General features: G+C 43.3%; 1 protein-coding gene across 1 annotated transcript; it reads left to right on the top strand.

The window, feature by feature from the left end:
- The first annotated feature begins 34,545 nt into the window (after nt 1–34,545).
- PYGO1 (pygopus family PHD finger 1) lies at nt 34,546–85,300 on the top strand. Its single transcript, XM_073618767.1, has 3 exons — nt 34,546–34,892; nt 78,432–78,517; nt 81,470–85,300. The coding sequence occupies exons 1-3, from the start codon at nt 34,865–34,867 to the stop codon at nt 82,523–82,525; spliced, it is 1,170 nt and encodes a 389-aa protein (XP_073474868.1). The 5' UTR covers nt 34,546–34,864; the 3' UTR covers nt 82,526–85,300.
- The last annotated feature ends 41,314 nt before the right edge of the window (nt 85,301–126,614 follow it).

Below are 126,614 nucleotides of genomic sequence, written 5' to 3'. Positions count from 1 at the left end.
GTGCACAGTCATGTTGGAACAGGAAGGGGCCATCCCCAAATTGTTCCCACAAAGTTGGGAGCATGAAATTGTCCAAAATTTCTTGGTATGCTGACGCTTTAAGATTTCCCTTCACTGGAACTAAGGGGCCAAGCCCAACCCCTGAAAAACAACCCCACACCATAATCCCCCCTCCACCAAAAGATTTGGTCCAGTGCACAAAGCAAGGGAATCTCAGCCCCGCCCACTGGAGCTGTCAGATGGGGAGAGGAGAGAGGTGAGTCGCTGTGAAAACAGGTAGAAATCGGCTCTTTTTTTTATAAAGCCCAGGCACTAAGACACAGGTTTTTATATAACAGGGGATGATATAAAGATCACATAGTGGCTTAACAATCACTTTAAGTTAGAACTACATCTGCTGATATGTCTGATATTTTTTTAATAACTGTATTTTTATTTAAGTATTGGTAATAAAAGACATAGAATAACATTGCGGAAACAGTGAGATCTTGTGCCATACTATTGCCATCGTAAAGCCACAAGTCAACCGTTATGATTAGTCATAGAAGCTAAAAAGATGTACAATATGATAGTAAGGATGAAAGATTAATTAACCAAAAATATGCAACTAATGTTGTATACAATCATGACTTTGATTTGAAAAAAAAACTCCACAGTGCAAAGATAGTTATGAAAAATAAAAAATAGATCTAACCCTCGTTAAATGCTAGGGATGAAATGAGTGCAATACCATAAGAGTCATAAGATTTAAAAGTTCAACAAGAAAGAAATAGAACTAAAAGAAGATGTACATGGTCATAAAAAGATTCACACCAGGAAAATAGTGGAAATAAACCTTCCAGAAATCACGGCTGTGACACATGGTAAAATTAGTTATGTGTAGCTAATGTACTAAGGCTCTGAACTCAAAATAAATAGATCCCATGGTTCCCATATGCAATTGGGTTTGTCTGTTGAATATATGGCTGGTTATTTCACATAGACCATATTTTTTTTTTTTAACAGGTAGGACCATAAAATTTTAATGGCCTGGTGAGAACATTTAAGGGTCTATTTACAAAAAAATGCATTGGTCGAATATGACAATCATTCACCCAGCCTTAACAAATTCTTGCCCTATCTTGCCTAATACTGTGATTTCCTTTGATTATCAGCTCCATCTACTGGCCATCATGCGTTTTGTTTTATCTAAATGATGTATTTCACAAAAAATATTGCATTATGATCACTAGATGGCACTGCTGATCATAGGGGAATCTCTCTATTAACCATTTGCTTACTGGACACCTAAACCCCCCTCCTGCTCAGACCAATTTTCAGCTTTTAGCACTTTCACTCTTTGAACAACAATTGCGTGGTCATACAACACTGTATGGCATTTTTATAATTTTTTTCCCACAAATAGAGCTTTCTTTTGGTGGTATTTGATCTTTTTTTTTTTTTTTTTTTTTTTTAAATTAAAAATACTAAATACAAAACCGTTTTATATCTTGTTAATAAATTTTGCAAACAGGTAACTTTTCTCCTTCATTTACGTACGCTGATGAGGCTGCACTGATGGGCACTGATAGGCTGCACTGATGGGCACCGATAGGCTGCACTGATGGGCACTGATAAGGTGGCACTGATGGGCACTAATAGGCGGCACTGGTGGGCACTGAGAGGTGGCACTGATGGACGGCACTGAAGAGCATTGATAGGTGGCACTGAAGGGCACTAATAGTGGCAGTGATGGGCACTAATAGCTGGCAGTGATGGGCACTGATGGGTGGCAGTGATGGGCACTGATCGGCACTGGTAGGTGACACTGATAGGCAGCACTGCTAGGTGGCACTGATTGGCACCACTGGTGGGCATTGATAGGTGGCACTCGTGGGCATTGATAGGTGGCACTGATTGCTGGCACTTATGCACTCATTCGTGGTACTGTGTGGGCATTGACAGGTGGCATGAGGCGGCTTCACCTCTTCCTCTTTAGGACCGATGTCCCTTGCACTGAAGCCGGTGATCGCCTTTTTTTTCTCTTCACGCTGTCAGCGTGAGGAGAAAAAAAAAACGATTACCGATCTTCTGTTTACATCATGTGATCAGCTGTCATTGGCTGACAGCTGATCATGTGGTAAGGGGCTAGGATCAGCCCCCTACTCCGATCTGTGATCACCCGAGTCTCATTGACTCAGTGATCACAGCGCGCGCCCTGCAAGGAGCGCGCTGGGAGCGTGCAAAGGGAGGACGTCTATTGACGGCCTCCCGGAAAAGAAGATCCGAGCTGTAGCCGTATTCAGCTATAGCGCGGATCTGAAGGAGTTAAAAGAGAAGTATAGTCACAGCTTTTTGTTGGCCCATTTCTCTTGTGGATCACAGGCGCGCACTTACTTTTGTACTCCTGTGACCAAGAGTCAGTTGACAGCTGGTTATAGCCCGCTGTCAGCTGACGTGTCAAAGCCATGCAGGTTTTGGGAGGAATCAACCCAGCTGCCCAATTGACATCTGACACCACCTCTCATTGCATGGCTTAGAGCCAAACCCAGCTGTCAGCTGTGCCCGCTCTCTCCAGCTCTGCGCTCCATTGTGCACAAGCTGAACAATGGAGAACTGAGGGATCAGCAGTCATGTGACTACTTAGTTCCTAGTATTAATGCTGACGTGGAACAGCTGCAACATCACAGGGATGCTGCAGCATAGAGGTAAGTATGAAGGTTAATTTTTTATAAACCCCAAACTTCTCCTTTAAGCAAAATGGGGGCAAAAATTTTGTTCAGGCTGGGAACCGGATGCCTGTCACATTTGCCCAAGTCGACCCCTTAGTGTAAAATATTGTGCAATATCTATTATCAATTATAATTCCCTTCATATTGAAGTAATACCTGCCTCCCACCCTCACTAGTCATAAATCTTTCTTACAGAAAACTATTGCCATGCCTCTGAAGGACTTAAAGTCTACTGTCTGAGGCTGAGGATAAGGTGACCGCTTTTGTCAATGGATCCTTCTGTTTCTTGAGTCCCTTTTATTTTTGGGAACCATCAGCAATCTATAAAGACTGAACCGACAGACCTGCATTGTCCATAGTAACCAATACAATGATACTTCATCTTTTTAACTATTAATAGGACAGTGGCCACTGTAGAACTTCCTTCTCTTTGCATTTAGGCTCACAGGCGCTGGGGTCTGTAGACCGAATTGGCCATGTGCATATGTGTCTTGAGCCGCAAGGTGCTATGTGCAGGCAGCCCATTAAAGTGTAAGGGGATGCAGCGGCTACATGGATACAGCTGCTCGTCCCAATTTGGCAGGCATGCAGGTGGGGTAAGCAGCCTCAAACCCAGGCAGTGTGCATTCGGGGTCACTCATCCGCACATCTGTCATATTGGGATGAGTGATTGTGTCTATGCAGCTGCTGCATCCCCTTACATTCTACATGGACGACATGACGGTGTTCTGTGCTGACCGGCGCTCCATCGACACACTCGCCCAGACCTGTGAGGACTTCGGCCAAGCTTCAGGGGCAAAGGTCAACTGTGGCAAGTCAGAAGTCATGCTCTTCGGAAAGTGGTTCCTGCCTTCTTCTGCACCCATTCCTTTCAGCATTAAGACGGACTTCATCAAAATTCTTGGGGTCTGGTTTGGAGCTGAGGGTGCAGCCCTGAAGTCCTGGGAGGAAAGACTGTCAAAGATGCGACAGAAGTTTGGACTTTGGAGCCTCAGAGAACTCACCATCGAAGGCAAAACACTGGTACTCCGCAGCGAGATTCTCCCTGTGTTGCAGTACCTCGCCCAGGCCTGCCCCCCCCGGTTAACACCTGCAAGGCCATCACCAGGGCGGTGTTTCACTTCATCTGGAGCTCCAAAATGGCAGAGTGAAGCGGGTGGTTATGTCCAAGGAACCCCTCAAGGGCGGTAAGGGCGCTTTGCTTGTAACTGCATCCGCAGGACATTGGTTGACAGAACTGTGGACTCTGGTGGTAACTCCATGTCCCGTTTTTTCCTGCCTCTTTGGAGGACCCTTGGATGGGACAAATGGGACAGCTCCATCCCCTACAACTGGGACACCCCTTGGTACTACTTGGAAACCTTCAAGCTTATTAAGGAGCTGGGGCTACATGGAGTGAAGCCTGACTTGTGGAAGCCAAAAACTATCCACAAGTTGTTTAGAGCATTGGACATTGTTGAGACTGTTCCAGGCCTCCCTTCAGCCACCTGCAAAGTGGTCTGGAGGAATGTGTCTTCAAGGAGACTCACCAACAGGCACAAAGACCTGGTATGGATGGCAATCCAAGGGGGGTTGCCACTCAGGACATTCATGCATGCCAGAAACCTGTGCAGATACAGGCACTGCCCCTTTTGCATCATCCAGGAGGAAACTGCTTTTCATGTTTTCGGGGAGTGCCCCTTTGCACAGGACCTGTTGAGGGCCCTGAGGGTCCTGGAACCTGAACTGAAAGACTTTGTACCACAGACTGCCATCACACACTTCGGTGTGTTGAACAGACTCTTCTGTGGAACTCATTCACAGGAGGACATTGACGGTGCCTGGCGGGTGCTGTGTTGCTTTAAGGACGCATTGTGGTGCACCATAAAGCGCCTCATCCACCAGCGGGAGAGGATGTCCATCGAGGACTGTCGCAGACTGGTTCACAGCCTGCTCAGAGACTATCACTTGATGGACTTCAAGGTGGAGGAGGAGGTCTGAAGATTCCCCCCCCCCCTTTCCCCGTGTATCCTTTGGCAGTTCAATAAAGCTTCGGGCCTGTGAACTCTTTTCTCCCTCCCCTACCCCACCTTCTCCACCCCCCCCCCCCCCCCCAGCACACCCGTTGCCCATTTGAATGCTACTAGACTGTATGACCTGATTTTATGTGACATGTTTTTGAAAGTCATGCTCTCAGGGTAATGCGGCGTCATGCATGATGTGATGTTTTGGGGTATTATAACTCTGCACAACACATCAGGCATCATACCGCAGGATGAATGTAATTTATTTTGTATGCTTGGAAATGTATTGTTATGTAGTGTATTTATGCGCTGCGTCGCAGTACAGAATGGAATGTACCCTGTTATAGTATTTGTTTTTTTGTATATTTTCTTGCAAAATAAAGTATACATTTTCAATCAAAAAATGGTGGAGAGATTGTAAGCTGATTGATTGCTTCTGTGGACTGTCTTTTATATAGGTAACAAGCTCAGATTAGCAGCACTCCTTTTAAGAGAGTGCTGCTAATCTGAGCTTGTTACCTGTATAGATGACACCTGGGAGCCCAAAATCTGATTGATAGGGATCACTTATTTCACTCATTAAAATGCAAATCAATTTATAACTTTTTTGAAATGCATTTTTTCGGGATTTTTTGTTGTTGTTATTCTGTCTCTCACTGTTAAAATTAACCTACCATTAAAAATATAGACTGATCATTTCTTTGTCAGTGGGCAAACATACAAAATCACCAGGGGGTCAAATATTTTTTTTCCCTCACTGTAACAAATTGCTGTAACTGAATATAAAGTGTTAGCTGGAGTTCAGCTTCAAACAGTTTTGTTCCTTTTGGGATTAAAGTTTTACTTTAATAAATATAAGCTGATCATTGTAAGCACCCTGTCAGTGGTAAATGGTTTATCTCATCCCTGTAATCACTACATCTGCAGGACAGCTTGTTTTGGTGAATAACAGACTTACTGACCAGATCATCAGATGAAAATAAAGGAAAATGTCTAAAACAGAAAATTAATGCAGCCATCACATCTAAGAATTGGCAAGCTGCAATATAATAAATGTTTGCTTTTGGGTTTTAAAATGCTTTAAAATGCTTTAACTTGCACACACTGAAAAAAAATTAGAACTCAGACCAGGTAGCATCCTTCCCCACTTTGATATAGGCATCCAACTCTCCAAAAAATGGAAGATGCAGAAGATTTTTTTTACCAAGGTCAACCCCATGAAATGGCAAATGTTGGACAGCACAGGCCAGGAGACAGCTAACTGGCTGATGTCACAATGTTCTGTGTGCATTGCAGCACATGTGGTAATACAAAAGTGTTAGTGTAAACGGACGCATATTGTTTCCTTTTCATACTAAACTGCAGCACATACAGTATCTCACAAAAGTGAGTACACCCCTCACATTTTTGTAAATATTTTATTCTATCTTTTCATGTGACAACACTGAAGAAATGCCACTTTTGTTTAATACGTTTTTATTGAAGGCAAGAGAAATGGTACAAATTACTTTTAAACGTCAACGCAAGTAGGTCTTACAATGATGTAACATCCATAATCCTATGAGTCGCAAATAAACATGTTAATCTGCCTAATGTCAGGCCATTTGTTCATTTCCGCTATGAACCTACTATGCGTCAGTGCCATATCTTGTCGTTAACTTTATTATATATTATGAGAGAAGAACAGAGGAAAAGAAAAGTGGGGAGAAAGTAAGAAAAGGGGGAGGAGAGTTAGGGAAAATGGGTGTGGGGGGGGGTCGCCCCGGTCGAATCCCGCACATCAGATAATCAAAGTAATAGAATATTACGTGGAAGCCATAATTTCCGCGTAGGCGGAAGTGTATTTGAAGGCAAACCAACAGGACCATATTTTTTTGCTAAGTTCAGCATTATTTCTGAGGGAGTATGTTAAGTCCTCCATATAGTATATGTGATCTACCTCTACTAGCCATTGACGCAGTGTAGGTATGGATGTTTTTTTCCAAAACCGAGGTATGAGGGCTTTAGCAGCATTTAATAAGTGTGGGGTTATAGATTTTTTTGTATGGTCCTATTGGTCCGTCTATACAATGCAGCAACACTATCCAGGGGTCATTAGCAACCTCGTAACCCTGAATCTCCTTGATCCAATAAAGGATAGTAAGCCAGTATGGTCTAATAAGCGGACAGTACAACCATACATGGGCATGTGATGCCCGTTCTCCACATCCACGCCAGCAGAGCGGCGTGGAGCATACAGGCCTCGAACGCTAAGCGATATTAAAGTCAGCTTAGCCATTGGCACAGACAGGGGGAACTCACACGCCGTAATCTCCTAGATGATCGACCTGGGGCAGACATTGGATAAGAGAGGGAATAGGGAATGGGGGGGGGGGGTAGGTGAAGAAAAGAAAAAGGGTGAGTAAAAAGAGAGGAAGATATATTAGCATCAAGTCTTAACACAATCAAAAACCACCATATCGGGGGGTAGATAAGTGCACGCAAAAAATTGCTGTGCGGATCGCAGATCCCGCACTCCCACGCACCCCATCCCCGTGGGAACAGATGCCCGAAAGTACGATGTCCATCAATGCCCCAAAGGGGGAGGGCTCCCTGCCCAGGGCAACAGGCAACGAGCACCCATCACGGTGTATTCGCCGTCCCAGTGCCCCGGGACAAAATCACACAAACCATAATATGTTTAACCCATGAGCAATTATAAAACAAACTATGTATGGGTATCCTATTAGAATTAAACAGAGTTAGTTTTCGTATTTCAGGAACCTGTGGCTAACTGAACTGAGAGCCTAGGTCATGAGTAAGCAGCTGCAATAAAAAGGGGATCAACCATAACTAAACAACAACCATATACTTGCAGGTATGAGATAGTAGTGGGTCCTTAGGACTCTATCTAAGAAGTCTCAGAGCTGTGGGTCAGCCAAGACGGGGAGAGGATCCAGGAGTGTCAGATCTATGTTTACGATCCACCTTTTGCCATTGTGGTTCATAATGGTTAGTGAGAGGAGGGATGGTTGATATCTGTGCAAAACTTTTCCAGGTCTTCTTGGAAGCGAAGTATCGCTGTTTTGCCGTCCTTATGAGCAATGAGGGACGCTGGAGTCCGCACAGAGCTTCTTAGTAAGAGGGCGCAGCGCCCTGCGACATTCCAATGTTTGCCTGGCCAGATCTGGGAAGAACAGAAGGGATGTGCCGTCAAAGTCCAATGGGGTCTGTTCACGGGCCTTCCGCATTATGAGCTCCTTTTCCTCATAATAATGGAGCCTGCATATGATGTCTTGTGGAGTTTCAGAGGACAGATTGCGGGGACGCAGAGCTCTATGCGCCCTATCTATTTTTAAGGGATAGTCCGCTGCCTGGCCTAGTAGGCCATTGAAGTTACCTCGTAGAGACGGGAGTAGGTTGTCATCACCGGTGGCTTCAGGTAGTCCTCTTATCCTTATATTGTTCTGCCTGTTGCGATTCTCCTGATCCTCGATCTTATAAAGTGCCATCCTGTGTGCGATGGTGAGGTTACGAGTGGTAGCTTGCAGACTCCTAATGGCAGCCGCGTGCCAGTCTAGGCGTTGTTCCGTCTCCTCTACTCGCTCTAACACTTGTGCCAGATCCATGTGCGTTCCAGCCCCAGTGCGTTCCAGCCCCAAAAACATGGATGCCAGCTCCGACTTAGTGGGGAGGTCACCAACCAGGGCCGCCACTCCAGAGTGTCTGGAAGTGCTGTCTTCACCTTCAAAGCAGGCCGATGTTGCCGGAGAATGCCATCTGTGTTCAGGTCTATGGCAGGATGTGGAGCTCGTGCCACGTGGGGAGCGGATTAGCCTGTCCATGTTTAAGGTATCCTCCAGTTCTGCAACTAGGAAGCGCTTTATGGACCCCGAGGAGGTTCCTTTTTTAGGTAAGGATTTACCTGTTCTTTTCCGCATAGCTTTCCAGATAAAATCAGCATTGGATCGTGGGTTTTTTCAGTTAAAGACGGTGTCAGCGCTGGAGCCCAAGGGAAGCACGTCTTTACCGCTGCATACTAAAACCACGCCCAAAGAAACGACACTTTGCTACAATGTAAAGTAGTGAGTGTGCAGCTTGTATAACAGTGTAAATTTGCTGTCCCCTCAAAATAACGCAACACACAGCCATTAATGTCTAAACCGCTAGCAACAAAAGCGAGTACAATGTCCAGATTGGAAATGTCCAAATTGGGCCCAAAGTGTCAATATTTTGTGTGGCCACCATTATTTTCCAGCACTGCCTTAACCCTCTTGGGCATGGAGTTTACCAGAGCTTCACAGGTTGTCACTGGAGTCCTCTTCCACTCCTCCATGACGACATCACGTAGCTGGTGGATGTTAGAGATCTTGCGCTCCTCCACCTTCTGTTTTAGATGCCCCACAGATGCTTAATAGGGTTTAGGTTTGGAGACATGCTTGGCCAGTCCATCACCTTTACCCTCAGCTTCTTTAGTAAGGCAGTGGTGGTCTTCGAGGTGTGTTTGGGGTCGTTATGTTGGAATACTGCCCTGCAGCCCAGTCTCCGAAGGGAGGGGATCATGATCTGCTTCAGTATGTCACAGTACATGTTGGCATTCATGGTCCCCTCAATGAACTGTTGCTCCCCAGTGCCGGCATCACTCATGCAGCCCCAGATCATGACATTCCCACCACAATGCTTGACTAGGCAAGACACACTTGTCTTTGTACTCCTCACCTGGTTGCCGCCACACGCGCTTGGCACCATCTGAAAAAATGAGTTTATCTTGGTCTCATCAGACCACAGGACATGGTTCCAGTAATAAATGTCCTTAGTCTGCTTGCCTTCAGCAAACTGTTTGCGGGCTTTCTTGTGCATCATCTTTAGAAGAGGCTTCCTTCTGGGACGACAGCCATGCAGACCAGTTTGATACAGTGTGCGGCATATGGTCTGAGCACTGACAGGCTGACCCCCAACACCTTCAATCCCTGCAGCAATGCTGGCAGCACTCATATGTCTATTTCCCAAAGACAACCTCTGGATATGATGCTGAGCACATGCACTCAACTTCTTTGGTCAACCACGGCGAGGCCTGTCCTGTTAAACCGCTGTATGGTCTTGGCCACCGTGCTGCAGCTCAGTTTCAGGGTCTTGGCAATCTTCTTAATGCCTATGCCATCTTTATGTAGAGCAACAAATCTTTTTTTCAGATCCTCAGAGAGCTCTTTACCATGAGGTGCCATGGTGAACTTCCAGTGACCAGTATGAGAGAGTGAGAGCGATAACACCAAATTTAACACACCTGCTCCCCATTCACACCTGAGACCTTGTAACACTAATAAGTCACATGACACCGTGGAGGGAAAAAAGGCCAGGGACTTTTTTCTGGTTTTTGGTTCCATAGACTTCAATGGATGAAAAGCATGTATTGAAAAACGCAAAATGCTCCTGCAATATGCAGACTGCAACCTGCATAAATGTGAATCAGGCCTTAGGGGTGTACTCACGTTTGTTGCCAGTGGTTTAGACATTAATGACTGTGTGTTGAGTTATTTTGAGGGGACAGCAAATTTATACTGTTAGACCCTTTTCACACTGCAGCCGTTTTTCAGGCACTTTAGCGCTATAAATAGTGCCTGGAAAGCGCCTGAAAAAAGCCTCATCTGCAATCCCAGTGTGAAAGCCAGAGTGCTTTCACATTGGGGCGCTGCGCTGGCAGGATGTAAAAAAAAAAGTCCTGCAAGCAGCTTAATTGAGGTGCTTTAGGAACTAAAGCACCCCTGCCCATTGAAATCAATGGGAAGCGCTGCTGAAGCGCGTACAAAGCGCCTCGGCAGCGGCACTTTGCGGATGCTTTTAACCCTTTATTCGGCCGCTAGCGGGGGTGAAAAGCGCCCCATTAGTGCCCGAAAAGCGCCACAAAAACGATGGTAAAGTGCCGCTAAAACTAGCGGCGCTTTGCCGCTGGCGCCTCCGTGCTGTTAGTGTGAAAGGGCTGTTATACAAGCTGTACACCCACTACTTTACATTGAATAAAAGTGTCATTTCTTCAGCGTTGTCACATAAAAAGATATAATAAAATATTTACAAAAATGTGAGGGGTGTACTCTCACTTTTGACCAGCCACACAGAAAACATTGGGATTTCTACTAGACATGCATATCCATGCAGCAAAAGCATGAGTTTAGCTGCATGAAAATAGACAGGGAGTTTCCACATTGACTCTTTACTAAACATGATTTGTTGTTATGACCTTTGTACATGTACATGTGGATAACCCATTTTTCTTATGCATGTCCTGCGCTACTGTTGTTATGTATACTTTGTATTTCTACTGTTATGGAAATGATTAAGAGCTCCAATCGAGCCCAAGGTTATCTGCTGCTGTCTCTAATTTGAAAAGTGTTGATATGCATGCATATAAAGTGAACACTCTGAGACACGCTCACAGTATTACTGTTACACTTCTAATTTATTCAAGGCGGTGTTAATGTTTTATACACACAAATACGTCATTGCTATGTCAGTCTAATAGGTACATCTCATTGGTTAAGAAGATAAAGAAGATGGAGAATTTTCATAACGAGGTTTGGCTCTCTTTGGTTTTATCTCCAGTTCCGCGTTCTTCTGATGTGTGGGAGGTAGGGGGTACGCGCCATCTTGAGAAAATATAGGAACAGAGCTAATCTGTATACTTATATAATGAGTAAGGAGAAAAATATGTATGCACATAAGAAAATAGACATTTTCAGATTACTATTATTATCTACATCACATTCCTTCACAATCCCCCCTAAAATGACTATTTTCTCTTTTCTGTCCCTAATACTAAAGGTCCCACTTTGGCCTGGCCCTTCTCCTCAGCAACTCTTTTAGGCTGTATATAGAATTGGGCAGTAACTGTTCACTTCCCTCCTCGATACAGCTGGAGAGGTGCAGTCAGGCGCTATCTATCCCTATAACCCTATAGGATTGTGAGATTATGGACAGGGAGTGACTGTAGAGGAGTGAAAGGGTTTGTCATCTTCCATCATAAGGGGGTCCTCTTCTTCTTGGTGGAGAAATGTAGGTGTGCTATTGTCTACAGCCTTGTTCATTAACTTTTTACAAAAGGTAGAATACAGCATACAATCAGGGCTAAAAGAACCAGGATTATTAATACCGTTACCCGTATCTGGGCGAGCACCTTCTGCCACCCACTCATCCAGCTAAAGTATTGATCCCATGGGTCTGTGATACCTGAGTTCTTCTTCAACTCCAGTGACAGATCTTCTAATTTCTTTATAGCTAGAGTAACCTTACCATTTGGCCCAGTATTATCAGGAATGTATGTACAACAGGTTCCCGTGTTTTCCTATGATTTTACAAAACACCTCCTTTCCCAGATAGCACCATGTCTAAGGCCATCCGGTCCTGGAATGTCATGTAGGAAGTGGGGGCTAACTGATCAGAAATTCCCTGGAGGGCATCTTTAGAGTAATTTACAAATCTCTGTTGGTTATAATATGTGTAGTGTCAGGTCACCTAGAGGCTGGGTGACAGATGTACACCGTTGGGATCAGGAATGCACCGCAAGGTAGTGGTCCCTATGGCTGACTGCTGCGGATTGTACCCTGGGAGGTTCAGGAATCAGGTCTACTGGATCACTGACACAGATCCCACTGGGATCTAGAGCATAGATTCCCCAGGGCGCGGAGTCTAAGAGCCAGCAGGTGTTCACCAGAGCCTCTAGTGGTGAGGATGGACTGCGCTGCAGTCTGGCTCCAGGTCGCGGCCCCCAGGGTCTCACAGCTCACGCTCACGGTAGACTACAGGAGAAGAGGAAGGAGGGAGCTGTCTGGAACATCAGGGTCACAGGCAAACAGGGATGGCCGGGAACAGGCCAAAGTCGGTAACAGAAATCAGATGTAGGAAACATAGCAAGTACACACAGAGGCTAACACACAGTGGTTGATCAGCACTGCTGGCTTGCAGTGCACAGGTTAATATAGGGTTCCCTGATAGGGCCTGGGGTGGGGCCATGCTTATAGGAGAGGTTACAAAAGCAGTCTGGTGAGGGTCAGCTGGTCTCTAGAGATGAACACATGGAGACAGGTATGCTGATCGACAAACTCTATTGCATAACCATGACATGTAGTTAATCCAATCTACATTCTTGCTGACAGTTGTTATGGGGATCAAAGACTCAAAACCAGCTTTTACCTGATCCCTGGCTTTAAATTCATCAGGGACCCCCCTTGAAACCCCTATGACATGTATGTGTATATGAGGATCAAAGCTTCCGGAGAGAGAGCTGCTCGCTTCCTCCTCTGACTGTGTGCTGGGTCAGTGTATGTATCAGGGGTATCTTTGGTTAGGATATGGGGGCTTTCTATTTTCATCTTTTTTTGTCTAATGCACTCTGTGGTCGCCCAGTCTGGCCTTGGGTTCCAACCCACTGGCCCCCACAGAAACCACAACTCTGTCCCCAGTAACTGTCTGTGTGGCATACATATATGTCCTTACCGTCAGGGATATCACTGTACCAATGGCATCACCATGAAGGGTCAAACGGACAAGGTACTATGTCACCGTAATCTAAGGTAAAGGTGGTCACATGTGTACCTGAAGAGTTACACCAAAACGTAATTATGTTATCATTTTTGTGATGGCCACCTCCTGGGCCCCTCCCCCCTAGATCAAACAGAAAAAGGATATGCAGCACCCGAAAACACGCTCTCCTGCAGTGATAAGCGTGCATTCAGGTGTTCTTCCTGGCCAACTTGACTGAGGTAGCTGTGGTCAGCAAAACTTGGAATGGACCATCATAACTTGGCTCAAGGATCTCCAGACAGTAGTTGGTGTGTTCCTGTATCTGATTCAGGATCTGGAATGGAAGAAAACACCTGGACATGCATTCAGGTTAATTCTCGTGATAATGTGGTTACATAATTAGTCAACACATCAGACTGCAACTGTAACTGTTGTGGAAAGTAACAACCAAGTCTGGGGGCTGAACCAAACAAAATTTCATAAGGGGATAGGGCATGTTTCCCCTGGGGGTGTGTCTGACACTGAACAGGGCAATGGGCTAACTGTCTGGCCAACTCATGTTAGTCTCTTGGGCCATCTTTAACATCCTGTTTTTAGTGTCCCATTCATCCTTTCTACCTTCCCGCTACTTTGAGGGTGGTATGGGATGTGTAGTGCCATCTGAACCCCCAGTGTTGCCCAAATCTCTTTTGTAAGGGTTGTTGTTAGGGCTGGTCCCTGATCTCTCAATATCACCTCTGGGACCCCAAATCTACATACTATCTCACTCAGTAGTTTCTTAGCTGTGGTCCTGGCAGTCGTGACCACTTCCACTAGGGCGTATTCGAATCTGCCACTTCTTGGCACTTGAGAATGATCAATTTGCATCCTCTGGAATGGGGTATAGGGCTTTTGCCAGGTGCTTCTTCTGTGTTTCCTGGGTTACATTTGGTGCAGATAATGCATGATCTGCAGAAGCTGTCGGTCAGTGGAGTAACTCTTGGTGCAACACTTGTTGATAAGAGAGTTCATAAAAGTCTTTGTCAAGTGGGCAGCTCCATGTGCCCATTGCACCACAGCTGGGTACATACTCCTGGGTAGACAAGGCTTCTTGTTGCACTCGAATAGTCCATTTCTGAGAGTTGCTCCTCTCCGTTTCCAGCTTTCCTTCTTATCCGGACTTGTTGTTTCCTGTAGTTCTTTTAGATAAACTCTGTCCACTGGGAAAGTCTGTAAGGTAAGCACGGGGTGGTCTTCTTCTACCACCCTGCTGTCCACTTCCCGCGGACCACCAGCTGTCTGTTTGGCAGCTGTATTGGCTCGATGATTGCCTTAAGCTTCCTTTGAGTTCATTTTGTCGTGTGCTTTTACTCAGAATAGTCACTTGGGTTGGGAGAAGCAAGGCATCAATCAAGTTTTCACAGGTGTTCCTGCAGCCATCAGGAATCCTCTGTCCTAGATAACACCATAATCATGGGCAATGCTGAAAGCATATCTTGAGTCCATGAATGTTGGCTCTTTTTCCCTCTGCCCATTTACGTGCTGTAGTAAGTGCTTATAGCTCTGCCTCCTGTGTAGACATCACCGGTGTTAAGGCTTCAGCTTGTAGAACAGTGTTTTCAGTGGTGACCGCGTGTCCTGTGTGGTCATGGGGTGACAAGTCAAGACTCTACTCCTCCTCCTCCTTTCCCCCCTCGAGAAGTGGAAGAAGGGTGGTAGGGTTCAGTGTTTGACAACTTAATAGAGTAATGCTGTCCAGTAGGAGGGAACACTGGAGTCTCAAGTGTCTGGTAGTGGACAAGTGTTTCGGCTGGATCTTGGTTGAATATGGCAACAACATCATGGGGGGCAAGCACAACGAGGCAGTGTCCGAGGACCAAGTTCAAAGTTTTGTCAAGCAAGGCTTGTGTAGCGAAGCCAGCTCACAGACACAATAGGCCTCCTCTTGCTACCGCATCCAGCCGACAGGAATAATATCCTATAGGGCGTAGGCTGATGCCGTGTGATTGGGTGAGTACACCTGCAGCATGTCCCAGACGTTTGGATACAAAGAGCTTGAGCGTTTTGTCGTAGGCTGGGAGCCCTATCGCCTGAGATGGCACACTTGAGGGCCTCAAACGTAGATATTTCTTCAGGAGACATCTGGAAGGGGTCTGATTGCAGAGCATCAGTAGGAAGGCTTCTGGAATCCATGCTCTGCACTAGGAAATTAGTCCAAGGAAAATGACAGGTGTTGAGCACCACTGCAATTTGAGCTTTGAGGCTCTGCACCCCTGGTTGGCAAGATAGCACAACAGGCTTTCTGAGGTGACTTCAAGAGGGGGTAAGTCAGCTGCACAAAAGAGAAGGTCATCAACATGTTGGAAGAGAATCACTTCCGGGTGTTCCTTTTGTCATGTGTCAAGGATGATAGCCATAGCTTTTGCAAACTGGCTTGGAAAGTTCTGTGCCCCTTGTGGCACAGCTGTTTAGGTATGTTGCCGTTTCTTTCCGTGGATGAATGCAAAAAGGTACCAGCAGGAGGGGTGAGGGTGGACACTGAAGAAAACGTTTGTAAGGTCCACCTCTGTGAGGTATTTTGCAGTCAAAGGCATCCACAGTAGGTACCTGGTTCTCTTTTTAGGATTCTCTTCTTGGGGTTATTGTGTGGTTTCCGGGGCAATGATGCGCCCTCTTTTAGCTTGACTGAAACTGGTGGCACCTTTAAGTGACCGTTGTCTTCTGGTCCTGTGGACCATAGGCACGCAGGGATTCTGTCAAGTACTTCCTGCAGTATTGAACTTGAAGTTTTTTTCTTCATTAAGTGTCATCAGGAGAGACAGAGAACACAAAGCAGATTAGTCTTCTAAAGATAGGGGAGTATGTAACTTCATCCCCCCTTCAGGCGTGTCCTGATTGAGGCCTGTAGTCCGGACAACACGTCAGCTCCTAGTAGATTCAAGGGACATGTAGAGGACACCACAAATCTGGCAAACAAATCAGGAAGTGGACTGGAGCGGGGCACCCCATCCATTCCTACGCAGGAAACATCAATAGTGGAAAGAAAAGAATTATTAGGCAGATTCACCACCCTCAACACACTTTTGGCTGCACCCCTGTCCATCTCTGGGACATCTTGGGGCTCTGCATTCTTTTCTGAAGTGACCCCGTTTCCCACAGTTGTAACAGATGATCCTTTCCCTGGTATTGTGCAGTGGTGGTGGACTAGTGTAGGCGGGATCTTCGTCATGGGTTACCATGAGGGGCGTTGGTTTTTTACCTTTTTGATTTTCTATACCTCTGGTCACCAACAATAAATCAGACATTTTCATTGAATGGTATTCAGGGCGGGCCACCATCAGGCCTTTTCTGATATCCTCTCTGAGCCCTGAAACAAAAGCAGTTGATAACATGTGTGTGTGTGCCTTTATGAGTCTAGCATGATACTTCTTCACAGACTCCCCTTTATCTTGGGTAATATCTAGGATTGTGGTCTTCTGATCCGTCAACTTCTCCTTTGCCCAGTCGTGGAGCTGTGCACAGAACTCCACGCCTGAGGTGTAGGAAGTGGCACTTGTCAGGCAGGCATCATTGAAGGCCATCTGCATGACTGGCCAAAAGACATATCCTGCTTTGATTTGGCATAGGCTGATCAAGTCTCTCCAGGCAGCTGAGTAAGTTTCTTGTATCTGCACTATCCTGTGGTAGAAGGGAATTGGCTGCTTCTCTGGGTCAGGCAGACTTGTCACTAAGGCCGCTGCTTGTGATAGAGTAAAAGCGACATACATCACTGGTGCCCCTTCTGGTAACCGAGACTGTTGTTGGGGCAGGGGCTGGCAAGGGGCACTGTTCTTTACGGTTGCCAGCATGTGTTTGAGATCCTCTCGGAACTGAGAGTCTGGAGCCGGATTGGGGGTTAAATCAGTGGGTGGCCTTGCTGCCTGCTGTCGGGCTTCCCACTCAGATGCTTCTTCATCATTAACATATCCGGCCTGGGAATATGATGCTCCCGTATTGGGGAAGACAGGTGTGTGGTATGAACCATCTTGGTTTAAAACAGGGAGGGCTGGGTACAGGCTGTTTAAGCTTACTGGGTGTACCAAGATGGCCGCCGGCAGGAAGTGCACTGGACTGGGTAGAAAGTGAAGGCATGGGTGCACTAAGATGGCCGCCGGGCTGAGTTGTCACAGTGGGTTGTGCTTGGGTAGTGAGAAAGGAGTGGTTGTTAGACGGAGGGCAGTGCTGTCCCTCCCCTCCTTTGTTTCAAGTTCCAACATATCATCAGGTCTGTGATAAACATACATAATACAATCGCCATCTTTCTTAACTTCCTTTATCCAATTTTCTTTACATACATAATACAATCGCCATCTTTCTTAACTTCCTTTATCCAATTTTCTTTATCACACAGGATTTTTCTCTCTGTTTTCTTCAGCAACATAACTTTCGCCACTTCTTTCAACTTTGTTAACTATTTCAACATCTTCTTTGCAATATCACTTTCATTTCTCTAGTACAACCAAGGGGTTAATATTTTTCTCAGCGTTCTTATCAGCAAATTCCTTCGGTGGGAGCTCATAAGACTAATGTACGGTTAATCTCAGAACAAGACAAACACATCAGGGGTAGTGAGGAGCTACGGCCCGCGACCCAACAGATCCTTCGGGTAGCCTCCTTCTCTGACTTTCACCAGTCCCCACCCCCTCTCATGTATAGCAAACAATAGACCACAGATACACTCAGGACAGGACATTACACCTGCCACTCTCTGAACCGTAAAGCCTCAGCAGGCTAAGATAACCACAAGGGCAGACCACCCTGTCATAATAAACCCGTTTATAGACGTTTTTTCTACAGCTCTACACCAAGAGGCCGACAACTCTTCTTGGGGTGAGACTTCTGTAACACTTTCAGACTGCAAAGCCAGCAGCTGAGATAACCCTCAAAGGTTCCTCGAACCCAGAGTACGCCCGTCTATAAACGACTGCCACATGGAAACTATCTCATGCCAGAGGCCGACAGCTCGTCTGGAGATGAGAACACACATTCACTCATGTAGCACTTTTAGACTGCTGAGTTTCGTAGCCCAAAGAATGGCAGACAGTGAACAAATACAGCCAGCAGAAACCCATTGACAGGTTCGTTAAACAACCTCAGGCGAGGAAATACCTGCCTCTAAGACAGTCTCAGCATACCGACAGAATCCAGCCGTCAACCGAAAGATAAGAGAGTCGTACAGTGGTAAGAATATAAATCAACTCACCGGTACTGTTAGGGTTGCGCAAAGACCCCCTCTGTTATCTTTCAATAAACGCCCGAATGCTTGTCGCGGTATAACTTCGACTGTAGCCTGAGGTCCCGGGTTTCGGCACCATCTGTTATGGAAATGATTAAGAGCTCCAATCGAGCCCAAGGTTATCTGCTGCTGTCTCTAATTTGAAAAGTGTTGATATGCATGCATATAAAGTGAACACTCTGAGACACGCTCACAGTATTACTGTTACACTTCTAATTTATTCAAGGCGGTGTTAATGTTTTATACACACAAATACGTCATTGCTATGTCAGTCTAATAGGTACATCTCATTGGTTAAGAAGATAAAGAAGATGGAGAATTTTCATAACGAGGTTTGGCTCTCTTTGGTTTTATCTCCAGTTCCGCGTTCTTCTGATGTGTGGGAGGTAGGGGGTACGCGCCATCTTGAGAAAATATAGGAACAGAGCTAATCTGTATATTTATATAATGAGTAAGGAGAAAAATATGTATGCACATAAGAAAATAGACATTTTCAGATTACTATTATTATCTACATCACATTCCTTCACACTACCAATAAAAATATTGAAGGAGAAAACAGGCAGGGGTGAATGGGAGCTAAGGGTCTACTCACACTTGGCCGTTTTAACGCAGCAAAACACATGAATTTTGCTGCATGGAAATGTCCGATAATTGGAATCCTATTGTTTTTTACACTCGTGCATTACCATGTGCGCTGTAATGCATACAGAACAATGTAAATCCAGCCTAAGCCCTCGTTCACATTGGAGCGACTTGTCATGCGATTTTACAGGTCAAATCGCATGACAAGTTGCACCCTATTGCTGGCAACCACACTGTTCAAATGGGTGCGATGCCGACTTTGCGATGCCCCACTGATTTGAAAAAGTAGTTTCTGCACTACTTTTGGCGATTTGGGGTGCTACTTGCATAGACATCTGAATGAAGCCGCACAGATGTCTTCGAAGTCGCACTGACATGCAGCTGTGAAATGGTGCTACTTCAGATAAAGTTGCACGATTTCAAAGCCGCATTCAATGTGAACGAGGGCTAAAACATATTCTTTGCAGCGTGTGCTTAACAATTTAAGAGAATTACAGAAATACAGTGTGTCAGCATAAAATTCATTAGTATCCACAGATCTACACACTGGGGGATATTTATATAAGAAATACATCTGGTATTTTCTGTCCATTTCACACTTTTTTTCCTAAGTAGCTTATTTTTAGATAACAGAAATGCACATTTTTTACAGTTATGGGAAGCCTGTGAGTTTTTTTTAAACAGATGGTGTCCCAAAAGGGCTAAACAATTCTATGATATAACCTGTTGATCCTGCCAGTACATTTATTTTCTATTTCTTTTAACTGGGTTACATTACTGTTTGCTCCGTGGTGAAATGACACAGCAGCATTGTCAACCTGCGGACAGGGTAGAGATAAGTAGATAAGTAGTTTTAACTGGACTTTTAACCCTCGTTCACACTGAAGGTGGGTTTAGAATCGTGCGAGTTCAGCTGAACTTGCACGATTTCAAACTCGCATTTCAGTGCGTGTTCGAGGGCAATCTGAAAGACATCTGTGCGGGTTTATGCACAGATGCCTATTAAAATCGCCCCCGAAGTCGCCAAAAGTAGAGCAGGAACTACTTTTGGAAAAGGGTTCAGCACCGCAAAGTCGGCGCCGCACCGATTGGGACAGTGGCGTTTCCGGCAATAGGCTGTGATTTGGCATGCAATTTGACATGTCAAATTGCATGTCAAATCATTCCGATTTGAATGGAGGTTAAAGTGAATGTGTGCAGACTGTGCACATTAACCACTTGTCCTCTGGAAGATTTATCCTACCTTCATGGCACTGCGTTACTTTAACTTACAATTGCACGGTCATGCAACACTGTACCCAACAAAAATTTATATCATTTTTTCCCACAAATAGAGCTTTCTATTGGTGGTATTTGCACCACTGTGTTTTTCATTTTTAAACAAAAATCGACTGACAATTTTGAAAAAAAACTATATTTTTTTAAATTTCTGCTATAAAACATATCCAATAAAAAAAATTTAAAAAAATCTAATTTCTTCATAAAAGTATGTATTCTGCTACATATTTTTGGTAAAAAAAAATCCCAATAAACGTATACTGATTGGTTTGCACAAAAGTTATAGCGTCTACAAACTATGGTATGGTATAAACTATGTTTATTTTATTTTTTTATACTAGTAATGGTGGCGATCAGCGACTTATAGCGGGATATTGTGGCAGACAGTTGGACACAATCCATAACTTCCCCCGCTGACAGGACAGAACTCTGTCCTGTGTGTCTTCCCGACGATCGGCAGTTGCCGGCGGTCATCCATTGGCCGTCACCTGCTGTGTATGGGCATGCCCCCTACCCGGAGGTGCAGAGCCACCTTGCCACTGTACATGTAAGTGATACAGTCAGCAAGCTGCTAGTGTTGCTCTTTGAAGACTGATCTGCTTTCAAATCACTCTTTAGAGAGCATTTGACAGGAGGTGTGGAGGTGTATCACATCCTCCCTATCTGCTTTAAAAAGTTAGTTCACCTTTACCACAAAACTGCCTATGCAGATAGGGGACGTCTGCAGATAGAAATAAACTGTGCAGCTTTAACCTAATTTGAATAATGCGCTTGCTATAAGTCTAGGCCATTTACTTACCTTTTTGAAGCCTGACCTGAAAACTTCCAGGGTGTTGCTAGTAAGTTGCTAAGTGAGGCCTAGCTATGAGACCCCTTTCACACTGGAGCTGCGGCCCTGTTAGTGCTAAAGTGTCGCTCATTTTAGAGGCGCTTTATCGCTAACGTGGCCCCACAGTGAAATGGATCTTATAGCTTTAGCGGTGTTTAAGCGACACTTTTCGGCCGCTAATGGGGCACTTTTAACCCCAGAAGAGGTGTTAAAAACTCCCGTGTTGTGGCGCTTTTCACTCCAATGGGCAGGACGTTTTGGGAGCGCTCCCAAACTGCCCCAAAGATGCTGCTTGCAGGACTTTTTGGAACGTTCCGCAAGCACACTGACCCAATGTGAAAAGTCACACTTGAATGAATGGGAGATTCTTTGCAGAGGCTATTTCCAGCGCTAAAGCGCCTAAAAACTGCCCAGTGTGAGAGGGGTCTTAAGCCTCGTACACACGGTACGATTGTTAGACAACCAAGCGTCTGATTTTTGTCAAAAGGGCGTGTGCCAGGATCTTGTCTTGGATACCAATGTTACACAAATTGTCGTGCCACAAACACGAATGTAGTGACGTACTACAAGGAATTTCAGCTCTTGAGCGCCACCCTTTGGGTCCCTTCTGCTAATTTCGTGTTTGGTGAGCATTCTTTCCGAGCATGCGTGTTTGTACTTTCGACTTTTGTGTGACGGATTTGTGTACTGACCATCCAAAAATCTGATGTGGAGCTGTCGTTTGACAAAAATTTACTAGCCTGTCATCCAACATTTGTTCAGGCCGAAAATTGGAAAACAATTGTTGAAAGGGGAGTACTAATGGTAAGAACTTTGGACAACAGCCTATCAAACCACAATCCCCTTCTGATTTTCGTACCGTGTGTACAAGGCTTTACTGTTCACCTTCATCATCTCAGGAGTGAGCTCTCAAACACTGAGCTCAGAGCTACAGCATCCGGGGAGAGAAAGAGCATGTGAGGGGGTTTGAATCAGAGAAAGAGTTCACTCCTGTGATGGTGTTAGCCAGGTTAGCAGTAATAGCTAACGAGGCGTTTAGCTACATCCTGGGATGAAACCTGAACCTGGTCAGGTCAGGTTTCATGAGGTAAGTAAATGGCCTACGCATATAGCAAGGACTTTCTTCAATTTTAGAGCTGCCCAGTTTGTTTTGATCTACATGTAGACAGGTAGCCTACTGTAGTGGTTCTCAACCTCAGTCTTCAAGTACCCCCAACAGCCATGTTTTGGGAATTTCTCTTAGATAAAATAACTGTCCAAAATACTAAGCCATTGACTCTGATTTAAAGCACCTGTGCAAGATAAAGGAAAAACATGGCCTGTTGGGAGTACTTTAGGACTGAGGTTGAGAACCACTGGGCTCCAGCTTCCCTCCCATGTTATATAAGGGGAAAAAAAAAAAAAAAAAAAAAGAAAAGTCCAGGTCTGGATTTGGGGGGGGATAGGGAGTTCTAAGGAACAAGTACTTGTATGGGAGAGATAAGTAGTGAAAGGCTTTGTGGGACGGACCTGTGATCTGCCCTGGAACACTGATTCACTGGAAGACCCCAAGAACATGGACTTCTCTGTTTGAGCATTGCCAAGTATGGACTTTTACCAAAGAGGCTTCACCTATGCAGGTAACCTGGGGCAGCCCCAGTAAGGTTCATTTAGGAAAAGAGCATTCATTCATGTTATATTTGTTTTGCCAAGTTTACAGTAAGTGCCTATTTACACTTGTGTGACTTGTCATGTGACTTTGGCCCTCAAATTTGCATGACAAGTTGCAGCCTATGTTTCCCAATGATAACTGTTCCTATCTGTGTGGCTTCAAAGTAGTTCCTGCACTACTTTATTTTGACTTTCATGTGACCTTGAGGTCCAAGTTGATTCAACTGCTTGGAGCCTGGTCTGAAGTTATTTGAGGGATGCATGTGAGGTCTTATGTGTATTAGCCACTTCTGGATAGGGGCGACCTCATCCCTTTAAACCTCAACATGTAATAATTACAGATTTTGAGGCTGATTTAATGCATATAAGGCACTGAGTTTAATTGCCATCTTAAGCAGCCACAGATCCTGTGTAATTAATGTGTTTGGGCTTGAAGGGATGAGATTTACTGCTACAGGGTGGTCCTCCCGTGCAGAATCGCATGCATATATGTGATTCAGCACTACCGCCTAGGGGGCATACATGCGCCGCCGGTGGGCTGCTTCTGTTGTGATTGATCACAGCAAAAGGGTGGGTGCTGTGCAGTGGATGTCCGCCAGCACCTGCCGATCATTGGTAAAGCACACAGAATGGGGATCTGCCTATGTAAACAAGGCAGATCTGTTTTGACAATTGGGAAGGCATGGATGCTGTGTTCCTGCAAAGCAGGGAATCAAATTCATCTTTTCTAGCAAAAGTGGCACATGCCGCACACAGTTAACCCTTTGATCACCCTAGATGTTTAACCCCTTCCCAGCCAGTGTCATTAGCACAGTGCATATATTTAGCAATGATCGCTGTAAAAGTGTCAGTGTCTGGCTGCCATAATACTACAGTCCTGCTATAAGTCACTGATTGCTGCTATAAAAAATAAACTAAAAATTCCATAAATACATCCCATAGATCAGGGGTCCTCAAACTATGGCCCGCGGGCCACATGCGGCCCGCCAAGGACATTTATCCGGCCCACCCCACCCAGAGCCGGATTCCTGACAGGCCAGGCTCGGGCCGGGGCCAGGTCGGCTCGGCTTGGGCAGGTCCACTCTGCTTCAGGAGGGAGCATATCCGCTCCGCTCAAGCCGCCTCCCCCACCCCAGTAATGGAGGGCTCCGTGTGCCGCGCTGCATGCTGGGAAGTGTAGTTTCCAGCACAGTCCCGCGCGATTCACAGCACAGATTCACGTCTTCCTCACGCAGACAGGAGGCACGGAGGGTGACATCGAGAGCGGAGGCTTCAGGCAACAGCCTGCTAACAAGTGAGGACCCCTGTCCGTCCCCCTGTCCACCCCTCTGTCCCCCTGTTCATCCCCTATATATATTATTATTTATTATTCATTCTTTCATTCTTTTATGCTTTTGCACTAAAAAAAACATGTGTGCATAGGAATTTAGGAATTAGTTCATATTTTTTTTTATACTATAGTGCGGCCCCCCAACAGTCTGAGGGACCGTGAACTGGCCCCCTGTCTAAAAAGTTTGAGGACCCCTGCCATAGATGCTACATCCCATAGTTACATCCCATAGTTTGTAGATGCTAGACCGTGTGTGTAAACCAATCAATATACCCTTATTGGGATGATTTTTTTTTTTTTTTTACCAAAACTTGTAGCAGAATACATATTGGCCTGTGTTTTATGAATAAATTAGATTTTTTTTTTTTTTTTATAGCGCAAAAAAAAAAACCTGCAGTGGTGATCAAATACCGCCAAACAAAAGTTCTATTTGTGGGAAACAAATAACATAAATTTATTTTGGGTACAATTGCAGGGCTGCGCAATTGTCAGTTAAAGTAACGCAGTGCCGTATCGAAAAAAAGGCCTGGTCATGAAGGGGGGCATGGGGAGAACTTGTGCCCATATCCGCAATATGGGGGTATGTGTAACATCAGAGGTTTATTCAACAGGACTAGGAAGAGGTAGTTGCCATGAGTAATCGCAAAGGAAGAACAGCAGTCATTGGCGTGGCACCTGGTTGGGTGATGGGTCCTCTGGTAGCGAGTGGGTCAGTGCTTTGACTACCTCCCCAGCTGTCTGTCTCTTCCGGTCACTGGGAGTGGACTAGCGTTCGAGATCTATACCTGGTCACTATGTACGGAAAGAGAAGAGTTAAGTAAGAGAACCCTGACTGGTGGAGTGGACAGAGGTTTGGCCTGTCCCTCCGAATGCAACACATACAATGACCAATGCCAATCACATGGCAGCAACTCAATGCATTTAGACATCTGGACGTGGTAAGGACGACTTGTTGAAGTTCAAACCGAGCATCAGAATGGGGAAGAAAGGAGATTTAAGTGACTTTGAACGTGGCATGGTTGATGGTGCCAGACAGGCTGGTCTGAGTATTTCAAAAACTGCTGATCTATTGGGCTTTTCATGCACAACCACCTCTAGGGTTTACAGAGAATGCTCTGAGAAGGGGAAAAAAAAAAAAAAAAAATTATATATAAAAAAAAAAAATATATATCTATATATCTAATAGATCCAGAAAGTGGCAGTTATCTGGATGAAAATGTTGTGTTGTCTGCGGTCAGAGGAGTATGGGAAGACTGGTTCAAGATGATAGGCAGCAGTAACTCGAATAACCACTCATTATAACCAAGGTATGCAGAATATGATCTCTGAACGCACAACACACCCAAACTTGAAGCAAATGGGCTACAGCAGCAGAAGAGCACACCGGGAGGCACTCCTTTCTAAGAACAGGAAACCGTACAATTTGCACAAGCTCACCAAAATTGGACAATCGAAGATCGTGAAAAAGCATGGCCCGGTCTGATGAGTTTCTAATTTCAGATGTGACATTCAGAAAGTAAGGTCAGAATTTGGCTGTATCAACGGTTCAGGCTGGTGGTGGTGTAATGGTGTGGGGGATATTTTCTTGGCACACTTTGGCCCCCTTACTACCAATTTTGAGCATTGTTTAAACCAGTGCTGTATTTTGGCCTAGGGCGGCACTTTGCTGGCCGAGCGTCTCTTACATGGAGCACACACAGCGTGTGCTCACAGTCCCCCCTCCCCTCCCCTCTGCACAGACAGGAGAGGGAGAACTTGTCAACGTTTTCTCCGGTGTTGTGATTCCGGCCGCTCGGATTGTCTTCAGTGGGCAGACTCGGCTACAGTCTGCATATCCTGGAGGGTGAGAGTAAAATCCCCATCCTCTTCACTGTCTCTCCATGAAAACCTCTCACAGGGCTTATCTCTTTGACTTAGTGTCTCCTATCATCTCCCTGTTATCTGAAATATGGACTCTCTGATAATTAACCCTCTGTGTCCTTGCTGTGCTTTATTACTCTGTTTCAATGGACACATGTACACTGCTGCTTACATATATGGTTAACTCTTTACAGCTCAATATCTGCATGCTGGTGCTTCTGGAATCAATGGCATTTAACACCTTAGTGTCTGCTTGTATATGTGGTTAACCTTTCATAGCTACTTGTATCTCTTCACCCTGGTTCACATTCATGCTACTTTGAAATCGCATTATTTCACTTGAAGTAGCGCGATTTCAAAGTAACAAAGTCAGTGCGATTTCAGGTGCTACTTGATAGACATTTGTGTGGCTTCATTCACAGATGTCTATTGAAGGCGCCCCTGAAATCGGCAAAAGTAGTACAGAAACTACTTTTGCAAATCAGCGCGACGCTGCAAAATCAGTGTTGCACCGATTGGAACAGTGCCATTGCCTCCAGTAGCCTGGATCTCTCAAATCGCATGACAAATTGCTCCAATGTGAACTTAGGCTCAGTTCACACTGGCTTTGATGGGCGCTGACGAGGCTGCATTGATGGGCGCTGACGAGGCTGCACTTGGTAGCCATTTTTAACCACTTCAATACTGGGCAATTTCACCCCCCTCCTTCCCAGACCAATTTTTAGCTTTCAGCGCTGTCACATTTTGAATGACAATTGCACGGTCATGCAACACTGTACTCAAATTACATTTTTATGTTTTTTTTCACACAAATAGAGCTTTTCTTTGGTGGTATTTAATCACCGCTGGGATTTTTAGCATTTTTCTTAGTTTCTGTTATAAAATTTTGCAAGTATTTTCTTTTGATAAATTTTCATCAAAAATGATGCTGCTACATTTCTTTGGTAAAAATAACCCAAATCAGTGTTTATTTGGTGTTGGCAGTGATGGGGGACAGACAGATGTTTTATGGGGACAGGGGTGACAGTGGCACTTGGTGTACTGTTTGTGGGGTGATCTGTAACAGCTCTCTGTGTAAAATCATCCTCACACATAGAGCTGTCACAGATCTGCAGATCCCCCCCCCCCCACTGAGCTTGGCGGGGAGAACTGTCACAGAGACATGCGTTTTCTCTTTACATTGTGACGGCTGCGATTGGACACAGCCGTCACGTGATCGGGAGGGCCGATCACAGCATCCATATCCCAATTCAGCTCAGCTGAATTCTGTGATCATAATGATCACAGGATCAAGCCGCAGCGTGCCTTGTGGCCGTACTGCGAGCACTCGCTCTGAGGAACGTTCCTGAATGTCCACTTAGGACAAGGAAAGTACCACCCGGCCGTTTATGTGCAGTGGCCGGGTGGGAGGTGGTTAATGTACAGAGAGAAAGAGGTGGAGCTCTAAGAAAAGGTGGAGCCTAAAGAGGAAAGGGTGTGGTTTACAGATGGCAGGTCTTAAACAGGAAGGGGCATGGCATTGACAGGAAAGGGTGGGTCGTATTTAAATTAGGGGGTGCACAAGTTTAGTCAGTCCTAGGGCAGCACAAAACCTAAATACGCCACGGCCTACCTGAGTATTGTTGCTGACCATGTCCATCTCTTTATGACTACAGTGTACCCATCTTCTGATGGCTCCTTCCAGCAGGATAATGCACCATGTCACAAAGCTCAAATCATCTCACCACTGGTTTCTTGAACATGACAATGAGTTCACTGTACTCCAATGGCCTCCACAGTCACCAGATCTTAATCCAATAGAGCACCTTTGGTATGTGGTAGAACGGAAGATTCACATCATGGATGTGCAGCCGACAAAACTGCAGCAATTGCATGATGTTATGTCAATATGGAAAAAAATCTAAGGAATGTTTCCAACACCTTTGTTGAATCTATGCCAGGAATTAAGGCAGTTCTGAAGGCAAAAGGGGGTCCAAGCTGGCACTAGCAAGATGTACCTAATAACTTGGCCAGTGGGTATACACCTGTAACATACTTGCCAACTGTCCCGAATTTCCCAGGATTTAGAACCTTTGTCTCTGTCCGTCTTACAGTTTCCCAGCAAATCTGCTTCCACCCCCCTTCTTCCCTTTTTTTTTTTTTTTTTTTTTTTTTTTTTTTTTTTCCCCCTCGCCACTGCTAGAGGTCCGTGGAAATTGTATGGCCTTCCAAAACAATTTTTAAAAAATATGTCAGTATACATGTACTATCATCCAAATAGATTGAGAGGAATTATTTGGGAGTGTGGGCCCCACCCCAGACTCACCAAGAGCAAAAAAGGCAAGTGGACTATCGCGGTACATATGAAGTGAGTATAGCCATAAAGTACAAATCATTGGTAAAAAACACTATTTATTTATACAAAAGTAGCAAATGGACAACAAAAAACATGTATATTAAAAATTTTGTCATGTGACATTTAAACATGTTTCGCGGATTTACCACTTCATCGGGACAATACATCTGTAGCCATAAGTAAAAATAAACCGTTAAATGCCAAATAAGGAATTTAAACAGAATTTTAACAGTAGACCGGGGAAAGTGGAATAAAGTAAAGAAACTCCTTACCCGAGCCCCAGGGTGTGTGGCGGAAAGGCCATCCGGCCGAGCCTCCCCCGGCGATTGGGAAGGGAATATGTGTACCAGCTAAACTCTAAGTAAGATAGTTATAAAAAAATTATGTAGGTCGGATGGTCAGCATTAATGTAGGTAATATTAAGGCGTACACCACAACAGTGTTGGGCGAGGCATGCCGTAAGTGAAAGTGAGAAAGTCGCACCAGAGAGAGAGAGAGAGACACTAATGCTGTCTCTGTCACGGCCATTTTACAGAGGTCTAACTCATGATAAAGAAACAAGAGGCCAAGCCCGGGTTTAATCAGGAGGGGGGGTCTGTACTGAGGGAGGACTATAGTGGGTGGGGGGGTGACGCCATCCCTAGTGACGTAAGGAGGGACTCTGCTGGGGACACCTGATGGCATCTGGTGGCAGGCAATGTGACAAGTGAAATGCTCGGGGCTCCCACTGATTCTGCATTATGGGGAGTTGAACTATTTCATTTTATATTACAATGTAAAAATAGAATGAATGCGCTTCAATCATCCTGACACCATATGAACCATGGTGCCGTGATGATTGAAGCGCTAACACCAGATGTTTGGAGTATCTTTATCTGCTTTCTGGAATACACATATTGCGATTGTGTAGGATCTGGGCCTGCTGGTCTTCCTTTTTCTTTCTTTCTCCATACCTCATTCATCTCAGACTCTAACCACAACCCCTTTGAGCCACGCCCACTTTTTTCTTTTCTTGACGTGTCCTGCGTTCAAATGAATGCCCCGCCCCCTAATTGTAGCAAGACTCTGCCTACAGTCAGTGTCCCAAAAAAAAAAAAAAATAAATAATTTTTTTCAATGGTGGCAACTATGCTGTACAAGTGTGTAGGACATGGCATGAAGCAGCTTAACCACTTGCCGACCGCCACACGCCGATGAACGTCCCTACTTTGGGGATGGATATCGTTGTTATGGCAGCAGCTAGCTGCCATAACCCCGGTATCCTCGTGTTCGGTCGGCTACAAGATAAAAGTGGTCTCTGCGGCGGATTCGCTGCAAAATCACTTTTATCGGTGGTGAGAGGGGGCCCCCCCTCCAGCCGCGATCCGATGCCCTCCGCCGCTTACCGGAGCCGTCCGCAGCGGCGGAGGCTATCACGTCTGTCCCCTGGGATGACATGGAAACGAGGGGAAGATGCCCCCCACCTGTCTCCATGAGACTACACGTCAAAACATCACTTCCGCCCATAGCTCTTAAAGGGCCAGTTTATTTTTTTAAATGACTATTTATTTTTTTGCATTTTAGTGTAAATGAGATCTGAGGTCTTCTTGACCCCAGGTCTCATATTTAAGAGGTCCGGTCATGCTTTTTTTCTATTACGAGGGATGTTTACATTCCTTGTAATAGGAATAAAAGTGACACTTACTTTTTATTTTTACACTACAAAAAAAAGTAAAATAAGAAAAAAAAAAAAACCTTCAAAAGCGCCCCGTCGCCCCGAGCTCGCGTGCAGAAGCGAACGCATATGTGAGTAGCGCCCGCATATGAAAACTGTGTTCAAACCACACGTGAGATATCGCCCCAATCGGTAGAGCGAGAGCAATACTTCTAGCCCTAGACCTCCTCTGTAACGCAAAACATGCAACCTGTAGAATTTAAATGTCGCCTATGGAGATATTTAAGGGTAAAAGTTTGTCGCCATTTTACGACCGGCGCAATTTTGAAGCGTGACATGTTGGGTATCAGTTTACTTAGTGTAACATTATCTTTCACAATATAAAAAAAATGTAAATATAAACGGGGTAACTTTACTGTTTGTCTTATTTTTTTTTTTTCAAAAGTGCGCTTGTAAGACCACTGCACAAATACGGTGTGACAAAGTATTGCAACGACCGCCATTTTATGCTCTAGGATGTTAAAAAAAAAAAACGTATAATGTTTGGGGGTTCGAAGTAATTTTCTAGAGAAAAAACCTGTTTTTTAACTTGTAAACACTCTAAAAAAAGAGGCCCGGTCTTAGTGGTTAAGGAAAAACTCCGTATTTTGGGTACTGCACACATGTGGTTCATTTTTTTTGCGTTGGGAGGCCACCTTAATGTGTTAACTCTTCACATGGCCGCGGCTCCAGCCTGGTCCCGGGCATTGGTGAGCAAAGTGTTATACCACGTGCAAGGGTTAGTGACTTCCCTTAGGAGGGGGTAGGCCTAGGGTTGCCACCTCATCCCTTTAAACCCGAACACACATGAATTACACAGGTTCTGAGGCTAATTTAACCACTTAAGGACCAGCCTCGTTTTGGATTTTAGGTGTTTACATGTTTAAAACAGTTTTTTTTTTGCTAGAAAATTACTTAGAACCCCCAAACATTATATAATGGGTTTTTTCTAACACCCAAGAGAATTAAATTGCGGTTGTTGCAATACTTTTTTTTGCACCATATTTGCGCAGCGGTCTTATAAGCGCACTTTTTTGGGGAAAAAATTTACTTTTTTGAATAAAAAAATAAGACAACAGTAAAATTAGCCCAATTTTTTTTTTTTTTTTTTTTATATTGTGAAAGATAATGTTACGCCAAGTAAATTGATACCCAACATGTCACGCTTCAAAATTGCGCCCGCTCGTGGAATGGCGTCAAACTTTTACCCTCAAAAATCTCCATAGGCGACGTTTAAAAAAAATTCTACAGGTTGCATGTTTTGCGTTAGAGGAGGTCTAGGGCTAGAATTATTGCTCTAGCTCTACCGGTCGCAGCGATACCTCGCATGTGTGGTTTGACCACCGTTTTCATATGCGGGCGCTACTCGTGTAAGCGCTCGCTTCTGCGCGCGACCTCTTCGGGACGGGGGGTTTTTACATTTATTTTTTTTATTATTTATTTTACATTCTTTTATTTTTACAATGTTTAAAAAAAAAAAAAAGTCACTTTTATTCCTATTACAAGGAATGTAAACATCCCTTGTAATAGTAAAAAGCATGACAGGACCTCTTAAATATGAGATCTGGGGTCAAAAAGACATCAGATCTCATATTTACACTAAGATGCAAAAAAAAAAAAAAAAAATTTTTTTTTAAATGACATTGAAAAAAATATGCCTTTTTAAGAGGCGTGGATCGCGGCGGGAGGGGGGGGGCCTCTCCCGCCATAAAAGTGATCTCGTGGCGAATCTGCCACAGGGACCACTTTTATCAGAAAGTGGACCGCCGCATGAAAACGGGGATACTGGGGTTATGGCAGCTAGCTGCTGCTATAACGATATCCCCCTTCAAAGTTTGGACGTACGGCGGTCCGGAAGTGGTTAATGCAGATAAGGCAACCAAGTGAGTTTAATTGCCACCTTATTAAGCCACGTAACCTGTGAAATTTGTGTTCAGGTTTTAAGGGGTGAAGTGGCAACCCTACTGTAGGCCTCCCATGTGACCCTTCCTTTGTACCCAACGAAGAAGTAAAACATGGAGGATGTAATGACCAGGACAGTCTTTAATATTGATTGGACCCTGGGCGAAAAATGTCTTTGGGGAGGGGGGGGCCAGGGGAGCCCTTCATGCATTTTTACTCTTGTTTCGATCAATGGCAATGCTGATTTTGTTTTTTTACTGACTACCAATGTAAAGAGGAGTTTCAACACTGGCTACCAATGTTATCTGGGTTTACACTGACCTCTAATGTAATAGGGGTTTACACTGACCACTAATGTAATAGAAGCATTCACAGGAACCACCAATGTAAGGAGGGATTTACACTGACCACCAATGTAAGGGGGGTATTAACACTGGCCACTGGTGTGAATGAAAGAATTCTACACCAGGCACCGATGTAACGAGAAGATTTACACTGACCATCAATGTAACTGAGACATTTAGCCTGCGTTCCCATTTGTGTGTGTCAAACGCATGCAAAATCGCTTTCCTGACACCACAGAAACATGCTGCCTTTTAGCAGATACACAGCACTGCCATTAATTGACACCCTCACACATCTGCTGACTGCATGATTTTGAAAAAGGGTTTGGGACTTTCTTCCACATGGGTAGCGCATAGAGCAGCCCACTGAAATGAACAGGCTGCCCTACACGTGACCTACATCTTTATCCACCCTGTCAGTACACCTTTGCAATCCTAAAACCCATGCTAACCTCTGAACCCCAAACCTCCCCCATCCTCTCCAGTCCCCCTCCCTTTTAACTCTCCCTGCCTCCTCTGCTCATCTTTGCACCCACCTTTCTTACCTTCATACATCCCACTCCTTGCTCACCTGAGCACCCCAAACTGTAATTCCTTCTCTGCCAACCTCTGCACACCCCACACTACCCCCCCCCCCCCATTTGCTTAGCTTTGCAGAACATGCTGATGGTAGGCTTAAAGTGATTGTAAGGGTAATTTTTTATTTTCTTAAATAACAAACATATCATACCAACCTCCACTGTGCAGCTCGTTTTGCACAGAGTGGCCCCAAACCTGCTCTTCTGGGGTCCCCCGGCGGATCTTGCAGCTCCTACCGGCATCAGATAACCCCCTGGGAGAGCGCTTCTCTCAGGGGATTACCATGCGGGAATGCTCGAAAGTCCAGCATTCCACGTCCATAGAGACCAAATGCAGGACTTGGCCCCGCCCCCCCGTGTCATTGGATTTGATCGACAGCAGCTGCTCTGCTATCATTCTATCCAATCAAGAGGCGGGAGCCCGTGCAGAGAGAGACAGCACGTCCCCGCCGACTGAATGAAGGGGTTCAGGTAAGTAAAACGGGGGGCTAGGGGGTCGGTGACTGCCAGGTGTTTTTTCACCTTATTGCATAGAATGAAGGTGAAAAAGCACAAACCTTTACAACCCCTTTTAATGACCAGAGTTGTAGGCAGAACCTTCAAGCATGCCCCTTTATCTCTCCAGTGGGCAGCATTCAGTATAGGTGATGGTGGATATGACCTCAGGGAGGCATGATATACATGTGAATACCACCTCTATTTACATATGAATGCTGCTGTTCCGCCCCTATTTACATATGAATGCTGCTGTTCCGCCCCTATTTACATATGAATGCTGCTGTTTCGCCCCTTTTTACATATGAATGCTGCTGTTCTGCCCCTTTTTACATATGAATGCTGCTGTTCTGCCCCTTTTTACATATGAATGCTGCTGTTCCGCCCCTTTTTACATATGAATGCTGCTGTTCCGCCCCTTTTTACATATGAATGCTGCTGTTCCGCCCCTTTTTACATATGAATGCTGCTGTTCCGCCCCTTTTTACATATGAATGCTGCTGTTCCGCCCCTTTTTACATATGAATGCTGCTGTTCCGCCCCTTTTTACATATGAATGCCGGTTATTTACATGTAAACGCAGGGTCTGCAGGTGAGTCATCTGTACACAACAATATGGCAGAGCTGGGCAGCATTAGTAACAACTTTACACCGAGATATCAGGACATAGCACGGGACTAAAACCTCAAGGGATGAGGGAATTTAAACTGGGATAGTTGGCAAGTATGAGGCAGCTGCTTTGGGCCCCACTACGACAGGGCCCAGGGCAGCTGCCCCTTTTGCCCTATCTTAAAGACGGCCCTGGTAATGACCACCCTGTCTCCCTACCTTTTACATACAGACACCCCTTGTTTGTATAGTTTATTTGGTAAAGGTGAACTATCCCTTTAACCTCCTTGAACCACGCACTAGTTCACCACAACCATATTCATTGCACTTGGTTGGGACGACCAGATTCGGTGACATGTTAAATATTCAGCGGGCAGTACTGCCCTGGTGTGAGAGGAATTGTGACATGGGTGGGTTTAGTGTCTACTAACTGAGCTAGAAATGTGTGTTGAATGGTTTATTTGGCGGGAAGTCCTTACAGGTAAACAGAAGGAAATGAGTTGCCATGAACATGACCTCCTGTGTATTGTTCCTCTCTGATCATGTTCCCTGGTGACCCCCAGGGAGTGCGGCGCGCCCTGTCACCAGCAGGTGGCGCTCTGTACGAGGACGGCTCCCGTGTGACAGCTCGCACACGTTATACAGCAGGGCGGTGAGGAGCCGTGTCCCGGTGTACACCCCGGCCGGGGAGGGTGGCAGACACGTGAACTCTATGGTATTTCCTGTGTCCGCGCTGTGATACGCCGAGCCGGGCACTCCTCGGAAAGTTTCCAAAGTGCTGGGTGGAGGAAGAGGAGGAGGGGAGACGAGTCCTCCAGACAGGTCTGAGCTCTTCCGGCTCCATGTGTGTGATATGTCCGCAGGAGCAGCAACCTTCCCGCTGTGAGCCGCTCCGGGGCCTACCAGGACACCCCCATGGAGAAGTCACTGTGGGACAAGGCAGGTGGGTCTGTCCTAGGAGAGTCCCCTTTATTTACAGCTGGGCTTCAATGTGACCGGAAACCCACCGGAGGAATGACAGGGAGTCACCAAGGGGGACATGCATGTAGACAGGAAGTGTCTGCAAAGACAGCAGAAGATCAGCAGCAAAGAGATACGATTTTTATTTTGTATTTTATTTATAGTGTCACTAAGCTTCATTTACACATATGGTTAGGAGGGCAGTAGAAATGCACTGTTATACTGTAGCTGCAGAATTTTAATATAAGGACACTTACCTGTCCTGGGAGCTGGCGCCTCAAGCTGATTCGTCCATCAGGTGCAGGCGCCGGCATTGCAAGTAAGGGAAACCGGCAGTGAAGTCGGCTGCTTTCCTACTGCGCATGCACGAGTCATGCTGAACTTTCTGAATGGTTCCTGTTATCCGGGACACACACAGGGCCCAGAAGCCATGGCCTGTCCCACTAATCTGCTGATTTTAATTTATTATTAAAAAATTATATTTATATTTATTATTATTATTATTATTATTATTATATTTTTTTTTTTTTTTTTTAGAGCATGATTACAAAAAAGGTGCTCTGTGTCCACCCAGTTGTGGCCATAACAAATTACTATTCTCTCGTCTTCCTGATTCTCCTCCTGGCCAATCAGGAAGCAGGTCCTGAAACCCAATTGGAGTCTTAGGACTCTTGGCCAGTCGGGTCTCAGAACCCACTTCCTGTTTGGCCGAGAGAAGGAACGACCCTGGAGCAAGGGGCAGCAGCCCTTCCCCGGATCCTTGTCATCTACGTCCTAAGGTACGGAGGCCTCTGATCGCCTCCTTCCCATTTATCTCCTGCATGGGGGTGGATGGTTTGCTGATTACCCCCCCCCCCCAAAAAAAAATATTGATCACCAGCTACCACTGCCCAGAAGGCAGCGGGGGGGGGGGGGGGGGAGCCACAGAATGCACCCACAGAAGTGACGTACCTCGCTGAGGCAACATAGGACGGAAGTCCCGAAGAAAAAAAATACAAAAAAACTCCAAAAACGAGGGGGGAGGGGGTCAATTGTTTGAGACAGAGTTCTCTCTTTTTTTGCCTTGAACTCCGCTTTAAGCTACTTCGCGCCTACGACAAAGTCTACCCGACGTGTAGTGATCGGCGTGTGGCAAGCCTGACCAACACAACACATTCCAGCAAATAGGCAGACGCCACAACTGCTTGCAGCATTTGTCAGCAAAAATAGGGTTTAAGTAGACAGCGAGGAGGCAACACATCACTTCCTCGCCGCCTGTCTGTAGCCTTCGAAGCGGGATCCAAATGCAGATCATGATTGGACACACCGAAAATCAGCCGAAAATGTCCAAGTCCAACCTGTGTGTATGTGTGATTTTATGTTAAAGCGGATGTAAACCCAATGTCTTCCTTTCTAAACTACTGCCATAGGGGTTATCTATAAGGATATACATGCCTCCTGCATGTATCTTTACCTGTCAAATGTCTCCCCTCTGTCTGTTATGAGAGACGAAAAACTGCAGATTCTGTGGGCGGGTCTGTTGTCTGGAGCTCGGTGGGTGGAGTCGTGATGTCAGGCTCCCCGCCCACCTCTACACTCCCCTTGTCAACAATATGCATTTTCTTCTGTGTATTTCTTACACTGAACTTCTCCTATGATCTCTAACATCCAGTCAAAACCCAGAAAAGTCACAACATGACTTCAGCATGCCAAATCATGCTGAGGTGTGGAGCAGCCAATACTAGGAGAACTGGAGAAGAAAGGGGGGGGGGGGAGGAGGAGGATCTGAAGTACAGACTGCCCCTCTCAGGCTCGTGCATGAGATATGTAAATCACCTGTCACTCACAGCAAGGGGGAAGAACTGACTCTTATTTCTGTTTTTTAAGGTGCAAGCCTTAATTAAAAAAAAAAAAATCCACTTTATTAGTACTTTGCATATCCCTGTATGCTGTGGTTGTTTAGGTGCTTATCTAATGGTGTGTTTTTTTTTTTTTTTTTTTTTTTTTTTTTTTTTTTTTTTTGTGGTGTTTTTTTTTTTTTTTTAATGGTTGCCGCTTCCTTCTGATGCCACTGCTTGTGGAAGAATTCCACATTCTTAACGCTCTGACAGTAAAGAACCTTCTACACAGTTTAAGGTTAAACTGCTTCTCTTCTAATTTTTGCCAATGGCTGCGTGTCTTTTTAATCCTCTTGTGCGAAAAAAGGTTTTATCCCCATTGTGGGGTCACCAGTACGGTATTTTACATTGAAATGATGTCTCTTCTCCAGAGAGAATACGTTCGGTGCTTGTAGTCTTTCCCCATAACTCTGATCCTCCAGTCCCTTTATTAGCTTTTGTTACCCTTCTCTGGATTCTCTCCAGTTCCAGCACATCCTTCCTGAGGACTGGTGTCCAGAACTGGAGGGCATACTCCAGGTGCGGCTGGACCAGAGTCTTGTAGAGTGGGAGAATTATCATTTTATCTCTGGAGTGAATCCCCTTTTTAATGCATGCCAATATTCTGTTGGCTTTGCTTGCAGCAGCTTGGCATTGCATGCTATTGCTGAGCCTATCATCTACTAGGACCCCCAGGTCCTTTTCCATCCTTGGTTCTCCCCCTAGTGAGTAGATTGCATTCATATTTTTGCCACCCAAATGTAGTATTTTACATTTTTGAACATTTAAACCTCATTTGCCATGTAGTTTCCCACCCCGTTTGTTTAGATCTTCTTGCGAGGTTTCCACATCCTGCATAGAAGTTATTGCCCTGCTTAGCTTAGTATCGTCCACAAATACTGAGATTGAGCTGTTTTATCCCATCCTCCCAGATCGTTAATGAATACATTAAATAGGATTGGTCCCAGGACAGAACCCTGTGGGACCCCACCCCTGACTATTCCCCCTCTGGACTCTCCCCCCCCCATAGCCAGTTTTCAATCCATGTACTCACCTTTTTGGTTGTACTGAAAGAGAGGAAAAAAATGCTGATCATGGTTGCCGAAGACGTCTGCAATTTTGCCGCACTTATGGTGGTGTTCATAGGTCATGTGACTCAAAAAATGCATGAAACGCAACACAGGTGCATTTTTTTTTTTTTGCATTCTTGCTGCATTTTCAAGGGGTAGGTGCGGTTTGCCAAATATGCATCAAAAAAGCAGCAAACAGGATTTTTAACACCACTTCAAAAGTTGTCATTGTATTTAATTTGAACTCATGATATTAAAAAGTCGAATATAATCAAATTTATTTATTAAAATATATTTTTGAAAACCGTCAGTTTCGGCTAACTGCATCCTGAATTTTCTGTTTAAACACCACATTTTTCAATTCAGTGCACCACTATTAGACACACCTCCAAATCTGCCCTTGGCAAAACTTCTTTTAAAAAAAAAAAAAAAAAAAAAAAAATTTGGATAATATAAGGCAGAGCAAGAAGTTTCCTCCTGGTGTCTGGGCTGCCACCAAAATGCTCCCCCCCCCCCCCCCACACCCCACACGTTTCCTGGACAATCCTGGCCAGGAAAGAATGTTAATGCAGTATGATTTGCATTAGATTCAGAGGAGACATGCAGAGTCTTTTTAGACTTTGGATGTATCATTTAATGCAGTGCTCATCAACCCTGTCCTCAGGGCCCACTAACAGGCCAGGTTTGCAAGATAACTGAAATACATCACAGGTGATATCATTTGCTCCTCAGTAATTGCAGTATTCTAGTCTGCATCTCCCCAAGGTAATACAGAAAACCTGGCCTGTTAGTGGGCCCTGAGGACAGGGTTGATGACCACTAGTTTAAAGGGAACCTCACGCAGTCCATGTTCCCATTGCACACGTTCCTGGATTGAGTTGTTGGATGCTGCTGCTACCATCCTCGGTAAGGGAATCAGGAAATGAAGCCTTGTGGCATCACTTACTGGTTCCCCATTGCGCATGCGTGTCTCGCGCTGCATGATCCCACTGGTCCCTGCTGTCTTCTGGGACCTGTGTGTCTCCCAGAAAACGGGGGGGATGGAGAAGACGCCGGAGGTGGCGTAGATACCCACGGGTGGCTCTAGTATCTCTGCCCGGAAGAGCAAAATAACTATTAGACAAGTGTCTGCACACCCCGCCCCCCCTCAAAGGTGCCAAATATGACAACCGGGGGGGTGACAAACCAGAAAACCCGAGGGGGGGGAGAACCGGAAAAGCGTAAGTTCTATTTTTGGGTGGAACTCCGCTTTAAGGCACTGTGGCGACCGCCAGCTGGATGTTGGAACCTGTATGATATGTAGCTATTCGCCAGTAGCACACCAAGGATCATCAGTTTCTTCCAAACTGTTTGTTTTTATTCAAGAAATGGTGTAGTGCAAACACTATTGGTTTCCATGGTGTCGGCCGCCCTTGCTGACTAGCGTCTCTAGGACTAAAACCGGCAGCGCATGAGGGCATTAAGCATGCGTTGCCGGTCCCTGGATGACTGGCTAGTTGCATGTTGACCTATGCAATCAGTGTGTATATGAACATGCGCCACCGTTGCCTCGTATCTGATCGGCTTAACCAGATGGCTGGCAACAAGCAACGCCGACACGACTCCCCCGATCGGGTGCATCTTCTGATTTTAGGCAGATGCTCCTGACCATTTATGCGATGTACATGTACAATTATGTTAAGGCATCTTGCATATGATACTCCTGTTTTAAGCATCTATTTTTTTCAGACGGGGGGTATTTTGGGGGTTTTTTTGTATGTATTTGCGTTCGCATTTTCGAACGCATATGTGTGAAAACATATTCTTGCATTCTCTTTCTCTCTTTCTGCACAATATGTAAATGGCCATTTGCGCACATGAGGTGTAAACTGCTGACCAAAAAAAGCAGGTTTTTCCTTTTTTTTTTTTTTTTTTTTTTTTTTCTTTCTTCCCCCCTTTGTGGCATGCTAGTCTCATGTCGAAAGTGAAGAGGTTACTCCACAATAAGAAAATTTAGTACGACAGAATTCAACTTCAGAAGTGACTTATTGTGTTGAATACTTTTGTATGTATTCTTTTGTTTCCGATAGGGCTGAAACAACTAATCGATTAATCGGCCAGTAACATAACAGGGTTAAAAAAACTAAAATGAGCCCTTTTATAATACAAAAAGAGCAAATAATCGCTACATGTATCTATGCTTTTTTTTTTTTTTTTAAGCCGCTGCATATTTGGAAAGGGTCGGGGACTTTTTTTTTTTTTTTTTTTAAACACAAAACGGTGCTTTTTTGATTCAATATACTTCAATGGAGAAGGTGCAGAAAAACGTAATGCGTTTTTGCAGCAATTTGTGTTTTTTTAATCTGCCCAACAACAAATTGTCCAAAAAAAATGCAAAATCATGTGCGTAAAAAATCAAAACGCACAGCAAAAAGCACTGCAGAAACAGATCAAAAGCAAATTGCATAAGTGTGTACTGAGCCTTATGCTAGCCACACTGATCGATTTTCAGACGAGAATATTCACACGAAAAATCTTTGTACATTTGCTGAATGAAAGAATTTTTAATTTCATGAAATTTTCACTTGTCTTTAACAGTCTGTTTTTAAAATGAATGTAACTTCTGAACGAAAACCACATACACTGTCTGAAAATTCCTTTGACCAAGAAGTTTTCTATTATTTCCAAATTTTCCCATCACTGTGGTTGAAAATGAACGTCGATTTGACCCCACTAACGATTAGGAAATTGAACGAACATTCTTAAAATGACTTTTCCTTCAAAAAAAAAAAAAAAAACAAAGATATTGTTTTGTTTTTATGAAAATAAAAAAAAAATTGATCTGGGTCTGATATTTACCAGATTCACCCTTTAATATACTGTTAGAGGATATATACTATCTCTCCTCTAATAGTGTGTGTGTGTATTATACAGTATATCTTCTCTAATAGTGTATACAGTATATCTCTTCTGTCTGTTATTCTCAGAGTTGATTAGATATTTTCCTCCCTTACCATATCGTTGGTTATTTACATTTACTACTGCATAGAGATATTTAAGAATAAATTACCTTTTTTTTAAACTTTATATATTAACTAAATTATACACCACACTTTTTTTTTTTTTAAAGGCGATTAATTGAAACAATAATCGGCCAACTAATCGATTTATGAAAATGATCTTTTAGTTGCAGCCCTAGTTTCTGAGCATCCGTAGTCTTGCTCTGATGATTGGTTTTTATACGAAAAAAAAAAAAATACTGATGAAATGAAAATCGGACGTTAAGTTCACATCTGACAAATTTTATAGTCTGCACATCCAGCTTTTGTCTGACGAAAAAGCGAAATCGGCTTCGAAAGCGCCGCACTTATGATCTGAAAATCAGCAGACAGCTCGTCGTACAAATTTTTTTTCCATCCGATTTTCGTATCGTGTGTTTGTGTACAGGCCTTGAGAGTCACAGCACTGCCAGATTGCCTTGTTTCCCAGCCGCAGCTGACAATGCTCAGCATATATTTGTATATTGTCTTTGGTGGGACTGATTACTGATAGCCATTACACTCTGGTTCTGATTGGTGGCTATTCACTTAAATACTTCTGCACAACAGTATGCCCTTATCACATGCCTGATGAAGGTGTCCTGCATGGCTCCAAAACATAGCACTACACCATTTTTGTGATGTAAATGTTGTGTTTTTTTTTTTTTTTTTTTTTTTTTTTTTTTTTTTTTAATATAATAAAAGCTGTTTGGATGAAATTGATCCTTGGTGTGCTGGCAAATATCTACATTTAAAGAACCTGTCATCTATGTGATTTGGTGGGACGGGCTGTTTCGATTGGGCGACTTGGCTGTTGACAGAACACCGACTAAGGAGTAAAGTTGTTGCTGCCTTGTAGGCGGCCATGTTGGTTACTAGCGGGCACACTAACAATATCCACTTATATTGTGTACCGTATTAGTCTATACGCTGCCGGTGTTCTGTCAAAATCTGCTGCTGGAGAGTCACCGGAAGTGACGTAACTGGCGATTTTTGACGACTTTGCTCTTTTGACAGAGCACCGGCTAGTCCCATAGGCAATCAAAGAGTAGATCCTTTGATCACCTCTATGGGCTTGGAGGACCGGAGCGACATCATCACTTCCAGTCCAGGCTGAAGGTAAACACTTTTTTGCTTTAAAATCAAGAGATTTTTGACCCGAAATCTCTCCATAAAGAGGATCTGTCATCCTTTTTTCTATTACAAGGGATATTCACATTCCTTATAAGTGGAATAAAAAAGTAAAATGAGGAGAATTTATTTTATTTAAAGCAAGGGGGAGGGGGGGGGGCTCATTCCTTTGTGCGCAGAAACAAATGCATATGTAAGTTGCACACGCATATGTAAACTGTTCGTACCACACAGTTATTACAGAACGTTAGAGTGGGAGGAATAATTCTAGCGCTAGACCTCCTCTAACGCTAAACTGGTAACCTGTAAAGGCCTCTAAAGCGCTGCCCATGGATATTTTTAACCACTTATCGACCGGGCCATAGCCAAATGACAGCTATAGTGCGGCCTGATAACTCGGGGAGGATGTCATTGTACACCCTCCCAGAGTCGCGGTCCTTGGGGCTTGCACACTGAACTGTCCGTGCTCGCCAGGTTCACAGGACCTGGCACGTCATGGATCGCAGTAAAGGGGCAATGACAGCGGCCCTTTACCACGTGATTGCTCCGTCCAGTGCGGGGTCATCCATGGGTTCTTCTCTCCCCCTCCTCACAACGATGCAGCGTATGTGGAGAGAGATCGTGTGCCCAACAGAGTTTCTCTTCCTTTTTGATTTTTACATTGTTAAATCAGTGCTCTACTGTGCCACTAATCTTCCTCTACAGTGATCATTAGTGCCACTATAGTGCTCATCAGTGGATCCTCATCAATGCCAGCTAATCAGTGCAGTCTCATTAGACCAGCCACATCTGTCCTAGTGTCCCTATCTCACCACAGGCCACATTATGGAGACTTTTTTTTTTTTTTTTTTTTTTTTTTTTTCCAGTGAGGAGGCATACCACCCTGAGCGACGAGAGCAGCAGTGAGCTCTGAGTCTGATTTGGCATATGAACCAGTTTTAAGCAGTGGGTCTGCTACAGAATCAGGGGAAGAGGAATGTGTGCCCATGAAATGAAGGCGTTCTGGCAAGGAGCAGCAGCCTACTACAAGTAAAGCAGTGCCATCCATGAGAAATGGAGTACCACTGAAAAAAAGGCCAAGCACTAGTGGGGTGTCATCTCAGGCCCATGCCAGCCTTCTTTATGCCCTTCAAAAACCCTCTGTGGCTCCCCCTCTTCACCTCCTAGCCAGGTGTCCAGGTGAACACAGATAATTTTGCCCTATTTTTTTGAGTTTTTATTTCTACTGAAGACCTATTTATCTCCCATCGTGGCCCAGTGCAACCTCCTATGCACAACAGTTCATAACAAACAACCCTGGTTCAAGGAATTCATATTTATTTTTTTTTTTTTTATGACCACACCCAGTGCCTTCTCCGAAATGACCCAGCTTATGACAAGTTTAATTCAGCCACTTCTTAAAAAAAAAAAAAAAAAAAAAAAATTTCTCAGGAAAAATTCTCCGTTATATACCCCTGACCAAAATATCTCCGATGAGTCACGTCAGGGGAGACGGTGTCTTTGCGGCATAATGAGATATTGGCTATCAAGTGGAGGGGCAGACGAAACATCTACATGCGCTCATCGATTCATGATGCCTATGTGGCAATCCCCAGAAGAACTGGCTCCATCCAGAAACCAGCTTGTGTCCACGACTAATAATTTGTTCATTGGGGGGGACTTCAATGATCAGAATCAAACCCTACGTTCCCACACAAGAAAATCCTGCCATTGGTTCAGAAGTCTATTTTATTTTTCAGTTTGGCCATGTATAACACTTATGTTTACCAAAAATCTACCGTGACCCCTGTATCCTATCTTCATTACCAAGAAGAAATTATCACTGCCCTATTGTACCCTGAAGCCCCACCAGAAAATATTCGCTCTGATTCAATGAGCAGACTCCACGAATGCCACTTTCCAGAGACACTCCGGGCGTGCTCCAGAGGAGGAGTTAGACACCACAAATTGTCCCCAATATACTTCCCAACTAGGCCTCTGTATAGGTGACTGTTAGTGCCATTATCATACTTCTCTACATTATTAGGTAAAGTTGATTTGTCATTTACTGCCACATCCCTTACGCCGCTGTATGTACCACTGCCTTCTCCGGAACTGACCCTAGCCTGCTATACGACCCCTTTTTGCCTAACGCTAAATTGTACTTGTCTCTGCCTGCTCTGGAACTGGCCCTGGACTGTTTGACAATGTTTCTTGCCTGCCTCTTGGACTGGTCTTTTACCCTGCTACTAGAGTAGTGGGATTCATAAAACAGGGGTCTTGCATATGTGACCGCCCCCCCCTCCATTCTTTCCTGGCCGGCTACCTGTACTATGGGCCATGTCCTTGCTTACTACCTGGACCAATTTTTTTTTTTTTTTTTTGCCAATATCTCTACCTGGATTGTATATGGACAGTATCCCTGCCTGTACTGACTATGGACAATATTCCTGCTTGGGATAATTCCATTCGCTGACCGCATCCCTGCCTGGTTCAGTGCTTTCCTCCTCCTGTGGACAACTGCACTACTAAAACAAGTAGTCTTTTATATACACTTTGCTCAGCAGAATGTATTTTGGGGTGTAATTCTTGGTATGTACATCCTACTTGTTAGTAATATGAAGGGCCTCTAATGTGATGGGTTGTCAGGAAATTTAGATGTGTAATTTATGTCCCTAGAACACCTGATGGTGCTCCTTGGATGTTTGGGCCTCTGTATGTGGCCAGGCTGTGTAAAAGTCTCCTGTGCTATCGCCATACTCAGGAGTAGCAGAATGTATTTTGGGGTGTAATTTTTTGGTATGTACATGCTGTGTTACAAATATCTTATGGACACCGTGTGTGTGTGTGTGTGTGTGTGTGTGTGTGTGTGTGTGTGTGTGTGTGTGTGTGTGTGGTTTGTTGGTTTTTTTTTTTTTTTTTTTTTTTAATTCATTTTCAAAGCACTTGTGGAAAAAAATTACATGTTCAGTTCAAAAGACTCATTATGCCTCATAGATTATATGTTGGGGTGTTTGCTTTCCAAAATGGGGTAATCTTGTGGGCGTTTCCATTGTCCTGGTACTCCAAGGCCTTCAAAAGTGTAATAGGTGGTTGAGAAATTAGATGTGTAATTTATGCTCTTAGAACGCCTGAAGGTGCTACTTCAGTGTTGAGCCTCCTGTATGTGACCAGGCTGTGTAAATTCTCATGTGGTATCGCCATACTCAGGAGTAGCAGTATGTATTTTGGGGTGTAACTTGTGGTGTGCACATGCCATGTGAGAAATGACCTGTTTTTTATAATCTGACAATTTTGTGCGAGGAAAAAATCGTTTTTGCAAAGAATTGTGGGGGGAAAAAAATCAACTTCAAAAAACAAACAATACCTCTTACTAAATACCGTGGAATGTCTACTTTCCAAAAAGGAGTAATTTGGGGGGGTATTTGTACTTTTCCTGGCTTGTTGGTGTCTCAAGAAATGAGGCTGTCAGTACAGGTGCGATCAATTTTCAATGCTTGCCCACCATAGCTTATAGACTATAACTTTCTCAAAGAACCATATTTTGGCCAAAACTTATGAATAAAAAATACTACTTTGCAAAATTTTATTACTGAAACAAAAAAATGCAATTTTTTTTTTCTTACACAATTTCTGGTCTTATTATTATTTATTATTAATTATTATTTATTATTATTTATTATTTTTTTTAAAAATTAAATTAATTGAATACCAGTGGTGATTGCCACCAAAAGAGAGCTCTATTTTTGTGTGAAAAGGCAAGAACAAAATATAGATAGTGTTGCAAGACTAATTGTCATTCAAAATGAGAGCGCTAAAAATTGGTCTGGTTAGGAAGGGGGTTTGAGTGCCCAGTGGGCAAGTGGTTAAGTACCATAGTATGTAGCTATTCCACGAGGTGTGTGTGTGTGTGTGTGTGTGTGTGTGTGTGTGTGTTTTTTTTTTTTTTTTTTAAATACATTAAAGTGGATATAAATCAGATTCATGAAACTTGAGCTGGACACACATCTGCAGTGTCTTCTTATCTTTCTTCAAAGCCAGTCCTGTAGCTTTCTCCTGCTCAGTTCTTGTTATTAGCCTGATAACCTCTTGACAAGTTCTCCAACAACTGAGATAAAAGCAGCCTGAGTTTTGTGTTTGGGAGGATGCTATGAATTAGCAGTGTGCTGAACTGTTCTGAAAGCTTACCTCTGGGGTGAGGGGTGTGTGCCTTTCCTCCAATCGGCTGTATGCTCAGGCTTCACTGCAGTGCTAACCAGGAAGAGAAAATCGAACACAATCCTGAACTTTCTAAAGAATATTTTAAGTTGAAGACAGCAGATATACATGTAAAACTTATGTAGGGAGATTTGTATCTGTGTATCATCCTGAGGTTGTTCACTTCACTGGGTATATGGGTAAAACTGCTGTGCAAATGCCATGTGACATAAAAAAAAATTGCAACGATCACCATTTTATTAGGATCTCCGCTTAAACAAAATGTATGTTTTGGGGATTGTAAGTAATTTTCTAGCAAAAAATATTGATTTAAACTTGTAAACATGTGCCAGAAAAAGCCTGGACAGTTTGATGCATCAACACCATGCTGGTCCGGCCAGACCACTGTTAAAAGGCAGCAGCTGGTTCGAACGAGCAAGAGGAAATCCCTTCAAAGTAAGGGAATCCTCGCTTGTCACCAGATCAAGTGTTTCCATCGGAAGGTTTCCCTTCTATTCCTGTTCCAATGTGAACCCAAAATTTTAGATTTACTTTCAGTCTCATGGATGTTAACCACTTGCCTACTGGGCACTTTTACCCGCTTCCTGCCTGTCAATTTTCAGGTTTCCATGCTGTCAGTTTGACAATTGCACGGTCATGCAACACTGCATCCCATATGAAATTTTTAGGGGTGGTGTGTGTGTGTTTTTTTTTTTTTTTTTTTTTTTTTTTTTTTTTTTTGGGACCGTTGACATTTATACAGCGATCAGAGCTACAAATAGCCACTGATTACTGTATAAATGTCACTGGCAGGGAAGGGGTTAACACTAGGGAGATCAAGGGTTTAAAGTGGATGTAAACCCGAAAAAATTTTTTTTTTTTTTTTGTCGTAATGTAGAGCAGGGATATCAATTAGTGGACCTTCAGGTGTTGCAGAAGTCCCATGAGGCATAGCAAGACTCTGGCAACCACAAGCATGACCCCAAAAGGCAGAGGCATGATGGGACTTGTAGTTTTGCAACAGCTGGAGGTCCACTAATTGCATATCCCTGATGTAGAGTATAAGATTTCTTATCATTTGAGCCCAGTCTTGCCACAAAGAGTTAATCCATTTCTGAGCAATCCTCTTTTATTGTTCAGTGAGATAAAACTTGACAGAGAAACTTTGTCAAATCCTCCCCCCTTGCTGTGAGTGACAGGTGATTTGCATCTCGTGCACTAGCTTAACCACTTCAGCCCCGGAAGGATTTACCCCCTTCCTGACCAGAGCACTTTTTCCAATTTGGCACTGCGTCGCTTTAACTGCTAATTGCGCGGTCATGCAATGCTGTACCCAAACGAAATTTGCGTCCTTTTCTTCCCACAAATAGAGCTTTCTTTTGATGGTATTTGATCACCTCTGCCGCTTTTTTTATTTTTTGCGCTATACACGGAAAAAGACCGAAAATTTTGAAAAAAAAATGATATTTTCTACTGTTCTAAAAAAAATCCAATAAACTCAATTTTAGTCATACATTTAGGCCAAAATGTATTCGGCCACAAGTCTTTGGTAAAAAAAATGTCAATAAGTGTATATTTATTGGTTTGCGCAAAAGTTATAGTGCCTACAAACTAGGGTACATTTTTCTGGAATTTACACAGCCTTTAATTTATGACTGCCTATGTCGTTTCTTGAGGTGCTAAAATGGCAGGGCAGTACAAAACCCCCACAAATGACCCCATTTTGGAAAGTAGACACCCCAAGGAAATTGCTGAGAGGCATGTTGAGCCCATTGAATATTCATTTTTTTTTTTTTTTTTTTTGTCCCAAGTGATTGAATAATGACAAAAAAAAAAAAAAATTACAAAAAGTTGTCACTAAATGATATATTGCTCACACAGGCCATGGGCATATGTGGAATTGCACCCCAAAATACATTCAGCTGCTTCTCCTGAGTATGGGGATACCACATGTGTGGGACTTTTTGGGAGCCTAGCCGTGTACGGGGCCCCGAAAACCAATCACCACCTTTAGGATTTCTAAGGGTGTAAATTTTTGATTTTACTCCTCACTACCTATCACAGTTTCGGAGGCCATGGAATGCCCAGGTGGCACAAAACCCCCCAAAATGACCCCATTTTGGCAAGTAGACACCCCAAGCTATTTGCTGAGAGGCATATTGAGTCCATGGAATATTTTATATTTTGACACAAGTTGTGGGAAAGTGACACTTTTTTTTTTTTTTTTTTTTTTTTGCATAAAGTTGTCACTAAATGATATATTGCTCACACAGGCCATGGGCATATGTGGAATTGCACCCCAAAATACATTTAGCTGCTTCTCCTGAGTATGGGGATACCACATGTGTGGGACTTTTTGGGAGCCTAGCCGCGTACGGGACCCCGAAAACCAATCACCGCCTTCAGGATTTCTAAGGGCGTGAATTTTTGATTTCACTCTTCACTGCCTATCACAGTTTCGGAGGCCATGGAATGCCCAGGTGGCACAAAACCCCCCCAAATGACCCCATTTTGGAAAGTAGACACCCCAAGCTATTTGCTGAGAGGCATGGTGAGTATTTTGCAGCTCTCATTTGTTTTTGAAAATGAAGAAAGACAAGAAAAAACATTTTTTTTTTTTTCTTTTTTCAATTTTCAAAACTTTGTGACAAAAAGTGAGGTCTGCAAAATACTCACTATACCTCTCAGCAAATAGCTTGGGGTGTCTACTTTCCAAAATGGGGTCATTTGGGGGGGGTTTGTGCCACCTGGGCTTTCCATGGCCTCCGAAACTGTGATAGGCAGTGAAGAGTGAAATCAAAAATTCACGCCCTTAGAAAGCCTGAAGGCGGTGCTTGGTTTTCGGGGTCCCGTACGTGGCTAGGCTCCCAAAAAGTCTCACACATGTGGTATCCCCATACTCAGGAGAAGCAGCAGAATGTATTTTGGGGTGTAATTTCACATATTCCCATGGCATGTTTGAGCAATATAACATTTAGTGACAACTTTGTGCAAAAAAAAAAAAAAATGTGTCTCTTTCCCGCAACTTGTGTCGCAATATAAAATATTCCATGGACTCGACATGCCTCTCAGCAAATAGCTTGGGGTGTCTACTTTCCAAAATGGGGTCATTTGGGGGGGTTTTGAACTGTCCTGGCATTTTATGCACAACATTTAGAAGCTTATGTCACATATCACCCACTCTTCTAACCACTTGAAGACAAAGCCCTTTCTGACACTTATTGTTTACATGAAAAAGTTATTTTTTTTTTGCAAAAAAATTACTTTGAACCCCCAAACATTATATATTTTTTTAAAGCAAATGCCCTACAGATTAAAATGGTGGGTGTTTCATTTTTTTTTTTTCACACAGTATTTGCGCAGCGATTTTTCAAACGCATTTTTTGGGGAAAAAACACACTTTTTTAAATTTTAATGCACTAAAACACACTATATTGCCCAAATGTTTGATGAAATAAAAAAGATGATCTTAGGCCGAGTACATGGATACCAAACATGACATGCTTTAAAATTGCGCACAAACGTGCAGTGGCAACAAAATAAATACATTTTTAAAAGCCTTTAAAAGCCTTTACAGGTTACCACTTTAGATCTACAGAGGAGGTCTACTGCAAAAATTACTGCCCTCGATCTGACCTTCGCGGTGATACCTCACATGCATGGTGCAATTGCTGTTTACGTTTGACGACAGACCGCCGATTGCGTTCGCCTTAGCGCGAGAGCAGGGGGCGACAGGGGTGCTTTATTATTTTTCTGCTTTTTTTATCTTATTTTTAAACTGTTCCTTTCATATTTTTTTTTTTTTTTAATCATTTTTATTGTTATCTCGGGGAATGTAAATATCCCCTATGATAGCAATAGGTAGTGACAGGTACTCTTTTTTGAAAAAATTGGGGTCTATTAGACCCTAGATCTCTCCTCTGCCCTCAAAGCATCTGACCACACCAAGATCGGTGTGATAAAATGCTTCCCCAATTTCCCAATGGCGCTATTTACATCCGGCGAAATCTAAGTCATAAAATGCTCGTAGCTTCCGGTTTCTTAGGCCATAGAGATGTTTGGAGCCACTCTGGTCTCTGATCAGCTCTATGGTCAGCTGGCTGAATCACCGGCTGCATTCTCAGGTTCCCTGTTGAGACAGGAGAGCCAGAGAAAAACACGGAAGACGGTGTGTGTGGGGGGGGGGGGCATTCCCTCCCACGGCTTGTAAAAGCAGTCTAGAGGCTAATTAGCCGCTAGGATTGCTTTTACATGAAAGCCGACCGCTGGCTGAAAAGAATGATACCAAGATGATACCTAAACCTGCAGGCATCATTCTGGTATAACCACTCAAAGTCGTGAATAGCGTACCTGAAGACAAAAAAATGGTTAACAATAAAGCACAGTAAACGGTAAAGTATAAAAAATTGCATACCTGAAAAGCAAACATGATAAAACATAACAACAATAAAACATTGCAGAATAGAATACAGTAAAAAAGAGCAGAACAATAGAGAGAGAATAGAGAGAGAGAGATCAATAAAACGACAACTATTTTTTTTTATTTTATATATATATATATATATATTTTTTTTTTGACACTTTTTTTGTAACTAACTTTTGTAACTGTAACCGGTTCCAGGTTCGGGTCTCTCAAAATGCGATGGCATCTTGGGAGACCCTGTGAAAGTGTACCTAGTCTGTGCAATGCTGTACCCTACGCTAATACTCAACTAGTGAATGGTAGCGTTCAAAACATTCACCAATGCAAAGACCAGGATTGTCAGGACAGGAGGGGCAATAATAGCGGGTGTCACGCCTATATCCGCGCTTCCTGCAGACACAACATCTTTTTTGGGGGGGTTCGTTGGGTAGGGGTACTCGGGAGGACATAAAGAAAATGCCTCTCATGCAGCCGACTGCATTTGATTGGGGATGTGAATGGGGAAAGTACGGGCGCTGCAGAAGTGGTGGGTTCCCAATTAGGATTGGCGAATGCAGCAGGAAGGGCACTATGGGCACGACGGGCCTGTGTTTGTCTTCTTGGTGGCAGCGGGACACTACTTGTGCTTGCCACCTCACCAGCTTGAACTGCACTTATGGGACTGGCCACGTCACCAAGTGTTGCTGCAGTGCTGGTTTGACTACGACCGGGGTGTACTAGGGCGCTGGTGCTTGCCAGTTCACCAAAACGCTACCAAAAAAACTGTTAGCGATCGCAGGGATCAGGCCTGACTCTGCGAACGCTGCAGTTATGCGTTTAGTGTTTTGTAAGTGACAGTGATCGATCGATACTGCACTTGGGTGGGCTGGGCTGGGCCAGGCGGAGGGGCAAAACGCAGGTGCTAGCGGGTATCTGGGCTGATCCCGCTAACACTGCGTTTTTGGGAACCCTAAACTGCTGGGGACGCTAGTATAGATCTGATCGGATCAGATATTGATCCGTACAGATACTATACCACTAAGGGAGGCGTATGCTGCGTGCGTGGGTGTTAGCGGTACTGGCGCTAATCTGACGCTGCCTGAACCTTTATTCGGTAATAAACGGCGGGTGCCCTGACACTATAAAAAATAAACGAACTAACCAGCGTCAACCGTAACGTTTATACGGTGATCAGTGGTGAAAGGGTTAACTAGGGGGCAATCAAGGGGTTAAAACATTTATTAGATAGTATATGGGGGTCCCTGACGCTATAAAACGCTGACGGCGAACCTAAATATTTACGTCCCTAACTAGCGTCACCAGTGACACTAATACAGCGATCAGAAAAATGATCGCTTAGCAACACTGGTGACAGGGGGTGATCAAGGGGTTAAAACTTTATTAGGGGGGGTTAGGGGGGTACCCTAGACCTAAAGGGGGGTAATACTAACTGTCCCAACACTGTAACTGTCACAAACTGACACCATGCAGTAATCAGAAAAAAAAAAAAAAAAAACCTGCTGGTGTCAGTTTGTGACGGGGGGGGGTGATTGGGGGGGGATCGGGGTGTTTTGTATGCCTGGCATGTTCTACTGTGTGTGTAGTGTGTTGTGCACTTACATTGATGTCTTCTCCCCTCGGCGCTGGAACGGAATACCGAGCTGAGGGGAGATGACATCATTTCCTTTGCTGCTGTTTAGCATACAGCAGCAAAGGAATGTTCCCATTGGCCGGCGGCGATCGCGAGGGGGGGGCCACGAACGGATGGCCTCCCCCTCATCTCGGATCGCCGGGGAACAGAACGGGACCGCCTCGGGCGGCGGGGGGGGGGGTCCGATCGGACCCCCCCCCCCCCCCGCGGAAGGCAAATCACGTACATGTACGTGATTTTGCCTGCCCGTGCCGCTTTGCCGACGTAAATCGGCGTTAGGCGGTCCTTAAGTGGTTAAAAAAAAAAGGCAATTCATTCTTAAATATCTCTATGCAGTGGTAAATATAAACAACCAACTATACGGTTAGGGAGCAAAATATTGAATCCACTCTGAGAATAACAGACAGAAGAGATATACTGTATATTCACTATTAGAGGAGATATACTGTATACACTATTAGAAGAGAAATACTGTTTTTTGGCCAATTTGTTGTTGGGCAGATTAAAAAATACAAATTGCTGCAAAAACGCATTACATGCTTTTCTGCAGCTTCTCCATTGAAGTATATTGAACCTAAAAAGCACCATTTTGCATTAAGAAAAAAAAAAAGTCCTTGACCCTTTCCAAATACGCAGTGGCTGAAAAAAAGCATAGATGTGAACGTGTCCCATAGGAAACCATGTTAAATTAACTGTAGTGTGTTTCTGCAAAAAGCACCAAAAAACACATAGATGTGAACCAGGTCTAAGACGTTTAGTAACATAATGGGGTTAAAAGAAACTAAAATGAGCCCTTTATAGTACAAAAAAAGCAAATAATCGCAACTGTAAGGGGTTCATTTTTTTTACTGTAGAACGGTGAAAGTAATATTTACAGTAGCGATTTGCTCTTTTTGTACTATAAAGGGCTCATTTTATTTTTTTAACCCCACTATTTTACTGGCCGATTAATCGATTATGAAAATAGTAATCGATTAATTTCATAATCGATTAGTTGTCGATTAATCGATTAGTTGTTTCAGCCCTACTTTGAACCCCCACACATATATTTTTTTTAAAGCAAATGCCCTACAGATTAAAATGGTGGGTGTTTCATTTTTTTTTTTTTTTCACACAGTATTTGCGCAGCGATTTTTCAAACGCATTTTTTTGGGGGGAAAAAACACACTTTTTTAAATTTTAATGCACTAAAACACACTATATTGCCCAAATGTTTGATGAAATAAAAAAGATGATCTTAGGCCGAGTACATGGATACTAAACATGACGTGCTTTAAAATTGCGCACAAATGTGCAGTGGCAACAAACTAAATACATTTTTAAAAGCCTTTACAGGTTACCACTTTAGATTTATAGAGGAGGTCTACTGCTAAACTTACTGCCCTTGATCTGACCTTTGCGGTGATACCTCACATGCATGGTGCAATTGCTGTTTACATTTGACGCCAGACCGATGCTTGCGTTCGCCTTAGCGCGAGAGCAGGGGGGACGGGTGCTTTTTTTTATTTATTTTTTTTTTAAACTGTTCCTATCATTTTTATTGTTATCTCAGGGAATGTAAATATCCCCATTGATAGCAATAGGTAGTGACAGGTACACTTTTTTTTTTTTTGAAAAAATTGGGGTCTATTAGACCCTAGATTTCTCCTCTGCCCTCAAAGCATCTGACTACACCAAGATCGGTGTGATAAAAGGCTTTCCCAATTTCCCAATGGCGCTGTTTACATCCGGCGAAATCTAAGTCATAAAATGCTCGTAGCTTCCGGTTTCTTAGGCCATAGAGATGTTTGGAGCCACTCTGGTCTCTGATCAGCTCTATGGTCAGCTGGCTGAATCATCGGCTGCATTCTCAGGTTCCCTGTTGAGACAGGAGAGCCAGAGAAAAACACGGAAGACGGTGGAGGGGGGGCATTCCCTCCCACTGCTTGTAAAAGCAGTCTAGAGGCTAATTAGCCGCTAGGATTGCTTTTACATGAAAACCGACTGCTGGCTGAAAAGAATGATACCAAGATGATACCTAAACCTGCAGGCATCGTTCTGGTATAACCACTCAGTCGTGAATGGCGTACCTGAAGACAAAAAAATGGTTAACAATAAAACACAGTAAACGGTAAAGTATAAAAAATTGCATACCTGAAAAGCAAGCATGATAAAACATAATAACAATAAAACCTTGCAGAATAGAATACAGTAAAAAAAAGCAGGAAAATGGAGAGAGAGAACAATAAAACGACAATTTTTTTTTTTTTTTTTTGTTTGTTTGTAACTGTAACTTTTATAACTGTAACTGGTTCCAGGTTCGGGTCTCTCAAAATGTGATGGCATCTTGGGAGACCCTGTGAAAGTGTGCCTAGTCTGTGCAATGCTGTACCCTACGCTAATACTCAACTAGTGAATGGTAGCATTCAAAACATTCACCAATGCAAAGACCAGGATTGTCAGGACAGGAGGGACAATAATAGCGGGTGTCACGCCTATATCCACGTTTGCTGCAGACACAACATCTTTTTTGAGGGGGTTCGTTGGGTAGGGGTACTCGGGAGGACATAAAGAAAATGCCTCTCATGCAGCCGACTGCATTTGGTTGGATGTGAATGGGGGAAGTAGGGTGCTGCAGAAGTGGTGGGTTCCCGATTAGGATTGGCGAATGCAGCAGGAAGGGCATTATGGGCACGATGGGCCTGTGTTTGTCTTTTTGGTGGCAGTGGGACACTACTTGTGCTTGCCACCTCACCAGCTTGAACTGCACTTATGGGACTCGCCACGTCACCAAGTGTTACTGCAGTGCTGGTTTGACTACGACCGGGGTGTACTAGGCAACTGGTGCTTGCCAGTTCACCAAAACGCTACCAAAAAAACTGTTAGCGATCGCAGGGATCAGGCCTGACTCTGCGAATGCTGCAGTTATGCGTTTAGTGTTTTGTAAGTGACAGTGATCGATCGATACTGCACTTGGGTGGGCTGGGCTGGGCCGGGCGGAGGGGCAAAACGCAGGTGCTAGCAGGTATCTGGGCTGATCCCGCTAACACTGCGTTTTTGGGAACCCTAAACTGCTGGGGACACCAGTATGGATCGGATCAGATATTGATCCGTTCAGATACTATACCACTAAGGGAGGTGTACGCTGCGTGCGTGGGTGTTAGTGGTACTGGCGCTAATCTGACGCTGCCTGGGGCGACGCATATCACCGCCGGGCGATCAGGGGGCTAAACCTTTATTAAGTAATAAACGGCGGGTGCCCTGACACTATAAAAAATAAACGAACTAACCAGCGTCACCCGTAATGGTTATACGGTGATCACTGGTGAAAGGGTTAACTAGGGGGCAATCAAGGGGTTAAAACATTTATTAGGTAGTATATGGGGGTCCCTGTCGCTATAAAACGTAGAACCTAAATATTTACGTCCCTAACTAGCGTCACCAGTGACACTAATACAGCGATCAGAAAAATGATCGCTTAGTGACACTGGCAACAGGGGGTGATCAAGGGGTTAAAACTTTATTGGGGGGGTTAGAGGGGTACCCTAGACCTAAAGGGGGCTAATACTAACTGCCCTACCACTTCTAACTGTCACAAACTGACACCATGCAGTAATCAGAAAAAAAAAAACACTGCTTGGTGTCAGTGTGACGGGGGGGGGGGGGGGGTGATTGGGGGGTGATTGGGGGGGGATCGGGGGTGTAAAGTGTGCCTGGCATGTTCTACTGTGTGTGTGTGTGTGTGTGTTGGTGCACTCACGTCTTCTCTCCTCGGCGCCGGAACGGAAACTGCCGAGCCGAGGAGAGATGACATCACATCCTCTGCTTCTGTGTACTACACAGAGGCAGGGGATGATTGTCATTGGCTGGAAGCGATCGCGAGGGGGGGCCACGATCGGATGGCCTCCCCCTCATCTCTGAACGCTTCCAGTCACAAGCCGACCGCCGCTGGCCCGCGGGAAGGCAATCACTTACCAGGTACGTGATTTTGCCTGCCCGTGCCATTCTGTTCACGTATATAGGCGTTAGGCGGTCGGCAAGTGGTTAAGACATGCATTATTTTTTAATTCCCTCCCCCACTCCTTTCTTCAGCAGCTCTTCAAGGATTGGCTGTTCCACACCTTAGCATGATTTGGCATGCTGAAGTCATGTGGTTACTTTCCTGTCTTTTTACTGGATACACAGGAGAAAATGCATATTGACAAGGGGAGCGTAGAGGTGGGCGGGGAGTCTACTGACATCACGACTCCACCCACCGAGCTCCAGACAACAGACCCACCCACAATCTGCAGTTTTTTGGGTCTCATAACAGACAGAGGGGAGACATTTGACAGGTAAAGATACATGCAGGAGGCATGTATATCCTTATAGATAACCCCTATGGCAGTAGTTTAGAAAGGATGACATTGGGTTTTTTTAATCCACTTTAAATGTGTTCCCTTGTGTGTGTTCTGAGAGGATGAGACTGCCTGGAGGAGACCGATCGATGTTCATAATTTTTATGAGCAGCAGGTCTGTCTCTTCTCCCCCTGACAGAAAGGAGATCTGTCTGTTTACATTGACAGATCTCCATTCTGTCTGTCAGGAGCAGCCATGTGCATCGGCAGCAGGGTCACGGCCGCACAGGAACGGCGATTCGCCCAGGAGAGCCAACCTGCTGCGGTATAAGTGCGGCTGCTGGTCCTTAAGAGGTTAATTATCGTGCAGCTCTATGTACATGTCTCCCCTTCAAAGAGATGGAGCTGATCAGCTCTCCTTACAACACACTCAGTGTGAGCCTAGGAGAGCCAATAAACAGCACTTCCTTGTTTCCACGTGACCGGCTGTGATTGGACACAGCTGATCACATGGGTAAAGAGCTGCGTCATTTGGCTCTCCACTGAGATCAGGGTCGAACCGTGTCCTAGGAGTGCGGCGACGCGTTCTGGGGTGATGTCATGACGTCCCATACCAAGAGTGCATCCCGCCTGCCGTCATTTTACTATACGGCAGGCAGGAAGTGGTTCTACAAGAGAAGTAGAGGGTGAATCTCCCTAACAAGGGCACAGACAGCAGTAAAACCTGACAAGCGTTCTAATTCTATCCAAAACTGAAAAAAAGTTTTGCCTTTACTAACTAAAAGTAGAGCTGAAGGCAGAACCTTTTTCTTATTTTGGAAAATGTTTTTAAGTTCACATCTATGCGGGTCGGGAACATGTGTAAATGGCACGCGTTCCTGCACCCAAAACGTGCTGCTCTCTAGCAAGATGTTCAGGGGTGCTTTAAATTGTCGCTTTTTTTTTGATAGCACAAAAAATAAACGCAGAGGTGATCAAATACCACCAAACGAAAGCTCTATTTGTGGTAAAAAAAAAATGATCAAAAGTTAATTTGGGTACAACGTTATGTTGACGTTGATGTCAATGCACTCATAGATAATGCTTGACTTCTCTAAATTTAGTAATATGTATAGAGTTTTTGAGGAGATGTGATCAGATATAATGTGAACTCGATCCAAATCTTGGGGAGCTAGCCATATGATTTAAATGTTATTTCAAATATAGGGAAGTTTGTCACTGGCCCTCAATGAGACAAGTGTCCTCTGGTTATTTATCAGGTAATGGGTATATATATTTAACAATTATTTTCTGTGATAACCCCTTATACCAGTGTGATGCCAACCTGGATTTATTTTACTTTTTAACCTGCTATGGCCACTAGTTAGGGATATCTGTCGTCCGGGATTTTGATGACATATGTCCTTTTGTCCGCTTTTTGTGGTTACTTTGGGGGCCAGGCCCCCCCTTTTTTTTTGGGGGGGGGGGGGGGGGGTCGGCTGATTTTATCGGCCGATCCGGTTGCTTGAATGGCTATATTGATATTTATGACACATCTGCCTGCTCTCAGTGGTTATTCTGTGGGACTGTGTGTGTGTGTGTGTGTGTGTGTGTGTGTGTGTGTGTTTTTTTGGTTTTTGTTTTTTTTGTTTTTTCTGGATCGGCCAATTTTGGGTGTGTGAATGGCTATGTTGGTGTTTATGAACAACTTCGCCATTCTGCTTTCCCCTTTTTTTTTTTTTTTTTTCTCCCCTCTAGTTTGGTGATATGCTTTCATATATCGTAGCGTGCCCGAAGCCTTATTGACTCCACCTTCAGTGTGGCTGACACACCATTATCCTTCACCTATCGGGCGTGTGACATATTTAGATGGGTCACACTGACCGAGATGATGTAATGCTAAGTTGACTTTCATTGTAGCTTGCATCAAATGGGCCGCGTTTTCTATCAGGTCGGCCGATTTCGTGGATGTCGGTCGATCCTTGTATGTGAAGCATCGTCCCTGTTACATTTGTTATATATGAGTTGCCATTACATCGCAGGGGCCATGGTTTCTTGCCAGGATGACTGACCCTGTTAGCTTGTAAGTTTTATCACAGATTTCGGTTGACCAATATGGCGCCTGCTGTGTACATAGTCTCTTTGCTTGTTGGTTAATAAATGTAATCTAATAAAATCTTTAGATCGCTTTACAGTTCCAATTTTCTCCACGTAGGAGCTTAGAGGTAACGTCATGGTCGGCTGATTAGTGCCGGTAGTGACGATTTTTCTAGACTTTTTATAGTAGTGTCTTTTCTTAGAGCAATTTCTATGTTGTCCCTGGATGCAATCCGCTGTGACACAGCGGTTTTGCTATATGGGGCATCTTGGCCATTGAGAGGAGAATTAAAATAGTTGTTATATATGCATGATTGGTTTAGATCCTTTTAACCTAATGAGTACTTTTGGCATTAGTAATTTGTTTTCCCTCATCCAAAATGGCGTCCCATAGCCAGCCAACCACGATTCAGAACGAGGCCTGGTTTTGTGTATATATTAAGCGGTGCGTCAGTACGCCGCCTGTGCCCCATGATGTCAAATCTGCCGAAACGCGTCGGAGCGACGTACTGATGTCACCGCGTGCTATGTCCCATTGTTAGCATGGTCGTGTGTATTGTAGCCTGCCGCCCGCATATTTTTGCCTTTTTGCTGTTTTTAATCCTATTTTGGCGTTTGTGCTTTTTAATATTTAATAAAATACTAAGCGGGTTTTACCTTGGCCATTTTTTATTTTTTTCTGAGCTACGTTTGCATCACCATGCATTGAGCTGTACTCAAGCTCTCAACAGAGGATATGTTCTGTCAAAGTTTGGACCAAGAAAACACCCCCACAGATGCGGTGATTGGACCGATATTGGAATACCACTGAGGAAAAGGCCCTGGCTGGGTGTTAGCCACAGGCATTACTTGTCTGTGTAGCTGGTAAGCGTTTGCGGTATAGAGCGCAACCATATTTGTTTTTATTTGTAATTGTGTGTATTTCACTTTGTGTTGCAGCTTCTTTTAGGTTTATGTCCAGCGCAGTCTTTTTTTTTTTTTTTTTTTTTTCTATATCCAGCAGTTGACGCTGCGGTTTCCAGTGTGAATAAAAGTTTAACTTGTCCTGTAGACAATGCACAAATGCTTAAAGATCCAACAGATAAAAAGTTGAAATTCTTGTTAATCCTTTTTTTCCTTGGCAGGGACTGTTACTCAGCCTGCAGTCGCAGCAACTGGCATCTGTCAGTCCCTAAAGAACCGGTTCACAGAAGCTCTTAAAGAGAGAGCTGGGCTCTTAAAGTGCAGGGAGTTGGCCAAACTACCAAAGGCATTGTTTTGCCATAGACGCTATGAAGGACTCGTAGGACTCATTCACCAGGCGTCCCTCCTTGCGCTTGTGCTAGTACACATATGTAGGACCCTTTGGTTAAAAAATTGGTCAGCCGAAGCAGCACCTTGCAAGAAGCTTCTGACTAGTTTCCCCTTTCATGGGGAGCAACTATTTGGCGATAATTTGGATAGATACATCCAAACGATTTCTAGTGGAAAGAGTACTCTTTTGCCATTCAAAAGTAAGTATACACGTCCTTCATTTAAACAGACTTTTCCTCCTGCACCAGGGGCATCCGCCTCTAGGCAGTGGTGACGGCCTCCACCGTCAGACTCTAGAGGAAAACCTCAGGGTCAGACTCAGGCACAAAAGAAGACCTGGGGCTGCAAATCTGCAAAGCAAATACTAAAGCCTCAACATGAAGAGGCGTCCCCCTCACCAGAGTGGGGGGCAGACTTCTGAAATACTCAGAAGTCTGGCAAAGGGAAATTCGGGACAGATGGTTCATCTCCACGGTGTTTCTAGGATACAAGCTAGAATTTCAGCAGTTTCCACCATCTCGTTTTCTGAGACAACATTCCCAAAGATCCAGGAAAAAGGCTATCTCTGTTTCAAGCATTAGACTGATTATTGGCTCAGGGGATGATCATACAGATCTCCACAGAGGAGCAAGGTTTGGGGTTTTATTCAAATCTGTTTACGGTATCAAAACCGAATGGTGATGTTAGACCCATTCTAGATCTAAGGAATCAAAATCAATTCCTGAAAATCCGTTCTTTTCGCATGGAGTCAATCATCAGGTCAGTAGTTTCTATCCTACAGGGAAGAGAACTTCTGGCGTCCATTGATATCAGGGATGCATATCTGCATGTCCCTATATTTCCCGCTCACCAAAGGTTTCTGCGATTCGAAGTAGAACAGCAGCACTTTCAGTTTGTAGCCTTTCCCTTCGTGCTAGCTACAGCACCCTATTTGTTCACAAAAATACTGGCCACACCTCTAGCCAGGTTAAGGGCACAGGGCATAACAGTCTAGGTATGCCAAGACTATCTATTGTTAATGGACCAGTCAGTGGCCCCCTTGGCGCAAAGTGTACGCATTACAGCCAGTTACTTCAAGTCTGGGTTGGGTTCACAACCTAGAGAGGTCTTCCTTAAAACCGCTAAGAAAGCTGGCGTATTTGGGCCTGATCATAGACACAGCCCAGAAAAAGGTGTTCTTGCTTCCAGCAAAGATCAGCTCCATACGAGAGCTGGTGCAGATGGTCAGGTCGAAAAGAAATTCCTCAATTCGCCTTTGCATGAGGTTGTCAGGAAAGATGGTGGTTTCATTTGAAGCAGTCCCCTATGCCCAGTTCCATTTGAGACTGTTGCAAAACAGTATCCTTTCTGCTTGAAACAAAACGATCCAAGCTTTGGACTTGCCAATGCGGCTGTCCCCAAGAGTGTCCCAAAGCCTCAATTGGTGGTTACTAACCCAGAATCTGCTGAAAGGAAAATCCTTCAGACTAATTATCTGGAAAATAGGAACGACAGATGCCAGCCTTTCAGGCTGGGTAGCATTACTAGAGAAAACGACTGTCCAGGGACAGTGGTCAAAAACCGAAAGAGCCTTGCCCATCAATATCCTAGACATTCGGGCAGTGCGTCTGGCTCTGAAAGCCTGGACTTCCAGGTTAAGGGATTGTCCTGTCAGGATCCAATCCGACAATGCCACAGCTGTGGCTTATATCATTTACCAAGGGGGCACCAAGAGTCTCTTAGCGCAGAGAGAGGTGAACCATATTCTAACTTTGGCTGAAAGGAATGATCCGTGCCTATCGGCAGTCTTCATTCCGGGAGTAGAGAATTGGCAGGCAGACTACTTAAGTCCCCAGCAGTTATTCCTGGGGGAATGGTCTCTTCACACCGACATTTTTTTAGGCTATTTGCCAAAGATGGGGGACTTCGGACGTAGATCTTCTAGCGTCTAGATTCAATATTAAGTTAGTCAACTTTGTGTCCAAGACAAGGAATCCATTCTCATGCGGAACAGATGCGTTGGTGACCCCTGTGGGATCAGTTCTCACTGATCTATGCATTCCCTCCTGTTCAGTTGCTGCCTCGACTTCTTTGAAGGATCAAGCTGGAAAGAAGGCCGTTAATTCTGGTAGCACCAGCATGGCCCAGAAGGTCCTGGTATGCTGAAATCGTAAAGATGGCAGTGGAGGATCCATGTTCCCTTCCACTAAAGCCAGACTTGCTCTCACAGGGGCCGATATTCCATCCTACTTTACGAACGATAAATTTAACGGCCTGGCTATTGAAACCTACATTCTGAAGAAACGTGGGCTTTCTGGGTCAGTTATTGCTACTTTGATTAATGTGAGGAAGCCAGCGTCCAGGGCTATATATTATATAGTCTGGAAGGCTTATGTTTGCTGGAGTGAATCCCAAGGGTTGGCACTCGGAGATATAGGCAGAATTCTTGCCTTTCTACAATTGGGCATAGTCTCAGCCTTATTAATTTTTATTTCGAAGACCGCTTGCTACGCATTCTTTAGTCCGGAGTTTTATGCAAGGTGTGATGCGGATTAATCCGCCAGTTAGATCACCTTTAAGCCCTTGGGACTTGAACTTAGTTTTGTCAGTGTTACAAAAACAGCTCTCTCTTCCCATAACCCAGCAACACTGACCTCAGCCACTTCTAGGATAGGGGGAGAGGGAACACCTAATGCCTGCTCGCTCCTATGATGCTGCTGGCAAGTGTTGGTATCAATTACCATTTGAAATTAAAGAAAGGTCCAGAAATCTTAACATCTGGTGGTTTGGAGCTTTGAATACATATTGCCCTCTGAGGCTGTGAGGTCCTACGCTCTGATTGAGGGAGTTGGATTTCATCACCTGTATATCGTTAGAGCCCAGGAGTGGCTCCCAAGCGTGTTTTGGCATAGTTTAAGTACTGTCACACGCTCTGAGGTGAGCGCATAGGCTTTTGGGGAACACTGGAAGAGCACTGAAGCATGCTATAAGTTCTGCACTGGTTTTAAGGAGCATGATGAAAAGCACTTTATATGAACACTGGATTTATGCACTAGAGATTTTAATTTTGATGAACGTTTATGGTTTTTATTAATCAATCTGGTGAAGGAGTGGACATTTTATCCTAAATTTGCACCTGTATTTTAATATTTTTCACATGTTGCACCTTATGAGTTGTATCACAACATTAATGTTACACGGATTATAATAGATTTCTGAATATATTCCCTTTTGATGGTTAAGCACTATATATATATATATATATATATATATATATATATATATATATATATATATATATATATATATATATATATATATATATATATATATATATATATATATATATATATATATATATATATATATATGTGTGTGTATATATAATTTTTTTTTTTTTTTTTTTTTTTTTTTTTTTTCCTAGCGCAAATGCAATTTTAATTTACAAAAACAGCCATTTGAACCGATACAGCATATTCCCTTAGTCCTTCTGACTAGGAAGCTGGTATTTTTGGTTGCTATATCCTCAGCAAGGAGGGTTTCAGAGTTGGCTGCTTTTCTTGTAAAGGGTCATATTTGATTATTCATGAGGACAGAAGGTTGTTACGCCCCCATCCAGGCTTTTTGCCAAAAGTGCTTTCAGGTTTTCACCTAAACCAAGATATTGTCCTGCCATCATTTTTTTTTTTTTTTCCCAAAACCATGTTCCAGGGAAGAAAAGTCACTACATGTGGTGAGAGCAGTGAAAATCTATTTAAAGGCAACTGCTCAGATTCGTAAGACTGATGTCTTATTTATTCTGCCAGAGGGTCCTAAGAAGGGACAGGCAGCGGCAAAATCCACTGTCGCTAAATGGATTTGGCAAGTTGTAATTTAAACTTATGATTCCACCTTTTCACGTTAAGGCGCACTCTACCAGGTCGGTTAGTGCTTCTTGGGCAGTGCATCAGCAGGCCTCCATGGCTCAGATCTGTAAGGCCGCAACTTGGTCATCAGTGCATGCATTCACAATTTTATCAAGTGAATGTAAGGAGGTATGAGGATATCGCCTTCGGGCACAGTGTGCTGCAGGCAGCAGTATAGGTCCTCAGGTCAGGGGGTGCCCTACGGGTTGTCTCTCCCTCCCCTCAAATAGCATTGCTATGGGATATCCCATTAAGTTATTACTTGGGCTCTGTGTCCCATGATGTACGATAAAGAAAATAGGATTTTTATAACCGCTTACCTGTAAAATCCTTTTCTTGGAGTACATCATGGGACACAGAGGTCCCTCCTCTCTTTTTGTGGTTTAGATATATTGCTTGTTTAATTACTTGCTTACTAGGCACTTAAACCCCCCTCCTATCCAGACCAATTTTTCAGCTTTCAGTGCTCTTACACTTTGAATGACAATTACTCAGTCATGCAACACTGTACCCAAATGATTTTTTTTGTCCTTTTTTTCATACAAATAGAGCTTTATTTTGGTGGTATTTGATCACCTCTGGGTTTTTTATTTTTTGTGCTATAAATGAAAAAAGACTGAATTTTGAAAAAAAAAAACGAATTTTTCCTAATTTCTGTAATAAAATTTTGCAAATTCATAATTTTTCTTCATAAATTTTGGCCACAATTTATACTGCTACATATCTTTGGTAAAAATAACCAAAAATTTGTGGAAATTATTTGGTCTGTGTGAAAGTTTGAGTCTACAAGCTATGGTGCAAATCATAAAAAAATTATCACATCTGATGTACTGGTGGCCTATCTCATTTCCTGAGACCCTAACAAGCCAGGAAAGTACAAATGCCCCCCAAATAACCCCTTTTTGGAAAGTAGACATTTCAATGTATTTAGTTAGAGGCATGGTGAGTTATTTGAAGTTGTATTTTTTTTTTCCCACAATTCTTTGCAAAATTTAGTTTTTTGTTCCCCCCACACACAAAATTGTCATTGTAATAGCTTATTTCTCTCACATGGCACGTGTATACCACAAATGACACCCCAAAATACATTCTGCTACTCCTGAGTATTACGATACCACATGTGTGGGACTTTTTCACTGCCTGGCCACATACAGAGGCCCAACATGCATGGAGCACCATCAGGTGTTCTAGGAGCATAAATTACACATCACATTTCTCAACCACCTATTACACTTTTGAAGGCCCTGGAGCACCAGGACAATGGAAACACCCACAAAATGACCCCATTTTGGAAAGCTAACACCCCAACGTATAATCTATGAGGCATAATGAGTCTTTTTTGAACGGTTCATTTTTTTTTTTCCAGAAGTTTTTGAAAAATGTGGAAAAAAAAATGAACGCCTTTTTTTTTTTTTTTTTTTTTTTTTTTACACAAAGTTGTCCGTTTTTATAAGATATTTCCAACACATAGCATTTGGATAGCAAAAATGACACCTCAAAATACATTCTACTACTCCTCCTGAGTATGGCGATACCACATGTGTGAGACTTCTACACAACCTGGCCACATACAGAGATCCAACATGCAAGGAACACCGTCAGGTGTTCCAGGGACACATAGCATGCACATACCAAGAATTACACTCCAAAATACATTATGCTGAGCAAAGCGTAAACAAAAGATTACCTGTGGTTGTAGTAGCGCAGTTGTACACAGGAGGATGGCACTGGTCCAGGCAGCAGGCAGGGACTTGGTCAGCAGCGGCGAACACAATTGTCCAGGCAGCAGGCAGGGTTACTGTCCATATAAAGTCCAGGGTAAGTGCAGGCAGAGATTGTCCGCAGTGCCAAAAATATTGGTCCTGGTAGTAGGCAGGTCCATGTGGTGTGGTCAGTGCGACAGGCAGAGGCATGACGGCAGTAAGTCCTACAGGCAGAAGTAGGGCCTGGTTCAGGACAGAATGGGGACAGGGGTAGAGGCTTCTCCCACCCAAATCTCTTTGAAGCCTCCGAGTCTCCAGACCCTAATCTAGGATTGAGAAAACAAAAAAAATTTTCTTTCTTTCTTCATCCAGAAAAACAATTCTGGAGCCCCTCACATATGTGAGACCCCTGTGTTGAATCCCACTAGTCCAGTATCAGGGTACAAGATCAGTCCAAGAGGCAGGCAAATATCGTGGTCAAACAGTCCAGGGTCAGTTCCAGATCAGGCAGAGGTATGTACAGAATCGTTAGGCAGAAGCGTGGTCAAATAACAAGCCAGGGTCAGTTACAGGGGAGGCAGTGGCATAAGGGGTGTGAGGGTAAATTGCAGGAACAGAGGCTTACGTTTACCATACTTCACTAATAATTTTAGTGACGTATGGTAACTACGAAAACATTCACCTACGCAGAGGCCTGGTTCAGAAGGACATTGTGCACAATAAAAAGATGTCTCTTCTGAATCCTGCTCTGGTACACACCTTACATTTTTTTTGCCGTCGTTGGCCTGTTCGTTTGTTAGGGATCTTATCGGGAAAGTGGCGTTCGGAGAGTTGACTTAGAACATCTGATCGGATATTTTCTGGGGGGCTGTTCGGGAATGTAAGGGCAGTGAAAACTTCCTCTTGGTAGCCAAGGAAGTGTTTGGGGTTTTGGGTGGAGTTACGATAAATGACATATGAATTGTAGATGGCCAAATGAAAAAAATAAATTGTGACTTTCTTATACCAATGGTATGTCCGTCTTGTAGCAAGGTACGGTTCCAGCATCTGGTCATTCAAGTCGACTCCCCCCATAAACAAATTATAATCATAGATGCCTTTAGGTTTCTGTATGGGGCCATTTCTTCTGGGGATTTCCATGAAGGTATCATCGTGGATTGAAGACAACATGTACACATCTCTTTTGTCTCTCCACTTCACTGCCAAAATCTCGTTTCGTAGACTTGCCGTTTCTCCTTTTCTCAATTTCTTATTGACCAGACTTTGAGGAAAGCCTTTCCGGTTCTTTTTTACGGTACCACATGCTGGTGTCTTCTTCCGATGAAGGTTGTAGAACAGGGGCAGAGATGTGTAGAAGTTGTCTACATACAGGTGGTAGCCTTTCTCCAGTAGGGGTATGTGAGGTCCCAAAAATTTTCCCGCTTGATCCCAAGTAGTCTGGGCAATTAGGGGGTTGCAGCTGGGTGTCCTTCCCTTCGTAGACTTTGAAGGCATACAAATGACCTGTGACTCGGTCACATTTTGTATACCTTCACCCTATAGCGGGCCCTTTTACTGGGAATATATTGTTTTATTTTAAGCCTGCCACTAAACTTAACAAGGAACTCATCCACACATATGTTTTGGTCCGGTGTAAACAGCAGGGGGAATAGTGCAGAAAAATTTAAAAGTGGCCGAATTTTGAAAAGTCTGTCTTAGTTTGGGTCATTTCGGGGAGGGCACTGGGTATTGTCATTGAAATGAAGAAACCTCAATATCATGAGGGATCTGTTTCTGGCAATAATACTGGCATGTGGTGGAGGGGGTGGGTTGACCAATAGGACAGCAAAGTGTTTTTTTTTTTTTTTTTTTTTTTTTTTTTTGAGTCCCATATTAAATGTGAGCCCTAAAAAAAACCTTCAACTCCTCTACCGTTAGGTCTCTCCACTCAAAGGGACGGGCATAGTAGGATGTTGGATTATTCAAAATTAATTGCTGTGCATAAAGGTTGCACTGGGCCACAATATTTGACAGCATGTCCTCGGTAAAAATTAAATTAAAAAAATCTATTGGGGAAAAATTCTCTGTGTTCACCTGGACTCCTGGCTGGGCAGTGAAAGGGGGAATGTTGGCTTCTCCTGAATTAGGAGGAAGCCACAAGGGGTTCTGCAGGGCATAGGGAAGGCTGGCATGGGTCCTTGGCCTTTCTTGCCGAGGCACTGCGGTGCTGGTGGATGGCACTGCGGTGCTGGTGGATGGCACTGCCTCCCCACCAGAATGCCTTCGTTTGGCGGGCCGAATATCTTCCTCCTGAGTCACTCAGTGTTCCACTACTGAGGGCTGGCTCATAATTTATGTCCGACTCAGAATCGGAGTCGGAAAGGGAATCCGAAAAAGAGAGCTCCCCGTTGCTCTCGTTGGCCTGGGACAGTGTTTGGTACGCCGCCTCGGCGGAAAAGCTTCTTTTGGACATGGTTGCTAAGCCTGCACTGATGAGGTGGAACAGATGTGCACTGATGAGGTGGGCACTGAGGTGGTCACTGATTGGCACAGGTGGGCACTGATTGTGCAGATGTGCAGCTGGACACTGATCACCGCTGGGCAGACAGGTGGGCACCGATTGGCACAGGTGGGCACCGATTGGCACAGTAGGCGCTGTATAAGTGTTTTTGTAACTCACAGATCGCTGGCAGAAGCTCTCTCTCCTCACACACTGTCTCTGTGTGAGGAGAGAGAGCCGGCAATGAGAGATGATCTCAAATGTTTACATTTGAGATCATCGCTCATTGGCCATGGCGATCGCGCTGTAAATGGCCGCTGTGATTGGCCATTTACAGCGATCTGTGATTGGCTGTGTCCAAGTGACACGGCCAACACAGAATTTCCCCGCTGCGCGCTCGTGAGCACGCACAGGGAGCGTGGAAAGGGGAGGCCGTCATATGACGGCCTCCCGGGAATTGACATCCGCGCTGTAGCAGTCATTCGGCTACGGCCGGATGTCAGGTGGTTAAAAAAAAAAAAAAAAGCGCACTATTGTTTCTGTGGTGTACTACAGGTACAAACCACTAACATACACATGTGGCAACACTGTGATCATCAGGAGAATGTATTTTGGGTTGTTTGGTACAGTACTGGGGTATGGTAATGGCAAGAAATATACAGCTATACTTGAAGAGATTTTTTTTTTTTTTTTTCCTTTTTGATAATAAACAAAACCGTAAGGTATGTTACCATTTACCACCAAATGAAAGCCTGATTTTTAGTCCTGGAAAAAATCAAGGTAGAGTACAACCGGATACACAGGTCATTGTGGTATGTAAAGTTTTACGAATATATGTCAAAATTTGTTCTGGATGTTGAGGTTTGTTTTACCCTCGGTCATGAAGGGATTAATGGGCGTAAGCAAGAAATAACTGAAATTAAGAGGAGTATATGATTAATGTTGACCATAGATACACTTTAACCGCTTCAGCCCCAGAAGAATTGACCCTTTCCTGACCAGAGCACGTTTTAGTGAATCGGCACTGCGCTTTAACTGACAATTGCGCTGTCGTGTGACGTTGTACCCAAACAAAAGTGACACCCCCCCCCCCCCCCCACAAATAGAGCTTTCTTTTGGTATTTGATCGCCTCCTGCGGTTTTATTTTTGCGCTATAAACAAAAGCGGCAATTTTGAAAAAAAAACACATTATTTTTTACTTTTTGCTATAATAAATATCCCCCAAAAATATATAAAAATTTTTTTCCTCAGTTTAGGCCAATATATATTCTACATATTTTTGGTAAAAAAAAAAAAAAAAATCGCAATAAGCCTATATTGATTGGTTTGCACAAAAGTTAGTGTCTACAAAAGAGGGGATAGAGTTATTTATTTTTTTTAACTAGTAATGGCGGTGATCTGCGAATATTATTTTTTTAATTTTTTTTTTTTTTATTTTTTTTCCGTGACTGCGACATTATGGTGGACACATAGGACAATTTTGACACCTTTTTGGAACCATTGGCATTAATACAGCGATCAGTGCGATTAAAAATGTCACTGGCAGAGAAGGGGTTAACACTAGGGGGCGGTGAAGGGGTTAACTATGTTCCCTGGGAGGTGATTCTAACTGAAGGGGGAGGGAACTAACTAGAGGAAGTGACGGATCGTGGTTTCTAGCTAATGGGAACACACGATCTGCCACGCCTGTTAGAACAGGGAAGTGTGTGTTTACACACACTCATCCCTGTTCTGTGTCTCCTGCTCGCGATCGCTTGTGGCCGGTGGTCATCATGACCGTCGGCCACGAGTATCAGCACCCCCGCTGTGCAGCGCCTGCTATCCGGACCTCGCGTACAGTAACGTGATTTCGCGCAAGGGAGCCAGCCTCCGTAAAACTGCGGCGGCTGGTCCGGAAGCGGTTAAGCTGAAAGTTTAATTGGGCTTTAATATATTGGAGTTTACCAGTCTTGGTGGCTGCATTAGCTTTTTCTTTTTATTCAGTCTTTTACCTTTTTACTTTCACCTGGTGGTCCTGTCTGCAATATACCTTGTGTCTTTGGGTGGCAGCACTCATTCACTGTACTATGTCAATGGAGGAGCAACAATGCCACTCTCGGGCAGGACTACAGATACATGTTCAAACTAGCACATTATGACATGAATTTGCAGGGAGAATTTTATTTATTTTTTGTTTTTGCTAAAGTCTCATTTTGGATATTTTTTTCTTCACTTTCTGCGACAAGGACAAAAGTTGGTTGAAATCTGGACAAGTACCCCAGCTGAAAGATTCACCCTCCTTTCCTGTTGTGACAATCGTAACATTTAGAATTTCCCATTACATTCTGTGCAGGTGACATAGATCACCAGGACAAATAGAGCTCTCCAGCATAGACCGGCTTCCATAACCTGACAGATGTTCCAACCCATCCTAGCACTGTCCAAAATAAAATAAGTTTTGGCACTATGTACTTCCTTATTAGTTTCTAAATGAAATGTGTGTGTGTGTGTGTGTGTGTGTATATCTATATCTATCGTATTCAGACCCCCTTAAATTTTTCACTCTTTGTTATATTGCAGCCATTTGCTAAAATCATTTTAAGTTCATTTTTTTCCTCATTAATGTACACACAGCACTCCATATTGACAGAAAAACACAGAATTGTTGACATTCTGAAACTGAAATATCATATGGTCCTAGGTATTCAGACCCTTTGCTGTGACACCCATATATTTAACTCAGGTATTGTCCATTTCTTCTGATCATCCTTGAGATGGTTCTATACCTTTTTATTTGAGTCCAGCTGTTTGATTATACTGATTGGAGTTGATTAGGAAAGCCACACACCTGTCTATATAAGACCTTACAGCTCACAGTACATGTCAGAGCAAATGAGAATCATGAGGTCAAAGGAAATGCCTGAAGAGCCCAGACAGCTCTACGCAAGGCGTAGATCTGGCCAAGGTTACAAAAAAATCGCTGCTGCACTTAAGGTTCCTAAGAGCACAGTGGCCTCCATAATCCTTAAATGGAAGACGTTTGGGACGACCGAAACCCTTCCTAGAGCTAGCCGTCCAGCCAAACTGAGCTATCGGAGGAGAAGAGCCTTGGTGAGAGAGGTAAAGAAGAACCCAGATATCGCTGTGGCTGAGCTCCAGAGATACAGTCGGGAGATGAGAGAAAGTTGTAGAAAGTCAACCATCACTGCAGCCCTCCACCAGTCGGGCCTTATGGCAGAGTGGCCAGACTGAAGCCTCTCCTCAGTGAAAGACACATAAAAGCCTGCATGGAGTTTGCTAGAAAACACCTGAAGGACTCCAAGATGGTGAGAAATAAGATTCTTTGGTCTGACGAGACCAAATAGAACTTTTTGGCCTTAATTCTAAGCTGTATGTGTGGAGAAAACCAGGCACTGCTCATCACCTGTCCAATACAGTCCCCACAGTGAAGCATGGTGGTGGCAGCATCATGCTGTGGGGGTGTTTTTCAGCTGCAGGGACTGGATGACTGGTTGCAATCGAGGGAAAGATGAATGTGGCCAAGTACAGGGATATCCTGGATGAAAACCTTTGTCCAGAGTGCTCAGGACCTCAGACTGGGCCGAAGGTTTACCTTCCAACAAGACAATGACCCTAAGCACACAGCTAAAATAACGAAGGAGTGGCTTCACAACAGCTCCGTGACTGTTCTTGAATGGTCCAGCCAGAGCCCCGACTTAAACCCAATTGAGCATCTCTGGAGAGACCTAAAAATGGCTGTCCACCAATGTTTACCATCCAACCTGACAGAACTGGAGAGGATCTGCAAGGAGGAATGGCAGAGGATCCCCAAATCCAGGTGTGAAAAACTTGTTGCATCTTTCCCAAAAAGACTCATGGCTGTATTAGATCAAAAGGGTGCTTCTACTAAATACTGAGCAAAGGGTCTGAATACTTAGGACCATGTGATATTTAATTTTTTTTTTTTTTCTTTTTTTAACCACTTCAGCCCCGGACCATTATGCTGCCTAAGGACCAGAGGACTTTTTCCAATTTGGCACTGCGTCGCTTTAACTGCTAATTACGCGGTCATGCAATGCTGTACCCAAACGAAATTTGCGTCCTTTTCTTCCCACAAATAGAGCTTTCTTTTGATGGCATTTGATCACCTCTACCGTTTTTTTTTTTTTATTTATTGCACTATAAACGGAAAAAAAAACGAAAATTTTGAAAAAAAATATATTTTCTACTGTTTTGTTATAAAAAAAATCCAATAAACTCAATTTAGTCATACATTTAGGCCAAAATGTATTCGGCCACATGTCTTTGGTAAAAAAAAAAAGTCAATAAGCGTATATTTATTGGTTTGCGCAAAAGTTATAGCGTCTACAGACTAGGGTACATTTTCTGGAATTTACACAGCTTTCAGTTTATGACTGCCTATGTCATTTCTTGAGGTGCTAAAATGGCAGGGCAGTACAACCCCCCCCCCCCCCCCCCCAAATGACCCCATTTTGGAAAGTAGACACCCCAAGGAAATTGCTGAGAGGCATGTTGAGCCCATTGAATATTTATTTTTTTTGTCCCAAGTGATTGAATAATGACAAAAAAAAAAAAAAATTTACAAAAAGTTGTCACTAAATGATATATTGCTCACACAGGCCATTGGCCTATGTGGAATTGCACCCCAAAATACATTCAGCTGCTTCTCCTGAGTATGGGGATACTGTGTGGGACTTTTTGGGAGCCTAGCCGCGTACGGGGCCCCGAAAACCAAGCACCGCCTTCAGGATTTCTAAGGGCGTAAATCTTTGATTTCACTCCTCACTACCTATCACAGTTTTGAAGGCCATAAAATACCCATATGGCACAACCCCCCCCCCCCCCAATGACCCCATTTTGGAAAGTAGAAGCCCCAAAATATTTTCTGAGAGGCATGTTGAGTCTATGGAATATCTTATATTTTGACACAAGTTGCGGGAAAGTGACAATTTTTTTTTTTTTTTTTTTTTTTTTTTGCACAAAGTTGTCACTAAATGATATATTGCTCACACAGGCCATGGGCATATGTGGAATTGCACCCCAAAATACATTTAGCTGCTTCTCCTGAGTATGGGGATACCACATGTGTGGGACTTTTTTGGGAGCCTAGCCGCGTACGGGGCCCCGAAAACCAATCACCTTTAGGATTTCTAAGGGTGTAAATTTTTGATTTCACTCTTCACTGCCTATCACAGTTTCGGAGGCCATGGAATGCCCAGGTGGCACAAAACCCCCCAAATGACCTCATTTTGGAAAGTAGACACCCCAAGCTATTTGCTGAGAGGCATGGTGAGTATTTTGCAGCTCTCATTTGTTTTTGAAAATTAAGAAAGACCGGAAACATTTTTTTTTTTTTTTTTTTTTTCAATTTTCAAAACTTTGACAAAAAGTGAGGTCTGCAAAATACTCACTATACCTCTCAGCAAATAGCTTGGGGTGTCTACTTTCCAAAATAGGTTCATTTGGGGGGGTTTTGTGCCACCTGGGCATTCCATGGCCTCCGAAACTGTGATAGGCAGTGAAGCGTGAAATCAAAAATTTACACCCTTAGAAAGCCTGAAGGCGGTGCTTGGTTTTTGGGGTCCCGTACGCGGCTAGGCTCCCAAAAAGTCTCACACGTGGTATCCCCGTACTCAGGAGAAGCAACAGAATGTATTTTGGGGTGTAATTTCACATATTTCCATGGCATGTTTGAGCAATATATCATTTAGTGACAACTTTGTGCAAAAAAAGAAAAAAAAATTTTCTCTTTCCCGCAACTTGTGTCACAATATAAAATATTCCATGGACTCGACATGACTCTTAGCAAATAGCTTGGGGTGTCTACTTTCCAAAATGGGGTCATTTGGGGGGGTTTTGAACTGTCCTGGCATTTTATGCACAACATTTAGAAGCTTATGTCACACATCACCCACTCTTCTAACCACTTGAAGACAAAGCCCTTTCTGGCACTTTTTGTTTACATGAAAAAATTATTTTTTTTTTGCAAGAAAATTACTTTGAACCAACAAACATTATATATATTTTTTTTAAAGCAAATGCCCTACAGATTAAAAATTGGTGGGTGTTTCATTTTTTTTTTTTTTTTTTTTCACACGGTATTTGCGCAGCGATTTTTCAAACGCATTTTTTTGGGAAAAAACACACTTTTTAAAATTTTAATGCACTAAAACACACTATATTGCCCAAATGTTTGATGAAATAAAAAAAGATGATCTTAGGCCGAGTACATGGATACCAAACATGACATGCTTTAAAATTGCGCACAGTGGCAACAAACTAGATACCGTTTTAAAAGCCTTTACAGGTTACCACTTTAGATTTACAGAGGAGGTCTACTGCTAAAATTACTGCCCTCGATCTGACATTTGCGGTGACACCTCACATGCATGGTGCAATTGCTGTTTACATTTGACGCCAGACTGACGCTTGCGTTCGCCTTTTCGCAAGAGCAGGGGGGGACAGGGGTGCTGCTTTTTTTTTTTTTTTTTTTTTTTTTTTTAATTATTTTTATTGTTATCTCAGGGAATGTAAATATCCCCTATGATCGCAATAGGTAGTGACCGGTACTCTTTATTTTTTTCAAAAAAAAAAAATGGGGTCTATTAGACCCTAGATCTCTCCTCTGCCCTCAAAGCATCTGACCACACCAAGATCGGTGTGATAAAATGCTTTCCCAATTTCCCAATGGCGCTGTTTACTTCCGGCGAAATCTAAGTCGTGAAATGCTGGTAGCTTCCGGTTTCTTAGGCCATAGAGATGTTTGGAGCCACTCTGGTCTCTGATCAGCTCTATGGTCAGCTGGCTGAATCACCGGCTGCATTCTCAAGTTCCCTGTTGAGACAGAGCCAGAGAAAAACACGGAAGACGGTGGGGGAGGGGGGGCATTCCCTCCCACTGCTTGTAAAAGCAGTCTAGAGGCTAATTAGCAGCTAGGATTGCTTTTACATGAAAGCCGACCGCTGGCTGAAAAGGATGATACCTTAACCTGCAGGCATCATTCTGGTATAACCACTCAGTCGTGAATAGCGTACCTGAAGACAAAAAAATGGTTAACAATAAAACACAGTAAACGGTAAAGTATAAAAAATTACATACCTGAAAAGCAAACATGATAAAACATAATAACAATAAAACATTGCAGAATAGAATACAGTAAAGAGCAGAACAATAGAGAGAGATTAGAGAGAGAACAATAAAACAACTATTTTTTTTTTTTTTATTTTATATATAAATTTTTTTTTTTTTTTTTACTTTTTTTTTTTTTTTTTTTTGTAACTAACTTTTATAACTGTAACTGGTTCCAGGTTCGGGTCCTCAAAATGCGATGGCATCTTGGGAGACCCTGTGAAAGTGTGCCTAGTCTGTGCAATGCTGTACCCTACCCTAATACTCAACTAGTGAATGGTAGCGTTCAAAACATTCACCAATGCAAAGACCAGGATTGTCAGGACAGGAGGGACAATAATAGCGGGTGTCACGCCTATATCTGTGCTTGCTGCAGACACAACATCTTTTTTGGGGGGGGTTCGTTGGGTAAGGGTACTCGGGAGGACATAAAGAAAATGCCTCTCATGCAGCCGACTGCATTTGGTTGGGGATGTGAATGGGGGAAGTACGGGCACTGCAGAAGTGGTGGGTTCCCAATTATTAGGATTGGCGAATGCAGCAGGAAGGGCATTATGGGCACGACGGGCCTGTGTTTGTCTTCTTCTTGGTGGCAGCGGGACACTACTTGAGCTTGCCACCTCACCAGCTTGAACTGCACTTATGGGACTCGCCACGTCACCAAGTGTTACTGCAGTGCTGGTTTGACTACGACCGGGGTGTACTAGGCCGCTGGTGCTTGCCAGTTCACCAAAACGCTACCAAAAAAACTGTTAGCGATCACAGGGATCAGGCCTGACTCTGCGAACGCTGCAGTTATGCGTTTAGTGTTTTGTAAGTGACAGTGATCGATACTGCACTTGGGTGGGCTGGGCGGAGGGGCAAAACGCAGGTGCTAGCAGGTATCTGGGCTGATCCCACTAACACTGCGTTTTTGGGAACCCTAAACTGCTGGGGACGCTAGTATAGATCTGATCAGATATTGATCCGATCAGATACTATACCACTAAGGGAGGTGTACCGTGCGTGGGTGTTAGCGGTACTGGCGCTAATCTGACGCTGCCTGCGGTGACGCATATCACCGCCGGGCGATCAGGGGGCTAAACCTTTATTCGTAATAAACGGCGGGTGTCCTGACACTATAAAAAATAAACTAACTAACCAGCATCACCCGTAACATTTATATGGTGATCAGTGGTGAAAGGGTTAACTAGGGGGCAATCAAGGGGTTAAAACATTTATTGGGTAGTATATGGGGGTCCCTGTCGCTATAAAATGCTGACGGCGAACCTAAATATTTACCTCCCTAACTAGCGTCACCAGTGACGCTAATACAGCGATCAGAAAAATGATCGCTTAGTGACACTGGCGACGGGGGGTGATCAAGGGGTTAAAACTTTATTAGGGGGTACCCTAGACCTAAAGGGGGCTAACACTAACTGCCCTACCACACTGTCACAAACTGACACCATGCAGTAATCAGAAAAAAAAAAAACTGCTTGGTGTCAGTGTGACGGGGGGGATTAGGGGGGGATCAAGGGGTAAAGGGGGGTGTTTTTGTGTGCCTGGCATGTTCTACTGTGTGTGTGTGTGTGTGTGTGTGTGTGTGTAGTGTTACACTCACATTGCAGTCTTCTTTCCTCGGCGCCGCAACGAAAAATACCGAGCCGAGGAGAGATGACATCATTTCCTTTGCTGCTGTTTAGCATACAGCAGCAGAGGAATGATTTGATTGGCCGGCGGCGATCGCGAGGGGGGGACCACGAACGGATGGTCTCCCCCTCATCTCCGATCGCCGCTGGTCAAAAACGGACCGCCTCGGGCACCGGAGGACAGAGGACACAGCTTTAGGAAGGGCCATCCCCATAGCAGTGTCCTCTATTGGCCTTCACATCACCCCCCAATCCCTGTATTCTGAGCGCACCGAATGTCTGATCCCTGTATTCTGAGCGCAACGCACTCATTTGAAAAAGCAGAAAAGGTTTTTTCTGGGCAGAATCATACATTTTTGGTCCCTTAGGGCTCATTCAGAGGGATGATCAGTCCCATCCTCTGTACAGAACCGCTAGTAGTTTTAATTCCATGTTGGTACTTTTGAAATAAGTTGGTTTTGTGTCGCTGTTTGGGCACTCGGGCTCAAAAGGTTTGCCATCACTGGTATAGAGCAACACCGATCGGTCTCCTCCCCTTGTGAGTCCCCTCCCTCTTCAGTTAGAAACACTCCCTAGGAACATATAATTAACCCCTCGATCACCCCCTAATGTTAACCCCTTCCCTGACTGTCACATTTATACAGTAATCAGTGCATTTTTATAGCACGGATCGCTGTGTAAATGTGAATGATCCCAAAAATGTGTCCGATATGTCCGCCACAATATCGCAGTCACGATAAAAATCACAGATCGCCGACATTACTAGTTAAAAAAATAATAAAAATGCTATAAATCTATCCCCATTTTGTAGACGTAACTTTTGCGCAAACCAATCAATATATGCTTATTGCAATATATAATTTTTTTGATTTTTTTTTTTTTTTTTTTTTTTTTTTTACCAAAAATATATAGAATACATATCGGCCTAAACTGAGGAAAAAAAATTGGATATTTATTTATAGCAAAAAAATAAATAAATTATATATTATAATATATTTTCAAACTTGTCACTCTTTTTTTTTTTTTTTTTTTTTTTTTGTTTATAGCGCAAAAAAATAAAAACCGCAGAGGTGATCAAACACCACTAAAAAAAATCTTTGTGGGGAAAAAATAATAAGTTTCATTTGGGTACAATTTTGCATGACCGCACGATTGTCATTCAAAATGTGACAGCGTTGAAAAATGGCTTGGGCAGGGAAGGGAGTGAACGTGCACTGTATTGAGATGGTTAAACAAGTGTCAGAAAAAGATTTTGACTTTTAAGTGGTTAAACTTCCTGCATTTACAGGTTGTTAAAAACTTGGCAGACTGCCTGGATTTTTTCTTTACACAGAGAAGTTTATCCCTTTTGATCTAAGAAGGAAGAGTTAGTTACAATGTTTCATGTTAAAAACTTGGCAGAGTGCCCGAATGTTTTCTTTTGACAGCTGAGTGAGCAGATGAGTCTCTCCACTTGTTATATGAAAGAATTAGTAAACTCTGCAATAGAGATCGTCAGGGGGGTTGAAGCGAGATCACAATTTTTTTTAACGATTCATTGCGCAGCTCTATTAAACACACTATAACAGTTGTCAGACATAGTGTTGCTGTGAGGGTTTTTTTTTTTTTTTTTTTTTGAACTCACATGGTTGAACCAAGTGCTACAACAGATGTTAGATGTTATATATTGTTTTGTATAAAGATCATGTATGTGACCTCTATTTGACAGGTGATGTTGGAGGATTGGATGGATTAATGAGATCAGTTCCACAACTGGGATGTCCTGAGAAGAAGAAGCGCAAGGCCAGTGGACAGGTATATGCTACTTTAAGTATCAGCCATAAGTCTAATTTCTGAAAACGTTTAGCCCGATTCAGGTAGTCTTTCCTCTGAGTATGTTTGTTTGATTCTGCCTCCCTTAGCATAGGGCCCTTGCAGAATAAAATGTATTGCCTGCCTACATGGTATGAGTTGAGTATCTCAGCTGTACTCCCCGCATGGTTTTTTGGTTTGACATTTTCTTCTTTCCACGCTCCCCTAAAGGTAGCTGCCCTCTAAGAGAATTCGGTTTCTTATAGTCCATTCCCTTACTGGAGCCCGTGGGGGCAGACAGTCCTGGTCTGTAAAGCAAAACTATGCTCCAAAAGATACTCGCGTTCACCTTAGTCTGTGCAAAAGTTACAGCCTTCGCCAACTGCTGTCATCTTCTCCCCAGACTAGGGTGCCGGCTTTATGGCCTCTTAATTGGCTGGCAAGGGATGATGCATATGTGCACAGGAGCTGCTAGCTGCAGTGTGCCGGGAATGCACGCTGAGCTATGCTTGCTGTTGCACGTAAAATCCCTGATCACTCCCCTATAGAGTAGTTCATTTGTAAAAAGAAAAAATGTTTTTGGAATGAAATTTGTGTGTGTGTAAGTCCCTTCCTTACACTGAGGGAACAAGGGAGACTGTCAATAATGGGGCTCCTATTCATCCACCTCCAATAGATAATAAGGAAGGATACGATCTCCAGATGCAATATCCAGAGAAGAGGAGGATCCAGGCTGCCCTGTGCAAAACCACTGCACAGAGGAGGTAAGTATAACATGTTTAAAAAAAAAAAAAGACTTTATAATCACTTTAACCGAACGGTATTAATTATTTACTATACACATACACTATATTACCAGGCAGGCGTCCCAATACTTTTGAAAATATAGTGTATCTCTCACTTGTAGGCCCCTTTCCCACACCAGATCAATGGACTGCTTCCTGATACTCACCCCCTCCACCAAATTATTTGGCACAGTGCACAAAGCAAGGTCCATAAAGACCTGGATGAGCAGGTTTGGGGAGGAGGAACTTGACTGGCCTGCACAGAGTCCTGATCTCATCCCGATGGAACCTTTTGGGGTGAATTCGAGCGGAGACTGAGCCAGGCCTTCTAGTCCAACATCCATGTCTGGCCTCACAAATGTGCTTCTGGAAGAATAGTCAAACCTTCCCATAGACACACTTCTAAACCTTGTGGGCAGCCTTCCCAGAAGAGTTGAAGCTGTTATAGCTGCAAAGGGTGGGCCAACTCAATATTGAACCCTATGGACTAAGACTGGGATGCCAATAAAGTTCATGTATGTAAAGGCAGGTGTCCCCATTCTTTTGATATTCTAGTGTATCTTATGACAAGCGGTGTATCAATCATGTAAGCGAAGAGAATGAAGAAAGGTATTAGAGCAGAGGAGGGGGTCTGTCGGTTCCCCCCCCCCCCCCACTTCCTGTCCCATAGTCAAGACTAAGTGAGAGGAAATCCCTAGTTGTCAACAGAACTTGTGACCCTGTCGGACGATTTCACGTCCTTTTTTAGTTAGTTTTTTATTTTTTAATTTTGGCTTTAAGCAGAATTAAGCATTTTATCTTGAAACCATTGCTCGTCATAGACAATCTTAATATGGATATCCACCCCTAGGTTTCGCCCACCCCCTGGGCTTAATCATATCAGGGGGCATGGCCTTAAGGGCAGCATTGACTGAGGCTTTTACATGTATACATCCATACTACAATCGGCTATGGCGAGCTGCGGTTTCAAGTTAGTGATTATTGCTCACTGGATTAGTTTCTCTTACGCTGGCATCCCTACTATTTTGAGTGCCAATGAAACACTTTTTTGCATTTCCTCTGCATGTCGGCTCTTTACGACTAAGCGTGTATTGAGTGAAACCTCAGCATGGAAGCTCAGGTGGATTGCCAGTGTAACAAAAATTTGTACATGGTGGTTCATTTGGAGTGTGAGTCTTTTTTTTCTTCCTTTGAGATCCGATAGGGACATGAATAGTTTATTTAATTGCCGTTCTAAATATTTGAGAGTGATCTGTTCTTTTCAGTGAACTCACTGAACTTTTAACCTTTTATTATCCACGCCTTCTATTTTCTCATATTGATGATATCGTTGACAAAATTGAATTTAATATGAAGTAAGCACATTGCATTGAATGATTTGTCAGGAACACGTAATCATGTAGTTATCACAGAAGCTAAATAGTTAAAGCTGCATTATGGCCTAACACAGGGGTAGGTAACCTTTGAAAGGTGGAGATCTACCTGAGCAATATCAAAGATCAACAGGGTTCATTGCTTTTTTTTTTTTTTTTTTTTTTTTTTTTTTTTTTTAAAGAAATTAACTAGCAAGGCCTAACTAAATGGTAGGGAAAAAATATAATACAAATGTCACTATAAAAAAAAAAAAAAAATCATAAACTTTGCCTACCTTAGGGCAGTGGGTGATATGTGGATGGTGTCAGTGTGTTTGTTTTTATTTCAGTTTTTGGGAGGCTTTGGTGAAGTATCGGGTCTAAACAGACCCCAATGTCTCACTTGTAAAAGTGATTGATTGAGGACACAGTCCTCAATCTACATCTCTGCGGCCTCAGCTGCACAGAATGAATGAATAGGCAGAGCCCTACCCAGTCTCCCTGTTAGTTCACAAACTGAAGCATAGTAAACTCCCAGTGGGAGGGAAAGGAGAAACTAATTTTTAAGCTGCTGCAGGAGGAAACTGCAGGGGATCATTTCCAGTAAATGCCGTTCCCACTCCTATCCAGGTTTCGGGGGTTGGCACGGAAGGGACGCAATCTACTTGTCACCTGCCCATTATTGATGGGTGGCTTGCGATCAGTGGGTTGCCGACCTCCTGGCTTAGCCCAGGTGCTTACATTGGTATAATTTCTAGAACCCAAACACTTTTTTGTTTATTTCACTTGTTTGATTTATATTTATTTTTTGTCTTTAGGGTTCCTCACTTCCTCCCCAATCCGAGTTTGCTCCCCCAACAAATACAAGCTCGGATCACCTCATCGCCAGCAATCCATTCGATGATGACTATAGTATACTTCCTGTTTCAGATTACACTTATTTTGGTAAACTTGGATATTCCAACATTGAAAGATTTAATACTTTCAGGATGCCTCCAAATACCTCACCAAAAAGGCCTTCCCGAAATGTTGGCAACCAGATGTTAAGAGATCAGCCACCACCTTTTACAAAAGACCTAAGGGTGATGGGGAAATCCTTTCCCTTTAATTTGGGGGCGCAAGAGAAATCTAGTTTTGAAAGCGAGTCATTTTTTTACAGTGGGTTAGGACAAACTATCACAATGCCTGGACAGCACTTTAGAGCAAACCAGAATGATGAAGACCTCCATCGCATGATGAGTCTAAATTCTGCTCCAAGAAATGACTTTCAGCTTGCTTCTTACAGGCCCCAAGGTGTTAAAATGAATGTCTTTCAAATTGACAGCAATAGTTCATTTAATCCTGCCCAACCACACTTTATGCCATCAAGAATACCCGGCTCCAACCAAGGTTCAGTTCTTGTATCCAATAACAATTTGAGATCTGCTGGACTTCATGACAAGCTAAATCTGGATATACCCTCTCACCCTATATCCAGTCCAAACAATATTAGGGATCCAGAAAATTTTCAAGCTGATGTAGTAGACCTTTCTGATTGTGTCCAGATTAATGGAATGCGTAACAGGCCAGCACTTTCCAGACTGGCAAAGACAGATGTAACCCCTAGCGAGAAATGCAATAGGTGGCTTCTCCATTCTGACTTTTGCGGTACTTTGTCCACAGATAACTTGCACCCATGTGGCATATGTTCTGTCGAAGTAAATGTTGCGGATGCAATAATGTGTGAAGCCTCCTGTCGGAAGTGGTTTCACACAACATGTACAGGTATGACAGAGATGGCCTATGCTCTACTTCGTGCAGAACCCTCCGCTATTTGGGGCTGTGATTCCTGTATGTCAAAGAAAGATATTCAGCTGGTGCGCACAAAAAAGTAGATCAAGTCCTCAACCCTTTTATTTTTTCATTATTCTCTTCCAATAAGCAAGACTGGTACAAGGTAATCAACTCCTGTATAGTGTGCTGTAAACCTGTGAACCTAAAGCTACAGGCTGTTCCTAACATTGCAAAAACTGCTCCATCAGCAGTAGTTTAAGATTAATCATTGCTACGGTGCTTGCTACTTTTTTTTTTTTTTTTTTTTTTTCCATGCCGAAGAACAGAAGCGCAATCTATTGTATCAAATTCATGAAAATTTCCAATTTGACATTTGGGGTTTTCTCCAAATTTTTGGAGTTCTATTGCACTAAATGGATTTTCCTTTTTATTAGAGGGCTGCTTACAAAGACAGTTCAAACACATAGACCTCAAAGGAACTTGGTTATATTCTACTGAAAAACTACCTTTATGTTGATGGGAATGATATTGTTATGCAGAAGGTTAATACTAGAGATTGTATATTTTTTAAGAGTGGCACTTAGTACACAATCCCTTTTGAATGTGAGTTCTGAGTAAAACAAGGAAAAGTCTTGAATATTTATAAAAAAAACAAAATGGCACTTTGAATTTTAACTTCTTGATTTTTAGATAGAATTTGTGAAACTGGTTTATATAGCAGCATCGCCTATATTTCCAAAATAAGTGCCTTTTTTCAAGATGTACTGTAACCAACTTCACAAAAAATCAAGCCTGCCAATAAATTACAAAAGTGTAATTTTGAACAGACTGTGGGTTATTTACAAAAGGCAAATCCACTTTGCACTGCAAGTGCACTTGAAAGTGCAGTCGCTGTTAATCTGAGGGGTGGATCTGAAATTGGGTAAAGCTCTGCTGATTTTATCATCCAGTCATGTGCAAGCTAAAATGCTGTTTTTTGTTATTTTGCTTGCATGTTCCCCTTACAGTGACTGCACTTCCAAGTGCACATTTAGTGCACTTGTAGTGCAAAGTGGATTTGCCTTTTGTAAATAACCCCCTATATGCAATAAAGACCAAATATCTAGAAGGGTACTTATTGTATATAGATAAATACAGAGCAACGTTAATATTTGTTGCTTAGAGCAAACCCTTAGTTATAAAAGCTCTTTAAAGTAACACAAATTAATGGGGGGGGATGGGGGGAGATATCTTGAGGTGCCACTGCCTACCGCATGGTGTTCTGTCCAGACCTCCCAGGGTGCACACACATCTGCTTATGCAAATACAAACTTTTTGAAAGTCTGATCATGCGTTTGTTCTTCGATGCGCATGTTGGTTTTTACTTACCACAGGTTTGGTCTTTCAGGTTGATAAAACACCACAATCATACTTCTGAATTTCCGAGTTGGACTGGAATATGCACCTTTATGCCCATATCTGGATGATTGCATAGTCAAAGATGGAATGTGTTTAAAGTTGGTTTCTGAGCAGATGTCCAAATTTAATATAGTGTAAAACACATCAGGTCTTTTTAAGTCACAAGTCCACAGCATTTTGTGTATATATATATATAGATCTGATTCTGTAATTCCCTGTTCACATCTGGGGTTTTGGGAACTAGGATAGAATCCCTTTGATTCTCCTCACAATCCCAAATTGCAGTAGTGGCAAAACGCACCATGCATGTTTGGGTGCCACTCATTTTTTAACACCGAATCATTGTGCAGTTTTGCTGCAATTGTTGCACGATAGATCACAGCAAACCACATCACATGAAGCTTGCTGCCTAAAAAGGAGCAGGAGCTTCTTTTGGGTGACAAGCTTTGTGTGATGAGGTTTTCTGTGATTTATCACGCGACCGCTGTGGCAAAACGGCACTGCATGTAGGTGCCATTAAAAATGGATGGCACCCAAACACGAGTGGTGTGTTTTGCCACTATTGCAGTGCGATTTGGGATTGGTAGCAGAATCACAATGATTCTGCCGGAGACCCCAAAATGCCAGATGTGACTGGGCCTAATTTAACTCTTGGCACTTTACAAGGTGGGTTTTGTTGGTGATGTACAGCCTTGCTGTCATTAATTCCCAGCGAATTGTGTGAGATCCAAGCCTGGCTTGGAGTAAGGCAGAGTGGTCATTAGTTACTGATATGTACAGTCCCAGTACTGAATTGATATTTGTGGAATAACATCCTTTTGTCAGTCTGTCCACATTTGCAAAGCTGATTTTTACCAGAACATTCTGTAAGATTGGAGCTTAAGTTCTCTGAAAGAAATGACACAAAGACAGACTAGTAAGTAGAAATCCTTTTGTTGGCTCTTCCTTCCCTCTTCTTCTTTTTTTTTTTTTTTTTTTCCTCTTCCCAGTCTGAAGGCAAACGAATGACCAGCTTGTGGCTCATCCAAAGAATTTATCCCCATTTCAAAAATGTCCACTTCAGGATTGGGCTGCATGCAGGAAAGGGGATGCCTGTATCTGTGTCACTGCTACTGTATATAAATTACTTTAGTTGTGGTTGTCGGGCATCATCAGATAATGCATTAGGATCCTTTTCATTTGGACATTTCAGAAAATTGTACTAATACTGTAAAACCCTGCAGGAATAGAGCTTTTGAGCCAGCGTTCTGAACGTACGCCTAGACATAATGTACACAGTGGCTTATGAGATTAGCGTGTTTTAATTCACTTTTTATAATTTTGAAGCAATCATTGTTCATACTGTACTCCTAAAGGTCACCGGTAATGGAGTAATACATATGTGGCAAGGAGATGAAATGATGTATCATATGAGTGACAATGAGAAGGCTTATTTACTTTCCAATTTTGATCAACAATAAAAACTTTTTCAAACTGCATCACATCTCCATGTAATTTTTTTTTTTTTTTTTAAAGACATTTTGAAACTTCCTACCTCCCACCTTTTTGTGTTTTTTGCAGTAAAAAAAAAAAAAAAAATCTTGATTGTGTATTTTTATGGTGTCATTTGTTGCCCAGTATGCACAGCCTGTAGTGGAGTAAATAAGTGGTTCTAAAGGCTCTAGGTTTTTACCTTCTATGCATGAAGGTAAAAAAAAAAAACACCTGTGCAGCAGCCCCCCCACTCACCTGAGCCCCATCTCGATCCAGCGATTTGATTTGCACAACGCTGCAGAAGGGAGGAGCCAGGAATACCAGCAAGTTACCTCAGAAGAGGATCAGGGCAGCTCTGCAAGACCACTGCACAGAGCAAGTTCATATGACCTGTTCAAAAAAAAAAAAAAAATTGATTGTATTCAAATACCAGGCATGCCAGATTGCACTGCATGGGTTTTTGCATGGTCTATCTCTAGTGTGAGAACTGACATTTCCAGTAAAGAAACAACATATCCCTGGATCTCTCAGTCCATTGCTCTGCAGGTGACAGATCTAAAACAAACAGGCTGAGTGTTTAACAGAGAGCTCACCATGCAGCATTTCTGCACATTAGCACTCCCAGATTAGTGATGCTACAGAAAGGAAATTGCAAGGCATGCATTGGAAACTGTGTGACCTGTCCCTAAGGGGCAAGCAAGCTGAATTTAATACATGGAGATGGGAGAATGGATCAGTCATGACCCTACAAACTGCAGCCACAACATGTGAGCCCATCATTACAAGGTAAGGCAAACTAACAACACCGGGAATATAACTACACTAATAACTAGTTATAAGCATTATACACTTTGGAATGTTTTTACGTAAAACTTGCACTTTTTTTTTTCCTACAGACATTTTGATACTTCTTGGAAAATCTCTGTGCGACTCAGCTGACTCTTCTTTCACCTCACTGAGAAACAGTAAACAAGTACTGTACGTGTTTGAGTTGCCGCATAAAGAGCTTTGCAGCTTTTGAAGACTTGTAGATATTTCACTCCCTGCCCTTTCAGGTTCACAGCTGAATCACATAGGAATTCAGTCTTTGATCCTGTGCGGTGTGATTTTCAGCCTCTTCACTTAAATGGGCTGAAATTGCACTGGATTACACTAAAAGTAGTGCATGCATTACTTTTCAAAAACCCTGCACCGGATTGCATGATGTTGCAGGACCATGTGTTCTGGTGCAGGCAAACTGCATTTGAGATCTTTTCTTAGGGTGTTAAGAATACATTAACACCTGCAGCAGATCACGCACCTAATGTGTTTTGAACATGATGCAGGAAATGAGTACAGAGCGTGGGTTTCCCACACTGTATTCTGATGTGCACGAGCCCTTTCTGATAAAGAGACTGGTCCAGCTGTGGTCGTCTTTGTTGTAGTCAAATCAGACTCTTCAGTGTATCTGGAAAGTATTCACAGCGCTTCACTTTTTCCACATTTTGTTGCGTTACAGCCTTTATTCCAAAATGGATTCAATTCATTTTTCCTCCAATTCTACAAACAATACCCCAGCATGTTTGAAATCTTTGCAAATGTACTAAAAATTAAAAAAAAAACACAAGTATTTACAGCCTTTGCCATGACACTCAAAATTGATCTCAGGTGTATCCTATTTCCCTTGATCATCCTTGAGATGTTTCTACAACTTGATTGGCATCTACCTGTGGTAAATTCAGTTTATTGGACATGATTTGGAAAGGCACACACCCGTCTATATAAGGTCCCACAGATAACAGTACATGTCAGAGCACAAAGCAAGCCATTAAGTCCAAGGAATTGGAGGTCTATAGACCTCCAAGACAGGATTGTATTGAGGCATAGCTCTGGGGAAGGGTACAGAAAACTTCTGCAGCTTTGAAGGTCCCAATGAGCACAGTGGCCTCCATCATCTGTAAATGGAAGAAGTTTGGAACCACCAGGACTCTTCCTAGAGTGAGCCGCCTTGCCAAACTGAGTGATCGGGGGAGAAGGGCCTTAGTCAGAGAGGTGACTTAGTCAGAGTGGTCACTCTGACAGCTCCAGCGTTTCTCTGTGCAGAGAGGAGAACCTTCCAGAAGAACCACTATCTCTGCAGCACTTCACCAATCAGATCTGTATGGTAGAGTGGCCAGAAAGAAGCCACTCCTCAGTAGAAGGCACATGACAGCCCCCATGGAATTTACCAAAAGTCACCTGAAGGACTCAGAACATGAGAAACAAAATTCTCTGGTCTGATGAAATAAAGATTGAACTCTTTTTGGCTTGAATGGGAAGCATCATGTCTGGAGGAAACCAGGCACCGCTCATTACTTGGCCAATACCATCCCTACAATGAAGCATGGTGCTGGCAGCATCCTGCTGTGGGGATGTTTTTCAGCAGCAGGAACTGGGAGACTAGTCAGGATTGAGGGAAAGATGAATGCAGCAAGGTACAGATACATCCTTGATGAAAACCTGCTCCAGAGCGCTCTGGACCTCAGACTGGTGGCGAAGGTTCATCTTCCAACAGGACAAACTACCCTAAGCACACAGCCAAGATAACAAAGGAGTGGCTATGGGAAAAGTCTGTGAATGTCCTTGAGTGGCCCAGACTTGAACCCAATTGAACATCTCTGGAGAGATCTGAAAAATGGCTGTGCATCGAACGCTCCCCATCCAACCTGATGGAGCTTGAGAGATCCTGCAAAGAAGAATGGTTGAAACTGCTCAAAAATATGTGTGCCAAGCTTGTAGCATCATACTGAAAAAGATTGGAGGCTGTAATTGTTGCCAAAGGTGCTTCAACAAAGTATTGAGCAAAGGCTGTGAATACTTATGTACATGTGAATGTTTGTTTTTTTTTTTTTTGTTTTTTTTTTTGTTTTTTTAATACATTTTCAAAGATTTCAAACACTTCTTTCACTATGGGGTATTTGTAGAATTTTGAGGAAAATTTAATGAATTTGAATCCATTTTGGAATAAGGCTGTAACATAACAAAATGTGGAAAAAGTGAAGCGCTGTGAATACTTTCCCAATGCACTTTATAAACAATGCTACACACTGTTTTGTATATGTCAAGCAAATATATCTTGTTAAATAAATCCATTGACCTGTTTACAAATTTTTAAAGGGTAGTAAATACCGCTTGCTAACTTGTACCTACAGGTAATAAAGCCTACCTGTAGGTACAAGGAATATCTCCTAAACGTGCATCGGTAAGGAGAGATATTCACTATTTCTGAGGCTGGTGAAATGTTACCTGCGCATGCTGTCCCTTCAGAGCACAGCCGCGGCTCGCATGTGTGGGAGTGATGTCATTGCAGCTCAGCAATTCAAACAGCTGGAGCCTGCGAAGGCAGACAGGGTGACAATGTGCTATGGAAGAGGTTTGTGTTAAGGCAAGTCTGTTATAATGTGCTCACTATGCTCTTAACTTGCAGGGAAAAACTTTTTTTTTTTTTTTTTATAATTGTATTTTTTTTTATTGGTTTTTCAATAATTAAGTACAAAGTTGTAACAAAATAAACATTACATTATCAATGTAAGTGCATTATACAGCAATCATAATAGAAAAAAGGAAAACAAAATATAAGGTAACAAGAAAGTGTTCACAGTAACAAGACACATAAATATAGTAGATCAATTCCTCTTGGTGTGTATAATAAGCGTAATATTGAAGGGAGTCTGGACCCTTGAGATCAGTTCAAGCCATATACACAGTTAATATAGGGTTGAATTAAGATTAGGGTGTATCTGGCGACAAGGGGGGTCCCGTATTCCGAAAGATCCCATGGTTCCCATATTTCAATAAATTTGGAGAGACAGTCGTGAACCGAGGCCGTCAAAAACTCCATTGTCTGGATCTCAGTCACCAAATGTAGTAGTCTGGACCGTGGAGGTGGAGTATTGGATAACCAGAATAACGGGATAAGTCTCCTGGCAGCTAGTAATATGTAGGATATTAATTTGTTTGTCTTTTTAGATACCCCTGATGGAAGTAAGCCCAATAAATAGTTCAAGGGATCCACCGGAAGGGACACCCCGGTCACCTTTTGTATAAGAAAATGTACATCACACCAAAAGGGTTGAATCAAGGAGCACTGCCAAAAAATGTGGAACAGTGAACCTATATCAGTTCCACATCGCCAACAACGCTGTGAGACTGATGGGTCATATTTGTGAATTACATCGGGAGTTCTGTACCTGCAGGGAAAAAACTTGATGGGAGATGGACCTGGGTGACGTGACAGACGAGAATTGGGAGGAGGTGTTGGTTACCTTCAAGTCTGTATCTCCCAAGCTGTCTGACCGTTTTACCCATCTCTACATCCTACACAAGTGATACTTGACACCCATTCGCCTCTCCAAATATAGGCCGGAACATAGTCCAGCTTGTCCCAGGTGTGGAGACTCCAGGGACACTTTCCATCACTTGCTATGGTCCTGTCCATCTATCCAAGGTCACTGGCCACACCTGGACTGCTGAGGAATGATCCCCAATCAAAATTAGAAATATCTCATTAAACATGTTCTGGGTACTTAGGGGTGGACATTAAGTGTGTATTAAAGTTCTTGTATGTTCAAAACTGGTACTTCTTGTTAACTTGACCCTCAATGTCTTACATCCAGTATAGATATGTCAATGTACTTTCTTTACAAATAGTGCCTGTTGCACTTTTACATTTGTATGGGTTTTTTTTTTTTTTACTTTATGCTCAATAAAACTTTTGTTTTTGATATAAAAAAAAAAAATAAAAACTTGCAGGGGAAAGGTATATGACCTTTTTTTTTTTTTTTTTTTCTACCGCTCCTAGTAACTTAAGGTAACTACACCATGGTTTGCTTAACTTAAAGTGGTTGTAAAGTCAAAGAAATATTACTGCCACCCCCTCTGTTCTAACAATCCATCCTACGCTGTGTAAATGTTTGTATAAAGCGATGCCTGTAAATACTTTATCTCCAGATCTTTTCTGGCTGGTCCCGTGGCCTCCGGCCGCTCTGAGGGCTACAGTGGGAAGGGCCGAAATCCCTCTTGCCATCAGCCGAGGAGCTCACGTGATCGCTGTGCTGGCTGCTCAGCCCCTCCCGCTGTAGCTGGAGGTCACTTGACCGGCCAGAAAAGGTCTAAGATAGGGCATTTACAGGCATCGTTTTATACAAACCTGTACACCGTGTAAGATAGATTGATAGAACAGAGCGGCTGACGGTAATATTTCTTTGCCTTTACTACACACTACTAAGAGTGATAGGAGCGGGGAGGAGATGGCTTACACACAGGAGCTGAGGGGGAGAGAGGAGAGCAATGGGATGATGGGGGCACGTAACCTGACCAGGGTAATCGTGGATCAGCAGCCATGACTACCATGGTCAGCACACTAAGAGGGACACAGGAACAGGCAGGATCTACTGGGTTTTGTTTTTTTGTACATCATGGGACACAGAGTTAGGCTATTATGCCTTACTGGGTTATACGCCATCTCTAGGTGAATGGACACTGGTAGACCAAAGTCTTAGACAGGAAGTTCGTCCCTATATAACCCCTCCCGTACAGGGAATGGTTCTTAAATGAATTGAGGGACTGACCTATCAGATCGATTTGAGAAAAGCTTATATGTTTAAATAAATGGTACCCTAGCCTTGCAAAAAATATGCAAGGATCCTGTGAGGTTTTGCCTGTTCCGCAACCTTTGGGCACTGGATTTTATCAGGTTAATGTTAGAGCAGCCGAGGATTTGGCATTCGGCCGTAGTGTACTACAGGCTGCTGTATAAAGTGTGGCTATTGTTTTGGCAGGGTGTCTCCCTCCCCTCAAGGCTATTGCGCTGGGACATCCCAGTAGGCTATTTATTCCTTACTTAACTCTGTGTTCCCTGATGTACGATAAAGAAAATAGGACTTTTTTTTGTCACACTTACCTATAAAATCTTTTTCTTTGAGTACATCACGGGATCCAGAAGTCCCTCCCCTCTTTTGAGGATTCAATGCTTGCTACAAAACTGAAGTACTTCCTGTATGGGAGGGGTTATATAGTGGTGGACTTCCTGTCTAAGACTCTGGTCTACCAGTGTCCATTCGCCTAGAGATGAAGTATAACCCAGTAAGTAAGGAATTATAGCCTAACTCTGTGTCCTGTGATGTACTCAAAGAAAAAGATTCTACAGGTAAGTATGATGAAAAAATATTTTCTTTCTTTTTTTTTTTCAGCGTAGAAAGGAACAGATTAGACCACACAAGCAGTGTGCTGTGTAACTTACTATAAGGGATCATCTCTTTCCATTTTTTTTTGTTTGTTTGTTTGTTTTTGGGGGGGGGTTACAACCTCTTCAAATCTGTTGCTAAAATTAACCAAATTGGTGGCCACTTACATCATTACCAACTGACCCTCTGTGTCCCTGTGGGGGAACAAGTACACGGGATGTACTGTCCTGTGCTCTACAAATCCTGGAATTCAATGCACACAAGGAAACTTGGCAAACCAATTGGCTAACAGTTGAGTGAGTGGGATGAACAAAGAAGGGAGCGAATTGGTTGGAACAAAAGAAAAATCTTGCTCAACAATTGGATATTATAAACCTCGCCAGAGTATGCTATGACAGATGGAGATATTGCTATTCTATTCAACCATGATGAGGTAGAATTGTGAGTGTGTGAATACTGCTGAAGATTCTCGATGCGTCCACACGGGATAGTACTTAAGTGTACTTGTTCTTCCACAGAAGCATGGTTGGTCTGTTAGTGATGATGTAAGCAGTCACCATTATGAGTGATTATGGCAACAGAGTAAAATCAGGCAGACCATGGCAAATTTTGAGTTTGTGGACAAAGATTTATATAGCTTTTATATATACTTTATACATTTATATAGCGGATTTATTAAGTGTGCTAGGCTTCTTACAATATGGATTATTTATCCAGAAAGGTACAGGGAGTTTTACTTATTGTGACCAGTATCTTCAAGCTGATCTCCAGCTTTTAGTGTAGTTTAAATAGCTCAAGCTGGTCCAAACAAACTATATACGGTACTTCACTAAGACAAGCAGAAGTTCTCACTTCTATATGTAGCCTCAGTTATGTACAGTGCTGTGTACGGGGACTTTCTTTCCCACTCCACAAGCAAAATCAAGTCCCCCTGAGCAGTGTTTAGCCTTTCAGAAGGGAGCTTTGTATTTTATGAATGAATACAAAGCTTCCTCTGACTGGCTTAATTGGCGATCATGACATCATTGCCCACCTCTCCGCCTGAGCCAATCAAAGGAAGTTTTGTCTTCATTCATAGAATACAAAGCTTCCTGTGAAAGGCTGAACACTGCTCAGCCCAACTCGATTTTGTTTCCTGAAGCTACATACAGTGCTGAGAGCCGCTGTATGTCCCAGTGAAGTAAATAGTTTGTTTGGACTAGCTTGAAATATTTCACGAAGGGCTGGAGAACAGCTATCAAGCTTACTGATGGTCCTTTTTAGGGATAAACTTGGAATAAAAAGCAACCATCATGTTTAAAACAATATAGGCCCATATTATTTAATGCTGCAAAGCATGGTGTAGCACTAAAGCCCTGGTCATGTTCACATCTGGCATTTTGGGATCTCGGGCAGAATCGCTGAGATTCTGCCTGTGATCCCAAATCGCACTCTAATAGTGGCAAAACACACTACATGTGTTTTGTGTACAGGCAGTGCAGTTTTGCATGTGATAAATGCGCAGGAGCTTCTTTTGGGCAAATAGCTTTACAGAGATTGCAGTGGGATTTATCACATGGCAAAACTGCACTGTGTTAGATGCAATTAAAGTGAATGGCACCCAAACATACGTTGTGAGTTTTGCCACTACTGCAGTGCAATTTGGGATCACCAGCAAAATTTCAGCGATTGTCAGATGTGAACTGGGCCTAATGGTCACATGTGGGGGTTCATACCTATTGACAACACTACCCTTATGGGGGTTTATTAATATTTTAGGGTGAGTAATTTTACATATGAAAAAGGGGGAAACCACTGTAGTGTACAGACTGAAAAGTAGGCAAAAAATATGACCATGCAGTATAATATAAAAAAGGTTTATTAGAAATGTGATTAAAATGTATAGACTAACATCCATGTAAATAGATCAATCCTCCAAAATTGGAAAAATAGCACAAAACATACAGATGTATGTGCCTGTTCTGAGGAATGCCACGGATTGGTGGAGTAACGTCATCACACCCGGAAGTGTTACCAGGGTGTCCCCATGCTATGCCGATACACACGTGCTGACAGCTCACATAGCCGGACGGCTTTTACTGTTCACCCTGACCTGTGAGGACATATTGGCTAATGGGACTAAAGAAGGGAGTGTACCTGAGCCATTTCAACTCTGGTGAATACACAGCTACACACTACTGAGCAACCTGCTCAAAAAGGACTAGCAATTGGAACCATCTGAAATTATCTGTAGAAGGCTGAGCAGTAAGTCAATTTTTCATTCAAACTTGCGGATATCAATCTTGATATTCACACCTGCAGATTTCAATTTCTTCTATTGCCTCGCTCCCTTCTAAGAGATATGAGACATTTATTATTATATATAATATCTCACCAAAGTGAGTACATCCCTCACATTTTTGTAAATATTTTATTATATCTTTTCATGTGACACGACTGAAGAAATGACACTTTGCTACAATGAAAGGAGTGAGTGTATAGCTTGTATAACAGTGTAAATTTGCCGTCCTCTCAAAATAACTCAACACACATCCATTAATGTCTAAACCTCTGGCAACAAAAGTGAGTACACCCCTACCTAAAAATCTTCAAATGGGGCCCAATTGGCCATTTTCCCTCCCTGGTGCCATGTGACTTGTTAGTGTTAAAAGGTCTCAGGTGTGAATAGGGAGCAGGTGTGTTAAATTTGGTGTTATCACTCTCACTCTCTCATACTGGTCACCAGAAGTTCAACATGTCACGGCAAAGAACTCTGAGGAGCTGAAAAAAACAATTGTTGCTCTACATAAAGATGGGCTAGGATATAAGAAGATTGTCAAGACCCTGAAATTGAGCTGCAGCATGGTGGCCAAGACCATACAGTGGTTTAACAAGACAGGTTCCACCCAAAACAGGCCTCGCCATGGTCGACCACAGAAGTTGAGTGCATGTGCTCAGTGTCATATCCAGAGGTTGTCTTTGGGAAATAGACGTATAAGTGATGCCAGCATTGCTGCAGAGGTTGAAGGGGTGGGGGGGGGGGGGGTCAGCCTGTCAGTGCTCAGACCATACGCTGCACACTGCATCAAATTGGTCTGCATGGCTGTCGTCCCAGAAGGAAGCCTCTTCTAAAGAAAATGCATAAGAAAGCCTGCAGTTTGCAGAAGACAAGCAGACTCAGGACATGGATTAATGGAACCGTGTCCTGTGGTTTCATGAGACCAAGACACACTTATTTGGTTCAGATGGTGTCAAGCGTGTGTGGCGGCAGCCAGGTGAGGAGTACAAAGATAAGTGTGTCTTGCCTACAGTCAAGCATGGTGGTGGGAGTATCATGGTCTGGGGCTGCACGAATGCTGCCGGCACCGGGGAGCTACAGTTCATTGAGGGAACCATGAATACCAATATGTATTGTGACATACTGAAGCCGAGCGTGATCCCCTCCCTTCAGAGACTGGGCCGCAGGGCAGTATTCCAACATAACGCACCTCCCAGACGACCACTGCCTTGCTAAAGAAGCTGAGGGTAAAGGTGATAGACTGGCCAAGCATGTCTCCAGACCTGAAGCCTATTGAGCATCTGTGGGGCATCCTCAAACGTTATGTCATGGAGGAGTGGAAGAGGTCTCCAGTGGCAACCAGTGAAGCTCTGGTGAACTCCATGCCCAAAAGGGTTAAGGCAGTGTTGGAAAATAATGATGGCCACACAAAATATTGACACTTTGGGCCTAATTTGGACATTTTCACTTAGGGGTGTACTCACTTTTGTTGCCAGCAGTTTAGACATTAATGGCTGTGTGTTGAGTTATTTTGAGGAGACAGCAAATTTACACTGTTATACAAGCTGTACACTCACTACTTTACATTGTAGCAAAGTGTAATTTCTTCAGTGTTGTCACATGAAAAGATATAAAATATTTACAAAAATGTGAGGGGTGTACTCACTTTGGTGAGTTACTGTATGAGGAAAGCTGTGTCTCACACAGTTACACCTCATAGAGGTAATGCCAACATTTAATACTGTGTCAACATCCCCTCACACCATCTCCTCCATCTATCTCTGCCATTTGCCTTCCATAATCAGCAAGTATATTGCTATTTAACAGCATCAGCTTTATTCCTCGCCCCAGGCTACAGGAGATAACTTTAACATTATCTCCCACTCTTTACCATTGTTTACAATGATTTCATGGATGAATATCTTATTTAAGAGCAGCACAGTGATCTAATTCTTGATGGATATTTACAATTGAAATTGCCTGAGTGACATTCATAGCCTTTTCAAATTAATTATTATCGCCAGCAGAGATATTCTTTCAACATCTACCTTTCCATTGGAAATTACTTCCCTCATATCCAATGAGGCTGCGCCGAAATCTGTGTGTCACATCAATTAATTTGGGTATATCGCATTATTCAGCAACCCACTTGGGAATCAATTGACACATTAATATTGAATATAAGAACCAGTTCTCTATCATTGCTCATTATTTGATAATCCATTTGGAATTTTCATCATCCTTAGTAACCACCGGGATTGTTTTTTACTTTTGTATGTTTTGTGCTATTTTTCCAAATTTGGAGGATTGATATATTTACATGGATGTCAGTCCATACATTTTTAACCACATTTCTAATAAACCTTTTTCATATTCTACTGCATGTTCATATTTTTGTCTACTTTTCAGTCTGCACTCTGTTTCCCCCTTTTTAATTGGCCTCTTGTCATAGACCACATCTAACTTGGCGAGTCAGTGAATAATTAACTCCTCATTTCCCTGGGTTCATCCACCCACCATTTACATTCTACATATGCTTTTCACAGCCAGTAATGCGGAGGGAATATTCTCATTTTTCTTATATTCCACTAAACATGCTTGAGTACGGTATTTACAGTAAACACAGGCTCTCTGGGCTAACTAAACAGATGTACTCCTTCAGCTAATCATCTAAATGGTGAGTACAGACTGCGGTTACCTAATGTGGGAAGCTGGCTTACCGGCTTTTTCATCAATTGACTTGCAATCAGCCCTGGTTCATACCGAATGCGGCTTTGAAATCGGGCTACTTCAGCATGATTTCATGTGCGGCTTGCCGACATCTGTGCAATATATTGCAAGTCGCACATGAAATCCCCAAAAATAGTGCAGGAACCTTTTTCAAATCGGTGCAAGTTGGAATCACACCGATTTGAAAATGGTTCCATAGGCACAACTAAGGTGTAACTTATCATGGGATTTTGAACTGTCAGATTACATAACAAGGCGCACCGGTGTGAACGGGGGCTAAAAAAATTAGAAATATTTGGTGAGATACAAATAGTAGCATATTAACTTTTTTTCGCAATGTAAAAATTTTCTCTCCTTAAGCCCAGGTTCACACTGACAGCGGGATTGAAAACGTGCGAGTTCAGCTGAACTTGCACGATTTCATTCCTGCATGTCAGTCCTGACTTTGGGGGCGATTTCAAAGTAATCTGTGTGGGTTGCTGCACAGATGTCTATACAAATCGCATCCTGAAGGCGCCAAAAGTAGTACAGAAATTACTTTTGGGGATCGTTGCGGCGCCGCAAAGTCAGTGTCGCGCCGATTCAGAAGGTGCCTTTGCCGGCAATAGCTGCTAATTTGACATGCCAAATCGCTGAAATGAGCATTACACTCAGGAAGGTGCATAGCCCACCTGCTGAGTAGTTCAGACCCTGTCACTTTGCCCGGGATGCTAATTGATTGTAATGGTTTGCGGTTTGTCTCAAACAGCATCGGTAGTAAGGCTAGGAATTGGAGAAAGATGGTTCTGGATTATGTAAATTTGAATAGACACTGAGGATCTTGTTGACATATAACCAACAGCTGCTTAAAGGATCTAAACAGTAATTTTGTCTGTTGTAAATCACCATTGTGACCATTATAGTGTAATGGATGTCATTCTATTTGCATAACTTTGTCAATATTTACAGAAGATATTAGCAGGAAAAAAAAACTCTGTACGTGGAATGTGTGATTTGTAATACACCATATTGTCAAAAGTATTGGGACACCTGCCTTTATATACACACACACACACACGAACTTTAATGGCATCCCAGTCTTAGTCCGTAGGGTTCAATATTGAGTTGGCCCACCCTTTGCAGCTATAACAGCTTCAACTCTTCTGGGAAGGCTGTCCACAAGATTTAGGAGTGTGTCTATGGGAATGTTTTACCATTCTTCCAGAAGCACATTTGTGAGGTCAGGCACTAATGTTCGATGAGAAGGTATGGCTCGCAGTCTCCACTCTAATTCATCCCAAAGGTGTTCTATCAGGTTGAGGCCAGGACTCTGTGTAGGCCATTCAACTTCTTTCACCCCAAACTCGCTCATCCATGTCCAGCGGCGGACCGTCTATGCGGGGTGCCGGAGTGCAGTTCATTCTGTACTCCTATGATCTGTTTCCAGCTGACCATGGGAAAATATCTTGACTTTACAGTCAGGATCCACACAGATAACTAGACCGGCAGCTGAGGAGAACTGAGAGATCAGTGTTTTTTGATCGCTCTGTTCTCAATGCAGAGGCAGTGAGGGACAGATGCAGCATCGGATCAATGCTGCATCCACCTAGATGAAGATAAGGTGTTTTATTTTTTTCATAAACCCTATAATTCTCTTTCAAAAGTGCAAGAAAAAGGTCATAAAAATATGTCCTTTTAAATCCTATGGAACTCTTCACACCAGTGCACTGTGTTTTGAAGTGTCATGCATGCTCCATCTTTGGTGCCCTGTTTCAGAAGTGCACCAGAAACAGACCTCCCATTGAAATCAATAAAAAGTGCCTCAAAACGCACTATAGTTGTGGTTTTGGTGATCTTTTGCGTCACTTGTCCACGTTTCACAGGTGCATGCTGGGAGTCAGGCAACCAGAAAACACCAAAAACACATAAACAATGCTATGTGTTTTTGAAAAAAAAAAAAAGCATATCATGTTTTTAAGCGTACCGGTGTGAGAGGGCCCTTAGGTTAGGTAATCAAGGCTGGTTTGTAGAAGGACTCCTCAAACACCTAAAGCAGTGAACTACTAACTGGCAAGTAAAGGCATTACCGCACCAAGAGGCATCCCGGTAACCACAACATATCAGTGGCTCTGTAGCTTTCCAAGAAATATCCAAAGCTTCAAAGCTTGGCTCCTGCAAAGAAGACACTTTTCCTGCAAGTTGCTCTATAGTGACATAGAGGTTGGTAGGAAAAAAACACCCTGCACAATGAGGGGGGGGACACAACATTTGACACTCCAGGAACAGTTCAGCTGTAAAGACATCGCCAGAAACTATACTGCCTAAAATTAGCAGTTTTGTGTGTTCTATTGTAAGGGGCCTAGTTTTGGATTTGGTTGGAGAAGTCACAAACAGGTTAAGTCCACCTTTAGAAACATATTATTTAGAGGCCCTTGTGACAGCGCGTGGGGGTTCCTCTCCCCTGCAGCCGCTGTCATATTTAAAATTAGCACAGCTCTGCCTACACAGCCATGTCATTCATTCACAGCCATCTGTGATTGAATGACCTACAAGTTCTCAACGAAATATAGGAGCTCTGATCAACGCCCTCATGATCCATTGACTCTTCTTGCAGCTCTGAAACAGACAGCCCTACAGAAAGCTGCAGGAGCCTGACATTGCACCTGTGATCCACTGATTTGTAGGTCCAATGCTCTGCAGGCTCCTAGAAAAATAAATAATACATGCACATTTTTTTACTTGCAAAAACATGTGTTTTTATAATTTTTTTACACAAGGATGACCTTAGTGAGAAAAAACTAAGAAAAACAAATACAGTAAAAACTCAGTCAAATCAAATGGACAGCAGCATCTACATCACCAATCCGAGTAGGATGTGTAACCTGCTCCAACCAAATAATTAAAAGTGCGCTATCCTTGTGCTAGGTATAAATTAATAAATCACATAAGAGACATAATGAAAGTGTATTAAACATATGATGAACTCATCCTAAATTGACATATCTGTGCAAATAAAGTCCACATAAAATGTGCAAACACTCTGAAAAAATATATATTATAAAAAAAGTGTGTTTGTATATGTATGTATATGTATATATATATATATATTGCAAAAAAATGCTTTATTTTTAAAATATCAATAGTTTCTCTTTCTTTGCCGTGAAGGAATGATAACATGCACCACCTAAGGAAAAGTGCTCCCAAAAGGAAAGTAATCACCACAAACGCCTAAATGGGCTCCTTACCAGCTGCTTTGATCCAACAAGGAGACCATCAGATGCCCTAATGCAGTGATGGCGAACCTTGGCACTCCAGATGTTTTGGAACTACATTTCCCATGATGCTCAACTACACTGCAGAGTGCATGAGCATCATGGGAAGTGTAGTTCCAAAACATCTGGGGTGCCAAGGTTTGCCATCACTGCCCTAATGCATAGCAGCCATATACACCATGATCTTGCATGCAAGAGTTCCTCGCTCTCCTAAGCCAAGATGGACAGTACAGAGGAAAATCCATAGTGTAGTATTTCACCAAGATTTGATCATCAATATTATGCTAAAATCACACATATGCCCTGTACACACGGTCGGACATTGATCGGACATTCCGAAAACAAAATCCATGTTTTTTTTCCGACGGATGTTGGCTCAAACTTGTCTTGCATACACACGGTCACACAAAGTTGTCGGAAAATCCAATCGTTCTGAACGCGGTGACGTAAAACACGTACGTCGGGACTATAAACGGGCAGTAGCCAATAGCTTTCGTCTTTTAATTTATTCTGAGCATGTGTGGCACTTTGTGCGTCGGATTTGTGTACACATGATCGGAATTTCCGACAACGGATTTTGTTGTCGGAAAATTTTATAGCAAGCTCTCAAACTTTGTGTGTCGGAAGTTCCGATGGAAAATGTGTGATGGAGCCCACACACGGTCGGAATTTCCGACAACAAAGTCCTATCACACATTTTCTGTCGTAAAATCTGACCGTGTGTACAGGGCATTACAGTACAATTTTGAAGGAATTACACAGCATGTGTTACAAACAACCAGCAGGTCCAAGCGGTCAGGCCGACTTGCGGAATAATGTCACAAATGAGGCCCTTCCCAAAACGTTTCTCTGTAACCAGCGTCGTCTGGGAATATGAGGCTCCCCAGACGACGCTGGTTTCAGAGACGTCAATGGGCTGTGGGTCCAGGCGACGGCATCTTAACTAAGGGAAATTGGCAGTGAAGCCTGGTGGGTTCACACTGCGTATGATCTAGCCCCATTGTGGTTCGTGAATGGACCTGTGATGTGTCCCAGAAGGCTGCAGGTGAAGAGGGGGTGAACTTCCTCTAGGCTCGCTGCAACGATCCGGGTGGAAGTGGGAGTGGGTACCTATCAAAACTAGGTGCCTGCTCCACCCTAAGTCTAGGTTCACATCTATGTGGCTGCGCCTGATGTGTTTTTCGGGCATGTTTTTATACCCTCGTTTTTTATGCGTTTTTGCATGCAGTTTTCATGCATTTTGCATTTTTTTCCCTCTTTAAACACACTGTAAATACACTGTATATAGATGGTTGCTAATCAGGGGGCTGGGAAGCCGGCTGCCACGTCCTTGACAATGTATGAGTCATCAGCTGTCAGCTTCTCCCCGAGCTGTCTTCTTGTGCTATCTTCTCCCGCTGCTGTCTTCTTCCTCCCTTCCTGTTACCCACTATAAGAAAAAAAAAAGAAGCTCTTCTTCTGTGGCTGTCTTCCTCCTTTGTGTTGTTGCCCACTGTCTGGCATCTCTTGGGGTGTGGCAATCCAATAACATCACTCGGGGAGCCTGCCCCTTGTAACTTTTTTTTATAGCGGGTAACCAGCAGCGAGGAAGAAGATGGCGGCAGTGGGAGAAGACGGCTCAGAGTTATTTTGTTGTCAGGTAGAGGCCCTTGTCTCCATCAACATGGGGGCAAGGTGCTTTTGGGGGGTGGCACTCGCTCGTCCCCTCCCTTTCCTGACCCTTCTGGGCTGCATGCTCGGGTAAGGGTTTGGTATGGATTTTGAGCTGGGCCCCACTCTTCTTTTTTTTCTTTTTTTTTTCTTTACATTTTTGGCGTGGGGGGGGCTCTGAATCCATACTAGACCCGCCACCCCATGCCGTTTTTTTTTCGCTTTTTTTTTCCATACAGCTGTCAGCTGATGACTCATCGGTTGTTAAAGACGTGGTGGCTGGCTTCCCGGCCCCCTGCTTAGAAACCAGCTATATTCAGTATTAAAAAAAAAAAAATGCAAAACGCATCAAAAATCGCATCACAAACACAGCACTTGCGTTTCTGGTGCAATTCTATTGAAGTCTATTGCCGGCAAATCGTGGGAAAAAACCCCAACCCTTTCCAAAAATGCACCGACCGCAAAGTACATAGATGTGAACTTGTACCATAGGAAACCATGTTAAATTAACTGTAGTGCATTTCTGCAAAACGCACAAAAAAAAAAAAAAAAAACACATAGGTGTGAACCTGGGGTAAGTGCCAAATGTGGCAGAGAAAGGGGGAGGAGGCAAACGTCCCCTTTTGGGTAAAGTTCCGCTTTAATCTTTAGCTAAGCTTGTAATATGAATATAAATAAAATACAGGTACTTAGAGGAACAGACTACCACATGTGTAATAACCCCATATAGTGATACACTTACCAGTCTGAGAAGCAGGCAAGGAAGGAGTTTCCTTATATTATGTCTTGCAAATAAAGAATGGGAATGTAGCCAGTTTTGGTTGACCTTGAAACTTAAGCCTCGTACACACGGTACGATTGTTGGCAGGGGATTGTCTGTTGACAGACTGTTGTCCTAAAATCTTACCGTTAGTATGCTCCTTTTGACAGTTGTCCAACTTTTGACCAACGGTGTAGCAAATAATTCAGTGCTGCCCTTAAAGATAGCAGCTAACACAGCAAATTGGATAAATGGCAAACCAGAAAGAAACAACTTTGAACTTTCGGCCAACAAATGTTGGATGGCAGGCTAGTAAATTTTCGGTGGACAACGGTCTGATGTCAGATTTACGTATGGTCAGTACACAAATCCGTCACACAAATGCGAAAGTACAAACACGCATGCTCGGAACCAAGGAACAAGCCGGAAACGGTCGGTCTTGTAAATTAGCGCTCGTAATGGAGAATTAACATTCATGACAAGACAAAAAATGAAATATCTAAATGCAGAGCACATTCTTTAATGGGATAATAATGAAGCTGCATTGCTGGCGATACTGATGGAGCTATGGCAAACATATTTTAAAAGGCATTTGTTTTCTAGTGATATCAAGAATATTCTTATAATGCTTGTTTTTTTTTTTTTTGGGGGGGGGGGCAAGTTACCACAACACCATTATCCCATAGTTTTTAAGATCAAAGATACATCTATGTTGGTGTTTATTGTTATTTTTACATAGTATTTTTTTTTTATATAACTGCCTACTCCCAAACTGTCATTTGAAGTAAATCACATAGCCAAGTATTATTCTACACAATTTTTTTATTGTGCAGATAAAAAATAACACAAATTAAATTAGACATGCTATCTGCCATCCAAATACAAAAAGTGCATTCCATGCATATAAAAATATAGAAAATATAACAACTAAAATCATTATTCCAAAAAAAACAAAATAATAGAAATTAGTAAGCTGTGAAGGGGTTAAAATCCCCAGTCCAGTGGAGTTGTTGGGGTTCTTGTGGCTGGTATTGCCACTGACCGCTAAGTTGCTGTGGTGGGTGGGGTGGCTGTGGTGTGTGGGTTGGTGATGGAGGTGGGGCCACAAAATCAGAAATGTGGGTGCTTTCTGAAATATGGCCCCTCACTCCCTTGTTCAGGAGCTGCAGGATGAGTTCCTCACACCTGCTTCTTTGCTCACCGACCATCTTCTTTAATTTATTAGCTGTCACACAAATGCCTCAGCCTCATCTGGGTCTGTCCGGATGGCAGTAGTGGCCTGGCTGAGATAGGCAGCTGTGGCCTCCTCCAGATTCCTGCTTTTCCTGGACCCTTTAGCAGGATGGCGTAGGAGAGGGATCTGGGACTCTGGCTACTCACTGTTGCAAATTTAATGTGGAGAAATAGACCACTGACCGCCACAGCAACTTGGCGGTCAGTGGCAATACCAACCACAAGAACCCCAACAACTCCACTGGACTGGAGACATATAGGTCATCCACTGCTGCTCCAGATCTCTGAGTCCAAGACATTGTTCAGCTCCCGTTTAAATGTAGTCCGAACGTTGGCTATCTTTTGCTTTACGTAGCTGGTGTCTGCCCTGGGGTACACAGGTTTGACCAACTCCACCAGTTTCTTCAAAGCAGCCTTCCTCAATATTTTATTTGAGTAGTCTCTACTCTTCACCTTACAGAGACAGGGCAGCTCCTGGTACAGGTCAATGAATTGGGGGAGAAATTCTGGCGAAGTAAACTTATCCGTCATGATGATATGATGCCTGCAAGACAGAACAAAAGGCAAACCATAATGTCTGGCTTAACCCATAAGCTGGTCCCAATATAGGCCTCAATCTAAGCAGTATAGGTCACTACAAACCTTTGCCCCAATTTCCAATTGTATCTTCGTTTTGTGCCTCCTTTTGTGCGTTGGTGATCGTTCGTCCTCCTCTCACTCTAATGCCCCGTACACACGGTCGGATTTTCCGATGGAAAATGTCCGATCGGAGCGTGTTGTCGGAAATTCCGACCGTGTGTGGGCTCCATCGGACATTTTCCATCGGATTTTCCGACACACAAAGTTGGAGAGCAGGAGATAAAATTTTCCGACAACAAAATCCGTTGTCGGAAATTCCTATCGTGTGTACACAAATCCGACGGACAAAGTGCCACGCATGCTCAGAATAAATAAAGAGATGAAAGCTATTGGCCACTGCCCCGTTTATAGTCCCGACGTACGTGTTTTACGTCACCGCGTATAGAACGATCGGATTTTCCGACAACTTTGTGTGACCGTGTGTATGCAAGACAAGTTTGAGCCAACATCCGTCGGAAAAAATCCTAGGATTTTGTTGTCGGAATGTCCGAACAAAGTCCGACCGTGTGTACGGGGCATTAGATCATTCCTACGACCATTCCATTGACCGTGCGCTCTGGCTTTATACACACTGCGCATGTGCCAAACTCCACTCTCTGATGCTGGGGTGTGACCATTTCTCTTCTGCATGCGACACACACGGCGGAACATTCAGGAGGGACAACATGGTGGATTTGGAGGATTACAGCCAGCCCCGTGTTGGTGGGGTCATAGGAGGCACAAAGCAACCCCCATGAGCAAGAGTGAGATGGTGCGCATCCTAGAGAAGCACGATTATGACTGCAAGCTACGCAATTACAAAAGGCCCAACAGCCGAAAGGACATAATTTTGGAGACTGTCATCGCCGTTTTGCAGTGTGAATTTTCGGTGGAAAGATCAAAGGACCAAATCCAAAAACTATGGTCTGATCTCAAACACCATGAACAAGACCAGATGGAGTACATACATCAGATCATAAAAAAAAGTAAGCAATATTTGGATCTAAACTATATGTATATGTGTAAATTAGCTGTCTGTATATGTTCTTTCTCCAAGTAGCTCTAGAGAATTCTATATAAGCTTTTCTAAAATCTTTGTAGGACTTGGGATTTCAAAGATGAAGGTAAATATAAAGCATATATGAACATTCTTATTTGGTCATGTTTTTGGCCATTCCTTTTGGCGTTCCTTTTTGGAACTTATTGTTTTTTGGAACTTATTGAGGCACAAAAAAAGGAGGCCCCAGCCAAGCCACTACAAGGGACGAAGAGAGGTTACCCTCGCTCGGGCCCTAACAGGGGAGGCAACAAGGCCATCTTCCCCCCCCAAAAATGTAAGTGCCAGCTTCAAACACTCATTTAGTCACCGACAGGGGTGTTTCTAGGTGGGCCAAAGGCCATGGGCTTGAGGGCAGAACTTGAGGGGTAAAGAACACTTTCTGGTTGCTGCCTGGCTCATCAGTGCCCATTAATGCAGCCTTGCCAGCGTAGACATGGGTAGAGGAGTAGCCCCGGGCTCCCAGCCCGCCTGCTAGGATGGTCATCATATATCACTTATCCCATAGGAGACAAGAGGGGTGGGGGGTAACTGCAGGACTTTTTCAATGTTGGCACTTGTCAAGTATTTACCCTCTGGAAAATGCCATCACCTTCCCCTTTCTATGCATTTTTCACAGAAAAAAAGAGTGCATCATGGTGGAGTCCACTAGTCAGGAGCAAACACTGACATTAGAGTAAGTGCAAGGTTGGTCAACTAATGTAGCAAAATGGATGCTAGAAACAGATGGGACCTGGAGTGGCTTAATGAATGGTGTATTGTTTTTTTTTAGAGGAGTTTGGTCAGCTCACCCAGGATGTTTCTTTGGAGAAATGGGATCTGACTCCTGGACCCAGCACAGACATTGCTATTGTGGACGTCAAATCCCCTGACACGAGTCACAGTGAGGGTCAAAGCGAACCAGAAGAGGAAGGAAGTATTCAGGAGCCTCTTGTTTGCGCAAGTAAGTATTCTTGGAATACTGCTTCAAATGTGTATGCATGTTAAGTGTTTAGATGTCCAAACCAAACATCCACTCCACACATTAGCAAAGTATGTAGTGCCTTAACATTTGCATGGAGAAGGAATGGGTGGAAGGAGCTGGCCAGGTTGCTAGGTACCCGAGTTTGGGAGACCCAGGCACCAGGTCCAAGATTACAGAGTAGTTGCAGTGTGTACATTCCTAGTAGTGTAGGTGTCTGAAGGGCAAGCAGGTTGCAAGCAATAATACACTGTGTAGGTAAGTATTTCCTGAATTTGACTAGTAACTTGACCATAACTCACTATGTAGGGCCTTAGCCACTTGACCATCATTCCCTTAATACTTTTTACTCTTCTTACAAGGTCATGATCTTCCCTGATGTACTATTGGCAGAATGAGTGTAGATATGTTGCATTGTTTGAAGGAACTGGAGCAAATCAAGGAGGCTGCCACTGTTTTAATTTTGTGGACATGCTTGCCAAATTTTAATTTCCTCATGTCTGGTCTGAGGTTTATTGTTCCACTTGTTGGCTCCTGTTTGCCATTACTAATTACCATGTTTTTATGACTTTTAAATGTGAAAGTTTAGGGACAGAACAGAGTTTCTACACTCCACTCCTCTAGGTGCACCACCAGGTCCTGTTTTCTATATTTTCCTCAGTCTATAAACGACTGTGCAAATTACTAACAGTGAAAATGACAACATCACCTGTGCCAAATTCAACAAATTCAAGAAATCTCGAAAACATGACCTGGGTTTACATCTTGAGGAGGAGAGTTGGGGAAACACTGCCCTAACTAATGTGAATTGTAATGTTTGTGTTTTTTAGAATCTAAAACCAAAAATGTTAAGGTGCCCCCAAACTGGGCCTTAACATTCTTATTCCCCCCATGATCCCATGTCTGAAATGTATGTAGTTCCATACATCTATTTTCCCAAAACACAGTGTTTCAACATGTGCTATTTCCGATCACAGGGTATCAATGGACGCGTTTTGGGGGTGCAACCCCTTCCTCACAACTAAAGTAGCTCAGAGGAAGGTGTTGCATGCCCGAAACCCGTCCATTGATACCTCATGATGGGAGATGGCACATGTTGACATACTGTGTGTTTTGGAGGAGTTTGGAGGTAACCACACACATTTAAGGCATGGGGTCATAAGGGACATTTAGTCATTAGGCCTCTATGTGTACGTGACTTCAAATTTTGGCTTTTAGAGGGGTGAGATCACCCCATCTGAGGAAGGCAACATCCACACAGTCTTGGGATATTAATGTTTTATTTGGCCTTCACTTTACCAAACTCAAACTTTGAAGGTTACTGAGTTTGGGATGTGTATCCAATGTTTTAGAACATGCCTGTTTAGCCACAAAAAAGGAGAAATAATGCAAAACATACATATTATACACCAATATGTTGGTTTGATTTAAAACCTTAAAACGCACATGTGAATGTGCTTTGAGTAAAATGTTTTTTACTAAACAATGTGTGGCTTATTTTTTCATTGCTCAATACCAATGTATTTCATAAGTTGTTGTAGATACAGTGACAATGTGCTCTTAAATGTGGACAACTCCTGCAATTTTTAGGCCTCCAAAAAATTAAAGAAGTTGTAAAGGCATAATGTTTTTGAACTTCATGCATTAGATCCATTAAGAACAAAAACATTGTGTGTGTGTAGCAGCACACCATAATTAGCTGAAGAAGATATTGTCATCTCATGTAGCAATTAAGGTACATTTGCACTATTGTAGCAAGTGGCCAAAATAAAGCCCATTTGGGAACATATTAGATATATAAGAAACACAGACAACAGTAGTTTAAATAGTTTAAATGAAATAGGAGTTTATGATCTCCAAAAAATATTAGAAATGATCAGCTACAATTTGCTGCCAAGCCACTGCCCCTCTACCACAAAATATTCTAGGTAATTCTGATGTAAATCTCTGGCAATTTGTGAGGGCAATCCAGCACGGGCATTTTCAATAGCCATCAGTACACCCACAGACAGACGAGCTGCATCCCCTTCAGCTGGGCCTGCCAATGCAGGGTCCACGTCACTTGGCAGTGAGGCTAGGTAGCTGGTAGCATTCCTCCTTAAAAAAATTATGTAGAATACAGCAGCACAGGACCACATGGTTTATCTTGTAGAGTACCAGGTTGTTTGGAGTCTAAAACAGCCTAAAACTACTCGATAGGGTGCCAAAGGCATTCTTGACTACCCTTCTGGCACGAGAGAGCCTGTAATTGAAGATTCTCTGCTCTGGGGTGAGGTCCCTCATAGGAAATGGCTTCATCAGATGTTCCCCCAGATCAAAGGCCTCATCTGCCACAAAGACAAAATTTAGGCCCTTAACATTCTCCTCAGCAGGTGGCAAGTTTAAGGTGCCATTCTGGAGCCGCTTGTAGAACTCTGTCTGCATAATCACTCCTCCATCAGAGTTGCGGCCGTTCTTCCCAACATCCAAATACAAGAACTTGTAGTTGGCAGACACTACAGCTAGCATTTCTATGCTGCAAAAGCCCTTATAGTTAAAATAATATGAGCCAGATTTGGCTGGTGGTACAATCCGGACATGCTTGCCATCAATAGCACCAACACAGTTGGGAAAATTCCACTAATGATGGAACTGGGCTGCAACGTCTTGCCATTGCTCTGGTTTGGAAGGAAACTTTGGATTAAATAATGAAAAAAGAAATGACTACTTCACATAACATAGCAATCAGACTTGACACAAACATGCTTAGCCAACATAAGGATACACTTAAATCAGTATTTAAAGACAAAAGTGGAAGGTCAACTTATCTGATCCCCCCCCCCCTCTGGTGGCCCATTAGACAACTTTTAGTGGGGGAGGTAATGGGTATATGTTTATATGGGTATATGTTTTTGAAAGGTAACCCTCTCCACCTCCATGAGAGTTGTTTGCTTAAATAATCAGTGATACTTTGGCCAGCCCCTCCTTACTTACACTGTTGGCAGGCCAGTGGACATGTAAGAAGTATTATAATCTAAAAAGCTGGATACATACTGTCCAAATTGCAGCACATTTTGACATTATTATTTAACCGATCAATATAATAGGAGACAAAAACTTAAGAAGTTTGAATTTGTAGGTAATCAGGCAGGCCCTTGCACTACATGGTTTGGTGAATTTATACAGAAATTTGAACACAAGAGAGGGATAGTTTGTATGGGTTTTGCAAAGTCAGCAGATAGAGTATTTGAATCTGTTGACTACGCATTTTTTGGGGGGGAGAGAGGGTTCCAAATGAGCTTGGCCCCCAGAAAATTGCCTCTTACACTCTGCCTGAATTTGAGGACAACAATAACATTTGTACACATTTTAGGGGTTGTTTAGGGTAAGCCCCAAAATGTAGCTGATAAAAAACATTGTTAAGTTACCTGGCTAGGTGTGTATGGGACCAGGATAGCATGCTGGGGAGGTTGGTGAAGAAAAATATGCATGTAGGCCAAAAAAGAAGCAGGAAAAGCTTACAGCATGCATAAGGACAAAGAGGACATTAATAGCATATTACAATATTGATAATTATGTAATCAACAAATTAATAAAATACATTAACATAAATACATAGAATATGATCTTAAAAGGTAAAAACTTACCCTAATATAGTCCTTCTGCAGGACCTGGACCTCCCGCAGCAATGGCATATGACATAATTGGTCACGATTAAGCAATCGATTTTTGGTCCAAGAACTCCTCCTTTTCCTGGACTGGACTTGGGTCAAAACAATAACTCATAGCACAGTAATCACATGTTCTCTCCTCCAATTATGCAAAATGGCTGGTTGACGAACAGCCATTCAGAAACAAACTGAAAAGCGCGATTCAACATTCACCAAACTTCTACTAACACGAAATTAGCAGAAAGAGCCCAAAGGGTGGCTCTTGAGAAATGAACTTCCTCTTTATAGTCTCGTAGTACGTCACTATATTCGTGTTGTTGGCCGACAATTTGTGTACCGTTGGTATGCAAGGCAAAATTCTGGCACACGCCCTTAAAAAAAAAAAAAAAATCAGACGCTCGGTTGGCCAACAATCCTACCGTGCCTACCAACTTTAATGTAATCTCTCCTCTTTCATATGCAAACACTGCAAAATATCTAAATAAATAACCAAATGTTTTGTCTTGGTTTAATACTGGCCATAATCTTTACGTTCACCCATTATCTTAAAATGTCAGGAGTATGGATCCTACCCTTTGGTTATAAAACAAACGTTTATTCTCATTTAGTCTTCTTGGATAGATTGGTCATTTTGCCACAAACTGCTCTATCAATTTACCAGGAGCAACATCACATTTAGCACGAGTGGAGGCCAAATGCCTGACCCTAAAGGCCCATTTACACCTCTGTGTTGAAAAATATGTATGTGTTTGAGAAAATCAATGTGGGCAGAGGTTTCCAGTTTTCCATGTAATATTGCATAATACTTCAATTTTAAATGCATTACTATGCTTTTTCAGGTAATGTGTTCTCAATCAAAGCCTGCCTAAAATGTTGCGTGCAACAATTTTTAAACCTGAAATACACATGATCCAGAAGAATGGCCCCTAACTTGTCTCTTTAATGTGTTTTAAAACACTGAAACACACAGTGGTTTGGAAGCACACCCTAAGACCCCATACACACTATTAGATTTTCTGCAGATTTTTGTCTTCAGGTTTACCATGTAGAGCAAGGGCCTGCCTGATTGCATACAAATTTAAATAAGGTTTGATCTTATATTATATGGTTTTGGTAAATCTGAAGACAAAAATCTGCAGAAAATCTAACTGTGTATGGGGTCTAAGGCTCATGTCACTGGATTGCATTTATCTTGTGCTGTGAAGTTGCTGTCTCACTAGTTGGACTAGCAGGATGTGAGTCAAGAACATTCTGAGCCATTCTGCTGCTGGTTAGACATGGGCTAAGATGCGTATAGTCACTAAGCAGAGTTGGGCCATTTTACAGATGTACCTGGGGTGCAAATGCTGTTGCCATTTTCCAGGATACTAATGCCCGCATATTCCTTAAATGTATATAAACCCAAAAAATTAATGTATTGTAGCTTTCCAATCCTAAATTTGTTTTTGCTTTGATTTTTTTCCCCTTTATGTTCACCTTCTAATCCTGGAAAAAAACACACTTCCTGTGCCTGAGTGGCCTGATCCTCCCCTGTATCTGTGAAGTGGAGCCTTGGATGTCACCCTGGCTGAGCTACAAACATGTCTTCTACCCTTCATCTCCTTTACATGGGCAATAGGGGGATTAGTCGTTTACAGAGGGAAGATAACATTGATTGTGCTTTAAGATCATCCCACTACTTCAGCTTCGGGCCAATTTTGACACTTCTCACATATACGTAAAAATCTACAGTTTTTTTTGCTTGAATATTTTATATATTTATTTCTTTATTTATTTATATATTGTGTAATTGTGTAAAATATCTCCCACTCCATTACAACACCACCAGACTGAACCGTTGATACAAGGCAGGATGGATCCATGCTTTCATGTTTATGCCAAATTCTGACCCTACCATCTCATGAGACTCATCAGACCAGGCAACATTTTTCCAATCTTCTATTGTCCAATTTTGAGCCTGAGCCTGTACAAATTGTAGCCTCAGTTTCCTGTTCCTAGCTGAGAGGAATGGCAACTGGTGTGGTCTTCTATTTCTGTAGCCCATCTACTTCAAGGTTCGATGTGTTGTGTGTTCACAGATGATATTCTGTATTTCTTGGTTGTAGCGAGTGGTTATTAGAATTACTGTCTATCATCTCGAACCAGTCTGCACATTCAACAAGGTATTTTCCTCCACACAACTTCCGCTCAATGGATATTTTCACTTTTTCAGACCATTCTCTGTAAACCCTAGAGATGGTTGTGCGTGAAAATCCCAGTAGATCAGCAGTTTTTGAAATACTCAGACTAGTCCATCTGGCACCAACAACCATGCCACATTCAAAGTCACTTAAATGGCCATCCTATGCCCATCCTATTCTGATGCTCGGTTTGAACTTCAGCAAGACGTCTACACCAGTTGCTGCTATGTAATTGTCTGATTAGCAATTTGTGTTATCAACCAATTGAGCAGGTATACCTAATACAGTAGCTGGTAAGTGTATATAGAAACAGATAAGGACAATTGATAAAAAGACTAAGTACTCAATCGGTTCAGCCCCCCCCCCCCTTTTTTTAAACTTGGAGTATTCTTTAGTTTGTTTTTGAATAAAAAAAAAAAATGTAATTTGACATGGATTTTGCCATGCTGCATCAATATTTCAATATTCTAAGTGAGGGGTTTTTTTTTTTATAACCCGCATTTCAGTTGATAATTTAATGGCTATTTCAATGACTGGTATTTTCATGAATGCATTACAATTTAAATGTATCCATTTCTGTAAACAGTGCATACTTGATCTGGGTTACCAGACATTTGCATAACCACCCTTGACACTGAACTCCTTGCCAACGGCAGCTTGTTGCTATGCAACGTAATGGGACAAGATATTAATGACATTATCTTTTGAGCTGGCTGCACTCTAAGGAATACATTGTTTATCTGATGCAAAGAAATCCAGTTAATTGGCAAAGTAGTAAAACCCAGTTACAATGTGCATCAATCAGTGGCAGAATGTACACTGAGAATTATTAGGAGACCCTGGTTCAGGTCCCATAGGAGACACCTTTCTTGCAAAATAGAAAAATAATAGTCCTGGGTAATTCTACACTTTTGAAATTAGTTACAATGCTATATGTTTATTGCATTTTAACAATTAGTATACATATAGTACATATGGTGGCAGCAAAAGAAAAGTTCACATATATGGTAATAATAGTGAATTGTAGTTCCAACATAAACTAAAAGTAGTTTAAGTAAAACAATTTTAGCATGGATCTAACTACTCAAAAGATTGCGTCATACATTGTATGAGAGGATAAAACCAACTTAGACCAGGTTAATATAAGATGATCTCAGATTTAAAAAAAAGTCTTAATTATTATCAAGAGTATAGTTTTTAAATAAAAAAGAAAAAAAGAAATAGATTATTATAGAATCTAAAATCTTATACTACATATTGGAACTATGTACAATTGGTATAATGATAACCAAGAAAATAAAAGTTCTGCTACCAAAACTATATAAAGAGTAAATTGAAAGAGGAGAGATAGAGAATAGGAGGAATGAGTAGAAGAGAGAAAGAAGATAAAAGAAAAAGTAATCTTAGGAGAAAAAAATAGATGGGTAAGAAAGAGATGAGTGGTAGTAGGAGTCCCCCGGGGTAGTACATGGTAATAAATACATACCATGAATGCAGAGAATGGAAGTATAAATCAAATCATTACCAAGGTCTTAGTAGGGAATCATCAAAATTGCAAGGCAAAAAGTGAGTCACCCAGGGATTTCATATATTCTCAAAGTTGGATATTTTATCTTGAGTTATAGCCTCTGTTTTGGCATGGATCATTGCTTGATTGACGGGGATTTCCAATCTTTGGCAATTGTTTGTTTCGTGGCTGTAGTGATCTGTAATAGAAGTTTGAATTGGCGGTAGGAGAGAGTGGCAGGTTTTAAGTTTAAAAGTGCTTATGTAGGATCAGGATTAATAGGGATTTCAAACAGTGTTGAAATCATAAGAAATACATCTTTCCAGAATTTTTTTGCTACTGGGCAATCCCACCAAGTATAAATATAAATAGAAAAATTGGTGTATATTGCGCTGACATATATCTAATAGCAGCCAGCACAACACTACGATAAGTGTAAATCAAAAAATAGGTGAAAAGTAATATTTTTTTTTTGTGCAGCGCTCAAAATAAAAAAAAAGGAAAATTCATGTGTATACAAACTAATATACACTGTGCAATGAACACAAAGACTAATGATAATGAAAAAGAGATGTGAAATTCACACCCAAACTACAGTCCATGTGCCATCATATAAAGGTTGTTTTGAAACATAAACATGACAGTCTTTGAATAGAAGGTGAAAACAAATTGTGTGACTAGAAGTGGGATTCCACATGACATCAATGTTGAGGTGAAGAGACAGACAATAGAACCAACACCGCTTAGTGAGGAGGCTTATCTGAATTAGAACACTCAAATGGGCATATGCTCAGTGAGTCAACAAGGCTTATGGTGCAACCACCAATATATGGGACCTCCACATCTGGGCTCCAGATCAAGTTGTAAGACAATCCAATTGGTCAAGAGATGTCACCGAGAAGCAGTCCTCAGAAGCAGCCAACTTGTCAGAGCAAATCCTCTCAAGTGTTCAAAATAACATGACCAAAAAAGAAACTACTCCACATAGTGTGAATCCGTATAAACATAAAAAAATTATTAAAAGAAAAATTGGAAACACTCACATTTAGAAAGTGGATCAAGCACTTAAAATTGATGTTTGTGGGTAACGCAATGACATAAGCAGGTCTCGTCCCAACGTGTTTCGTCTAAAGGCATCATCTGGGGTATGAGCCTAATGTAGTCACTGCGTTTATATATGTTATGAAGTCCAATAATGAGATTAGCAACCTGTGATCATGTGAATTGATGCTTTCTGCATGTGGACACTGCACTTCCTGAATGTCGCCGGGGTGTGTGTTCCAAGCCTCACTCTAGATAGAGTTGTAAAATCCATTGACATGTGAGGAGGCGGGCTTTTGCGAGTCAAGCCTCACTATGATCTGCATAGGAAGTAACCAGATCAGCTGACACACACAGCGTCCTATGGGGATGTGGACATAAACCAAGCCTCATATACTCATGGACAGCACGCCGTTCAAGCCTCACTTTGAGATGATAGAATCAGCAGACACATCCATCACGTCGTCAACGAAAAATACAATGATCATTGGCATTTGGCTCACCACCTATAAGCAGAATGCGGTACATACCTCAATCTGAATAAACAAGTGAAAATATCAACCGCAATCTAAACAGAAAGTATAAACAGCTGTGACACCATCATGTAATTAGAAAAAAGGGAAGCAACTAATCATATATTAAACAGAAAATTAACTTAAATTTAAACAATTTGATCACTGGACTGGTCTATAAATAATCAAATTGAATAGTAAGTAAATGTGAATACATTATTTGAAATTATTTAAAAAAATTCTTTAAAAAAAATCCCTTGTAGTATAAAAATAATTAGAATATTCAAAAAAAAATCATATGAATTTGCCTGCCAGTGCCACCTGCCATTGCCACCTGCCAGTGCCCACCAGTGCCACCTATCAATGCCCATGAGTGCCACCTATGAATGCCCACAAGTGCCACCTATCAATGCCCACCAGTGGTGCCAATCAGTGCCACCTAGCAGTGCTGCCTTTCAGTGTAACCTATCAGTGCCCATCACTGCCACCCATCAGTGCCCATCACTGCCAGCTATCAGTGCCGCTTATTAGTGCCACTTCTCAGTGCCCACCAATGCCACCTATTAATGCCCTTCAGTGCCATTCATCAGTGCCACCTCTCAGTGTCACCTCAGTGCCCACCAGTGCCATCCTAACGGTGCCCATTAGTGCAGCCCATCAGTGCAGCCTCATCAGCGTACATCAATGAAGGAGAAAAATTACCTGTTTGCAAAATTTTATAAAAAAAAATATAAAAAAAATATATAATTTTTTTTTAATTTAAATTTGGTCTTTTTACTTTTTTTTAACAAAAAATAAAAACCGCAGAGGTGATCAAATACCACCAAAAGAAAGCTCTATTTGTGGGAAAAAAATGATACAAATTTCATTTGGGTACAGTGTTGTATGACTGCGCAATTGTCATTCAAAGTGCGACAGTGCTGAAAGCTGAAAATTGGTCTGGACAGGAGGGGGGTTTAAGTGCCCAGTAAGCAAGTGGTCAATGAATGCATTCATGTCCCATTCAATGTTAAAGCCCAAGGGAGCTCATAAATCCAATAAGTTTCAAAGCGTGACATGCCTCTGATTGTAGCCCTGCCCCACCAAGGGGGAATATTCCTATCGATAATTAAAAATTCAGTACCCGTAGGATCTCTGTTTTGAAACTGTCGATAATGTCTTGGGACATTATGTTTAGTGTCACTTTTCTTAATGAGAGCTATGTGTTCATTAACTCTCACTGAAAAGGCCCGAATAGTTGTGCCCACATACTGCTTGCCACATGGGCAGGTCAGCAAATAAACCAGATTTTTTGTGGCACATGTACAGAAGTGTTTAATACCGTATAGACGATTTGTGATAACCGATTTAAATTGTAGAGTCTTACATCGCCCTCGTGTGTTATGAATACATACATTACACTTCTTACATGGAAAGTAGCCAATCACATTATGAAAAAAAAGACGTTCTAACTGGGGGGTTTATGATGTTAGGTGCAATTTTGCTCTGTAAAGATGGCAACCCCCTGTATATCACCTTAGGTTGGCAATAGGGGACCCAGAATTTTGTCCTTTTTTCAAAACATCCCAGTGCTTATGAATAATTGACTTAATCTGCACATGCTGAGTAGAAAATGAGGTGATCAACGACCACTTAAAGGTTTCATTGACCTTATCATTAAACTCAGAACAGGGTTTCTCTCTCAGCAGGGAGTTTCTCTCCGTCTCTAATGCTGTCTGTAATTCACCCTCAGCTTCACTTTGATTATATCCTTTATCAAGGAATCTTTGTTTTAGGGCATTAGCCTGAATTTTGAAGGTTTCAGTATCAGAACAGTTCAGACGCAACCTTAGAAATTGGCAGTGTGGAACTGAGCGGAGCCATGATCTATGGTGGCGTGGCAACTGTCCACAGGGATAAATCCTTTGCGGTCAGTTGGTTTTAAATATGAATTGACCACCGATGATCTCAATGTCCAAATCCAAGAAGGATATCCTCTCCTGACTAGACTCATATGTCAGAGAAATCCCCCTATTGTTGTCATTGAGGAAGGAGAAAAATTGCACCATAAGCCTTGTTGACTCACTGAGCGTATTTGAGTTTTCTCACTCCGGTAAGCCACCTCACTAACCGGTGGTGGTTCTATTGTCTGTCTATTCACCTCAACATTGATGTCACGTGGAATCCCACTTCTAGTGACACAATTTGTTTTCATCCTCTATTCAAAGACTGTTGTGTTTGTTTCAAAACATGGACTTTAGTTTGGGTGTGAATTTCACATCTCTTTTTCATTATCATTAGTCTTTGCGGTTATTGCACAGTGTATATTAGTTTGTATATAAATAAATGATTCTTTTTTTTTTTTGAGCGCTGCCCAAAAAAAATCCCACGAAGTATGAAGATGTGATCCAAGATCACCGCAGCCACGAAAACAAGATGGGGAATAATTTGGGGCATATTTCGCAATTCTGACAGGGACCAAATACCACCGTGTGAGTACTTTGTAATTTGTCTCTAAGACAGCTATGTACTGTGAGGATGACTTGGGTGTGATCCAAATCTTATCCCAATCGGCTGCTTCCAACGAAAACCCAAGATCCATCTCCCACTTGGCCACATATGATGGTGGGTCTGAGTTGGATTTAGTAATAAGATGAGTGTAAAGAGTTGAAATAAGTCCCTTTAGTGTGTGGGTCACGTTTACATATATTTTCAAAGCACATTCATTTATCTAAATGAATTCTTCCTTGTATATAGGGCATAAAAAACTGTTTAATCTGAAGAGGGAGGGATGTTTGCGCTTGTTGTAAAATATGAGGAGGTAAAGATATATTTTTTTATAGATTTTTGAGAGTTAATAATTAGACCAGATACGTAGGCAAAGTGATCAAGTTTACTTATAAGATTAGGAGCAGAAATATTAGGGGATGACATAAAGATTAAGATATCATCAGCAAATAGGCAGAGTTTATGTTGGTGACCAGCTAAATCTAGACCTTTAATAGAGGGATCAGTACGGATTGCTTGAGCAAGGGGTTCAACAAGTAGGGCAAATAAGAGTGGGGAAAGTGGACATCCTTGACGCGTACCCCTACAGATGTCAAATAGGTTTGATTTATATCCAGCATATTTAACATAAGCTTTGGGATTTTTGTATAATGAGGAGACCCAGCTAAGAAAATGAGGACTGGGGGCGTGGCCAGGATGCCGCTGTGAGCGGCAGCACTTACAGAGAGCTCTGCTCGTTATCAATCCAGAGATTCGGATCCGGGGCTGTAATCCTGCCACTGATCACCCACCCAGACTAGGGTGACGGTGGAGCACCCCCGATCATCGCAGGGGGAGAAGGGCTGCAAACAGATGCTGCTGGCGATCCCGCAGACACGTCCCGGCCTTCCTCGCGCCGCTAGGCTGAAGCCTTGCCTGATGGGCCCTGGTGATCCGTATCGGAACGGGGCTGACCTCCCCGAACGGAAAAACCAGAGCCAGCGTAACAAACGGGGTAGAGATAAGGGCCCTGGAGGCAGGATTCTGGGAAAAAAAACAAAAAACACCACTGAGGCCTCTCCAGAACCTACTGGCCAGCTAGGCCGCGGACTTTCCTGGCGGGCCCCACGGTTCCCGTCCGGACCGGAGGCACCGGAGACCTTTGTGGGTGAGGCGGCCACCCAGCACAGCAACACGGACACTGGGGGAGGGAGGTGCGGCTGACCTCCGGTCTCCACGTGCAGGCAGGTCGCAGTCACAGTAAGTCAGGCCTTTCCAGACAGGCCTTGGACACCTGGAGTGGGGGCCTTAACACCACAGGGACTGCTGGTAAGGGGGAAAGTCTGACAAGGGGCCCATATCTCACATAAGAGACTCCCCCAGACACCCCTTGGTTTCTACATTATAGCCCCCACACTGCCCACAGTACACACAGCGTATTGTGGAGGCAATACGGCATCTGAATGAGGTGCCGAGGTTCATGCGCAAAATATAACAAAGAGGGCAAACGATTGACATTTACGCCACAACTAGACACCACTCTAACGCCCACCGAACCCCAACCTGAGGTCCGCACCACCCAAAAGTCCCACAGAACCTCACAGACAGACCTCATGGAATCGGCCGATTCCTGCCCACCCTGGCTGGCAGACGTCATGGCGGCCATTGCAACTTGCCAATCAACCTTAACAACGAAAATAGAGGCAGCGCAGATGGATGTGGGCCTGATACGCCAAGATCTAGACAAACTCAGTTGCAGAGTAGCTGAGACTGAACAAAGGGTGAGCAATACCGAAGATACATTTGCGGAACACAGAGTTGCACTCCGCACTCTTCAAACTAAAGTGAAAGCCCTGGAGTACAGAGCAGAGGATGCCGAAAATAGAAACTGGTGCAATAATCTTCGCATTGTAGGCCTGCCGGAGGGAGCAGAGGGTAGCAATCCCACGTCTTTTGTAGAGGGTATGTTACATGACCTCCTCCCCGACGCCTGCATGTCACCCCACTATGCGGTGGAAAGGGCCCACCGCATACCTCCGAAGCCGGGACCTCTGGGATCTCCCCCGCGTACCTTCATTCTCCGTCTCCTCAACTTCAGGGACAGAGACGAAGTTCTCCGTGCATCTAGGATTGTTGGAGACCTCCGCTACCAGAATGCCAAGCTGATGATTTTCCCGGACTATTCGGTAGAGACACAAAAGCTCAGGAAATCCTTCGACCACGTCAAGGCGGCACTGAGAGTGCGCAACATCCACTATAGCATCCTCTTCCCAACCCGTCTAAGGGTCCAGGACGGAGAGTCAACCCGCTTCTTCATCACCCCTTAAGGAGGCATCCACCTGGCTGAAATCGCTGCTGCCGGCCCGTTGATCGTTCATTTGGTATGTAATGCACAACACCCTTATACACAATGGGCCTTTTCCAGGCATGGGCCTGGGTCATTCACAATTAACCCGCAGAGGGGACGCACACACTTATGTTGCACCTGTTGTACCCTGCTTACACCCAGGATGTGCTCTGCTTTGACTATGGAAGGTATCCCCCCCTAATGCGGGTACACAAGCTAAGTGACCCTGACGTGGCCATAGTCAGGAGACAGTTGCGATCTGTCGCTTCTCTATGTTTATTTTTCCCCCTCCTAAGGCATTAGGGGTCACACTATGTAAGACTGCCCACTAGTGGATCGAATTTATTGGAGGAACGCTGTCAGAGAAGTAATAGAAATAGAACTTGCCAGTATCGGAATGTTCCTGTGCGCCTGTGCGGCGGAGTCGCGCTTCGGCGAATGTGGGTTCACGATGTAGCGGAACGGCACACACGGTTCATGACACGGCGCAACGGCATAACGGTGAACGAACGTACACACGTTAGCGTTACACCCCCATGCTGGCCTATATAAAGACTGATCTGTTCCTTGTATAATTGCTGGTTTGTCTTTCAGCTTCCTGTGTTCCGTTCCTGAATTCTGCTACCTGTACTTACCTATTGTGTCCCCGATTGACTTGACCTACCCTGCTTCTCTCCTGTGTTTGACCCCGGCATGTTCAGAGGACTTCTCTATCATCTGCCTCCTGTGTTTGACCCTCGGCCTGTCTTAAGGATTCTCCTGCCTTCCTGTGTATGACCCCGGCTTGTCTAACGGACTCCTCTACCTTCCACCTCCAGTGCACGACCTCTGGTTCGCCTTCAGGATTTCTCCGACTACTGTCTCCTGTGTTTGACCCCCGGCCTGTTTAAGGACTTCCTTATCCACCTGCTTCCAGTGTTGGTTCCCGGCCTGCACCACAGACTTTCTTTCACTGAGTTCCTCGTGCCTGACCTTCAGCACTCTGCCCAGCTTCAACTGTGCCGTGTGGGTTAGAGCCCCAGCCGGGCCCTCTACCCCAGTCCTGGGGCCGGATTCATCACTGCTTCTCATCTCCACACTGCAGAAGTCCTCTTCTCAAGAACCATCTACCTGCTGGCGACCCGTGCCTCTCTGTGCCCTATAGCCTCTGTACCACCTCCAGGGGTAGAGTGCGCTTAGCTGCAAGGGAAGCCACTCTCAGCATTTCGGCTTCGGTGAGTACCCTGATAGACGCATTTCAATATTTTTTCTCCCCTTGTGAACCTAAGTCCCTTACAATTTGTTACATTGAGCGAGCGGATGTCTCACACCTATGAGCTACTCAGACTATTGCTTGTCCCCCCAGGAAGTGCCCGGGGGGCTGAGTTCGCCTCTTTTACGGACCCCCTCTTGCAGCCGGTGAGCTGGAAATGTTTGGGATGAATACCTGCCTCAGTTCAAGGGGGTTGGGTGGGGTGGAGGGTGGGGAATGTTGCTCCAACTGGGCCAGTTTTTCCCTTTCTGGGATTAGGTTTATTTTTTGTTTCATTTGGAAGAATGTTTGTATAACTTTATGGGGTATGGTTAAACCTTGGGTTAAGAAAATGTTGTTGTATGTATACTTTGCAACTGCATTACAAAAGTCAGCAATGTATGTCTACTCTTACTGCCTCCTTCAGATCCCCCTGGCAGTCTCGGGGGGAGGGTGTCCCTCTAATCCTGCAATTCCTCTACCAAACTGCAAGAATGACTTAACATACTATCCTGGAATACCAGGGGCTTAAATTCCCCGGTTAAGAGATCTCTGGTCTTTCAGTTCATTAAGGCTCATAGCCCTCATATATGTATCCTCCAGGAAACACACCTAGTGGGTAGTAAAACACTGGCCCTCAAAAAGCCATGGATAGGACACCACTATCACTCCACACACTCAAATTTTGCAAGGGGCGTCAGCATCTTGATCCACAAGTCCCTCCCCTTCAGTCTGCTGGACTTGGTGTTGGACTCGGAGGGCAGATATGTATTAATACACGCACAGATCCATACTGTGAAATGGGTTATAGCGGGATTGTATTTGCCCCCTCCAGCTTCAATGGCTCTCCTAAACCAGATCACCTCTAAGATTGCAGAGCTAGCTAATGACAACATGATACTTCTGGGAGACTTTAACATGGTTCCAGATCTGGGCATGGATAGGATGTCGACGAGTGGGCATTCCCATTCGGGACTGGCGGAGTGGGCAGAGCTCTACGGCCTGACGGATGTCTGGCGCTAGAGGAATCCCCACTCCAGGGCATATACCTGTCGCTCCGCATCACACAGATCCTTCTCTAGGATTGATTTGGCTTATCTATGAGGTCTGGCTTTGTCACGGCTGAAGGATATTAAGATACTCCCCAGGGGCATATCTGACCACGCGCCGCTTCTCCTGACCATGAACCTCACGTCGACCCCAGAGAATAATCTGTGGCGCCTGTCTAGGTTTTGGGTGTCGGTTGAGGCAGTGGATGGTCACTTTAGAGGGGCACTCCAGGAATACTGGGAAGTTAATCAGGGCACGGCAGGTACACTGACGGTGTGGGATGCCTTCAAGGCATACACTAGGGGGAGGTATCAGGCAATTATAGCTAAGGTTCGTAGGGAGAGGAGAGCTGACTTGATCAGTGCTGAAAAGAAGGCGGACTTGCAGGAAGCACTATTCATAAGAACCAAAGACCCTAGAGACTATGACACACTCCAGTCCCTGACGGGGGAGTATGTTCGTATTCGCACCTCCCTCCCTTCTGCTGGCCCAATCACACCACATCTTTTAACAGGGGGAAAGATCCGGGAAGTTATTGGCCTGGCTGTCACGGGAACAGATGGGGTATGAGTGTGTCCTCTATACAGGGACCTAGTGGGACCCTGCTTTCCGCCCCTGACGAGATAAATGACTGTTTTGTCTCTTTCTACAGGAACCTCTACAGTTCTAGGGCAGCCTACACCACTGACGAACTGAGCTCCTACCTACACCCAATTGACACCCCGGTCCTGACAGCAAAATACCGTGAACAGCTCGATGCTCCCATAACCTCTGATGAAATAGCTAAAGCTCTAAAAAACATGCAAGCTGGTAAGTCCCCAGGACCAGATGGCATACCGGTCGAGTTCTACAAACAGTACGCTGAGGAGCTGATGGGAGCCTTGCTAGCAATGCTCCCGGAGGTTCAGAAGCTCAAAGACCTCCCAGACTCCCTGAGCGAGGCAGTGATAATTGTGATCCCCAAACCAGGTAAAGATCCAACCCTATGCGCCTCATACCGCCCCATCTCCTTGATTAATGTTGATGTGAAACTCCTAGTGAAAGTGCTGGCTAACAGGCTCAACACGGTTATAGCTGCCCTAATCCATCCGGACCAAACCAGGTTCATGCCGGGAAGGGGAACAGACATCAACATTAGAAGGCTTTTTACACACATGGACAGGGCTCAGCCGGGGTCGGTGGGAGTGGTGGCGTCGCTCGACGCCGAAAAAGCCTTTGACTCAGTGGAATGGGGGTATCTGTGGGAGGTCCTTTCGAAATTCGAGTTTGGGCCACAATTCATGACCTGGTTAAAAATGTTCTATGCAAACCCCAAAGCAAGAATCCGCACAAATGGCACGCTCTCTGAAAGCTTTCCCCTGGGCAGAGGCACTCGACAGGGCTGCCCACTATCGCCTGGACTGTTTGCTCTGGCGGTGGAACCCCTGGCCATTGCTTTGAGGGCTGATCCAGGGGTGAGGGGCATAAAGGTAGGTGCGATAGGGGAAAAGGTGTCCCTATATGCTGTCGATGCCCTACTCTATCTTGCTGATGCCTCCCAGTCGCTATGGAGGTCACTGGAACTATTTGTGAAGTTTGGCCGATTCTCTGGCGTTCATATAAATTGGAGCAAGTCAGTTCTGTTTCCGCTGCATCCCACGCTTCCGCAGGGGAACACGGGAACCTCTCTTCAGTGGGTGGAGGAATTTACCTATCTGGGAATTAAGATCAGCAACACCACTCGTGACTTTATAGACAAGAATGTACAGCCTCTTCTAACCCATCTTATCGTCAAATGTACGGCTTGGCGCACCCTCCCACTTACCCCTGTGGGTAGAGTCAATCTATTAAAAATGGTGTTCCTCCCCAAGTTTTTTAATTTTTTTCGTAACACCCCATCCCACATACCTAAATCTTTCTTTAGGCACTTGGAAGGCGTGATTGCCTCAATAATCTGGGCTGGGAGGCTACCTAGGGTGTCGAAACGTATATTATATCTTTCCCTATCAAGTGGAGGCCTAGCTCTCCCCAACTTCTTAATCTACTACTGGGTGGCCGTCTTGGTCACGGTAGGCTGGTGGTTCTCCCAGCCCAGGCAGAATCCGGCAGTGAGACTGGAGGCGGCAATTTTGGGATCGTACGCGGCGCTGAGCAATTTAGTATACCGGGGATTGAAAGCTCCCTATCTATTGACGGGGTCCATGAAGACAACTATCAGAGCATGGAGGGAGGCCAGGGCTATTTATGCTAAACCCAACTGCATCTCCCCACACACTCCACTGTGGGGAAATCTTACACTACCTCATCTCTGTGATATACCAGATCCAGCACACTGGGCTAAACGAGGGATCACTGTCCTCAAACATGTCATAGTAAACGGGGGAAATTATGTCCTTTAATGAAATGAAGAGACAATACTCCATACCCGGCTCCTTTGAGTTTCAGTACTGGCAACTGAGACATGCATTGAGGGCTCAGTTCTCACACACACTAACTCTGGAGCCGGACTCAGTTGAGCGACTACTGACTTCGAGTGAGATAGGGAAACCCCTCTCCACGCTATATCTTTTATCTTTATCTTTATCTTTATCACAGTAGCCCATGACGTTAAACCCACCCACATAATGGACAAATGGAAGGAGGACATACCAGCTCTACGGGAAGACGAATGGGAAGACGAATGGGAAGACTGTTTGTCCACCTTTATCCCCTCTATGATAGCTGCCAAAGACAGATTCCTTCAGCTTAAATTTATACACAAGGCATACTTCACCCCACACAGACTGGCAAGAATATACCCCAACCTAGACCCAAACTGCTCCAGATGCAGGACTGAGGAGGGGACCTTCTGGCATATGGTTTGGGCCTGCCACAGGCTCCGAACATACTGGGAGGGAGTGGCGGAGAAACTCAGCGATATGGGGGGACCTAGGGTGCCACCGGAGCCCATGGTGCTTCTATTAAGTTACCTGGATGAGGTTGAAGGGGACAGATATACGAAAATTTGCATAACGTTCTCCCTCTTCTATGCTGGGAGAGAGATATTGTTGCATTGGAAGTCAGCCGAACCCCCCACCCTCACATCATGGAAAAAGGCTATAGACTCCATTCTTCTCCTCTACAAACTCACATACGAGAGCAGGCAATGCCCAGCTAAATTTGATAAGGTGTGGTCGGCGTGGGTGGACACGCGGGGCTAGGGGCCGGAGAGGAGGGGGACCAAGTGAGGGATTCTCCCCTTGTCGGGTTAGGGGCATTTCCGCCCCCCCCCCCGCGCTGGACAAAACTCGACTATGCCACTGAAGAGATCACTGGTGAGGAATACACTTCTTCTGTGTGAGGGGTTCTCATCCACTCAAGGGGAAAGAGTTTGTCTGCCCTATTGAGTGATAGGTAGAAACTGCAAATAACATCATCGGGTTTTTACTGGTAAAGGAATGTTAAGAAACAGCTATATTGACCTATAAGGTGCCAATCTCTGGTATGAACATACTGATTGACTATGTAACAAGGAATACTTGATTGTCAAATGCTGATTATATTGTAATACTGATTTGTTCAATAAACTTTTCTTTTAAAAAAGAAAATGAGGACCAAATCCCCAACACTGCAGGACAAAATGTAGGTAATGCCATGAAACTGTATTAAATGCTTTTTTGATATCTATAGATAAGAGACAGATGGGTATTAGTCGTGATTTAGCTGCTTGAGTTAGTAAAGTAGTCATGTCTACATTATCTGCCGCTTGGCACTGTGGGATAAAGCTGGTCTTTATTTATTAAAGAACCTATTACACTATTTAAGCTGCTTGGTAAGACTTTCGCTAGTAACTTAATGTCAAGTTGAGTAATGATATGGGTCTATAGTTAGAACAGGATGTATCGTCTGACTGAGGTTTGAGGATCATTGAAATTATAGCCGTTAATGTTTCGGGGCGAACGGATTGATCGTTAAGGAGAGAATTCAATGTATCTGTTAACATTGGAGCAAGGATATGAGATAATTTCTTATAGTATAGGGCAGAGAAGCCATTTGGGCCTGGATGTTTTTTCTGGTTTAAGAGAGTTAATTGCTAATTTAATTTTGATAGCTGTAATGGGGCTTTCAAGAAAATCGCATTGGGCTAAAGGAATAGTAGGAAGTTTGATTTGTGAAAAAAATTATTCTGCTAAAGTTTGATCAAAAGATCCTTCTTTTTTATATAAGGAGGTAAGATGTTTTTGAAAGGTGTGGAGGATCTTTACTGGATTACTAGTAAATGTATCATGAGATCATTTCAGTCGAATCGGTTTAAAGGGGCGATTTTGTTTAAGTGCTCGGGCTAAAAGAGTTTATTCCCTTTAGATTAAAATTTATGTTTGGACTTACATAACATTTTATCTACAGATTCTGATAAAAAAAGGTCAAGGTTTAAACGTGCTTTATCAAGCTTTAATTTAGTCACAGGGGTAGGATTGGATTGAAAGATTGTGTGGCATGTATTAAATTCTGCTTCTAATTTTTGTTTTAGTTGTCGTTTTTCTCTTTTAAGAAATGAGGCTTGGTGTATACAAACCCCACGGAGAACAGGTTTATGAGCTTCCCATAGGGTAAGTGGGGATATATCAGGGGTCTCATTATTGGCCAGGTAATCTTT

Source organism: Aquarana catesbeiana, linkage group LG03 (genome assembly GCF_042186555.1).
Source record: "Aquarana catesbeiana isolate 2022-GZ linkage group LG03, ASM4218655v1, whole genome shotgun sequence".
Classification (NCBI taxonomy): domain Eukaryota; kingdom Metazoa; phylum Chordata; class Amphibia; order Anura; family Ranidae; genus Aquarana; species Aquarana catesbeiana.
The sequence above is the reverse complement of the archived record's forward strand: the minus strand, read 5'-3'. Positions and strand labels throughout refer to the sequence as shown.

Bases quoted from the DNA above. Each gene is read 5' to 3' on its own strand.
- PYGO1 (XM_073618767.1), top strand. From the start codon at position 34,865: ATGGAGAAGTCACTGTGGGACAAGGCAG. The intron at 34,893-78,431 runs GTGGGTCTGTCC...TCTATTTGACAG, and splicing joins GTCACTGTGGGACAAGGCAG to GTGATGTTGGAGGATTGGAT. The intron at 78,518-81,469 runs GTATATGCTACT...TTTTGTCTTTAG, and splicing joins AGCGCAAGGCCAGTGGACAG to GGTTCCTCACTTCCTCCCCA.